Here is a 144,179-nt window from a genome sequence, read left to right as displayed (position 1 = left end):
GGCGCAAGAACTCGAACCTGAGCCTTCAAATTCTCATAAGCAGCATTCATGCTGCCTACAAGATGGCCCTGGAGCTCAGTGTAGTCAGCCTGAACAGAGTCCAACCTCCCTCTGAGCTCTACCATCTCACCATAAGTTAAGATATAGCTATCCTTATGCTTCTGTGCCATTTCCTCGGCCAAGTTCGCAGAAGCCACCGCAGCAGTAGCTCGAGTCTTCTCACCCTCTAATTCTTTCCCCAACTTTGCCACCTTCTTCTCGAATTCCTCCTTCAGCCCCTTAATCCTATCATACTCCAACTTGGCCTCCTCCATGAAAGATTTTGTAGCATGAACCGGAATATCCTGAGCAGTCCGGAACAAGGCCGCCCTCATACGCCATCTTAATGCTACTTCGGGTGATAAAATCCAAATGACGAAGAATGGAAACATCATCCGTAGGCATGACACCATAAGGAACAATCTGATGATCAACAAACCCCACAGCATCAAAGTCGGGGCATCAAGGTTAAAGGGCTCAACAGTCTTTTGCTTCTTTGGTGGAAGACCGGCAGTAGGAGAAGAGGTAGCAGCAGAGGTCTGGGGAGGATCAACCAAATGGACCTGAGGAGTTGGAATCATCCTCCTCGGCCCGGCAGAGCTCAAGATCGGCTTCTTAGGAGCAACTTGAGAAGATCCTTCCCCTGCAGCCTTAGCCGAGATATTCTGGGCAACGGTAGCCTTCCTCGCCTTTTTGAAAGCCTTCATGGAGTCATTGTTTTTAACCATCTCTAAAAAAATACATACCAAGTTATAAATCGGAAAGAAAGGAGTAAACTCAACGAAATAAACAAGCACAACAAATACAAAAGAAGTCGGCCACTACCCAGCTCAGCCCAGAGAAGGGAGGGATCCCCTAGGAATTTCTTTGTATCAAGATGAGGAGGTTGCCCCCCAAATATCTTCCAACACATTCACAAAAGCCTGCTTAACCCTATCAAGCATCTCCCACGAGTATCGAGACACCACAACATTCTTTTTCCAACACAAGGGGAAGGCAGGCTCATTATTCTATTCTAAGAAAAATGGTCGAGCCCCCTCAATAGCTCGGACCTTAAAAAAGTAATTCTTAAAGTCCCTAAAGGACTCATCATACATAGCAAACACTTTATGTCCCTAAGCAGACCGAAAGAAAATCCAAGAAGCTTTCTTTTTCGAGGAGATCCTGGGCTTAGTCAAAACGAAAAGATAAAGAAAGAGAGTTTGAGAAGGTTTGACATCCAACTTTTGGCAAAGCAATTGAAAAATCTTAACAAAGCCCCATGAGTTAGGATGGAACTGGGACGGAGCTATATTACATGACCACAGCAAGACAGTCTCGAAAGAAGTAAAAGGCAGGGTACTATTCATCTGGCTAAAAAAGTAATCGTAAGCATAAAATAAGGGGCGTTCCCCCTGGGTGAGAGAAGGAAAGCAAACCCTCTCGTCAGAATCCGGCGCCACCAACTCGTAGTTCTTCTCCTGATCTCTACTACTACAGATTCGGTGATATTTTCTAAGCTCCGCATAGAACTCAGAACTCACTACGGAAACACACATCAGGATGAGGGAGTCCAGCCAGTTGAACATACCCTCGGGGAACTTGGAATATGTCTCGACAATATTTTTGCGAGAAGACATGGTCAACTAGTCCTACAGCAAAGAAAAAGAGAGAGGGATTACTAAATAAACAGCTCGGGCATAACAAAGAAAACATCTCGGACAAAACAGATATGACTCGACCTAAGGCACACAGGGCAACAGCAATAGCAAAAAAGAAACCCCAGGACACAACCCAATGTCCAAGGGCATCCTCTAGGGGCAGCAACAGAACGAGGACTTAATCTATCTCAGCAAGAAAAATAACCTTATTTTTCACACAAATAACACTTCGAGAAGAAAGTCATAAAAAATAGCCGTCTTTCAACAAAACTACTAGTAAAGGAAATTGTCAACATCAAAACAGATGAAAATCACCAAAGGCACAGTCCTTTTCAAGAATCAAGTAGTTCATAAGCCACAAAAAGTCCCTTCAGAGGAAGTGATAACATGCAAAAACCCTAAAAGCATTAAATAGGGAATACACCAAGCAGCGTATATAAGTCGAAGGAACCCCAAAAAACATGCATTACGGCAACAATCAACCATGACGATATAAAAAAGTTCAAAGCTTTCAAACAAAATCACAACTTTGCCAAAAACAGAACAATACAAGCACAAAGAAGAACGATGAAAGAAATAAAAGATAGAAACAAAAAAGAATGCCAACCTGCAAAGAAGAGATGACAAACGCTGAGAAATAGGAGCTACAATGAGGCCGCGCCAAGACGATCACCTTTCGAACAAAAGAACGAAGCACCAACAGTGACCTCCGAAAGCAAGGAGAAGTACAAAAATGCATGCGAACCAAAAAATGCAAGAACGGAAGGATGAAAGACAGAGTTTCAGGAAACAAAGAGAAAAAACTGAAAGCAAAGTCTTTTTTGCAAATTCAAAATGAAAAGAGGGAAACGGAAAAAGAGGAGTTAATGGGCTTTAAAAAGCCTCGCATGTTCCCAAAGCAAGAAACGCGCATTTTCAAAACAAAAAGGGTGAAGGAAAACGCTTCGCATTCAAGAAGACTTAGCCAAAAATGCTCGAGCTTGGCTTCTCCGAAAAGGATCGAAGTCTAAAGGACTCGACCTTAAAAAAGACCGAGCTCAAGCAGGGGCACTGTTCATGTCCTGGGTCGAGTTGTACAACCCGAGCTAACTGAAGACAAGTCGACTGAGCTGTGCAGACCAGGATTATCCGACCTCTTCATAAAAGAGTTCGGCCAAACCCCTACAGAGGCCCAAGAAGGCCCAAACAAAGGAACACGACCCAAATCTAAAGGAAGCCCCAAAGCCTAGAAAGATAAGGGCGGTTCCGTTAAAGATAAGATGACTTCACTCAAAGATAAGATAAATACACTAGAGCACCCAAGTATAACTCATACTCTGATTCTACTAAAAACCTGCTTAATACCCTTGCTAACTTAAGCATCGGAGTCCCTTGCAGGTACCCCCACCCTCTGGTGACAAAAGGATCAGCACCATGATGAGCGGATAATTTGTACGCTTTTTGGCATTGTTTTTAGTATGTTTTTAGTAGTTTTAGTTGAGTTCTTAGTATATTTTTAGTGGTTTTTAGTTAAAATTCACTTTTCTGGACTTTACTATGAGTTTGTGTGTTTTTCTGTGATTTCGTGTATTTTCTGGCTGAAATTGAGGGACCTGAGCAAAAATCTGATTCAGAGACTGAAAAGGACTGCAGATGCTGTTGGATTCTGACCTCCCTGCACTCGAAGTGGATTTTCTGGAGCTACAGAAACCCAATTGGCGCGCCCTCAACGGCGTTGGAAAGTAGACATCCTGGGCTTTCCATCAATATATGATAGTCTATACTTTGCCCAAGATTTGATGGCCCAAACTGGCGTTCAAAGTCACCCTCAGATTTCCCAGCGTTAAACGCCGGAACTGGCACCTAAATGGGAGTTAAACGCCCAAACTGGCATAAAAGCTGGCGTTTAACTCCAAGAAGAGTCTCTACACGAAAATGCTTCATTGCTCAGCCCAAGCACACACCAAGTGGGCCCGGAAGTGGATTTTTATGTCATTTACTCATCTCTGTAAACCTTAGGCTACTAGTTCTCTATAAGTAGGACCTTTTACTATTGTATTTAGAGATCTTGGTAGCTATCTTTGTTCTTATGCTATCTTAGATCATTGGGAGGCTGGCCTCACGGCCATGCCTAGACCTTGTTCTTATGTATTTTCAACGGTGGAGTTTCTACACACCATAGATTAAGGTGTGGAGCTCTGCTGTACCTCGAGTATTAATGCAATTACTATTGTTCCTCTATTCAATTCCGCTTGTTCTTTGTCCAAGATATCACTTGTTCTTCAACTTGATGAATGTGATGATCCGTGACACTCATCATCATTCTCACCTATGAACGTGTGACTGACAACCACCTCCGTTCTACCTTAGATTGGGTGAATATCTCTTGGATTCCTGATACACGATGCATGGTTGATCACCTGACAACCGAGTGCTCGCCTGACAAACGAGCCAGCCATTCCGTGAGATCAGAGTCTTCGTGGTATAGGCAAGAACTGATGGCGGCATTCAAGAGAATCGGAAGGTCTAACCTTGTCTGTGGTATTCTGAGTAGGATTCAATGATTGAATGACTGTGACGTGCTTCAAACTCCTGAAGGCGGGGCGTTAGTGACAGACGCAAAAGAACCACTGGATTCTATTCCGGCCTGATTGAGAACCGACAGATGGATAGCCGTGCCGTGACAGGGTGCGTTGAACATTTCCACTGAGAGGATGGGAGGTAGCCACTGACAACGGTGAAACCCTTGCATAAGCTTGCCATGGAAAGGAGTAAGAAGGATTGGATGAAGACAGTAGGAAAGCAGAGAGACGGAAGGGATCAAGCATCTTCATGCGCTTATCTGAAGCTCATACCAATGATATACATAAGTACCTCTATCTTTATCTTTATGTTTTATTCATCATCTATACCCATTTGAGTCTGCCTGACTAAGATTTACAAGGTGACCATAGCTTGCTTCATACCAACAATCTCCGTGAGATCGACCCTTACTCGCGTAAGGTTTATTACTTGGACGACCCAGTGCACTTGCTGGTTAGTTGTGCGAAGTTGTGTTTATGCCATGGTATTGAACCCCAAGTTTTTGGATTCATTACCGGGGATTATTTGAGTTGTGAAAAGTATTGATCACAATTTCGTGCACCAAGTTTTTGGCGCCGTTGCCGGGGATTGTTTTGTGTATGGACAACTGACGGTTCATCTTGTTGCTTAGATTAGGTATTTTTCTTCAGAGTTCTTAAGAATGAGTTCTAGTGTTTCATGATGATCTGTTGAAATCTGGCTGGCTGTGAAGCCATGTCTAATCTTATTGGACCGAGGTTTCAACTGATCATCACAAGAGCTTGTTGATCTCTATCAATCTTGCTATTGGAGCAATGATCTGCTAAGGCTTGGCTGGCGATTGGCCATGTCTAGTGTTTTGGACCGAAGCTTTCTTTGAAAGCTTGGCTGGCTGTGAAGCCATGTCTAATTCCTGGACCGGAGTCTTAGACTAACATTGCAATGATTCCTGGAATCCAAACTGAGAACTCTGAAACCTTCATTTTCTATTCCCATATAATTTTCGAAAAAACACAAAAAAATATTTCAAAATCATAAAAACCAAAAATATTTTATGTTTCTTGTTTGAGTCTAGTGTCTCATTTTAAGTTTGGTGTCAATTGCATGCATTCATTCATGTGTCTTAAGGATCTTCAAGTAATTCTTGATTATTTCTTACTCTGATCTTTGAATTCTCTTGATTTGAGTGTTTATGTGTCTCATATGCATTCTCATTAGCGTCAGTAGTATGCAAACTGCTAAGTTTGGTGTCTTGCATGCATTGTTATTATTCTTATTAAAAATCCAAAAAACTTTTAAATTTGTGTCTTTTCAAGTCAATAATACAGAGAATTGAAGATTCAGAACATACAGCAGAGGAATTATACAGAAAAAGCTGGGCGTTCAAAATGCCCAGTGAAGAAGACAGACTGGCGTTTAAACGCCAGCCAGGGTGCCTGGCTGGGCGTTTAACGCCCAAAAGGGTAGAGTTTTGGGCGTTAAACGCCAGAATGTGCACCATTCTGGGCGTTTAACGCCAGGATGGCACAAGGGGGAAGATTTTGTTTTCAAAATCAATTTTTTTTCAAGTTTTCAAAGTTTTTCAAAATCAAATCTTTTTCAAATCATATCTTTTCAATCAAATGTTTTCAAAATCAATTTCTTTCCTTTTTCAAAGATACTTGCTAACAATTAATGATTTGATTGAACATTTCAAGTATGTTGCCTTTTCTGTTGAGAAAGGTTTAATGTTTGAATCATATCTTTTCTTGTTAGGCAAGTCATTAATTTTTAAAATCAAATCTTTTTAAAATTGTTTTCAAATCATATCTTCTCAATCATATATTTTCTAAAACCAATCATATCTTCTTAACCTCATCTTTTTTCAAAACAGTTTTCAATCAAATCTTTTTTATTTCTAATTTCAAAATCTTTTTCAAAAATCACTTGATTCCTTTTCCACTTTTAGTTTTCGAAAATTATCAATCAATTTTTCAAAGTGTTTCTAAAATCTTTTTAATTAATTTTCGAAAATTCTCTTCCTCTCTTCTCACATCCTTCTATTTATGGAGTACCAATCCTTCTCAATGCACAATTCGAACTCTATCTGATTAAGTTCGAATTCTTCTACCTCTTTCTTCTATTTTTCTGTTCTTCTGACACCTCAAGGAATCTCTATACTGTGACATAGAGGATTCCATATTTTCTTGTTCTCTTCTCTTTCATATAAGCCGGAACAAAGACAAAGGCATTCTTGTTGAAGCTGACCCTGAACCTGAAAGGACCTTGAAGCGAAAGCTAAGAGAAGCTAAGGCACAACTCTCTGTAGAGGACCTAACAGAAATCTTCAAGGAAGAAGAACCCATGGCAGCCGAAAACAACAACAATGCAAGGAAGGTGCTGGGTGACTTTACTGCACCTACTCCCGACTTCTATGGGAGAAGCATCTCTATCCCTGCCATTGGAGCAAACAACTTTGAGCTTAAGCCTCAATTAGTTTCTCTAATGCAACAGAATTGCAAGTTCCATGGACTTCCATTGGAAGATCCTCATCAGTTCTTAGCTGAATTCTTGCAAATCTGTGACACTGTCAAGACTAATGGGATTGACCCTGAGGTCTACAGACTTATGCTATTCCCTTTTGCTGTAAGAGACAGAGCTAGGATATGGTTGGACTCACAACCTAAAGAAAGCCTGGACTCATGGGAAAAGCTAGTCAATGCCTTCTTGGCAAAGTTCTTTCCACCTCAAAAATTGAGTAAGCTTAGAGTGGAAGTCCAAACCTTCAGACAGAAGGATGGAGAATCCCTCTATGAAGCTTGGGAAAGATACAAACAATTGATCAGAAAGTGTCCATCTGATATGCTTTCTGAATGGAGCATCATAGGTATTTTCTATGATGGTCTCTCTGGACTGTCCAAGATGTCTTTGGATAGCTCTGCTGGAGGATCTCTTCATCTGAAGAAGACGCCTACAGAAGCTCAAGAACTAATTGAAATGGTTGCAAATAACCAATTCATGTACACTTCTGAAAGGAATCCTGTGAACAATGGGACAAATCAGAAGAAAGGAGTTCTTGAGATTGATACTCTGAATGCCATTCTGGCTCAAAATAAAATATTGACTCAACAAGTCAATCTGATTTCTCAAAGTCTGTCTGGAATGCAAAATGCACCTGGCAGTACTAAGGATGCTTCATCTGAAGAAGAAGCTTATGATCCTGAGAACCCTTCAATGGAAGAGGTGAATTACCTAGGAGAACCCTATGGAAACACCTATAATTCTTCATGGAGAAATCACCCAAATTTCTCAAGGAAGAATCAAGAGAGACCTCAACAAGGTTTCAACAACAATAATGGTGGAAGAAACAGGTTTAGCAATGGCAAGCCTTTTCCATCATCTTCTCAGCAACAGACAGAGAATTCTAAGCAGAACCCCTCTGACTTAGCAACCATGGTCTCTGATCTGATCAAGACCACTCAAAGTTTCATGACTGAAACAAAGTCCTCCATTAGGAATTTGGAGGCACAAGTGGGACAGCTGAGCAAGAAAGTTACTGAACTCCCTCCAAGTACTCTTCCAAGCAATACAGAAGAAAATCCAAAAGGAGAGTGCAAGGCCATCAACATGGCCGAATTTGGAGAGGAAGGAGAGGAAGTGAGCGCCACTGAGGAAGACCTCAATGGGCGTGCACTGACCTCCACTGAGTTCCAAAATAAGGAACCATGGGAATCTGAGGCTCAAAATGAGACCATAGAGATTCCATTGGACTTACTTCTGCCTTTCATGAGCTCTGATGAGTATTCTTCCTCTGAAGAGGATGAGTATGTCACTGAAGAGCAAGTTGCCAAATACCTTGGAGCAATCATGAAGCTAAATGACAAGTTATTTGGAAATGAGACTTGGGAGGATGAACCCCCTTTGCTCACCAAAGAACTAGATAACTTGTCTAGGCAGAAATTACCTCAAAAGAGACAAGATCCTGGGAAGTTTTCAATACCTTGTACCATAGGCACCATGACCTTCAAGAAGGCTCTGTGTGACTTAGGGTCAAGTGTAAACCTCATGCCTCTCTCTGTAATGGAGAAGCTAGGGATCTTTGAGGTGCAAGCTGCAAGAATCTCATTAGAGATGGCAGACAACTCAAGAAAACAAGCTCATGGACTTGTAGAGGATGTTTTAGTGAAGATTGAAAACCATTACATCCTTGCTGATTTCATAGTCCTAGAGACTGGGAAGTGCATGGATGAAACCATCATCCTTGGCAGACCCTTCCTAGCTACAGCAAAGGCTGTGATTGATGTTGATAGAGGTGAACTGATCATTCAAGTGAATGAAGAATCCTTTGTGTTTAAGGCTCAAGGATATCCCTCTGTCACCATGGAGAGGAAGCATGAAGAGCTTCTCTCAAATCAGAGTCAAACAGAGCCCCCACAGTCAAACTCTAAGTTTGGTGTTGGGAGGCCACAACCAAACTCTAAGTTTGGTGTTGAACCCCCACATTCAAACTCTAAGTTTGGTGTTGGGAGGTTCCAACATTGCTCTGATCATTTGTGAGGCTCCATGAGAGCCCTCTGTCAAGCTACTGACATTAAAGAAGCGCTTGTTGGGAGGCAACCCAATGTTATATTTTGTCTATTTTCTTTTGTTATTTTATGTTTTTTGTAGGTTGATGATCATGAGAAGTCACAAAATCAATTGAAAAAGCAAAAACAGAATGAAAAATAGGAAGAAAAACAGCACACCCTGGAGGAAGAACTTACTGGCGTTTAAACGTCAGTAAGGCTAGCAGGTGGGCGTTTAACGCCCAGTCTGGCACCATTCTGGGCGTTTAACGCCAGAAAGGGGCACCAGACTGGCGTTAAACGCCAGAAAAGGGCAAGAACCTGGCGTTAAACGCCAGAAATGGGCACCAGCCTGGCGTTTAACGCCAGAATTGGCTCAAAACGTGATTTTGCATGCCATTTGGTGCAGGGATGACTTTTCCTTGACACCACAGGATCTGTGGACCCCACAGGATCCCCACCAACCCCACCACTCTCTCTCTTCTTCACCCATTAACCAATCACCTTAACACCTCTTTCCCAAAAACCCTTCACCTATCAAATCCCATCTTTCTCTTCATCACTCACATCCATCCTTCATAAAACCCCACCTACCTCACCCTTCAAATTCAAACCACTTTCCCTCCCAAACCCACCCATACATGACCGAACCATGAGCCCCTCCTCTCCTATATAAACCCTTCTTCACCCCTTCATTTTCACACAACCTAAACACCACTTCTCACCCTCTTTGGCCGAACACAAAGCCATTCCCTTCTTCCTCATTTCTTCTTCTTCTACTCTCTTCTTTCTTCTTTTGCTCGAGGACGAGCAAACCATTTAAGTTTGGTGTGGTAAAAGCATTGCTTTTTGTTTTTCCATAACCATTTATGGCATCCAAGGCCGGAGAAACCTCTAGAAAGAGGAAAGTGAAGGCAAAAGCTTCCACCTCCGAGTCATGGGAGATGGAGAGATTCATCTCAAGGGTGCATCAAGACCACTTCTATGAAGTTGTGGCCTTGAAGAAGGTGATCCCCGAGGTCCCTTTTTCACTCAAAAAGAGTGAATATCCGGAGATCCGACATGAGATCCGAAGAAGAGGTTGGGAAGTTCTCACCAACCCCATTCAACAAGTCAGAATCTTGATGGTTCAAGAGTTCTATGCCAATGCATGGATCACCAAGAACCATGATCAAAGTGTGAACTCGGATCCAAAGAATTGGCTTACTATGGTTCGGGGGAAATACTTGGATTTTAGTCCGGAAAATGTAAGGTTAGCATTCAACTTGCCCATGATGCAAGGAGATGAACATCCTTACACTAGAAGGGTCAACTTTGATCAAAGGTTGGACCAAGTACTCACTGACATTTGTGAAGAGGGCGCCCAATGGAAGAGAGATTCAAGAGGGAAGCCGGTTCAATTGAGAAGGCATGACCTCAAACCCGTGGCTAGAGGGTGGTTGGAGTTTATCCAACGCTCAATCATTCCCACTAGCAACCGGTCCGAAGTTACTATAGACCGGGCCATCATGATCCATAGCATCATGATTGGAGAAGAAGTAGAAGTTCATGAGGTTATAGCCCAAGAACTCTATAAGGTGGCGGACAAGTCCTCTACCTTGGCAAGGTTAGCCTTTCCTCATCTTATTTGTCACCTCTGTTATTCAGTTGGAGTGGACACAAAAAGGGAGACATCCCCATTGATGAGGACAAGCCCATCACTAAGAAAAGGATGGAGCAAACAAGAGACCCCTCTCATCATGAGATCCCTGAGATTCTTCAAGGGATGCACTTTCCTCCACAAGACTATTGGGAGCAACTGAACACCTCCCTAGGAGAATTGAGTTCCAACATGGGACAACTAAGGGTGGAGCACCAAGAATATTCCATCCTCCTCCATGAAATTAGAGAAGATCAAAGAATCATGAGAGAGGAGCAACAAAGACAAGGAAGAGATATTGAGGAGCTCAAGCACTCCATAAGACCTTCAAGAGGAAGAACAAGCCGCCATCACTAAGGTGGACCCGTTCTTTAATCTCCTTGTTCTTTATTTTCCTGTTTTTCGAATTTTAGTGCTTATGTTTATCTATGTTTGTGTCTTGTGATCATTAGTGTCTTAGTGTCTATGCCTTAAAGTTATGAATGTCCTATGAATCCATCACCTCTCTTGAAAAAAAAAATGTTCTTAATTGAAAAAGACAAGAATTGCATGAATTTTGAATTTTATAACAGTTTAATTATTTTGATGTGGTGGCAATATTTTTGTTTTCTGAATGTATGCTTAAACAGTGCATATGTCTTTTGAATTTGTGGTTCATGAATGTTGGCTCCTGAAAGAATGATGAAAAAGGAGACATGTTACTGAGGATCTGAAAAATCATAAAAATGATTCTTGAAGCAAGAAAAAGCAGTGAATACAAAAAAAAAAAAGAAAAGAACGAAAAAAAAAAGAGTGTGCTTAAGAACCCTGGACACCTCTAATTGGGGACTCTAGCAAAGCTGAGTCACAATCTGAAAAGGTTCACCCAATTATGTGTCTGTGGCATGTATGTATCCGGTGGTAATACTGGAAGACAGAGTGCTTTGGGCCACAGCCAAGACTCAATAAGTAGCTGTGTTCAAGAATCATCATACTTAACTAGGAGAATCAATAACACTATCTGGATTCTGAGTTCCTAAAGAAGCCAATCATTCTGAATTTCAAAGGATAGAGTGAGATGCCAAAACTATTCAGAGGCAAAAAGCTAAAAGCCCCGCTCATCTAATTAATTCTGATCTTCATAGATGTTTTTGGAGTTCATTGCATATTCTCTTCTTTTTATCTTATTTGATTTTCAGTTGCTTGAGGACAAGCAACAATTTAAGTTTGGTGTTGTGATGAGCGGATAATTTGTACGCTTTTTGGCATTGTTTTTAGTAGTTTTAGTTGAGTTCTTAGTATATTTTTAGTGGTTTTTAGTTAAAATTCACTTTTCTGGACTTTACTATGAGTTTGTGTGTTTTTCTGTGATTTCAGGTATTTTCTGGCTGAAATTGAGGGACCTGAGCAAAAATCTGATTCAGAGACTGAAAAGGACTGCAGATGCTGTTGGATTCTGACCTCCCTGCACTCGAAGTGGATTTTCTGGAGCTACAGAAGCCCAATTGGCGCGCTCTCAACGGTGTTGGAAAGTAGACATCCTGGGCTTTCCATCAATATATGATAGTCCATACTTTGCCCAAGATTTGATGGCCCAAACTGGCGTTCAAAGTCACCCTCAGATTTCCCAGCGTTAAACGCCGGAACTGGCACCTAAATGGGAGTTAAACGCCCAAACTGGCATAAAAGCTGGCGTTTAACTCCAAGAAGAGTCTCTACACGAAAATGCTTCATTGCTCAGCCCAAGCACACACCAAGTGGGCCCGGAAGTGGATTTTTATGTCATTTACTCATCTCTGTAAACCTTAGGCTACTAGTTCTCTATAAGTAGGACCTTTTACTATTGTATTTAGAGATCTTGGTAGCTATCTTTGTTCTTATGCTATCTTAGATCATTGGGAGGCTGGCCTCACGGCCATGCCTAGACCTTGTTCTTATGTATTTTCAACGGTGGAGTTTCTACACACCATAGATTAAGGTGTGGAGCTCTGCTGTACCTCGAGTATTAATGCAATTACTATTGTTCCTCTATTCAATTCCGCTTGTTCTTTGTCCAAGATATCACTTGTTTTTCAACTTGATGAATGTGATGATCCGTGACACTCATCATCATTCTCACCTATGAACGTGTGACTGACAACCACCTCCGTTCTACCTTAGATTGGGTGAATATCTCTTGGATTCCTGATACACGATGCATGGTTGATCGCTTGACAACCGAGTGCTCGCCTGACAAACGAGCCAGCCATTCCATGAGATCAGAGTCTTCGTGGTATAGGCAAGAACTGATGGCGGCATTCAAGAGAATCCAGAAGGTCTAACCTTGTCTGTGGTATTCTGAGTAGGATTCAATGATTGAATGACTGTGACGTGCTTCAAACTCCTGAAGGCGGGGCGTTAGTGACAGACGCAAAAGAATCACTAAATTCTATTACGGCCTGATTGAGAACCGACAGATGGATAGCCGTGCCGTGACAGGGTGTGTTGAACATTTCCACTGAGAGGATGGGAGGTAGCCACTGACAACGATGAAACCCTTGCATAAGCTTGCCATGGAAAGGAGTAAGAAGGATTGGATGAAGACAGTAGGAAAGCAGAGAGACGGAAGGGATCAAGCATCTTCATACGCTTATCTGAAGCTCATACCAATGATATACATAAGTACCTCTATCTTTATCTTTATGTTTTATTCATCATCTATACCCATTTGAGTCTGCATGACTAAGATTTACAAGGTGACCATAGCTTGCTTCATACCAACAATCTCCGTGGGATCGACCCTTACTCGCGTAAGGTTTATTACTTGGACGACCCAGTGCACTTGCTGGTTAGTTGTGCGAAGTTGTGTTTATGCCATGGTATTGAACACCAAGTTTTTGGATTCATTACCGGGGATTATTTGAGTTGTGAAAAGTATTGATCACAATTTCGTGCACCACACCACCACCAAGTCCAACAAGTCGGACACGGCGGCTCTAGCCACCATCATCAAGTTGGACACAACAGCTCCGACCAGTATAGAAGATCTCGTCCGAGATCGACCTACAGTTTCAGGTAAGCCTCGGAACACATACCTTGTGTAGTCATCCACAATAACTAAGCCATATGACTTTTTACCTAAACTTTGAGTTCTAGTAGGACAAAAAATATCAATATGAAAAAGTTCTAAAACTCTTTTAGTTGAGACATCTTCCTTAACTTTAAAAGAGGACTTTGTTTGTTTACCCATTTGACAAGCATCTTAAATAATGTCTTTGTCAAACTTTATATTAGGAAGACCTCTAACTAAATTTGTTTTATTAATTTGAAATTTAAAACATGCTATCATGTCATAATCTTTTATGCCAAATCTATTTTTCAGAATCAAAAGAAGAGAAATATTTTACATTTTGATTTTTCAAATTATCTAGGGTGAGACCATTACACATTATCACACTTCTTGACTATAAATAAAATAGATTTAATTTTTTTATTAACACTTTTACATTCAAAACGGTTAAAAAAAATTAAGTAGCCAAGATCACATAATTTACTAATAGTAATTAAATTATGTTTCCAACCATCAACTAAAAGAACATTGTCTATAAAAGTAGAGAAATCTTTTTTAATTTTTCGATGGCAATTATCTTACTCTTGCCATGATCACCAAAAGTGATGAAACTACCATCATAGTCACTAAGTTTGATGAAAAATGTAGAATTCCCTATCATGTGCCATGAACATTCATTATCCATGAACCATATGTCTTTCTTTCTTTTGGGTGCTAGGTAAATCTGTATAAGTTTTAAGAAGACTTAGTTATCCAAATTAATTTGGGTCATTTAATGTGAATTTTCTTTGGCTATTCAAGGTCATTATAATTTAGCACAATAGTGTAAACTTTGTCTCCATACTTCTTTAAAGAGATGAAGTATTGCTTATGAGTATATTCATGTCTATTGTATCCATAGCAAACATTTTTCTTTGCTGAATTTGTAAAATTGCATAAAAAATTTATGTTTTCATTATATGAAGTAGAAGCTTCATGGGAATGATTTTTGAAAATAGTGGTGCTTCCTTCTTCATATCTCAAACCAATTTTTTTGTGAAATTGGTCTTTGAACAGTTAGATTTTATCCAAGTTATTAGATCCTTGAACAAATTTTGATAAACCATAATTCAAAGACTTTGTGGTTTTATGCAATTTTTTATTTCCAGCATTAGTCTTACACTACAAGAAAATGGAACATTTGTAATAAAAAATTTGTATCAAATTTAAAATTGTTACAAAAAAAATGATTTTTTGTAATAATAATTAGTGATTGTTACAAAAGAATAATATTTTGTAACAACATTACAAGTTGTTACAAAACATGATAATATTTTGTAACAACATGTTTTATTTTGTTACAAATTGTTAGTTTTTGTAACGAGATGGTATTTTGTTACAAAATATTGTAATATTTTGTAACCAAAAGAAAGAAGTTGCAAAAATTCAAAATATTTTGTAATAATATTTTTTTTTCAAAAACTCCAATTGTTTTGTAAAAAAATAACTTTTTGTTTCAAAAACTTCAATTATTTTGTAACAAAAAATTAATGTTAAAAAATTTAATATTGTTTGTAACAAGTTAATTATTTGTCACAAAATCTAAGTATATTTTATAACAATTTTTTTTAAATGTTAAACACTTTAAGAGTAAAAAAAATTGTGTATATATATTTTTCAAAATAATTTTATTTTGTTTCAAAAACTAAAATTTTTTACATACTATTTGTATTCATTAATTTTTAAAAATTATAAATATTATTTTATATTCTTCTAAAAAAATAATATATAATTTTTATTAATAATCAAATTTTTAAAATTAACTAAAAATTAATTCATATAACTTAAAGACGTTTTATTAAATTCTAAATATAAATAACAGTAACTAAATATAAAAGAAAAAAAAAACAAGATAAGAAATGTAAAAAGTAATAGAATACAGTAAAAAATCTTAAGTCTCTACTCCCTCACTTTAAGCCTCACTCCACGAAGACACTCTGCGCCGTCTACCACTCCATGAAGTGCAATGAAGATCCTGCGAGAAGAAGAAGCACTAGCGTAGCCCCCGAAAATATTTTCCTCGTCGTCGTCTTGTCTGCTATCACCGTCTCCTCCGCCATTGTGTCGTGTGCGGCGGTCTCGTGGTCTTCGATGGTCTTCGTCTCGTTGTGTACGCCGTCGCTGTGTTGTCGTTGTCGCGGTGGTCTTCGTGATGGTGGTTGCCGTCGCTGTTCGTGGTCAACATCAGCTCTGCTACTCCGTGTAGTTCATTGGGCTCTGCTTCTCTGCATAGTTCTTTTCGTGTTCTGCCTCTGCCTCTGATCTGATAACTTCTCTGCTGAAGGTAAGCTTTGGTTTATTTGAGTATTGTTAACTACATTTTTAGTTAATAAACTGCTGATTTTAGCTGAAATATTGAAACCTTTAGTGTTAGTTGATTCTGCTGATGTTGTGGTTAAAAATATTAGTGTGTAATATGGTTGATAATCTTATTTTTGGTTATTTGGAGAGTTGATATTTGATTCTAATTTCTGTATCTGTGTTCTATTATTTTGATTCTATATTTTTCTTTCTTTTTTAGTGATTTTGATTCTATTAATTTTTTTTATATTTTTGTGTTTGTGAAATGAGTGTCTTAGGTAACTACATTATCCTTATTAGCAAAGAAATATTGATTAAATTTTGTTAGTAATTTTGTGTTTTTTTATATTGTAGTGTCTTAGGATAGTTTATGCTCCTTTAATTTGCTCATCCTGCCTCATCCGCTGCTTCTGCTGGTCTGATTCGGTTGTCCTCCCTCTACTGGTGGTCTGGTCTGGTCCGACTGCTTTTTTGCTGAAGGTAAGTGCAGATTATTTAAGTATTGTTAACTATATTGTTAGTTGATTCTGCTGATGTTGTTGTGGTTGAAAATATTCGTGTGTAATATGGTTGATAATCTGATTTTTTGGTTATTTGGAGAGTTGATATTTTTATTCTATTTTTTGTTTCTGGATTTTATTATTTTGATTCTATTTTTTATACTTTTTTTGGTGATTTTGATACTTTTTATTTTCTTAAATTTTTATGTTTGTAAATTGAGTGTGTTAGGTAACTACATCATCATTATTAACATAGAAATATTAATTCAATTTTGTTATTGATTTTATGTTTTTTACAATGCATTGAATTAGCATAGTTTGTATTGCGGAGTTATAGAGAACCATCTCGGAATTTAGTTTATATAGAGCCCTTTGAAAGTGATAGTCGCTGTGATGCTATGTTATGTCATGCTGCTCTTTTTTTTTCATTCTTTACAACCTTTTATCCATTCTCGTCTCATGTAGAAATTAGCCCAATGGTCAATTACCAGAAATATTGGATTAATTTTGATAGGCGTACTCCTGAGTTTAGGAAGTGCCTCGATGATAGAATCCTCTAACACTAAAAGGTTCAATATTTGGTGTTATATTTTTTGCTATGTCACGTTTGCAGTTAACTACATGTGATATTTTAAACTTTAAAAAATTTGCAGCGCCATCCTAGAACTGGTGTCGAGCCTGACATTCAAGAATTGTGGCAAATTATTCATTAAAGGAATAACAGAAAATGGGTCAATGAAAAAGCTAAACAAATTGATGTAGCATTACTAACCTTTTTCTTTTACTGTTGTATGGAAGTTAAATTTTATCTCATTTTCAAATCACAAATTGGATTGTGCAGAATGATATTAGCTGTATGATCAATGAATCCTATGATTCGGAAAATTCTATCACTCCAAATGAAGCTTTTTTACTTGTGAGAGGTGAGAAAAGTGGTACAAATTATGGCGTAAAAGCTTCGAAATCTAAGTTAAGGATTCAAGCACAACTTCAAGAGGCAATGCAAGACCATGAGGAGCTAACAAAGAAAATAAATGTGCTCAAAGAAAAACTTGAAGAGCAACGAACACGCCAAGAGGAAGAATTAGCTCGAGTGAAAGCTCAATTGGAAGCTCAGCAAGCCGTTGTAAACTCTTTCGTAGTGCGCTTTGACAATGAAAGAAACTAGACAACTAAAGGTACTCCTAAAAGTGCGTATGGTTTTGATACATGTTCCTAGATGATTCCTATATTATTAGTATAGTTTAATTTGTATATGGATCTATTTATCACATTTTACTTGTGTCATGGTTGAGAAATGACAAATGTCTTATTATTTGATTTGATAATTTGGTTGTGTATTGGCTGAGAAATAAGTAGCGAATTGGTTGTTTTTGTTGGAACCGTAGATAGTGGAAATATTCAAGTTTTAGGGGAGGTTCTGCCAAAATATTTCTAAACATTTTGGTTAAAACATAATGAAAAAAATTATAATTAGTGTTATATCTTGTTTCTAATTTTTTGTTTCAGTTTTTCTTATTTACAGGAGTGCTAAAATTGTGACCACATGCTACCTTGAGGGCTCAAGAATATTTTGATTCATAGAGACACTAATCTATGTTAAAACTTTTAACTTTTGGTTGAACTTGTGCAAGAAATATAAGTTGTAGAACTAATCAATGTACTCACTAATGTTATTGTGTTTTAAAATAATTTTAGCTAAATGAAGCATATTTGAATTATGTATGTTTTTACATATTATATAAATGTAGACTTGCTTAGTAAAATAGTTAATATATTAGTTAATTAAAAAATAATTTAGTAAATTATGCATACAATTTGTATTAATAAAATTTGTTATAAAATAATTATTTTGCTTTTGTAACTAAAGAAAAAAATGTTACAAAATCAAGTTATATTTTATAACAAAATTTTATGATAGGGAAAAATATGTTGTCACTAAAAATATTTTGAAGATCAAAATTTGTTACCACTTTTGTAACAACTTATGTTTTTTGTATCAGAAAAATTTGTTACAGAATATCACTTTGAATTGTAACAGTTCCATTTTTTGTTAGAAAAACTTTTTGTAATGCGATATACTGCAACTCCCTTTTTTTGTTACAAAATCCTTTTGTTTCAAAATTTTAATTTTTTGTAACAATTATTTTTTTACAAATATTGATTTTTCTTGTAGTGAATTAGCAAGATTAAATTTAGATTTTTCTTGTAAATGCTGAATTTCAATTTTCAAATCGTTAATTTCTCCTTTCAAAACATCATTTTTGTTTTTTAAATTTTCAACAGATGTATTATCATAAGCATCTAATTTTGCTTTCAAAGAAGACATCTCATATCTCAAAGCTTTGATTTCTTTCTTTTACTTAGAGTATTTGGACAAAAATGACTAGAGTTATGAGTTAAATAATTAATAATCTCATGCAATTCTTCAGTAGTACAATCATAAAGATTTACTTCATTTTTGAATTCCTTGTCCTTATCCTTAAGACCTACATCCTCATCATTATCTGATGTATCTTTTTTCAAATCTTCCTAAGTAGCCATCAAAATTTTCTTCTTATCTTTCTTGCTTTCTTCTTTTCACTTCAATGTTGGACATTCAGATTTGAAGTGTCCTGATTCTTTGCAGTAATGGTAGCTCCCTTTGTTTTTACTTATTGTCCTCCTTAGATGGAGAACTTATTTTTTTGCCTTTATATTTCATCATTTTTTTCAGCTTTCTTGCAAAGAAAACTATTTCATCGTTGCTGAAAAATTCCTCATTTGATTTGGTTTCAACCTTCGATTCAGAGCAAGACTTTTCTTCTTGTTTTCTGTCTTCAAATGAGTGATTTCATATACTATAAGCTTTTTTCTTAACTCATCATAAGAGATTTGGTTAAGATTATTTTCTTCTTGTATTGTAGTAGCTTTTGTCTCCCACTTCCTTGTGAGATTTCTTAGAATCTTTCTAACCAGCTCCTTTTCAGTGAATTTTTTTTCCAATGCATCGATTTCATTTATTATGATAGAAAATCTTTTGAACATTTCATCTATAGACTCTTCTCCTTTCATGAAAAATAACTCATAGTCTTTTATTAGCTTATCAGTTCTGGTTTCTCTTATTTAATTTGTTCCTTTATGAGTGACTTAAAGTTCCTGCCATATTTCCTTAGCAGAATTGTATCTGGAGACTTTTTTGTTATCTTCAAAACTTATGGCATAATACATCATATTCACTACTTTTGTATTTTACTATACTTTTTTTCCTTCTATCTGATGTGTGGAAAACGATCCAACACAAAACTCACCGGCAAGTGTACTGGGTCGCATCAAGTAATAGTTACTCACATGAGTGAGGTCGATCCCACATGGATTGAAGGATTGAGCAATTTTAGTTAGGTGGTTGATTTAATCAAGCAAACAAGTGTTGATTTGAGTGATTTGTATTCAACAAAAGCTAAATTGTATGAAATTTAAAGGGAGAGGGGGAATTGACAGTAAATTAAAGGGCAGAGAAGTAAAGGAGCTAAATCTTAAAATGCAAGTAATGTAAATGACAGAATCTTAGATTGTAAGAAATGTGAATAGCTGAAGCTTAGAGTGCAAGAAATGTAAGTTGCTTGAATAATAAAGGGCTTTGGGAGCTGGGATCTCAGAAATTAAACAAGAGAATGTAAATAGCAATCAACAAAGAAGTAAAAGATGAATTGAAATGCAGCAGATCTCAAATAGAAAAGAAAAATTACTTGAAGAGGCAATACAGAAAGTGAATTCGACTCAATTGCAAAATCTAAAAGAACAAGTGAAGATCTCAGGGGGTCAATGAGACTAGAAAACAAGTCTAGATCTCAATTCATTCCTTGATCCAACAAAACAAGATGAAGAACAAGATGAAAACAGAATAAAACTCGGCTCCAATTTCTCAATTATGCAGAAGAAGAACAAGATGAAGTTTAGATCAAGTATTGAAACAGAATTCCTTCAATCTAAATCCAAAATTCAAAAACGGGAAGTAAGAAATGCAGAAGTAAGAACAAGGAGGAAAGAACTCAGCTCTCAATCCCAATTCCCCAAACCCAAAGCTAAAATCTAAAATGAGCTCAAAAATGAAAAATGAAAAGTAAAAGTGTCAAAAGGTCCTTCTCTATATCAAACTAACTTCTATTTATACACTTCCTATTTTTGAATTTCAGAATTTGGAGTGGGCTTGTCAAATTTGGTAAAGATTTGGTTCCAATTAATTTTTTATTTAAAATTGAGCTCTTGGACCACTCCCAGGGCAGCGCTCAGTTATGTTACTTAACTGAGCGCCCCCTTTGCTTTGTGTCTTGCCAAATTGGTTGCGTGCCAAGCCTTGCCCGTGTCAGCCTTAATAGCGCTCAGTTAATTGAGTGAACTGAGTGTCCCTTGCTTGTTGAATGAGCCCCCAATTCGAACCATGGTGGAAGCAATTTGGTGCCAATTTCTTGAAGGGTGCAGCACTCAGTGAAGGGGGTGAACTGAGCGCTCCAAGCCTTGGGTGAGGGACTCCACCTTCGAGTCATGTTGGAAGCATTTCAGCGCCACTTCTCTTTGTGAAACAAACAAAGGTAGCGCTCAGTTGAAAGAGTTAACTGAGCGCTCTTTGTTCCAAGCCTTGTGTAGCGCTCCTTCCTTGAGTGTAAGGCCTCAAGTTTGAATCCCAGAAAAGCCAATTTGGCTTATTTTCCTTGCCCAAACTTTGTAGTAGCGCTTCTCTTGTCCCTTGGGTGCAACGTTCGAACCTTGGTGGCTTCCTTTGCTTGACATTCCTCCTAGTTTTCTTTTGGTTGATGCATGATAAAGTTAACTTAGTTAACTGAGCGATATTGATTTTTCTTGCTTCCTTGGACGCTCAGTGAAGTAAGTTAACTTAGCACCATGCCTCTTGTTTCCTTGGCTTTGGTATGCCCCTCTCAAGCGCTCAAATAAAGTTCCTTGCCCAAACTTTGTAGTAGCGCTTCTCTTGTCCCTTGGGTGCAAGGTTCGAACCTTGGTGGCTTCCTTTGCTTGACATTCATCCTTGTTTTCTTTTGGTTGATGCATGATAAAGTTAACTTAGTTAACTGAGCGCTATTGATTTTTCTTGCTTCCTTGGACGCTCAGTGAAGTAAGTTAACTTAGCACCATGCCTCTTGTTTCCTTGGCTTTGGTATGCCCCTCTCTAGCGCTCAAATAGAGAGCACTACGCTCAATTAGTGAGCGCTATGCTCCTTGTCATGCTTGAATGCCACGCTTTTGTCTTAGGCCACGCTTTAATAGGCACGCTTTCCTTGTTTCTTTCTTTTCTTCACCTACAAGTAATCAAAACAACCAATCAAAGCATCACCAAATTCACAAGGTTTATAAATCATTCAAAAACCAACTAATTCTATCTTAAACCTCATGATTTTGTGTTAAATGAAGGATGGTTGATTGATTCAACAAAACCATGCAAATCCACTCCAAATTACTTACTTACAATACAAGAAAGTGCATAAAACCTAATGAAACAAGTGAAAAATGCCTGAAAAGCTAGCATAAGATGACTTGTCATCACAACACCAAACTTAAACCTTGCTTGTCCCCAAGCAAGAACTAAACATAAGAGAAAATGAAATGAAACAGAGAAGCATGCATGTCCTTATTTAGCAGATAATTGAACTTGGTTCATGGGGTTTTATGCAGACAAATGTAGCTCATTTATTCTTTGCTAATAGATGAGAAATGTTTTCTCAAAGGTTCACTAGAGTTGCTGCTATATTGCCTTGCTTTTGATTGATCCCTTGCTAGCTTTTTCTTTCTTTCTTTTGCTTAGGAAGCTTATTTATTAATGCAAGCTTAGTGGCAAGTGTTGTAGCAGCCCTTTTGGCTCAATTTTGCTTAACACTACTTCACCACAGACACATGGCTCACAATTTCTTCCTAGGAACATTGATGCCCAGCATCTCTTTGGATCACTAAATGCTTTGTAACTAGGTTGCTCTTGATAGTGGACTTTTAGTTGGCAATCCCAGATCAGTTGATCCAAGTGGCCAAGTTTCAAAATACTCCTCAGAACCTACTTGTCCAAGCATATCCTAGTACAAAAGCACCACAAGTATATGTCCTAGGGTCCAAGCTATTGGTGTCTAGCCTTATTGTTTGTTTCTTTGCCCATTCTTGGCTTTTCTCTTTCTTTTTCTTCATTTTTTTTTTTGCTTTATTCTCAAGGGATATTTATGAATAAAAGGCTTTATAGCAGCAAACTAATTCACACTTCAAAGAACATGTTATTATGTGGATTTTGTTATTTGAGCTAACCATTAAATCAAACAAATACCACCATTGAATTGTCATTCTAATTTCTACAACCTTGGACAATCACTTTCTATTTCAAACACTTTTCTTTTATTTATGCAGAAGGGGAACAAAACACAATTCAAGAAAATGTGTCACAACAAGCACAATGCAGGCTAGCATTTTTTTTGCAAACATCTCCAATTACACCTCATTGAACACTTCAGCAGGACATATAGGAATCCCCAAGTTAAAATACTTCACAGCAACAAGGATTTAAGTGTCAATACAACCTGTTGGGAATGTCTCTTAGCTTTTCCTTCTGTCATCATTATTTCTACCTGTTGTTCCTCCTTTGGATGATGTTGCAGTTCCCTTTTACAGATTGAATGTTTTCCTGTATAATCCTTAGAAGTTGCTTGTTTCTCAAGCCCTTAGGCAACTGGTTAGTATGCAAGATTTGCTTGTAGGCTCTTGAACTTATTTGTGGTGTGTGAACACCAAACTTAGTTCTTAGCCAATGCTTCTTATGCAACCAGTCAACCACATATATACATGAAACCTTATGCCTTGGCTGAAAGTCATAAAACTGAAAACTAGAAAATAGACAACGGTTAAATAGTTTTTCTGATTGCTTGGAGCTAGCAACCCTTTTATGCAGAAAGTGAAAATGTGTTTTTAAATGAGATTTTTGGTGGAACACCAAACTTAGCATCCTTCATTCTCCCTTAAATTATTTTGGTGTGCAACACCAAACTTAGCTCCTTGCAATACAGATAAAGCTACTTGGTGCACGAAATTGCAATCACACTTTTGCAATCCCGCACAACTAACCAGCAAGTGCACTGGTCGTCCAAGTAATACCTTACGTGAGTAAGGGTCGATCCCACGGAGATTGTCGGCTTGAAGCAAGCTATGGTTATCTTGTAACTCTTAGTCAGGATATCAAAAATTATCAGGATTGATTGTGAAAAGCAAAAGAACATGAAATAAGTACTTGTTTTGCAGTAATGGAGAATAGGTTGAGGTTTTGGAGATGCTCTGTCTTCTGAACCTCTGCTTTCCTACTGTCTTCTTCTTCAAGCACGCAAGGCTCCTTCCATGGCAAGCTGTATGTAGGGTTTCACCATTGTCAATGGCTACCTCCCATCCTCTCAGTGAAAATGTTCAACGCACCCTGTCACGGCACGGCTATTCAGCTGTCAGTTCTCGATCATGTCGGAATAGAATCCAGTGATTCTTTTGCATCTGTCACTAACGCCCCACAATCACGAGTTTGAAGCTCGTCACAGTCATTCAATCCTTGAATCCTATCAGAATACCACAGACAAGGTTTAGACCTTCCGGATTCTCTTGAATGCCGCCATCAATTCTAGCTTATACCACGAAGATTCCGATTAAAGAATCAAAGAGATATCTACTCAATCTAAGGTAGAACGGAGGTGGTTGTCAGGCACGTGTTCATAGTTGAGAATGATGATGAGTGTCACGGATCATCACATCCATCAGGTTTAAGAACAAGTGATATCTTAGAATGGAAGCAAGCATGATTGAATGAAAAACAGTAGTAATTGCATTAATCCATCAAGACACAGCAGAGCTCCTCGTCCCCAACCATGGGGTTTAGAGACTCATGCCGTAGAAGATACAATGAGAAATGTGTAAAGTGTCATGAGGTCTAGATACAATGTCAAAAGATCCTATTAATAGTGAACTAGTAACCTAGGGTTTACAGAATTGAGTAAATGACAGAAAAATCCACTTCCGGGCCCACTTGGTGTGTGCTTGGGCTGAGCATTAAAGCATTTTCGTGTAGAGACTCTTTCTGGAGTTAAACGCCAGCTTTTATGCCAGTTTGGGCGTTTAACTCCAATTTTTATGCCAGTTCCAGCGTTAAACGCTGGAAATTCTGAAGCTGATTTGCAACGCCAGTTTGGGCCATCAAATCTCAGGCAAAGTATGGACTATTATATATTGCTGGAAAGCCCAGGATGTCTACTTTCCAACGCCGTTGAGAGCGCGCCAATTGGGCTTCTGTAGCTCCAGAAAATCTACTTCGAGTGCAGGGAGGTCAGAATCCAACAGCATCTGCAGTCCTTTTCAGCCTCTAAATCAGATTTTTGCTCAGGACCCTCAATTTCAGCCAGAAAATACCTGAAATCACAGAAAAACACACAAACTCATAGTAAAGTCCAGAAAAGTGAAGTTTAACTAAAAACTAATAAAAATATACTAAAAACTAACTAAAATATACTAAAAACATACTCAAAATAATGCCAAAAAGCGTATTAATTATCCGCTCATCACTACTAATCCTTTTTATTAAAATAGCTATGAAAAGAAAACTACCTCTGGTTGGGTTGCTTCCCAACAAGCGCTCTTTTATTGTCACTAGCTTGACATCTTATTCTTTGATCATGGAGGCTGAAAATCATAGTGCCTTAGCTTTTCTCCTCTTACTGTGAACTTCCTCCCGGTTTCCTCTTTGATGATCTCTAGGTGTTCAAGTGAAAGAATCCGGTTCACAGTATAATACTCAGATATTTGTGGAGACACCTTCATTGGTTGGGTGTTTAACATCACTTTATCCCCTGGCGAGAAGCCTTCAGTAGGGATCTTCTTGTTTTTCCATCCTCTTGGCCTTTTTTCCTTCTTCTCTTTCTCAGGAGATAGTTTATGCCTTGGTGGTTCTTTATCTGGGGTGTTGAGATTCTCATCTGGGAGTTTTGGATCTAGTTCCTCCTTGATTTCTTTGGTCTGTTGCACCATCTCTACTTCTTTCAAGCATGGGTTTAAAAGTCTTGGAGTTAACTCATTGAATGCCTCCTTTAAGCTCTGATCTCTGGCCTTATCCTTCATACAGTCTTCTTCCTGAGTAGGCTCATGCAAGGTTTTAAAAACATGGAATGCTAGGTGCTCATTGGTGCACGAAATGCAATCTAACTCTTTGACAATTCGCACAACTAACCAGCAAGTGCACTGGGTCGTCCAAGTAATACCTTATGTGAGTAAGGGTCGATCCCACAGAGATTATTGGTTTGAAGCAAGCTATATTTATTTTATTAATCTTAGTCAGGATGCCAATAAGGTTATTTGGATTTAATTGTAAGAAGTAAAAGTGTTTGGAATTATTAGAAAAATAAAAGAGAATAAAATCGTTACTTGTTGTGCAATAATGGGGAATATGTTGGAGTTTTGGAGATGCTTTGTCTTCTGAATTTCTGCAATGTAATATTCAACTCAATTGTTTATAAAGCACGTCTACGGCAAGCTGTATGTAGGGTGTCACCATTGTCAGTGGCTACCTCCCATCCTCTCAGTGAAAACGGTCCAGATGTTCTGTCACAGCACGGCTAATCAGCTATTGGTTCTCGATCATGTTGGAATAGGATCCATTGATCCTTTTGCGTTTGTCATCACGCCCAGCAATCGCGAGTTTGAAGCTCGTCACAGCCATTCAATCCTTGAATCCTACTCGGAATACCACAGACAAGGTTTAGACCTTCCGGATTCTCAAGAGTGGCCGCCATCAATTCTAGCTTATACCGTGGAGATTCTGATTAAGGAATCTAAGAGAAGCCCATTCAGTCTGATGTGGAACGGAGGTGTTTGTCAGGCACACGTTCATGGATTGAGGGAGGTGATGAGTGTCACGGATCATCACCTCCTTCATAATTAAGCGCGAATAAACATCTTAGATCGGACCATACACACGTTTGAGTGAAATAGAAACAATTGCATTAATTCATCGAGACGCTGCAGAGCTCCTCACCCCCAACAATGGAGTTTAGAGACTCATGCCTTCAAAGTGTATAAAATTCAGATCTGAAAATGTCATGAGGTACAAAATAAGTCTCTAAAAGTTGTTTAAATAGAAAACTAGTAACCTAGGTTTGCAGAAAATGAGTAAACTAAGATAATTGGTGCATAAATCCACTTCTGGGGCCCACTTGGTGTGTGCTGGGGCTGAGACTAAAGCTATCCACGAGCTGAGGCTTTTCTTGGAGTTGAACTCCAAGTTATAACGTGTTTTGGGCGTTCAACTCCGGATCATGACGTGTTTCTGGCGTTTAACTCCAGACAGCAGCATGTACTTGGCGTTCAACGCCAAGTTACGTCGTCTATCTTCGCGCAAAGTATAGACTACTATATATTGCTGGAAAGCCCTGGATGTCTACTTTCCAGCGCCGTTGAGAGCGCGCCAATTGGACTTCTGTAGCTCCAGAAAATCCATTTCGAGTGCAGGGAGGTCAGGATCCAACAGCATCAGTAGTCCTTATTCAGCCTAGCTCAGATTTTTGCTCAGCTCCCTCAATTTCAGCCAGAAAATACCTGAAATCACAGAAAAACACACAAACTCATAGTAAAGTCCAGAAATATGATTTTTGCTTAAAAACTAATAAAATTCTATTAAAAACTAATTAAAACATACTAAAATCTACATGAAATTACCCCCAAAAAGCGTATAAAATATCCGCTCATCACTCATCATGCACTCTTAGCAATAATCCCCCTTTTTCAACATTTATTAATGCTCTGTACGTAGCCAGGAAAGGCCTCCCCAGAATGATGGGAGTGTTAGGGTCCTCCTCCATATCCAAGATGACAAAATCAGCTAGGAGAAAGAATCTCCGCACTTTTACCAGTACATTCTCTACAACTCCAAGTGCTTGCTGAATGGATTTGTCAGCCATTTGAAGAAGTATTCATGTGGATTTGTGCTCAAAAATTTGGAGTTTCCTAATTAGAGACAAAGGCATCAAGTTTATGCTTGCACTAAGGTCACAAAATGACTTCTCAATTGTTATGTTTCCTATGGTGCAAGGTATATAAAAGCTCCCAGGATCATCTTTCTTCTCTGGTAACTCTCTTTGGAGAATAGCACTACATTCCTTTGTCATCTCAACAATTTTTCCTTCTTTTAGGGACTTTTTCTTTGTCAGCACTTCCTTCATGAATTTGGCATACAATGGCATCTGTTCAAGTGCTTCTAAGAAAGGAATATTGATGCTGAGTGTCTTGAATATGTCCAGAAATTTTGAGTATTGCTTATCCTCGTTTTCTTTTTTGCACATCTGAGGGTATGGAAGTTTGGGGATATGTGGCCTCGCCCCTTCCTTCTTCTCTTGTAACTGTGGTTTAAGGATGTTCTTGTCTTCCCTTGAAATTTGTGCATTCTTGGTTTTCTGATCCTCTTCACTTCTCCCCTCTGTCTCTTCTTGTGGAATTTCTCTGTTGTGTTCTTCCTGGATGATGGCTTCCTTTTCCATAGTCTTCCCACTTTCTACTGTGATTGCTTTGCACTCCTCCCATTTTGTGGCTTTTCCTTTGTTCCTTGGGTGGTCTTCTGTGGTACTGGGAAATGCATTTTGTTGCTTCTCACCCATCTCTTCAATTTGTTTAGCCATTTGTTCAATATGCTTCTCAAGATTTCTGATTGAAGCTTCTTGGTTTTTGCTTGTTATGGCTTGATCTTTTCTTACTACTTCTTGATCTTGTCTGGCCATCTCTTGAGTTTTGATGAGTTTCTCCATTAATATCTCTAGACTAGAGATTCTTTGAGAGTCTGGATTTGGTTGTGGTTGTGTGAGATGAGATGGTTGTTGCTGAAGGTTGTTTGAATTATCTACGGGGTTATTTTGTGGGTAGAATGTGGATATGAAAAAGTTATTCTGGTGGTTCTATGAGTTGTTATAGGGTTGGTGGTATGTATTTTGTGGGTTTTTGAAATGGTTAGTATTATTGGATGAATAGCTTTGGTTGTTTGTGTTGCTAAGGCTGCTATAGTTGAGGTCCCTTTGTTCTTGATCCTGGTGCTCACTCCACCTCAAGTTAGAATGATTCCTCCAGGATGGGTTGTGTGTGCCAACATGGAAGTTGTGTTGGAATGAACTTAAGGTGTTGTTCATGTATTGCACCTGCTCAGGGCTTTTTTGCTCATAATTGAATGTCCCAAAACTTTCTTCAGATTGATTCTACCTATGTGCGGTTTGAGATTGGCTTTGTGTGTTTACTACAGCACTTTGCAGTCCATCAATTTTCTTGGCCATAATCTCCATTTGTTGCTGAAGTTGTTGGTGTATCTATTTGTTTTGTGCCAAGATAGTGTCAACACCTTCAAACTCCAATACTCCTTTCCTTTGAGCTAGTTGGCGTTGTCTTTGATGAGCATAGAAATATTGATTATTCGCCACTGTGTCTATGAGGTTTTGGGCTTCTTCAACTATCTTCATAAGTTTCAATGAACCTCCTACTGAATAATCTAAAGCTTCTTGAGCTCTCAGTGTCAATCCTTCATAGAAGTTTTGAAGTCTATCCCATTCACTAAACATTTCTGGTGGGCACTTCCTGATTAAAGCTTTGTATCTCTCCCAGGTATCATACAGTGACTCTCCATCCAATTGAATGAATGTTTGCACTTCTATTTTCAACTTGATGATCCTTTGGGGAGGATAGAACTTGGCTAGGAACTTGTTCACTAGATCCTCCCAATTGTTGATGCTTTCTCTTGGAAATGCCTCCAACCATTGGGTAGCTTTGTCTCTCAGGGAAAATGGAAATAGCAGCAGCTTGTAAATGTCGGGATGCACACCATTGGTCTTCACTATGTCACATATCCTTAGAAAGGTGGATAGGTGCTGGTTTGGATCTTCCAAGGGGCCTCTTCCATAAGAACAGTTGTTCTGTACCAAGGTGATGAGTTAAGGCTTCAATTCAAAGTTGTTTGCATTGACATTTGGAGTAAGTATACAACTCCCGCAGTGCCTTGGATTGGGAATGGTATAAGAGGCCAACACCCTCCTTACAGGTTGAGCATTGTTGGTTACTTCTTCCTCATCCTCCATGACCTGCACAATCACAAACAATCCAAATGGCAATTGGATATTCTCATGCCAGAATGTAGCTAGAGGGTTAGTTGACACAATGTGTCAAACAGTTAATGTGCTTATTAAAAATAAAAAGGAAATGCTTAATCTAGACCACCACCATACTTAATCATTGTCAATCTAGATCAATCCCCGGCAACAGCGCCAAAAACTTGATGTGTGGAAAACGATCCAACACAAAACTCACCGGTAAGTGTACCGAGTCGCATCAAGTAGTAATTACTCACATGAGTGAGGTCGATCCCACAGTGATTGAAGGATTGAGCAATTTTAGTTAGGTGGTTGATTTAGTCAAGCAAACAAGTGTTGATTTGAGTGATTTGTATTCAACAAAAGCTAAATTGCATGAAATTTAAAGGGAGAGGGGGAATTGACAGTAAATTAAAAGGCAGAAGAAGTAAAGGAACTGAATCTTAAAATGCAAGTAATGTAAATGACAGAAGCTTAGATTGCAAGAAATGTAAATAGCTAAAGCTTAGAGTGCAAGAAATATAAATTGCTTGAATAATAAAGGGCTTTGGGAGCTAGGATCTCAGAAATTAAACAAGAGAATGTAAATAGCAATCAACAGAGAAGTAAAAGATGAATTGAAATGCAGCAGATCTCAAACAGAAAAGAAAAATTACTTGAAGAAGCAATACAGAAAGTGAATTCAACTCAATTGCAAAATCTAAAAGAACAAGCGAAGATCTCAGGGAGACAATGAGACTAGAAAATAAGTCTAGATATCAATTCCTTCCTTGATCCAATAGAAAATAAACTTGCAGAAGAATTGTAAATGAAAACAGTGAATAAAACTCAGATCCAATTTCTCAATTATGCAGAAGAAGAACAAGAGAAGTTCAGATCAAGTATTGAAATAGAACTCCTTCAATCTTAATCCAAAATTCAAAAACGGGAAGTAAGAAATGCAGAAGTAAGAACAAGGAGGAAAGAACTCAACTCTCAATCCCAATTCCCCAAACCCAAAGCTAAAATCTAAAATGAGTTCAAAAATGAAAAATGAAAAGTAAAAGTGTCAAAAGGTCCTTCTCTAAATCAAACTAACTTCTATTTATACACTTCCTATGTTTGAATTTCAGAATTTGGAGTGGGCTTGTCAAATTTGGTGAAGATTTGTTTCCAATTGATTTTTTATTTAAAATTGAGCTCTTAGACCACTCCCGGGGCAGCGCTCAGTTGTGTTACTTAACTGAGAGTCCCCTTTGCTTTGTGTCTTGCCAAATTAGTTGCGTGCCAAGCCTTGCCTATGTCAGCCTTAATAGCGCTCAGTTAATTGAGTGAACTGAGCACCCCTTGCTTGTTGAATGAGCCCCCAATTCGAACCATGGTGGAAGCAATATGGTGCCAATTTCTTGAAGGGTGCAGCGCTCAGTGAAGGGGGTGAACTGAGCACTCCATGCCTTGGGTGAGGGACTCCACCTTCGAGTCATGTTGGAAGCATTTCAGCGCCACTTCTCTTTGTGAAACAAACAAAGGTAGCGCTCAGTTGAAAAAGTTAACTGAGCGCTCTTTGTTCCAAGCCTTGTGTAGCGCTCCTTCTTTGAGTGTAAGGCCTCAAGTTTGAATCCCAGCAAAGCCAATTTGGCTTATTTTCCTTGCCCAAGCTTTGTAGTAGCGCTTCTCTTGTCCCTTGGGTGCAAGGTTCGAAGCTTGGTGGCTTCCATTGCTTGACATTGCTCCTTGTTTTTTTTTGTTGATGCACGATAAAGTTAACTTAGTTAACTGAGCGCTATTGATTTTTCTTGCTTCCTTGGGCGCTCAGTTCAATAAGTTAACTTAGCACCATGCCTCTTGTTTCCTTGGCTTTAGTATGCCCCTCTCTAGCACTCAAATAGAGAGCGCTACGCTCAATTAGTGAGTGCTATGCTCCTTGTCATGCTTGAATGCCACGCTTTTGTCTTAGGCCACGCTTTAATAGGCACGCTTTCTTTGTTTCTTTCTTTTCTTCACCTACAAGTAATCAAAACAACTAACCAAATCATCACCAAATTCACAAGGTTTATAAATCATTCATAAACCAACTAATTCTAGCTTAAACCTCATGATTTTGTGTTAAATCAAGGATGGTTGATTGATTCAACAAAACCATGCAAATCCACTCCAAATTACTTACTTACAATGCAGGAAAGTGCATAAAACCTAATGAACCAAGTGAAAAATGCCTGAAAAGCTAGTATAAGATGACTTGTCATCACTATCCATTCCCCATCTTCCTTTGGAATGAGTTATCCTTCAGGTGTTAGCTTAGTTGGAATCTCGGATCTATTCATGATGATCTTCCAAAGATTGTAAACTGTAACTTGAATAAAAATCCCTATTCTCTCCTTCCAATAGAAATAGTTAGTTCTATTGAAATAAGGTGCACCACGGTAGGATTGACCTTCGGTTAGGTTGAAAGAAACTTGATTGGTCACCATGGATCTTTTCTCCAAGCTATTAAGGTTGACTCCTAGAGCCTAAGCTCTGATGCCAATTGAAGGTTTTACAGGCTTTGAGAAAGAGAGAATTTGAATCAAGACACTCTTTTAAAATTAGAAGCGTGAAACTGAGCAAGAAGAAAGAGAAAGGCGAAATCCTTTTCTAGATAAAGACAAAGGCGATCAAACCAAAACTGTTAACTGCCAATACAAACAAGACACTCTACTGTGCTTCAAAAACTGATTCCCAGACAAAGCAAACTCTCCAAAATAGAACAGACCAAGACTCACACAAATTGAAACTGTGTAGTATTTTCTTTCTCGTTTAAGATTTATCACTCATAGGCTTTTTCTAAAATATTCTCTCACAAGATCATATGTCTTTTTCTTAGTACTAGGAATACTCAATACTGAATATAAAATTCAAACCAAGGTAAAGAAGAAAGACACTCAATTGTGTAATGTATGATTTCTGAATTATTCTTCTTAAGTATCCTCAAATCTAGTTCTTCTTTTTATATCCAAAAACAAGTTAATGCTAACTATTGTAGTAAATTAATTTGCATTGAAAATAAGGTGCTTTTTCTTTTTTTTATGCAGCTGTAAATCTTTACTTAAAGGATGATACTATCCTTTCTTTTAACAGCAACACACCTCGTTTATAATCACTTTAAATCTTGCTTTTAATGGACGATTCTCTACAAATCTGTTTCAATTACTATAATGTACTCAAATATCCATTGCTTGCTGTTCATAATCATCATTATTGTTATATGTTTTCTGTAAACCACCGAGTAATTAGTGAATAAATTAGTCATTAATTAAGAAATTAGAAAATAAAATTTTATAGTTTGATGGGGTAGAGAAAATTAAAATAGGAATTTTGACACTAACTTTAAAGAATTTGGCCCAAGATTGGGCCGAACAGACCGAACCGAGTGAACCGGATCCGTATTGGGGCCAAGGCCCAACCCAAAACACATTAAAACCCATGGATCAGCCTTCTCTCCCCTTTCAAAGTGAGAAGCATGCTAAAATAGAATTGGAGGAGAGGAAGAACACTTCCATGCAACCAAACCCCCACTCCATAATCAAATTGCCATAACTTTTGATCAGGAGTTTCGATTGATGAGCCGTCAGTGGCCACACGTTGGTCTTAGAATTCACTACAAAACCAATTCAATTATTTGATAAGAAACTCGATTTTTCTTTCCCAAATCTTCTCATCTCAGTTTCAAAAATTTATTGAGATTAAGGGTTGAGAGTTTATTGAATTTTGGTGTTTAGGAGCAAATTAGTTTTGTGGATTTGCTGGGTTCTATTCCAATTTCATGTTGGTAAGGTGAGGAATGTTTAATCCTTTTCAAGTTATCTAATTAGTGAATCATGTGGTAATTTTAGTGTTATTTTGTGAAATTAGTTTGGATTGTGTACTTTGAAAACAAGATGGTGGTGTTAGAGACTTGGTATTGGACTCTGGAGAGCCGGAGACCCGTGTTTGGTGAGACTCGGAACCTTGGGTGTCATGGAACGGTGACAAATTGTGACGTTCCAGGTTTTACGGAAAATCGACCAAGGTATGGTTTTGGTTTCTCGTATATAATATATAATATTTTGCCAAAACTTAGGCTAAATGACCATAGGATATGTTGGAATACGTGATTGTATTAAAGGTTTAGTATTCTTGATTATCATTGTGGATTTGGGTTTGAGTATGAATTGGTGAATATTGTTATATGATGAAAATGGGATACTATATGATGATTTGATGCTAATGGATGAGGATTTTAAACGTGAACTTATGAATGTTAATAAATTGATAAATGTTGGGTCGGAGGCCGTGAATTGGGGCCGGAGGCCGTAAAATTGGGTTGGAGGCCGGAAGAAGGTAAGAAAGGTGAATGATGCTTGTATAAGCCATGATAATTATGATATTGAATTTATAAGAGTGATGCTTGCATGAGTAATAATTTATGTATGGCTTGAGTTGAAGAGGGTTAAGAGAGTTGACAATGAAAATTGATTAGAGATATTTTGGGACATGAATTGGATACTGAAATGTGACTTGGTAAGGTTAGATATCGTCAAAAAGACTTAGAGTTTTAGTATTGAGATATGAGATTGGTGAAAATAGAGGTTTGATAAGCTTTGTGAAAATCTGATTTTTGACCGAACTTCGGCAAGCCATAACTTGGCTTCCGACCCCCAAATGATTTCAATTGTTTTATATCAAAACTGGGTCCGTGAAGTTTACACCATTCAAAGAACGGACAAAAAATGATTTAAAACGAAAAAGTTATGCGCGTCGGAAGTTTGGGATTTAAATTGAAATTTTGCATATTTTAGACTTAGCCAAATTTTAGACTTATGCATGCGTTCTATTCTGTCCAGTGAGTATGCGTACGTATACCTCTTGCATGCATACGCATACCCCTATTTTTAGCAAATTATTATTCTGTATTTTCAAGCCAATTTAACCTCCTAAACCTCTGTTTTCACACTGTTAGTTCTAAATTTGGATAGTAAGCTTAGTAATAAAATGGAGTTAGAAAATTAAGAAAACTTGGAGATGAAGTAAAGGTTGAAAATGATGAGATTGGGGATGTGTGTGTGGGCGGAACGGTCGAGATGTGTGTGTGGGCGGAACGGTCGAGATGTGTGTGTGACCGGAATGGTTGAGAGAGCAAGGTTTGGGTGCGATCCTGCTTGCTTGTTTACTTGAAAATGTATTCGGATGGCAAGTTGAAGACAGAAGTTCCCTCTCTTGTCGTGATGAGGGTGTGGGGAAAGTGAAAAAGCACTCTTCTTCATATTGTTTCCCCTCACATTATTCTCTGGTTGCAAGATGGAAAGACACACTCCTTCAATGTAGAAAGGCACTCTCCTTCGTATCTCCTCCAGGAGAAGGTGGAAAGGCACATCCCTTCGATGTGAAAAGGCACTCTCCTTCATTTATGATCCTCCTGGAGATGCACAACCTAGAGACAAATGTCTGGGTTAGCTACCAGATGTGTCGGGTTTCGGCAAAGTAACCGACGCGTGAGCTCACGGCCAATAGGATAGACATTCATTATATGCATATGTGTGCTTTGTTTGTTATGCATTAATTGGGAATGCCTAATTGATTATATTCTGCTAACTGTTGTAATTGTTACTTGAACTACTTGTTTTCTACCTGTGTTTGCCTTGTCTGTTTGTTTGTCTATGCGAATTAACGGAGATGGAGGAACGGAGGAAAGGTGAAATAGTTTAGTGTTTAAATTAAGTTTAAGCTAGGTTGAATAACCCTTAGAAGATCACCCTTCTCTATGGTTGCTGTTTAGTATTTTAAGCTTTATAATCTGAGTGTCGGCGTTCTAGGATTGCGTCTGGCATTCTCAAGACCTTATTTATTATATATGTGGGCACCTTAACCATACTGAAAACCCCCGATTCTCATCCCGTACAATATAGTTATTTTTTTAGATGCAGGTTGAGAAGCACCACTCTGTATTCTAGAGACTCTGATAAAGCGAAGAACTATTGGGACTTAGGGGGCGTATTTAGCTTATATTTATATACGTATATGGATTCTCCACCTTGTATTTTATGTTTGTCCCTCTTAGAGGTTGACTCAGAGAAACAGGTTGTCATTTTTTGTATGCTTTGGGTCATTTAGGGATTTTCTCATATATATGTATATATATACTTATATGCTCTGGCCGGTTTATCTTCGCGAACCGAGTTGAAAGCTTTGTTAAATATATCTTTGCCATTTTACTCTTATCCTACCCGGTTTATGTTTATCGTCCACGTGAGCATTACGACTATTATTTTATACTTTCGGCTCCTAGATAAAAATAATTCTTCACTTATATTATATTATATAATTTTACTTTTTAGAGGTCATAATACCTTGCCACCTCAGCTTTATGACTTAAGCATAAGACTTTGTGTGTTAGGTGTTACATTTTCTTTTTCATTTTTGACAACAAAAATTTCTTTCAATTTAGCATCAAATAAATATTTATAATATATTAAGTCAAGCCATTAATTAATTAATTAATATAATTAATTAAATGTTTGTTATCACAGATAACTCTAAGACAATTTTCAGACTCAACAATTAAAAAGGTTAATTTTCCTTGTGTGAAAACGAAGTAGCAATAGAAGATAGTTCACGTGATTAATAAGAAACAATCTTGTATTTAAAAGAAAAAAAAAAAGGTTAGTTTGATCGTCTTTGTTAATGTAAGAACTACTTTGGCAAGTCTTTAAGTGGTTAAAGAGTTTTTATTTTGATAAAATGACTGATTTTGGATTAAAAAGAAAAACGAAAGAAAAATCCTTAGTTGCAGCTGACCAAATTCTTATTCTATTGTATATATCAATTATCATATTTTAATCAGGTCCGAATATACTTTTATCATAATTGAATGGTAAATCCTTGTGTTATCCAGCTAATAGTTCACTTATTTGAATTTTGATGTTCTCAGCATACCACGGTACCAACGCACCCTTTAATGCTTAGTGGACCTTGCATACTACTAAGTAGGAAAATTGTTGAAGCAAAATATATAGTGTAGTTAAATTGAAATACTTTCACCCTCTCTGGTAGAACATGCAGTGATGATTACAAACAAGTGTGAAAGTGCATGAGTCAACTCAGAGGCAATTTTTGTGGACATGGCGCACCTAATTTAGAATCTACTTGCTTCATCATACACCTAACTTATTGCCTATTTAGACCGGTTCCTTTCTTATCACTTTTTTTTGGTTTTCATATCGATGTCATGTAGTCTCGAGTGGTCAATAATGATAATCTGTTGCATATATATCAGAATTCAATTTAAGGTTTATTGTTAAGGTTTGTCGTTGACCAATAAATAACTGTATACACAATGTTAGATTTGAGCCATCGATACTTCTTTAAACCGATGATTGAATTAACCACACAACCAATCCAATAAGATTGGTTAATTCCTTTCTTATCACTTCCTATGAATGCGTGCATTTGAGATGAAATGGTGTTAAGGTTCCCTTTCAAGATTTGAACACTTGAGAACCTATGACAATTATGGCACCTTATTAAGAAACCCAAGTTTCCTAATTGTCCGCAAAATGTCACCACACTGCATTTGTGTTTTGCTGACAAACTTTAAGGACCAGAGTGCACGAAAACTATGTAACAGACTAACAGTCTTTATAGATAAAAGTCACTTCATGTCTACTCTATGCGATAATGCGAATACGGAAAACGGTTTACATCTCGAAAATTAAAAATATTATATACGAATAAAAATCACTTACCAAATCAGATATTTCTAAATTTGAGTCTGAATATATGTATTATATATAGATGGTTAATTTATCTAATATGATTATTCTAAAATATATCGTCCATATTTAAATCAAGTTATACACTAATCTTGACATACAAATATTATGTGTTATGACTTGGGCTAACTCGCCGCATATTATTTAGGTGTAATTATTTTATTAATTTTATAATTTTATTAAATTTTTAATTAAATTTTTTCTGTTTAAAATTTGTAATTGAATCTTTATATTAGATAAAATATTATTATTAAATCCTTACTAATTAAAAAAAAATACACTAATATTTTTATTTAAAATATTTTATAATTTATCTTATATCAAACATAAAAATAAAGGTAAAGTATATTTTTTATCCCTAATATTTGCGATTTTTTTTTTAAAATTACCTCTAACATTTAATTTCATTAAATCTTATCTCTAATGTTTTCGATTCATTTAGTTTTGTCCTTAATATTTTCGATTTATTCAAAATTATCCTAAAAATTTTCAATTTATCTCTAACAATTTTATATGGAGTCAATGTTCAGGGATAGTTTTGACTCAAATCGAAAATATTAGAGGTAAAAAATATATTTCACTCTAAAAATAAATATCTAAAAAATAATATTTTTTAACAAAAAATAGTTAGAAAGAACCAAATTGAAAATTTTTATCTACAACTATATTAGGTGTATATCAAAATTAACTACCAAAATTATTTACTAATATAAAATACACATTAAAATATAAAATACACATTAAAAATAAGTTAAATTATACATATATTTATATATAAGTACATAATGATTGATTTTAGTGAGTAAATTACGTTTTTGTTTACTTAATATAACAACTTGATCATAAATTTTTAAATTATAAAGACTTAACTGAAGATTTAATAAAACTGTAAAGACTAATAGAATAATTAAATATATTATTTATTGTTAAATGTGATATTGATCCAATTAAATCAAATTTACATCTTATTTAATAATAAATAAATATGAGTTAGACATAATAAAAAAAATTTCAAGTATACCAGTTGTTACGGCCTGGCCCAAACATCACGCGGGCCGATCCGACCCCTAGGTTACCCGACCTGAACGGTCGGGTACGTGGCGCTCGACCACCAACCCGGACACGCGTCTTTGATAGCTCTCCGCTATAGTTGTATGGGGAAGCTTCGAGGAAGGTGGGTCTGTCCTTGAGGGACCCACCTCTGACACGGTATAAAGGGGAAGGTCCTACCCCTCCCCCAAGGTACGTGACACACACCACTTTACCCCTCTCACCTGCGTCATAACTGACTAGAGCGTCGGAGTGTCTTTGCAGGTGACACCCCCTCCACTCGAAGAACTCGGGACGTCGGCTACTCCATATTTGGCCCCGCAACCCAAAACCAGGCCATACCCCTACTCATCAACCCGAAGCCCCTTTCAAACCGTCCGGTACCCGACAAACCAAACATTGCCGCCGTCTGTGGGAACCGAATGTGAATGGACGTCGTAGCAAGTGCTACGGACCCAGGCGACAGGGCCAATCCGAGGGGGGCAGCCTCCGTGGCTTCCTCCTGGGGACGCACGAGATCCCCTCCTCGACGACCCGAGCCACCTTCACGAGCCCAAGAAAGACGCCCCTTCAGGGGAACTGGCTGTGATAGCGCCAGGATAATGCAGGAACTGCGCGATAGGATGCAGAACCTGGAGCGCCAGCTGGCAAATCAGGAGCACCGTCAACAAACTTCCGATTCCAACTATTCTCATTCTCCCGAGAGCCGAGGAAGAATCTCTCATAGAAGCCCCTCCTAGCGCACTCCCACCCCAGGATCGGGATCTGAAAATAGCCAGGAAGACCAAGAGCACCCGAGAAGACGGTATGACCCCTTCATCTACGCCCGATCTAGAGGGACTCGCGCCGCTGGGCGAGATCGGGAAGACGACGGAGAAAGAACGAGGAGAACGCGACGACCTGTGATCATGGGAGCAACCCCCTTCCACCATTCCATCCTCGAGGTCCGTCTACCAAAGCACTTTGATAAGCCGACGGACATTAGGTACGATGGAACTCAAGACCCACAGGAGCACCTAACGGCCTTCGAGGCCAGAATGAATTTGGAGGGGGTAGGTGACGAAGTCAGGTGTCGCCCTTTCCCAGTCATCCTGGCCGGACCCGCAATACGGTGGTTTAATAGCCTCCCGCAAGGTTCTATCGCTAGGTTCTCGGACATCAGTTGCGCCTTCTTGGCCCATATCACTACCCGAATCGCGAAGGCGAAACACCCGATCAACTTACTCGGGGTGACACAAAGGCCTGGCGAGCCGACCAGAAAATACTTGGACCGGTTCAATGATGAGTGTTTAGAGATCGACGGCTTAACTGACTCGGTGGCTTGTTTGTGTTTGACGAACGGACTTTTGAATGAGGATTTTATAAAGCATCTCACCACGAAGCTGGTGTGGGCGATGCAGGAAATCCAAAGCGTAGCCAAGGAATATATCAATGATGAAGAAGTCAGTCAGCTCATGGCTGCCAACAACCGACAGCCCTTCTACCATCAAGCCCGGAAGCACGGTGGCGGAGAAAGGCAGAAGGAGCACACCAGGGACGGCGGTCCAGGCAAGACATCCGTGCCATTTGCTCGAGTCAGGAAGTTCACCAATTACACCCCTCTCACCATCCCCATTGTAGAAGTTTATCAGCAGATAGCCGAGAAGGTAATCTTGGCGAAGCCACGACCTCTAAAGGACCAAACCGGGGGGAACAAGAGCCTTTATTGTGATTATCATAAGGGCTATTGATGAGCGGATATTTTATACGCTTTTTGGGGTTAATTTCATGTAGTTTTTAGTATGTTTTAGTTATTTTTTAGTATATTTTTATTAGTTTTTAGGCAAAATTCATACTTCTGGACTTTACTATGAGTTCGTGTGTATTTCTGTGATTTCAGGTATTTTTTGGCTGAAATTGAAGGATCTGAGCAAAAATCTGATTCAGGCTGAAAAAGAACTGCTGATGCTGTTGGATTCTGACCTCCCTGCACTCGGAATGGATTTTCTGGAGCTACAAGAGTCCAATTGACGCGCTCTCAATTGCGTTGGAAAGTCAACATCTGGGACTTTCCAGCAATATATAGTACATACTTTGCTCAAAGATAAATGACATAAACTGGCATTTGACGCTAGTTCCATTTTCCATTCTGGCGTTAAACGCCAGAAACAGGTTACAACCTGGCGTTTAACTCCAGAAATAACCTAGGCATGTGTAAAGCTCAAAGCTCGGCCCCAGCACACACCAAGTGGGCCCCAGAAGTGGATTTCTGCACTATCTATCTCAGTTTACTCTTTTTCTGTAAACCTAGGTCACTAGTTTAGTTTTTAAACAACTTTTAGAGATTTATTTTGTACCTCATGACATTTTTAGATCTGAACTTTGTACTTTTTCACGACATAAGTCTCTAAACTCCATTTTTGGGGGTGAGGAGCTCTGCTGTGTCTTGATGGATTAATGCAATTATTTCTGTTTTCTATTCAAACACGCTTATTTCTATCCAAGATATTCATTAGCACTTCAATATGACGAATGTGATGATCTGTGACAATCATCATCATTCTCAACCTATGAACGCGTGCCTGACAACCACCCCGTTCTACCTTAGATTGAATGAGTATCTCTTAGATCCCTTAATCAGAGTCTTCGTGGTATAAGCTAGAATCCATTGGCAGCATTCTTGAGAATCCGGAAAGTCTAAACCTTGTCTGTGGTATTCCGAGTAGGATTCAGGGATTGGATGATTGTGATGAGCTACAAACTCACAAGGGTTGGGCGTAGTGACAGACGCAAAAGGATCGATGGATCCTATTCCAACATGAGTGAGAATCGACAGATGATTAGCCGTGTGGTGACAGCGCACCTGGACCATTTTCACTGAGAGGATGGATGGTAGCCATTGACAACGGTGACCCACCAAACATACAGCGTGCCATGGGAGGGAACTTGTGTGCGTGTAGACGAAGATAGGAAAAAAGCAGAGATTCAGAAGACAAAGCATCTCCAAAACTCCAACATATTCTCCACTACTGCATAACAAGTATTTATTTCATGCTCTTTTGTTCATTTCAAGTCAACTGATAATTATAATTGATATCCTGACTAAGAGTTACTAGATAACCATAACTTGCTTCAAGCCAACAATCTCCGTGGGATCGACCCTTACTCACGTAAGGTATTACTTGGACGACCCAGTGCACTTGCTGGTAAGTTGTGCGAAGTTGTGAAGAATTGTGATTTCCAATTTCGTGCACCAAGTTTTTGGCGCCGTTGCCGGGGATTGTTTGAGTTTGAACAACTGACGGTTTATCTTGTTACTTAGATTAGGAAAAATTTGTCCTTTTGGTTTAGAGTCACTAGGATTGCATCTTTTATTATTCCTTTTTAAAAATCTTTCAAAAATATTATTTTTCTTTATTAGTTTTTAATTTTTCTTGGAGTCTTTTGTTTGAGTTTAGTTTTATATCTTAAGTTTGGTGTCAATTGCATGTTTTTGTTTTTCTTTAAACGTACCTTTTTAAAACACGTTAAATTTATTGCTCAATTGGTTAGAGCGTTGTGCTTGTGTTCTTGGTTATTGGGTACCTTACTTTTAAAACTTTTTCAAAAATAATTTTTCTTTGATTAAATCTTGTGCCAAACTTTAAGTTTGGTGTTCTCTTGTTAATTTTTCTTTAGTTTTCAAAAATTTTATTTTGGTTTTCTAAAAATTTTAAGTTTGGTGTTCTATCTTCATGTTCTTGTTGTTCTTGTGAGTCTTCAAAGTGTTCTTAAGTCTTCCTTGTGTTTTGATCTTAAAATTTTTAAGTTTGGTGTTCCTTGGTGATTTTCCTCCAAAATTTTTGAAAACAAGGAGCATTAGATCTAAAAATTTTAAGTTGTGTATCTTTTGTGTGTTTTTCTCTTTCATCATAAAACTCAAAAATAAAAAAAATATCTTCTCTAACTATTTTTGAGCAAATATTTCGAAATTTTTCAAAAAAAAATTCAGATTTCAATTTCAAAATTTTATCTAATCATATCTTAGTTGTCAAGTTTTTTAAAATCATATATTTTTCAAAAATATCCTAACCACTTTTCTCTCCTCCTTTTTTCAAAAATCTTTATAAAATATTTTCAAATATTTTTTTATTATTTTAGTTTTTTTTATTTTACTATTTTGAAAAAAAAATATATATAAATAAATAAATAAATATAAAATAAAATTTTTATCTACATCATCTCCCTTACTCTATCATGGACCTAAGTGGAAATGAACAGTCCAGAAGGACTCTGGGGTCATATGCTAACCCCACTACTGCTTCATATGGGAGTAGTATCTGTATATCCTCCATCAGAGTCAGTAGTTTTGAGTTGAATCCTCAGCTCATTATCATGGTGCAGCAAAGTTGCTAGTATTCCGGTCTTCCATAGGAAGAACCTACAGAGTTTCTAGCACAATTTTTACAAATTGCTGATATAGTACATGATAAGGAAGTAGATCAGGATGTCTATATATTATTACTGTTTCCATTTGCTGTAAAAGACCAAGCTAGGAGGTGGTTAAATAACCAACCTAAGGCTAGCATAAGGACATGGAAATAACTGTCAAAAAAATTTCTGAATTAATATTTCCCTCCAAAACGGATGACACAGCTAAGGCTGAACATCCAAGGCTTTAAACAAGGAGATAATGAATCTCTTTATGATGCCTGGGAGAGATACAGAGAGATGCTAAGAAAATGCCCCTCTGAAATGTTTTTAGAGTGGGTGCAGTTAGACATCTTCTATTATAGGCTTACAGAGAAAGCTCATATGTCTTTGGACCACTCAGCTGGTGAATCTATACACATGAGAAAGACAATTGAAGAAGCTCAAGAGCTTATTGATACAGTTGCCAAAAATCAGCATATGTACCTAAGTAGTGAACCTTCTATGAAAGAAGAGGCTAAAACAGTAACTGCTGAACTCAGTCCTGCAGAACCAGTTATGGAATTCAAACAGCAATTAGATTTTCTAACAAAACAGCTAGCCGAATTCAAGGAGATACTACAAGACACAAGAATGGCTAATATAAATATGGAAGTACAGTTGAAGCAAACAGAACAGCAGTTATCAAAACAAATAACAGAAGAGTGCCAAGAAGTTCAATTAAGAAGTGGAAAAACATTAAATACCTCACTTCAAGGAAGCAGGAAGCCAAGAAATGAACAAACTGCTACCCAAAATCCCTCTGAGGACAGTAAGAGCCCAGAGATGAATAATTCTGGCGTTCAAACGCCAGAAAAGGGTGGAGAGCTGCATTAAACGCCCAACCCATGCTCAGTTCTGGCGTTCAAATGCCACAAACAGGCAAGGAGTTGGTGTTAAACGCCCAAGGGAAGCTCAATTCTGGCGTTCAAACGCCAGAAATAGGTAAGGAGTTGGCGTCCAACGCCAATCCAGCTTCTAACCCTGCCATTTAAACGCCAGTGAGGGATCAGACACATACAAGTGCTGATAGCAACCCCTCTAAAAAGGCTTCTTCTACCACATCTGTAGGAAATAAACCTACAGCAACTAAGGTTGAGGAATACAAAGCCAAAATACCTTATCCTCAGAAACTCTGCCAAGCAGAACAGGATAAGCAATTTGTCCGCTTTACAGACTATCTCATGACTCTTGAAATAAAGATTCCGTTTGCAGAGGCAGTTAAGCAAATACCCTCTTATGTTAAGTTCATGAAAGAGATCTTAAGTCATAAGAAGGATTGGAGAAAAACTGAAAAAGTTTACCTCACTAAAAAATGCAGTGCAGTCATTCTGAAAAGCTTACCAGAGAAGCTTAAAGATCCTGGAAGCTTCATGATACCATGCACATTAGAGGGTACTTGTACCAAGAAAGCTCTATGTGATCTTGGAGCAAGTATAAACCTAATACCTGCATCCACTATCAAAAAGCTTGGTTTGAATGAAGAAGTCAAACCAACCCGGATATGTCTCCAACTTGCTGATGGCTCTATTAAATACCCATCAGGCATGATTGAAGACATGATTGTCAAGGTTGGGCCATTTGCCTTTCCCACTGACTTTGTGGTGCTGAAAATAGTGGAGCACAAGAGTGCAACTCTCATTCTAGGAAGAGCTTTCCTAGTAACTGGACGAACCCTCATTGACGTCCAAAAAGGGGAATTAACCCTGAGAGTCAATGAGGACGAGTTTAAGTTGAATGTTGTCAAAGCTATGCAGCATCCAGACACCCCAAACGACTGCATGAACATTGATATTATTGATTCTCTGGTGGAAGAGGTCAATATGACTGAGAGTCTCGAATCAGAGTTAGTGGATATCTTTAAAGATGTTCAGCCTGATCTGGAGGAATCAGAGAGAATAATAGAACCTCTAAAAATCCCTCAGGAAGAGGAGAAACCTCCTAAACCCGAGCTCAAACCATTACCACCATCCTTGAAATATGCATTTCTAGGAGAAGGTGACACTTTTCCTATAATTATAAGCTCTACCTTAGAGCCACAGGAAGAGGAAGCACTAATTCAAGTGCTGAGGACACTATTGGAGGATGACGCTAAGCCACTGGTTCAACCACAGAGGCGGCTGAATCCAGCCATGAAGGAGATGGTGCAGAAGGAGGTCACTAAATTACTAGAGGCTGGGATTATTTATCCTATTTCTGATAGCCCCTGGGTGAGCCCTGTCCAAGTCGTCCCTAAGAAGGGTGGCATGATAGTAGTTTATAATGAAAAAAATGAACTGGTTCCTACAAGAAAAGTTACAGGGTGGCGTATGTGTATTGATTACAGAAGGCTCAATACAGCTACCAGAAAGGATCATTTTCCTTTACCATTCATAGACCAGATGCTAGAAAGACTAGCAAGTCATGATTACTACTGCTTTCTGGATGGATATTCAGGTTATAATCAAATTGCAGTAGATCCCCATGATCAAGAGAAAATAGCATTCACATGTCCATCTGGAGTATTTGCATATAGAAAGATGCCATTTGGTCTGTGCAATGCACCTGCAACCTTTCAAAGGTACATGCTCTCTATTTTCTCTGATATAGTGTAAAAATTTCTGGAAGTCTTCATGGATGACTTTTCAGTATTTGGAGACTCATTCAGCTTCTGTCTTGTCCATCTAGCACTTATTCTAAAGAGGTGCCAAGAGACTAATCTGGTTTTAAACTAGGAGAAATGTCACTTTATGGTGACTTAAGGAATTGTCCTTGGGCACAAAATTTCGAACAAGGGAATAGAGGTGGATCAAGCTAAGGTAGAGGTAATTGAAAAATTACCACCACCTGCCAATGTTAAGGCAATCAGAAGCTTTCTGGGGCATGCAGGATTCTATAGGAAGTTTATAAAATATTTTTCAAAAATTGCAAAACCTCTGAGTAATCTGTTAGCTGCTGACACGCCATTTATCTTTGATAAGGAGTGTCTGCAGGTGTTTGAGACTCTGAAAGCTAAGCTGGTCACAGCACCAGTCATCTCTGCACCAGATTGGACATTATCATTTGAACTAATGTGTGATGCCAGTGACTATGCCATTGGTGCAGTGTTGGGACAAAGGCATGACAAGCTTCTGCACGTCATTTACTATGCCAACCGTGTTTTAAATGGCGCACAGAAGAACTACACAACAACAGAAAAAGAGTTACTTGCAGTGGTTTATGCCATTGACAAGTTTAGATCTTATTTATTAGGACCAAAAGTGATTATGTACACTGATCATGCTGTTCTTAAATATCTACTCACAAAGCAGGATTCAAAACCCATACTCATAAGATGGGTGTTGCTTCTGCAAGAGTTTGATATAGAAATAAGAGACAGAAAAGGGATAGAGAACCAAGTAGCAGATCACCTGTCCCGAATAGAACCAGTAGAAGGGGCGTTCCTCCCTCTTACTGAGATTTCTGAAAACTTTTCGGATGAGCAACTCTTTGCCATCCAGGAAGTACCATGGTTTGCAGACATTACAAACTACAAGGCTGTGAAATTTATACCCAAAGAGTATAGTAGGCAGCAATCAAAGAAATTGATCTCGGATGCAAAGTACTATCTGTGGGATGAACCATATCTCTTCAAGAGATGTGCAGATGGAGTAATCCGTAGATGTGTGCCTAAAGAAGAAGCACAGAAGATCCTCTGGAATTGCCATGGATCACAGTATGGAGGACATTTTGGAAGTGAGTGGACAGCCACAAGAATCCTCCAATGTGGCTTCTACTGGCCTACTCTCTATAAAGACTCCCGAGAGTTTGTACGTAATTGTGACAGTTGCCAAAGATCTGGCAATCTGCCTCACAGTTATGCCATGCCTCAACAAGGGATCTTGGAGATTGAGTTGTTTAATGTATGGGGTATTGACTTCATGGGGCCTTTCCCACCATCAAACTCAAACACTTATATTCTGGTGGCAGTAGATTATGTATCCAAATGGGTGGAGGCTATTGCAACACCCACTAATGATACTAAGACAGTGCTGAAATTCCTCCAGAAATACATCTTCAACAGATTTGGTGTCCCTAGAGTACTAATCAGTGATGGGGGCGCTCATTTCTGCAATAAACAGTTTTACTCTGCTATGGTTCGACCTGTGGCTAACTCCATTTGATCCACAGACAAATGGGCAAGCAGAAGTCTCTAATAGAGAACTTAAAAGAATCCTAGAACGGACTGTGATTAACCGTAGAAGGGATTGGGCAAGAAAGATGGATGATGCTCTGTGGGCATATAGAACTGCATTCAAGACTCCTATAGGGACCTCTCCATACCAGCTTGTGTATGGAAAAGCCTGTCACTTGCCAGTGGAACTGAAACACAAGGCCTACTGGACAACCAGATTCCAGATTCCTAAACCTTGATGCCAAGTTAGCTGGAAAAAAATGATTGCTCCAGTTAAATGAGCTAGAGGAATTCAGACTCAATGCTTTCGAAAATGCAAAAATTTACAAAGAGAAAGCAAAAAGATGGCATGATAAGAAGCTGTCATCCAGAGTCTTTGAGCCAAGGCAGAAAGTTCTGCTGTTTAACTCTAGGCTTAGATTATTCCACGGAAAGTTAAAATCCCGGTGGAGAGGACCATATGTGATTATAGGTGTGTCACCATATGGATATGTAGAGCTTCAGGATAATGACTCTAACAAAAAATTCATTGTTAATGGACAGAGAGTCAAACATTATCTTGAAACCAATTTTGAGCAAGAATGCTCAAAACTGAGACTTGATCAAAGCTCAATAATAGTCCAGCTAAAGACAATAAAGAAGCGCTTGCTGGGAGGCAACCCAGCCATTAACAAAGCTTATTTGTTAATTAAATGATAAATTTACAGGTTCATATTAATTATCTTCAAGGTAAAGTAACAATTGCATGAGTTCACAGAGTTACAGAAGAATTCAGAGGATAAAATAGCAAAAAGAAGCTCACTGGTGTGAAAACGCCAGTAAAAGCTGTTTTGGGCGTTAAACACCCAAAAGAAGCATCTACTGAGCGTTTAACGCCAGTAGGGATAGCCATTTGGGTGTTAAACGCCAGAATGGATACCATTCTGGGCGTTTAACGCTAGATTTGCAGCATCCTGGGCGTACAGAAAAACGCCCAGTGATAAAGAATTTTCTGGCGTTTAACGCCAGCCAGAAGCTACAGCTGGGCGTTAAACGCCCAGGAGAAGCTACAGATGGGCGTTAAACGCCCAAAACATGCAGCAGTTGGGCGTTTAACGCCAGGATTGTGGGGAGAAGGTAACTTCGTTTTCACTTCAAATTTTTTCCATTTTTCATGTTTCAATTCATGATTTCTTGTATAAACATGTTACAAACTCTCATCTTTCAACTTCAATTTCAAAAATTTTTTAATCCTAAACATATTTCTTAATTTTTCTTCAATATCTTTTCAAACCTTTTTCAAAACTCATTTATCTTTTTGAATTCATTTCAAATCTTTTTAAATTCTTCTCAAATCTTTTTAAACTCATCATATCTTCTTTTCAAAATTTAGATTTATCTTTTTCAAATATCTTTCTTATCTTTTCAATTTTAAATTACATCTTTTTCCTATCATACTTATCTTTTACAAATCATATCTTCTATCCTATCTTTTTCAAAAATTTTTGAAAAAACCCACCACCCGTTCCCTTTAAATCTGCGTTCGGCCTCCCTCCTCTCCTCCACAATTCGAACTTGGCTCTCCCTCTATCCCTCTCCTTTCCTTTCTTTTGCTTGAGGACAAGAAAACCTCTAAGTTTGGTGTGTTTATCCGTGATCACTAAGCCAACACCCACTAAGATCATGGCTCCTAAGGAAAAACAAACCACTCCAAGAGGTAAGAAAGAGAATATTCCAAAACCACTTTGGAATCAAAGAAAGTTCTTAACCAAAGAACATTCAGACCATTACTACAAAATAATGGGTCTAAGGTCAGTGATCTCGGAAGTTAAATTCGATCTGAAAGAAGACGACTATTCGGAGATCTAAGAGCAAATTTGAAACAGGAGTTGGGAAATCCTAGCTAATCCTGAAACAAAAGTGGGAAGAAACGTGGTTCAAGAATTTTACTCTAATATGTGGCTAACAGACAGGCAGAGAATAGCTGGAACCGCCTTCTACGACTATCAAACTCTGGTCAGAGGGAAGATTGTTCACCTCTATCCTGACAAAATAAGAGAGATCTTCAAGCTGCCTCAACTGTAAGATGACCCAGACTCCTTTAATAGGAGAATGATGAGAACAAATAAGAGCTTGGACGAAATTCTAGAGGACATATGCCTCCCTAGAACCAAGTGGACAACCAACACAAAGGGTGTCCCAAACCAACTCAAGAGAGGAGATCTCAAACCAATCGCCAGAGGCTGGCTGGACTTCATTGGGCGTTCTATACTGCCCACTAGCAACCACTCTGAAGTCACCATCAAAAGAGCATTAATGATCCATTGCATTATGTTGGAAAAAGAAGTGGAAGTTCATCAGCTGATTTCTTGTGAACTTTACACAATTGCAAACAAGAACTCCAAAGATGCCAAATTGGCTCATCCAAGCTTAATCTCTATGCTATGTATAGATGCTGGGGTAAAGATGGGAGTAAATGAGTATATCTCAGTTGAGCAACCAATCACCAAAAAATCAATGGAAGGACAACAAGTGCAGGACGACCCCATCAAGAGGAAAGCACAGGAGTTCCTCCCGGAAATCCCTCAAGTTGAATACTGGGAGCGTCTTGAAGCATCTGTTACCAAGTTGCAAGAAGCTATGGACCAACTAAAGGAAGAACAGAAAAATCAAAATAGCATGCTTTGCAAAATCCTTGGGGAACAAGAAGAGCAAGGGCGTGAACTAAAGGAAGTGAAGCGTCAGAAGCTATCTCTTGAAGGGCCAAGCACCCCACAGACTAAAGGAGCATCCACTTCCCAAAATAAAGGTTGTTGAGTCCTAATCTTAGCCTTAACTCTGTGATAATTGTTCTTATTAGGAATTTACCTTAGAAGTTATATATGAGTAGTAGTAATTAGTATCTTTATTTTGATTTTATCTCCAATTAAGCTATAATTTATTTTTCTCATCATCATCAAACATGAATAAAATAGCAGATTTTTAGAATAAGGAGGCAATATTTTTTCGAGTTTTTAATAAGAAAAATTCAAATTATTTATATTTGGTGGCAATACTTTTTGTCTTCTAAATGAATGCCTGAACAGTGCATAATTTTGTTGGTGGAGTTTATGAATGTTAAATCTGTTGGCTCTTGAAGGAATGATGGACAAGAGAAATAATATTGATGTTCTGAAAAATCATGAAATTCATTCTTGAAGCAAGAAAAAGCAGTGAAAAAAAAAGCAGAGAAAGCTAATAGCCCTTTAAACCAAAAGGCAAGGGCAAAAAGGATCCAAGGCTTTGAGCATCAATGGAAAGGAGGGCCTAAAAGGAATAAAATCTTGGCCTAAGCGGCTAAATCAATCTGTCCGTAACCATGTGCTTGTGTCATGAAGGTCCAGGTGAAAAGCTTGAGACTGAGTGGTTAAAGCCGTGATCCAAAGCAAAAGAGTGTGCCTAAGAACTCTGGACACCTCTAACTGGGGACTTTAGCAAAGCTTAGTCACAATCTGAAAAGGTTTACCCAGTTAGGTATCTGTGGCATTTATGTATCTGGTGATAATACTGGAAAACAAAATGCTTAGGGTCACAGCCAAGACTCATAAGTAACTGTGTTCAAGAATCAACATACTGAAATAGGAGAACCAATAACATTATCGGAATTTGAGTTCCTATGGATGCCAATCATTCTGAATTTCAAAGGATAAAGTGAGATGCCAAAACTGTTCGGAAGCAAAAAGCTACTAGCCCCGCTCATCTAATTAGAATCTGAGCTTCACTTAAAACTCTGAGATATTATTGCTTTTTTATTTCTCTTTATCCTATTTTATTTATCTAGTTCCTTGGGGACAAGCAACAGTTTAAGCTTGGTGTTGTGATGAGCGGATATTTTATACGCTTTTTGGTGGTAATTTCATGTAGTTTTTAGTATGTTTTTGTTAGTTTTTAGTATATTTATCTTAGTTTTTAGGCAAAATTCATACTTCTGGACTTTACTATGAGTTCATGTATTTTTCTGTGATTTCAGGTATTTTCTGGCGGAAATTGAAGGATCTGAGCAAAAATCTTATTCAGGCTGAAAAAGGACTGCTGATGCTATTGGATTCTGACCTCCCTGCACTCGGAATGGATTTTCTGGAGCTACAAGAGTCCAATTGGCGCGCTCTCAATTGCGTTAGAAAGTAGACATCTAGGGCTTTCCAGCAATATATAATAGTTTATACTTTGCTCAAAGATAAACGACGTAAACTGGCGTTTGACGCCAGTTCCATGTTCCATTCTGGCGTTAAACGCCAGAAACTGGTTACAACCTGGCGTTTAACTCCAGAAACAGCCTATGCACGTGTAAAGCTCAAAGCTCAGCCCCAGCACACACCAGGTGGGCCCCAGAAGTGGATTTCTGCACTATCTATCTCAGTTTACTCATTTTCTGTAAACCTAGGTTACTAGTTTAGTATTTGAACAACTTTTAGAGATTTATTTTGTACCTCATGACATTTAGATCTGAACTTTGTACTTTTTGACGGCATGAGTCTCCAAACTCTATTGTTGGGGGTGAGGAGCTCTGCTGTGTCTCGATGGATTAATGCAATTAGTTTTCTATTCAAACACGCTTGTTTCTATCCAAGATATTCATTAGCACTTCAATATGATGAAGGTGACGATCCGTGACAATCATCATCATTCTCAACCTATGAACGCGTGCCTGACAACCACCCTGTTCTACCTTAGATTGAATGAGTATCTCTTAGATCCTTTAATCAGAGTCTTCGTGGTATAAGCTAGAATCCATTGGCAGCATTCTTGAGAATCCGGAAAGTCTAAACCTTGTCTGTGGCATTCCGAGTAGGATTCAGGGATTGGATGACTATGATGAGCTTCAAACTCACAAGGGTTGGGCATAGTGACAGACACAAAAGGATCGATGGATCCTATTCCAACATGGAGTGAAAACCGACAGATGATTAGCTGTGCGGTGATAGCGCACCTGGACCATTTTCACTGAGAGGATAGATGGTAGCCATTAACAACGGTGACCCACCAAACATACAGTGTGCCATGGGAGGGAACTTGCATGCATGAAGATGAAGACAGGAAGAAAGCAGAGATTCAGAAGACAAAGCATCTCCAAAACTCCAACATATTCTCCATTACTGCATAACAAGTATTTATTTCATGCTCTTTTGTTCATTTGCAAGTCAACTGATAATTATAATTGATATCCTGACTAAGAGTTACTAGATAACCATAACTTGCTTCAAGCCAACAATCTCCTTGGGATCGACCCTTACTCACGTAAGGTATTACTTGGACGACCCAATGCACTTGCTGGTAAGTTGTGCGAAGTTGTGAAGAATTGTGATTTCCAATTTCGTGCACCAGCTATGGACATAAGACGCAGGATTGCTTCGACTTGAAGGAGGCGCTAGAGCAGGCGATCCGAGATGGAAAGCTAGTCAAGTTTTCCCACCTCATCAGGGAGCCGAGGAGACGTGAACGAGACCAAGATGGGGAGGAAAAAAGCCGTGTGATAAAATGACACCAAGAGCCCGAGGACAATGAGCGCGGCCTCACCATAGTAAATGTGGTAATCGGAAGAGACGCGGCTCCGAGATCAAAGTCGGCATACAAAAAGGACGCCAAAGTCCTAGCGGTCTCGTCATCTAGCCCCACGCCAAGTTCTAAGAGGACCCCACCCATATCATTCAGTCCGGACGACCAATGGTTTAATGAGATCACGGAAACCCTCCAATGGTCATTACGGCCAGGGTAGGGATCGGCTTGGTCAAGAGGATCCCCGTAAACACTGGCGCTGACTCAAATATTATGTTCCGCAACGTGTTCGATGTCCTAGGCCTCCGAGATGCCGATTTAAAGACTCACCAACATGGTGTAGTAGGCTTGGGCGACTACTTCATCAAGCCTGATGGGATAATCTCCCTACCTGTGTCTGTAGGGTCGGGACAAGGGAAAAGGTCAATAATGGCGGAGTTCATGGTTCTCCGAGACTCGACAGCCTACAACATCATCCTTGGGAGAAAGACCATCGACGACCTTGGGGCAGTGATCAGCACAAAGATGTTGGTAATGAAGTTCATCATGGATGACGGATCTGTGGGAGCCATAAGGGGGGACTTGGAAACGGCAGTCGCTTACGACAACGCCAGTCTCTCATTAAGAAAGAAATCCAAAGAGGCGTCGGGAGTCTTTCTCGCCGACCTGGACGTTAGAGTCGAGGACAAGCCTAGACCCAAGCCGGAAGGATACTTAGAGAAGTTCAGGGTTGGCGACTCCGAGGAGAAGTTCACCTTCGTCAACAGAAACCTTCCACACCAATTGAAAGAACCTTTGATGGAAATGATCAAGGCTAACGGCGATCTCTTTGCCTGGACTCCAGCCGACATGCCCGGGATAGACCCCCAGATCATATCTCATCGCTTGGCCGTCAAGGCGGAGGTTAAACCAATAGCTCAAAGGAGAAGGAAAATGTCGCAAAAAAGAGCAGAGGAGGTGGCCTGGCAGACAGCCAGCCTCCTTGAAGCAGTGTTTATACGAGAGCTCGACTACTCGACGTGGCTGTCGAATGTAGTCCTGGTTAGAAAACATAATGAAAAATAGAGAATGTATGTGGATTACTCTGACCTTAACAAAGCATTCCCCAAGGACTCTTACCCCCTACCCAACATAGATGCGCTCGTCGATGCGGCGGTGGATATCGGTATCTGAGCTTTATAGACACTTACTCTGGCTACAATCAGATACCGATGCACCGGCCAGACGAGGAAAAAACGGCGTTCATAACGCCAGGGGGAACATACTGCTACAGGGTAATGCCATTCGTGCTGAAAAATGTAGGGGCTACCTACCAAAGGTTGATGAACAAGATATTCAGCGACCTCATAGGCAAAACCGTGGAGGTATACGTAGACAATATCCTGGTAAAGACCACCCGGCCTAACGACCTCACCAGTGACCTAGAAAACATGTTCGCGTCGCTTCGACGACACGGCATGAGGCTCAACTCACTCAAATGTGCTTTCGGTATGGAAGCAGGGAAATTCTTGGGGTTTATGATAACCCAAAGGGGGGTAGAGGCCAACCCAGAAAAATGTGAAGCAATACTCCAGATTAAGAGCTCGGGGTGTGTCAAGGATGTTCAGAGGTTGGCAGGAAGGCTCACAGTGATGCCCCGCTTCTTTGGGGCGTCGGCTGCTAAGGCGGTACCATTCTTCAATTTGATGAAGAAAGGGGTAGCTTTCGAGTGGACCCCGGCGTGCGAAGAGACTTTTGAACACTTTAAGAAAACACTAGCATCACCCCCTGTCCTTGGTAAGCCCAAAAACGGCGAACCGTTATACTTGTACCTGGCCATAACGGATGAAGCAATGGTGGCGGTCCTGGTACAGGAGGAAGGAAAGGCCCAACAACCAATTTCTTTGTGAGCAAAGCATTGCAAGGAGCAGAACTTAGGTATAGCAAATTGGAAAAGTTAGCGCTCGCACTTTTAACCTCTTCCCGTAGATTACGACAGTACTTCCAAAGCCACAAAGTGGTCATTAGGACGGATCAGGCAATTCGCCAGGTCCTCCAGAAGCCCGACTTAGCGAGAAGAATGATGACCTGGGCGGTCGAACTATCCCAGTACGACTTGCAATACGAGCCCAGGCACGCGATCAAAGCGCAACCCATGGCCGACTTCTTGGTGGAAATTATGGGGGACCCAACCAAAACACCAAGCACACGGTGGAAGCTTCATGTAGACAGAGCCTCAAACCAGATGTTCGGCGGAGCCGGGATAATCTTGGAAAGCCCCATTGGGGTCGTTTACGAGCAATCGATTAGGTTTGAGTTCCCAGTGTCAAACAATCAAGCGGAATACGAAGCCCTCCTAGGCGGGTTGGTCTTGGCTAAGGAAGTCGGAGCCACAAGACTCGAAGTGTGTAGCGACTCGCAAGTCGTGACTTCGCAAATAAATGGAGCATATCAGGCCAGAGACTCTTTGCTACAGAAATATCTGGAGAAAGTTAAGGAGCTAATCGAGAAATTCGAGGAAGTCTTAGTGCAGCACGTCCCGAGAGAGAGAAACACGCGAGCAGACCTTTTGTCGAAGCTGGCAAGTGCCAAGCCAGGAGAGGAAAACCGATCTCTCATCCAAGGCCGGCAAGAGAGCCGACAGTTACCCTACATATAACAAGGGTGGACCCCTCTTGGATGAACCCGATTGCCGACTTCCTAGAAAGTGGTAAGCTCCCCGAAGACGAGAAATCGGCCAAAGCACTGAGAAGGAAGGCGGCAAAGTATGCAATCATAAAGGCCAATTCTTTAAGAAGGGCCTCAGCCAACCCTTGCTGAAGTGCTTGCATCCCAACCAAACGGAGTATGTGCTTATCTGCGGCCATCACATCTGGGGCAAAGCCCTAGCAAGAAAGCTCATCAGAGCCGGCTACTACTGGCCATCAATGATAAAGGATTCTAAAGACTTCGTGAGAAAGTGCGTCAAATGCCAGGAGAATGCCAATTTTCACAAGGCGCCAGCAACCGAACTAAGTCTGATAACGTCCTCCCGACCTTTTTCTCACTGGGGGGTCAACCTCCTAGGACCATTCCCGGTCGGTCCGGGACAAGTCAAGTACTTGATAGTGGCCATTGACTATTATACCAAGTGGATAGAGGCAGAACCACTGGCGAGCATATCCTCAGCCAACTGTAGAAAGTTCATATGGTGGCAAGTGATAACTAGGTTCGGAATCCCAAAAGTCGTCGTGTCGGATAATGGGACCCAATTCGCCGACAAAAGGTTCGGAGAATTCTTAGTCGGGTTGGGTATAGAACAAAAGTTCTCGTCAGTAGAATACCCCCAAACAAACGGTCAAGTCGAGGCAGCTAACAAAGTTATTTTACAAGGCCTCAAAAAGCAACATGACCACAAGAAAGGAGGATGGGCAGATGAGTTGGCTTTAGTCCTATGGTCTTACCGAACTACACAGCAGTCATCCACCGGTGAAACCCCCTTCTGTCTCACTTACGGGGTAGACGCAATGATACCTGTCGAAATTGGTGAGCCCACGGCTACTTTTGGGAGGAGTCAAGGAGGCCGTGGAAAAGGATTTAGTCGACGAAACCAGGGAAATGGCCCACTTGTCGGAAGCGGTGTTGAAGCAAAGGATGGCCCTACGCTACAACGCCAGGGTGCTCAAAAGAGAATTCAAACAGAATGACCTGGTCTTAAGGCGCAACAATGTGGGCCTGCCGACCAATAGGGAAGGAAAGTTGGCGGCAAACTAGGAAGGCCCATACAGGGTTAAAGAAGTGCTCGGCAGAGGTGCCTATAAGCTAGAACGGCTAGATGGCAAAGAAGTTCCTAGAACGTGGAATGCAGGGAACTTGAGAAGGTTTTACTCTTAGATCGAGCTGAGCGACCCGACGATTTCCCGAGATCAGTAAGGTCCCTATCTCTGATAAGTAACCGGAAAACACTATCCAAACTTTTGTTTCGAATGTTTGTTATCGTATACATTTGTCCAATTTCCGATTAACATTAACTTCACAATTAAATCTATTTCTTGTGTTATTTCACATCGTATTGAAAATACATGCGGCAACACGGTATCCCAGGACTGATCACCCCGGGAACCAGAGAACATAACGCGATAAAATGAATATAACAATAGAAGCCACGACCTGGCTCTGCCGACTACCAACGCAACGGTAAAACGCGCACAATCATATATCCAAGTACCGACGAAACGACCACTTGATGTCATAAAATAAACACACTTATAAGCCAACAAAGTAGCTAAATTTTGTAAGAAATTCAGAGTTTACAAACCAAGATCCGAAAAGATAAAACTTACCAGGCTAAATAAGTGGAAGCTACAGAGGTCACTTCCTCGGCATGTCGACAATCTTGCCGTCCTTAATAGTCTTGAAAACCCCGATTGCCGACGTGTTGAAGTCAGGAGCCACCACCTTCACTTGGGCCTTAAGAGCCTCTTCAGTCATCAGGATGGCGCTCTTTCCCTGCTTCACGACCTCTTTGTCTTTCCCCTTCCACTCTTCAGCCTCTGTCCGAGCAGCCTTGGCCAACGAGACAGCCTCGTCGCGCTCCTTCTCCAGCACGGCCACCCGACCTTGCGCAGAGTTGACCTGACTTTCCAGAGTCATCTCCCGCTCGGTCAATCGGGAAATGGCTGCGTCTAAAGCCTCCAATTTCTCTTCAGCCACCTTGAGCCTCTCGGTCGCCTGGGACAGCTGCTCCCGAAGTGTCTCAACTTCAACCTTAAATTCATTGTTGGCCTCGGCAGCAGACTCAAGCTTCCTCCGCACTGACTGCATCCCCGACAGCTTGAATTTGGCCTTCCTGGCAATAGCGGTGCCGCTGAGGAAAGAACGGTACATCCACCTCACCTGCTCGGAGAGGTCGGCGCCATGGAAATAGTCCTCTGCGCCGGGAAGTAACTGGGAATCTATAAAGTTTCCGGCATCAAAGTTCCTCTCCATCACAGTAAGGGCCCCCCAGGGATGGAAGACGACCTCTTCCTCTTAGGGGTGCTAATGATTCGCACGTCATCCTCCTCAAATTGCGGGCTAGAGGACGAGTTCTTACCAGCACCGACGGCCTCTTCCCGGAAGGGAGAGACCGAGGCTTGAGATCCCGCAGCGCCCTGGATCGGCACTTCGTTAGCATTAGAGGGGGGCACGGCTTCGCTCCCGCTGTGTTCGGGAGGAGCTTCCTGGTTCTCATTGGCCTGCTCCTCATCGCTGTCACTGCCAAGGAAAGTATTGAATAGGCTTTCAAGGCCGGTCACCTCGGCAGACATCCCCACTACATTAAAATGATGAAACCGGTTAGTCGTAAAATCCGCATAACAAATCAAAAGCAACAATAGTACAGCAAATGCAAGTTAAAGCTACTCACAAACATAATTTCTAGCAACCTCCCGATCACCCATAAGGAGATGGGGGTTCACATGATTCTTCCCGAAAACAGCCAACAACACGTCAGCAATCATTTTGTCCACAGAGGACATTCCCTTGTATGTCACTTTTATGAAAGTATTGGACCCCACCCTGAAACTCCAATATGTCGGGATGAGGCGTTCCCCCTCCAGCGATAGCCAGAAGGGATAGCGAGCTTTGACTGGGCGCACTTTGAAATACTTGTCTTTGAACCCATGGTAGGAGTCCTCAAACAAGCCAAAAATCCTCCAACCCTGGGCAGATCGGAAGGACAGGAACCCCTTCTTTGCTTTTCCTTCTTTGGAAGGATTCGTAAGGGTGAAGAGAAAAAGGAAAACATCGACGAACACCGGCAGTTCTAGGTATTCAGACACCATCTCAAAACAACGTATGAAAGCCCAACTGTTCGGATGCAACTGAGACGGCACCACGGAGACTCGGTTGAGGAGCACCATTTGGAAAGCAGAGAAAGGGATGCGAACCCCCAATTGGGTGAACATCGGCTTGTAGAACCAAATCCAGTCAGCAACCCGGGGGGAGTGGAGGTTGAGTTCATATAACCGTTCATTGGGGCGGGAACGAAGACGTTGTAGTTGGCCTCCTCGTCAGTCACGCCGCACAAATACTCGGCTTGACGGAACTCTGTGAGCTCCTCCTCACTCATCTGGTTCGGAGAGTCCTTCACGTCGGAGGTCACCCAAGCATACCGGTCGTAACCCGCACCTGAGGTGGAAGCTCGTGAGACGATACAAGGCATACCTATAGTGGGGGCACCACTCGGTTAGTCTACGAGGTCGGGAGTTCGAAAAAGGGGCCCAAAAACTACCTTTAGCCTATTCAACAACTGAAACCAAGCATGGCCGAAGCAAATCCTAAGTAGAGCCTAAAACTAATACCCTAGAATGGCAACCCCCCTAAATGCACCTATCTAACACCAACGGCAGTCAGCATGCAAGTCAGATTAGGAGAGCAGCATGCACACAGGAGCATAGATAATGAAGATGAAATAAACATGAAACAGAAGGCGAAGGATGAAAGCTTACCAGGATTGATTGTGATGATTCGAAGGGGAGTGAGAAGGAGTGAATGCCCAAGGACGCAGGAATCACAGTAGGAAATTCGAGAGGGGAAGATGAAAGAAGGAAAGAGCCAAGCACTGGGAAGAAAATGGAATGCAAAACTGAGGGAGGAGGAGTTACAAAACCCACCCAAAGAGCGCGAAAGGCAAGGGCAAAAGCGTCTTTACTCACAGGGTTTGAAACAACCCATTATGAGCATTAAATGCCCAACGTGAAGAACGAGGCGACGAACGGTTATCCCTAGCAATGGACAAACACGCGCGCAAGAGGCACATTCTCTCCATAAACGACCGACCTAGCGACAACATACAAGAGAGGACATAACACACCACCAATGGCTCTCACGTCCATTGCTGGCTCGTTGGGGACACTGTTACGGCCTGGCACAAACATCACGCGGGCCGACTCGACCCCTAGGTTACCCGACCCGAACGGTCAGGTACGTGGCGCTCGACCACCAACTCGGATACGCGTCCTTAACAGCTCTTCACTACAGCTGTATGGGGAAGCTTCGAGGAAGGTGGGTCTGCTCTTGAGGGGCCCACCTCTGACACGGTATATAAGGGGAGGGTCCTACCCCTCTCCCAAGGTACGTGACACACACCACTTTACCCCTCTCACCTGCGCCATAACTGACTAGAGCGTCAAAGTGTCTTTGCAGGTGACACCCTCCTCCACTCGAAGAACTCGGGACGTCGGCTACTCCATATTTGGCCCCGCAACCCAGAACCAGGCCATACCCCTACTCATCAGCCCGAAGCTCCTTCCGAATCGTCCGGTACCCGACAAACCGAACACCAGTATATCAGTGTTTCAATCATTTTTAATTGTTGATCTTAATTATATATATTTTATAATTAAAATCAATGGTTAAAAATTACTGAAACACTCGTACCAATATATTTGAAAACTTTCCAATATTTCGTACGATGTTACTGCATAGTACAATTCTAAGGTTAAATACTACATATACTGACATGATGCTCATGTCATCTTATATGTAATGGAGTACTATTTGTGCGTGACATTTTTATCTTTCTCTTCCAGTAAGTTTCAATTATTCTATGGTGGGATGTTGACAAGTTCCTTTTGTTTCTCTTTTAGTGATTCCTTAGGCCACAATATTCTTCTCATCTTCTTCTTTCACTGCTTTTGGATTTGTAAGATCTTTCCTGATGGGTCCATTAAGAGGAATTTATACTTGTTGATTGAGGCAACAACTTTATTGATCACATGACTTTTTGATTCACCGGACCTTCTCCTGATCTAATAAAAATACCAAGGGACCCTTTGCCTTTGGCATCATCATGGAATCTCCTTTTATCCCTTATGGAATATAATAAAGCATATGAAGGAAACTTCATGTACAGCAAATATTAATGATGAACTGCTAATCAAAAACAATTTAACTTCTAATAAATCTCTAGCATTTTTCTTTAAAATTTAGTGTTATAGTCTAAAATTTAGAATTTAAAACTTAAAATTAAAAAGTTAAGCTATATTAACTGAAACAAAAATTACTCCTTAATTAAATGCATATTTAAATTCTAACATATCACTTATTAGAGAAATTCAAATATTTACAACAAAAATTGAACTTAGTAATAGAATTTATTATTATCAACCGTATCATCAATTATCTTTTGCTCAAAATTAATTAAAGATTAAAAGGATGATGCAATTATATAGTCTCCCTCTCATTTTGCTGTTTTTAAGATGTTAGGGCCACATAACATTATATACATTTTTTAACAATTCCTTTCTTTCAATGTGATGAGCTCAGCTTGCCACAAAGACTGAGGAATTATAATTCAAGATAGAAGCAGAAAAGCTTGAAGAGGAAGATCCTTCCCCCACTCTTATTCTTTTCGCCTCTTCTTGTTGCTGGACCCACCAAGTTTATTCCTTAGGCTTATACTATACTATTTATTCAAAATTTATCTGATATTAATGTTAGAGAAAAGAGTAAATCGATTCCGATTTTTGGTTCACAGACATTTAAGTTTTTGAATATTTAAAAATACATTTAAGTTTTTGACTTCTTTAAAATTTGAACATATCGATTCTTGAGTCTAATTTATCCAATTTTAAAAACTCTCTCACGTTGATATCCGTATCAACCAGTTCAGTACAATAGGAGTCACATTTGATTTGTCTGTTAAGTTTGACAAACCTAAATAAACATAAAAAATCAATATGTCCAAATTTTAAAAAAATTAAAAATTTAAATATATTTTTAAATTTTTAAAAATTTAAAGTCAATGACTTATTTATCATTTTCTCTTTATGTTAACTATTGGTGTGACTAGACTTCTTCGCATCAATTATTATTACTTTCATACATTTCCACCTAGCCGTTGAACTTTTGGTACTAGTGTCAACTAATCGGGATGTAGTGTCTGTGGAAGATTTAGCTCTTATATTGATAATCTAATTAAAAATAATTTGGTTTATATATATGATTTTTTCTAAAGTTTTTGGATCGTGTGATATTGCTAAAACAGTTCTGGTAAGACCAAGTATATATATAAGAATAATATCAATATATGGTATGAATTGATTGGCAGTGTTTTTGAACAATCAATTATTGTATTTCGATTCTATTGATCAACCTCTAGATGCCAAGATTAAGTATAGTGACATAGTAGAATTGACTTTAACGACTTGTTGTTGGCCATTACGAAGCTGCTTTTTTTTTCCTTCTTTTTTTTCCTTTTTTTTTTTTTCCTCCTCTATTCACTTTAATTTTTGGTGAAAACTTCTTTTCTATCTCTTCAGTTTATGGATGTATATCATGCATTAAAGCATCCATATCCTTTGGAATAATTTCTTTATGGGACTTTTGTGAAGAGTGATTCTTTAGAATTGCTTTCATGTAATGGAGTTGTTGATAATATATAAAAAGAGAAATTAAATTCATTCTACAATAAACTGATAATGACCTTTTAAACTCTCTATAAAGCATATCATAATCTTATAACAACATACAAATAAAGAGTAGCATCTAAATGACTAATCTTACATAAACTTTATGATTTCTCATATTATTAAAGTTTTTTTCCTCTCTTAAAATTTAATTATTGAAGAAGAAACCAAAGTCGTTTATACAATAAACTAATTTTGTAACAACAACAACAACAAAGCTTTGTCCCATTAGGTGGGGTCGACTACATGAATCAAATGACGCTATTGTTCTCTGTCATGTATCATATCTATCGAGAGACCGTATACATGTAGATCTCGTTTGACCACCTCATGGATGGTCTTCTTAGATCTTCCTCTATCTTTCACCCCTTGTCCATCTTCCATCTCATCCACCCTCCTGACTGGATGTTCTATCGGTCTTTTTCTCACATGTCCAAACCACCTGAGAGGCGATTCAACCATCTTTTCCACAATGGGTGCTACTCCAACTCTCTCCCTTATATCTTCGTTCCTTATTTTATCCAATCGTGTATGACCACTCATCCATCTCAACATCTTCATCTCTGCCACACTCAACTTATGTTCGTGCTCCCCTTTGGCCGCTCAATACTCCGTACTATAAAGCATAGCCGGTCTTATAACAGTGTGATAGAATTTACCTTTAAGTTTTAAAGGCACTTTTTTATCGCATATAAAACCAAATGCATTCCGCCATTTTGACCAACCTGCCTGGATCCTATGATTTACATCCTGTTCAATCTCTCCATTATCCTGTATGATGCACCTAAGATATTTAAAACTTTTAACCTTTGGTAGGATGTTTTCTCCAATCTTCAGCTCTATATTAGGGTTTTCCCTTCTCAGACTGAACTTACATTCCATATATTCCGTCTTATTACGGCTTATGCGCAGACCATACACTTCTAGAGCTTCCCTCCATAAATCCAACTTCTTATTTAGGTCTTTCCTTGACTCTCCCATAAGGACGATATCATCGGTAAAAAGCATGCACCATGGCACAGGCATTTGGATGTGCTCTGTGAGTACTTCCAAGACTAATTTGAAAAGATATGAGCTTAAGGATGATCCCTGGTGTAATCCTATACCAATAGAAAATTCCTCTGTCACACCACCTTGAGTCTTCATACTAGTCGTGGCCCCATCATATATGTCTTTAATTGCACGAATATATGCGATCCTTACTCTTCTCTTTTCTAATACCTTCCATAAGACCTCCCTTGGCACCCTATCATACGTTTTTTCCAAATCAATAAACACCATATGTAGATCCCTTTTATTACTACGATATCTCTCCATCTTCCTTCTTAACAGGTATATCGCTTCGGTTGTGGATCTGCCTGGCATAAATCCAAATTGGTTTTCTGTTACTTGTGTCTCTTTTCTCAACCTCCGTTCTATCACCCTTTCCCATAACTTCATGGTATGGCTCATGAGCTTGACCCCGCTATAGTTTCCGCAACTTTGTATATCCCACTTATTCTTGTAGATAGGTACCAAGGTGCTTTTCCTCCACTCATCAGGCATCTTCTTTGACCTTAAAATCTCATTAAAAAGCTTGGTTAAGCAGTTGATAACTTTCCCTCCAAGGCCCTTCCAAACCTCAATCGGGATATTATCAGGTCCTACTGCCCTGCCATTTTTCATCTGCTTTAGAGCCTCTTTTACCTCGAAGTCTCGAATCCTTCGATAGTAGTCAAAGTTTTGATCTTCTTTCCTTGTGTAAAATCGACCAAGGCTCGGAAGAGTCTTCCGTCATTCATTAAATAACTCGTAGAAGTAGCTCTTCCACCTTTCATTAATCTTCTCCTCTTGTGCTAGCATCTCTCCATACTTATCCTTTATGCACTTAACCTGATCCAAATCTCTCGTTCTTCTTTCATGGCTTTTTGCGATTTTATAAATACCTTTTTCTCCTTCTTTCATGCCTAAAGACTGGTAAAGACCCTCATATGCTCTTGTTATTACCTCATTGACAGCCACTTTTGTCTCTTTCTTAACCGCCTTATACTTTTTCCAATTATCTACATTGTGACATAAAGACCACTCTTTAAAGCACTCCCTTTTTATCTTTTTCTTTTCTTGCTCGCATTCCACCACCAAGACTCCTTGTCTCTTGGTCCTATTCCTTTAGATTCACCAAAGCTTTCTTTTGATGTTCTTCTAATAACTTCTGCCATCTTCCTCCACATATCTTCCGCACTTCCTTTCCCATCCCACTTTGCCTCTTCTCCTACCCGTCTTAGAAAGCCTCTTTGTTCATCACCTTTCATCCGCCACCACCTCGTTCTTGGGTTTTTCGTATGATGTCTTTTCCTCAATTTTTTCTCAACGCAAAAATCCATGACAAGCACCCTATGTTGTGTTGTCAAACTCTCCCCCGGGATAATTTTACAATTAATGCAAAATTTCCGGTCGATTCTCCTCAACAAGAAAAAGTCAATTTGAGAGCTTGTCATGCCACTCTTATAGGTTATAAGATGTTCATCTCTCTTTTTAAAACATGTATTTGCGATGAGAAGGTCAAAAGTTGAGTAAAAATCCAAAATAGTTTTACCGTCGTTTTGATCACCCCGAAACCATGGCCTCCGTGAATACTTCAATACCCAGTCACTTCTCTTCCAACATGGCCATTTAAATCTCCTCCTAAGAAAATCTTATCTGACGAAGGTATGCCTTGGACCAAACTCTCTAGATCCTCCCAAAACCTTATTTTGAGTTGTTCGTCCGAACCCACTTGTGGTGCATAGGCGCTAATCACATGAAAAGCACCTCCCTCCACCACAAGTTTGATAGAGATGATCCGATCTCCCACCCTCTTGACATCCACTACATCCTTCTTCCACTGTTTATCCACAATAATACCAACCCCATTCCTATTCTTCACTTTTCCTGTATACCAAAGTTTGAAACCAAAAGTATCCAACTCCCTAGCCTTCGCACTAACCCATTTTGTTTCTTGTAGGCACATAATGTTAATCTTCCTCCTTGTCATGGTGTCCACCGCCTCCATGGACTTTCCTATTAGAGTGCCTATGTTCCATGTCCCAAATCTCAACCTTCTGTCGCTCTGACCTTTACCTTTTACTTTGTGAACTAGCTTATTTACCCTCATCCGTTCACGAAAATGCGGGAACCCTTGCTCATTTAACACTAAATCTAGGCACCGATGCAGCAGCTCTTGCTCATTTGACACCGTACTCGAGCCATACAGCGCATTGCTTCCAAGCAACGACCTAGTTTTAGCGCAATAACGTATTTGATTCATGTCATGGGTGTTCGACTATGTTTTTGTGTTGGTTGTCGAAGATCTAACACAACCCTCCTCCTTTATCCGGACTTGGAACTGGCTATGTACCGCAAGTGTAACATAGACGGAGTTTAATTTTGTAACAACAATAAGAAAATAATAAATTTTATAATTTCTCATGTTAAATTTTCTAATTGATCTCTTCAAATTTCATTATGAAAATTCAATAGTCTTATACACCAAATTAAAAAATTATAAGGTATAGTATAGCATTTTAATTTAATATATAGAACATACACCTCATAGCAATAAGAAAAGAGAAATCAAAATCATTCTATATTGTACAATAAACTAAACCATAAAAACAATAAACAATAAACCAATTTTATAACAATATGGAAAATATATCTAGATAACTAGTCTTACATAAAGTTCAAGGTTTTCTGAGACTAATTTTTCTAATTCCTCCCTTAAAATTTTGTTATTCCAATTCAATAACTTTATGCACAATAAATTCTAAAATATTGTATCTTATTATGGAGTAACACATAACAAGAATCTTGGTCTTTGTATATATCCAAATATTCCAAATTACAAAAACATATTTTATCATGATGGATAACACACTCCATATCAAATGTCTGTCTTTCAAGCTTAATTTTTGCTTTTACTTAGTGTATTTTGATCTTCTAACTCCTCCTACTTCTACTACTAGTAGTTGTTGATTGTTGTTGTTGTTGTTGGGACAAGAAATTTCATTTTCATAAATCCAATGAATGTTACTATATATTTAGTATAATGTTTGATAAATGTAAATATATCTAGAACATATCCTCTCATAATCAAAATATGTTCAAGAGTCTAAAATAATCGTCATCATCAGTTCATTATATTTTTATGGGATGGCTTTGGGAAAATTTATCCAATTAATTGGTTGTAGATATTTTTATTAGTAAATTGAGAAATTGTAAATGTATTCTTTCTTCTAATATTCTTTTTACAATCTCTTCTTTTGAGTTTAAAATGTCACGATAGCATTTTATTAATTTTTTCGTTAATATTCTATGCTTTTATTTTTATCCTTTTTCAAATGAAAAACTTAAAAAATTGATTAAAACTTTATAAATTAAGCTCTAAAAATTTAAAATTATCTTTTAGTACTTGAATTGTTTCTTTACTTTTTTTATCTTTACTCTTTTCATTTAATAACTTATTCACAAAATCACCAAAAAGTTTTAGCTAGAAAATAGCGTATATATATAAAGTTAGGGGATTAAGTATTTTTAAATCAAGTCCAATCAAATTTTATTACTGCACACACGATTTATTATTATCATCTTTTTTTTGTTTTTTTTTTTCATTTTTTTTATCATTGTCATTATTATTGCCGTCATCTTTTTTATATATATATGTTTAGTAAAATTATTATGTATAGAAATTTTAATACATAATATATAAATTTTAGTGCATAAAACAGAAATTTTAATACATATTACAAAAATTTTGAAACACCACATGTTCAAAACATTAACATCCAACCAATAAAATACATGTAACATATAAATTTTAATGCAAGAACTACATATTTAAAATATTGACTCATTTTCAATTAACAAAATACATTTACAATAAAATTTATGTGTTATGTACAAAAATTTTTGTACTATGTACAAATATTTTTGTGCTATGTACAAAAATTTATGTTATATAAAGAAGCTTTTGCTTGTACAAAAATTTTTTGTATTATATACAAAAAATTTTATACCATATCAATAAGTTTTTATTCTCTCTAATAAAAAATTGTGTTAGAAATTGATGAAGGAGAACGTAATAACACATGCACGCGATTTTTTTGTTTTCGAAAAATTTGTGGCAACTCAATTGAAGGTAGTTACAAAAATACTTGTATATATATTATCTCCGATATTATATATTAAAAAATGTTAGTTTTTAAATAGATATGATGTAACATAACTAAATATAAGAATAGATGATATTTCAGTTTTAATGACGTACTTATTTTTAAAAAAAGATTAATAGAGTTTAGGATGTAGAATATAAAATTTTTTAAATAATAAATATTAAAAATATTATTTTTTATATAATATTATGTCTGATTTATTTGTGTTAAAAAATTATTTTTATAAAATTATTGTTTTAAATTTTTTAAAAAATTAACTATCAAAAATATATTTGATGTAAATTAAAAATTTTTAAAATAAAATTAAATTTAAGAATATTTTTAAAATTTTTAATAATTTTAAAAATAAAAAATATATTTTACTCATAAATTTATCAAGCCACCTAACTGCCCTCTAAATACCACTACACTCCACCCTGAGGATATTGTTGATATCTTCATGATTTCCATTAGTTTAGTAAAAAGCGTTGCTATCAATAGCAGAAGGGCAAAATCCAGAGTGAATCTTAGTACATAAATCGCAATCGTAATAATGGACTCTCGTATTGCTAGCTTTATAAATATTATAATTATGAATCTGAATTCTCTAAAATAAAAAAGATAGTAAAATAATAAAATGAATAATTAATTACTATTGACTTTGTAACTTTCATATAACCTACTCATTGATTGATTAGTGCCTAGTTATGTAATGGCAATTACTGAACTGTGGTGATGGACTGATGGCCCCTTTATGAACTTGAGGGTTCAGATTCCTTTTCTTTGATGACCTAAGAATGGATACGGGATACCTGTCCAATTCTTTGAATAAACACGTATTTTATTATTAGTTTCGTTTTGATAGGAGCTCCATCCTAATCTAAAATCATGGCTCAATTGATTAATTTTCTTTCTTCTACATTACTTTCTTGTGGAAAACTTAGGGACTGTGGGTCCAAAAATCTATTCCTAGATTCCTTGATTCCTTTATCCTTACATGGAACAAAAGGAATCTGCCAATTCAGACACCTCATAAAATAAAATCAAAATTAAAGATAGGGAGAAAAGGAAAAAACAAGGAACGAAATTTGGAATAGGATTTGATTTATTTAGTTTTTGTTTCTCTATTATTTAAATCTCAACAGTAGGAGTTATAACAGTTTGATTTATTTACTAGCTCTTCCCTCCGCAGTGCTTAAAGCATGGTTTTGAAAATCGAACCGGACCGGCCGGTTCAATTGGATTAATCGAAAACTGGTCACTTAGTCGGTCCGAATAAGGTCAAAAACTATTTTAAAAAAATATTGGTGAAAAAATCGGTCGAATCGACGGTTAACTAGTGAATTGGGAGAACCGTTCGGATTTTTAACGATTTTCGGTTTGAAAGTAAAAGTGCTAAACGGCGTCGTTTTGTCTCTTAAAAAAATAAAATAAAATAAAAGAATGGCTAAATGCCTAAACGTAAACGAAGCCCTAATCAGTAATCAGAAATCACCCAGAAGCTAGAAGAGGAATCAGCAATTCAGCACCCACAGCAACTAGCTCTCGCCTCTCCTCCTCTTTCGTCGTCGCCGAGCTCGCCTCCTCTTTCGTCATCGTTACTCGCCGCCAGTAATACTCTATTCTTATTCGGTTATTCCTCCTCGCTGCCTTCTGATTTTCTGTGCTTGATTTTATGATTTATTTGTCTGCGATTTTGATTTATTTGTTATCTGTTCATGATTTGTTTGGTTGCTGGATTCATGATTTTGATTTTTTATTTTCTGAGGTTATTTGTTCATGATGAATTTGTTTGCTGCTTCATGATTTTGGTTTTTGATTTTCTGAGGTTATTTGTTCATGATTTATTTGTTTGCTGCTTCATGATTTTGGTTGCTGAATTATTTATTTGTTCATGGTTTTATGAGGTGATAGAGCAAATTGGAAGAGGAGTGGTGCACGGAATTGTGATCACACTTTTCACAACCCCGGTACAACTAACCAACAACTGCACTGGATCGTCCAAGTAATAAACCTTACGCGAGTAAGGGTCGATCCCACGGAGATTGCCGGCTTGAAGCAAGCTATGGTCATCCTGTTAATCTTAGTCAGGCGGATTCAATTGGTTATGAGTTTTGATAATTGAAAGACAAATAAAACGTAAATTAAAATAAAGATACTTATGTAATTCATTGGTGGGAATTTCAGATAAGCGTTTGGAGATGCTTTGTTGCTTCTGAACCTCTGCTTTCCTATTGTCTTCATCCAATCATGCGTGCTCCCTTCCATGGCAAGCTGTATGTTGGTGGATCACCGTTGTCAATGGCTACCATCCGTCCTCTCAGTGAAAATGGTCCAGCTACGGTTTCTGTACGGCTAATCAATTGTCGGATTTCTCGTCTCGGATGAAAAATACCAGGCACAGCTACTACACGGCTAATCATCTGTCGGTTCTCACTTGTGTCGGAATAGGATCTCTCTATCCTTTTGCACACTGTCACTGCGCCCAACATTCGTGAGTTTGAAGCTCGTTACAGTCATCCCGTCCCAGATCCTATTCGGAATACCACAGACAAGGTTTAGACTTTTCGGATCTCAGGAATGCTGCCAATTGGTTCTAGCCTATACCACAAAGGTTCTAACCTCACGGACTCGGTCCGTGGATCAGAGACCCAAGAGACTATACCCCGGCTTTCGTCCAATGACTACGTTGAACATCATGTAGACCACTTGTGGTTGTCACGCACGCGGATCTTGGCTAAGTGAGTAACGAAGATAGTGGGTGATTGTCACGGGTCACCCCTTCATTCTGACTTAACTGAATTAAGTACGAGAGTATATCTTGGAGAAGAATTAAGCATGAATTGAAAGAAAAACAATAGTACTTGCATTAATTCATGAAGAACAGCAGAGCTCCGCACCTTAATCTATGAGGTGTAGAAACTCCACCGTTGGAAAATACATAAGAGAAGAAAGTCTAGGCATGGCCAAATGGCCAGCCACCCCCAAATAAGAAATCACATAAAAGTCTCCAAAAGTCCCTAATACAATAGTAAAGAGTGCTATTTATACTAAACTAGTTACTAGGGATTACAGAAAATAAGTAACTAAGTGCAGATAGTGCAGAAATCCACTTCCGGGGCCCACTTGGTGTGTACTTGGGCTGAGCATTGAGCTTTACAGGTGCATAGGCCTTTTCTTGAGTTAAACACCAGCTTGGATGCCAGTTTGGGCGTTTAACTCTAGCTCTAGTGCCAGTTCCGGTGTTTTATGCCAGAAAAGGGTCTCTAGTGGGTGTTTGAACGTCAGTTTGGGCCATCAAATCTCGGGCAAAGTATGTACTATTATATATTGCTGGAAAGCTCAAGATGTTTACTTTCCAACGCAATTGAGAACGTGCCAATTGGACTTCTGTAGCTCCAGAAAATTCACTTTGAGTGCAGGAGGGTCAGAATCCAATAGCATCTGCAGTCCTTTCTCAACCTCTGAATCAGACTTTTGCTCAGGTCCCTCAATTTCAGCCAGAAAATACCTGAAATTACAGAAAAACACACAAACTCATAGTAAAGTTCAAAAATTTGATTTTTTCATAAAAACTAATAAAAATATGATAAGAAGTAACTAAAACATACTAAAAACTATGTAAAAATAATGCCAAAAAAGCGTATAAATTATCCACTCATCAAGGAGCATTTGGTTCTGCTTTTCTGGTTCTTCACAAGTCTGAGAAGAAGAGGTGAGAACACACAAAAGCCACTGTTTATCTTTTTGTTTTTCTTCAAACAATGCAGTATAAACACTTAGAGAAGGATGAAGATCGTTTTCTCAGCGAAAAATTGGACAATCCCATGAACAAAAATTCAATCTTTTCTTCGAGTTCGGTTGTTTTATTCCTGTAGCTATGATGTGAACTGCCAAACCTTGCAACATGAAGGGAAGGAGATTGATTTTTATTTATATAATGGACAATCCAACAGATAAAGTTTCATTTTTTTTAACTTCTTGTTTTTATTTTTAGATTTTGGTGTATTTAATTGTTAGAATTATGTGAGAAACTGTACCAATTCAGTAGCAGTTAGGTTGTGAAGTCCAATTTGTTATTCATTTTTTTCATGGTTTCTTCAATGGCTGTTAGATATGTGCTGAAAAAGATTCGCTTGGCAAAGCAAACTGAGAAGTTCAAACGTACAGCACACCAAGAGGTTGGTCTAACAAATCTTTTCCACCTGATGCATACATGTAAATGTTTTTGTTATAATTTTATTTTAATATGAATTCTAAACTTAATTTGCCTAATTGATTGCACATACAATTCTTTTTCTCCAAATATACCTTTGTTTTGAATAGTATCATTCAATCTATGTATACTTTACAGCCACAATTTAAGTGTTGCTAGATGATATGTACACAAGTCATGCCAATTTAAATATTCTTTTGGGTTTCTTAGTATCACTATATTTCTCTTTCTTAATGATCTATGAAGTTGTTTAGTTATAAACTTTGATGTTTGAAGTTGTTTGTAAACCTCTAATATTAAGTTATGGATAATTTATTATATGAAATTTTAAATTTTATTAAGTTAGAAATTATTCAATTTATATATTTAAAATTATTTTTAGGTTTTTTAATAATTTTATTTAATATTTAATTAAACCGGTTGAACTCCGGTCGAACCAGTGAACCATTAAAAACATTAAGTCAGTTCTAAAAAAATCACACCTAAATGATGCTTTTTTTATTTTTATCCGATCTCATAGAGGTTGGACACGACAATAGTAGTCCTACTTGACTGAATCAACAACTAACTCTTAATATATCTCTCACTCATTTAGAAGGGAGATCACAACGACTTCCCTAAAAAAAGTCAAACTACTCTTAAGGTGGTTATTACTCCTACTATAAATACAATGAGACCCTCAGGTATATTTCATAATCCAATCTACAAAAAATCTGTTTAAATCCATGCTAACTTAGACATCGAAGTCTCTTGTAGGTACCACCCCCATCTCCTCACGAGGAACTCGTACGGTGGCACCTCAGTTCCAAAACAAGTCAGACGTTAGCTCAAAAATAGTCTGAACCTCACGTCTTGGTCCAAATACAACCCAGTTTCAGGTAATCCTCAGAACAATTAGCATCGTTGCTGCAGACTTGGAAGTTTACACCCCACCATGGCGGATAAACAATTTGAATATGAACGCACTGCATCTGAGTCTGAGCTAGAACCTTACAAAGATGACCAAGCACTTGCGTTACCCCCACCACGAGAAAAAACAAGTGTCCACCATGGGGAAGGAACATCAGCAAACCCCACCCATGACGAATTCACCCAGAAGTCCACTTATCCAAGGCGGAGGAACCTCTTCATCCGACGGAGATATTAGGACTAGTACATGGACATCACGGTTGATTGAAACAGCTAAAGCAAGAGGCTGAATGACACCGAGAAGCAAAAAGAGAATTACAAAAGGAAGTACGCTAACGGAGAGAGATGGAGGAAAAACACTCGAAGTTAGAGGCCGACCTTCGAAATCGAAGCCATCGGATGGATCGGGAGAAAAGTCCTTTGGGAGGGGGAGGATCTATTCATTGAAGAGATCATGCAAGTCAGGATTCCTAGAAACTTTAAAACCTCGACATGGATCTCTGTGACAGAACAACCAACCCGAGACATCACCTTATCAATTTTAAAAGTCGTATGTACTTAGCTGATGCGTCTGATGTGACTTGTTGCAAAGCCTTCCCAACAACATTGACCAAAGCAGCAATGAAGTGGTTTGACAACTTACTACCTAGGTCGGTAACCTACTTTGATGACATGACAAGAAAGTTCCTTACCCGATTTTCAATTCAGAAAGACAAAGTCAAGCATGCTCCAAGCCTACTGGGGGTCAAACAAGAAGTCAGAGAAATCATTCGAGATTATATGGAGAGATTCAACAAAGCTTGCTTAGAAATACAAAATTTACCTCCTAAAGCAGTAATAATGGGCTTGGTTAACGGCCTTAGAGAAGGGCCATTCTCCCAATCAATATCCAAGCGACACCCGACTTCCTTGTATGAAGTACAAGAGAGAGCAGAGAAGTATATCAATATGGAGGAGAATTCCCGAGTTAGAGAACCAACTCTAAAGCCAAACCCTTCTTACCAAGCTTGGGATAAGGAAAAGGAGGCTAAGAAAAAAGGAGAAGTACAATTCGGAAAAATCTCAAAGATACCACAATTACACCCCACTCTGAGTTTCTCTTGTTGATGTTTATAGGGAGATCTGTCAGACTGAAAAGCTTCCACCTCCTCGCCCTATCAAGCATAAAAGGCTAAAAGTCAGACAGAATATTGCGAGTATCACAAGCTATATGTGTATTCTACTAATAACTATTATGACTTAAAGAATGTCATAGAGAAGCTAGTCAAGGAAGGTCGGCTAGAAAGGTACCTAACTGAGAAGACGGGTGACTAAAGGAAAAGGAAAAGAGATGATGATAATGCAGGACGACGAGATCGACCCTCGCAAACTCCTGAGAGGCACATTGGTGCGCGAAATTGTGATCACTACACAACTTTGCACAACTAACCAGCAAGTGCACTGGGTCGTCCAAGTAATACCTTACGTGAGTAAGGGTCGATCCCACGAAGATTGTTGGTATGAAGCAAGCTATGGTCACCTTGTAAATCTCAGTCAGGCAGACTCAAATGGGTATAGTGATAAACGCATAAAGCATAAAGATAAAGATAGAGGTACTTATGTAATTCATTGGTAGGAACTTCAGATAAGCGTATGAAGATGCCTTCCCTTCCGTCTCTCTGCTTTCCTACTGTCTTCATCCAATCCTTCTTATTCCTTTCCATGGCAAGCTTATGTAGGGTTTCACCGTTGTCAGTGGCTACCTCCCATCCTCTCAGTGAAAACGTTCCTATGCTCTGTCACAGCATATGGCTAATCAGCTGTCGGTTCTTGGTCAGGCCGGAATAGAATCCAGTGATTCTTTTGCGTCTGTCACTAACGCCCCGCCTGCTAGGAGTTTGAAGCACGTCACAGTCATTCAATCATTGAATCCTACTCAGAATACCACAGACAAGGTTAGACCTTCCGGATTCTCTTGAATGCCGCCATCAGTTCTCGCCTATACCACGAAGATTCCGGTTAAAGAATCCAAGAGATATTCACTAGAGCCTTGGTTGCTTGTAGAACAAAAGTGGTTGTCAATCACCTTGTTCATAGGTGAGAATGATGATGAGTGTCACGGATCATCACATTCATCAAGTTGAAGAACAAGTGATATCTTGGACAAAGAACAAGCGGAATTGAATAGAAGAACAATAGTAATTGCATTAATACTCGAGGTACAGCAGAGCTCCACACCTTAATCTATGGTGTGTAGAAACTCCACCGTTGAAAATACATAAGAACAAGAGTCTAGGCATGGCCGAATGGCCAGCCTCCCAAAGAGGGTTCAATCATCAAAGTATGATCAAAAGATGTAAAATACAATAGTAAAAGGTCCTACTTATAGAGAACTAGTAGCCTAGGGTGTACAGAGATGAGTAAATGACATAAAAATCCACTTCCGGGCCTACTTGGTGTGTGCTTGGGCTGAGCAATGAAGCAATTTCGTGTAGAGACTCTCCTTGGAGTTAAACGCCAGCTTTTATGCCAGTTTGGGCGTTTAACTCCCATTTAGGTGCCAGTTCCGGCGTTTAACGCTGGAATTTCTGAGGGTGACTTTGAACGCCGGTTTGGGCCATCAAATCTTGGGCAAAGTATAGACTATCATATATTGCTGGAAAGCCCAGAATGTCTACTTTCCAACGCCGTTGAGAGCGCGCCAATTGGGCTTCTGTAGCTCCAGAAAATCCACTTCGAGTGCAGGGAGGTCAGAATCCAACAGCATCTGCAGTCCCTTTCAGTCTCTGAATCAGATTTTTGCTCAGAACCTTCAATTTCAGTCAGAAAATACCTGAAATCACAGAAAAACACACAAACTCATAGTAAAGTCCAGAAAAGTGAATTTTAACTAAAAACTAATAAAAATATACTAAAAACTAACTAGATCATACTAAAAACATACTAAAAACAATGCCAAAAAGGGTACAAATTATCCGCTCATCACAACACCAAACTTAAATTGTTGCTTGTCCCCAAGCAACTAAAAATCAAATAAGATAAAAAGAATAGAATATGCAATGAATTCCAAAAACATCTATGAAGATCAGTATTAATTAGATGAGCGGGGCTTTTAGCTTTTTGCCTCTGAACAGTTTTGGCATCTCACTCTATCCTTTGAAATTCAGAATGATTGGCTTCTTTAGGAACTTAGAATCCAGATAGTGTTATTGATTCTCCTAGTTAAGTATGATGATTCTTGAACATAGCTACTTTTTGAGTCTTGGCCGTGGCCCAAAGCACTCTGTCTTCCAGTATTACCACCGGATACATACATGCCACAGACACATAATTGGGTGAACCTTTTCAGATTGTGACTCAGCTTTGCTAGAGTCCCCAATTAGAGGTGTCCAGGGTTCTTAAGCACACTCTTATTGCCTTGGATCACAACTTTATTTCTTTCTTTCTCTTTCTTTTTCTCTTTCTTTTTCGTTTTTTTTTTCTTTTTTTTTTGTATTCACTGCTTTTTCTTGCTTCAAGAATCATTTTTATGATTTTTCAGATCCTCAGTAATATGTCTCCTTTTTCATCATTCTTTCAAGAGCCAACATTCATGAACCACAAATTCAAAAGACATATGCACTGTTTAAGCATACATTCAGAAGACAAAAGTAATGCCACCACATCAAAATAATTAAACTGCTATAAAATTCAAAATTCATGCAATTCTTTCTTTTTTTCAATTAAGAACATTTTTCATTTAAGAAAGGTGATGGATTCATAGGACATTCATAACTTTAAGGCATAGACACTAAGACACTAATGATCATAAGACACAAACATGGACAAACATAAAGCACAATTTTCGAAAAAAAGGAAATAAAGAACAAGGAGATTAAAGAACGGGTCCACCTTAGTGATGGCGGCTCTTTCTTCCTCTTGAAGATCCTATGGAGTGCTTGAGCTCCTCAATGTCTCTTCCTTGTCTTTGTTGCTCCTCTCTCATGATTCTTTGATCTTCTCTAATTTCATGGAGGAAACTGGAGAGTTCTTGATGCTCCACCCTTAGTTGTCCCATGTTGGAACTCAGTTCTCCTAGGGAGGTGTTCAGTTGCTCCCAATAGTTTTGTGGAGGAAAGTGCATCCCTTGAGGTATCTCAGGGATTTCATAATGAGTAGGGTCTCTTGTTTGCTCCATTCTTTTCTTAGTGATGGGCTTGAGGTCACGCCTTCTCAATTGAACCGGCTTTCCTCTTGAATCTCTCTTCCATTGAGCGCCCTCTTCACGAATGTCTGTGAGGACTTGGCCCAACCTTTGATCAAAGTTGACCCTTCTTCATGGCCACAACTTCATAGAAGTGGTCTTGATGCACCCTTGAGATGAATCTCTCCATCTCCTATGACTCGGAGGTAGAAGCTTTTGCCTTCCCTTTCCTCTTTCTAGAGGTTTCTCCGGCCTTGGATGCCATAAATGGTTATGGAAAAACGAAAAAGCAACGCTTTTACCACACCAAACTTAAAAGGTTTGCTCGTCCTCGAGCAAAAGAGAGTAGAAGAAGAAGAAATGAGGAAGAAGGGAATGGTTATATGTTCGGCCAAAGAGGGGGAGAAGTGGTGTTTAGGTTGTGTGAAAATGAAGGGGTGAAGAAGGGTTTTTGGGGAAGAGGTATGGAGGTGATTGGTGAATGGGTGAAGAAGAGAGAGAGAGTGGTGGGGTTGGTGGGGATCCTGTGGGGTCCACAGATCCTGTGGTGTCAAGGAAAAGTCATCCCTGCATCAAATGGCAAGCAAAATCTCGTTTTGAGCCATTTCTGGCGTTAAACGCCGGGCTGGTGCCCATTCCTGGCGTTTAACGCCAGGTTCTTGCCCTTTTCTGGCGTTTAACGCCAGTCTGGTGCCCCTTTCTGGCGTTAAACGCCCAGAATGGTGCCAGACTGGGCGTTAAACGCCCAACTGCTAGCCTCACTGGCGTTTAAACGCTAGTGGGTTCTTCCTCCAGGGTGTGCTGTTTTTCTTCCTGTTTTTCATTCTGTTTTTGCTTTTTCAATTGATTTTGTGTCTTCTTATGATCATCAACCTACAAAATAAAATAACAAAGGAAAATATATAAAATATAACATTGGGTTGCCTCCCAACAAGCGCTTCTTTAATGTCAGTAGCTTGACAGAGGGCTCTCATGGAGCCTCACAGATACTCAGAGCAATGTTGGAACCTCCCAACACCAAACTTAGAGTTTGAATGTGGGGGTTCAACACCAAACTTAGAGTTTGGTTGTGGCCTCCCAACACCAAACTTAGAGTTTGACTGTGGGGGCTCTGTTTGTCTCTGATTTGAGAGAAGCTCTTCATGCTTCTTCTCCATGGTGACAGAGGGATATCCTTGAGCCTTAAACACAAAAGATTTTTCATTCACTTGAATGATCAATTCACCTCCATCAACATCAATCACAGCCTTTGCTGTGGCAAGGAAGGGTCTGCCAAGGATGATGGATTCATCCATGCATTTTCCAGTCTCTAGGACTATGAAATCAGTAGGGATGTAATGGTCTTCAATCTTCACCAAAACATCCTCTACAAGTCCGTGAGCTTGTTTTCTTGAGTTGTCTGCCATCTCTAATGAGATTCTTGCAGCTTGCACCTCAAAGATCCCTAGCTTCTCCATTACAGAGAGAGGCATGAGGTTTACACTTGACCCTAAGTCACACAGAGCCTTTTTGAAGGTCATGATGCCTATGGTACAAGGTATTGAAAACTTCCCAGGATCTTGTCTCTTTTGAGGTAATTTCTGCCTAGACAAGTCATCCAGTTCTTTGGTGAGCAAGGGAGGTTCATTCTCCCAAGTCTCATTTCCAAATAACTTGTCATTTAGCCTCATGATTGCTCCAAGGTATTTAGCAACTTGCTCTTCAGTGACATACTCATCCTCTTCAGAGGAAGAATACTCATCAGAGCTCATGTAAGGCAGAAGTAAGTCCAATGGAATCTCTATGATCTCATTTTGAGCCTCAGATTCCCATGGTTCCTCATTGGGGAACTCAATGGAGGTTAGTGCACGCCCATTGAGGTCTTCCTCAGTGGCGTCCACTTCCTCTTCCTCCTCTCCAATTTCGGCCATATTGATGGCCTTGCACTCTCCTTTTGGATTTTCTTCTGTATTGCTTGGAAGAGTACTAGGAGGGAGTTCAGTAATTTTCTTGCTCAGCTGTCCCACTTGTGCCTCCAAATTCCTAATGGAGGACCTTGTTTTAATCATGAAACTTTGAGTGGTTTTGATTAGATCAGAGACCATGGTTGCTAAGTCAGAGGTGTCCTGCTTAGAACTCTCTGTCTGTTGCTGAGAAGATGATGGAAAAGGCTTGCTAAACCTGTTTCTTCCACCATTATTGTTGTTGAAACCTTGTTGAGGTCTCTCTTGATTCTTCCATGAGAAATTTGGGTGATTTCTCCATGAAGAATTATAGGTGTTTCCATAGGGTTCTCCTAAGTCATTCACCTCTTCCATTGAAGGGTTCTCAGGATCATATGCTTCTTCTTCAGATGAAGCATCCTTAGTACTGCTTGGTGCATTTTGCATTCCAGACAGACTTTGAGAAATCAAATTGACTTGTTGAGTCAATATCTTGTTCTGAGCCAGAATGGCATTCAGAGCATCAATCTCAAGAACTCCTTTCTTCTGATTAGTCCCATTGTTCACAGGATTCCTTTCAGAAGTGTACATGAATTGGTTATTTGCAACCATTTCAATCAGCTCTTGAGCTTCTGTAGGTGTCTTCTTCAAATGAAGAGATCCTCCAGCAGAGCTATCCAAAGACATCTTGGATAGTTCAGAGAGACCATCATAGAAAATACCTATGATGCTCCATTCAGAAAGCATGTCAGAAGGACATTTTCAGATCAATTGTTTGTATCTTTCCCAAGCTTCATAGAGGGATTCTCCATCCTTCTGTCTGAAGGTTTGGACTTCCACTCTAAGCTTACTCAATTTTTGAGGTGGAAAGAACTTTGCCAATAAGGCATTGACTAGCTTTTCCCATGAGTCCAGGCTTTCTTTAGGTTGTGAATCCAACCATGTCCTAGCTCTGTCTTTTACAGCAAAAGGGAATAGCATAAGTCTGTAGACCTCAGGGTCTACCCCATTAGTCTTGACAGTGTCACAGATTTGCAAGAACTCAACCAAAAACTGATGAGGATCTTCCAATGGAAGTCCATGGAACTTGCAATTCTGTTGCATTAGAGAAACTAATTGAGGCTTAAGCTCAAAGTTGTTTGCTCCAATGGCAGGGATAGAGATGCTTCTCCCATAAAAGTCGGGAGTAGGTGCAGTAAAGTCACCCAGCACCTTCCTTGCATTGTTGGCATTATTGTTGTTTTCGGCTGCCATGTGTTCTTTTCCTTTGAAGATTTCTGTTAGGTCCTCTACAGAGAGTTGTGCTTTGGCTTCTCTTAGCTTTCACTTCAAGGTCCTTTCAGGTTCAGGGTAAGCTTCAACAAGAATGCCTTTGTCTCTGCTCCTGCTCATATGAAAGAGAAGAGAACAAGAAAATGTGGAATCCTCTATGTCACAGTATAGAGATTCCTTGAGGTGTCAGAGGAAAAGAAAAGTAGAAGACAGAAGTAGAAAATTCGAACTTATCAAAGAAGATGGAGTTCGAATTTTGCATTAAGGAATATTGTTAGTCCATAAATAGAAGGATGTGAGAAGAAGGGAAGTAATTTTCGAAAATTAAGTAAAAGATTTTGAAAACATTTTGAAAAACACTAATTGATTTTCGAAAATAAGAGTGAGAAAGAAATCAAGTGATTTTTGAAAAAGATTTTGAAATTAGAAGTCAAAAAGATTTGATTGAAAACTATTTTGAAAAAGATGAGGTTAAGAAGATATGATTGGTTTTAAAAAGATGTGATTGAGAAGATATGATTTGAAAAACATTTTAAAAAGATTTGATTTTAAAAATTAATGACTTGCCTAACAAGAAAAGATATGATTCAAACATTAAACCTTTCTCAACAGAAAAGGCAACACACTTGAAATGTTCAATCAAATCATTAATTGTTAGCAAGTATCTTTGAAAAAGGAAAGAAATTGATTTTGAAAACATTTGATTGAAAATATATGATTTGAAAAAGATTTGATTTTGAAAAACTTTGAAAACTTGAAAAAAAATTGATTTGAAAACAAAATCCTCCCCCTTGTGCCATCCTGGCGTTAAACGCCCAGAATGGTATCCATTCTGGCGTTTAACGCCCAAAATGCTACCTTTTTGGGTGTTAAACGCCCAACCAGGTACCCTAGCTGGCGTTTAAACGCCAGTCTGTCCTTCTTCACTGGGCGTTTTGAACGCCCAGCTTTTTCTGTGTAATTCCTCTGCTGCATGTTCTGAATCTTCAGTTCCTTGTACTATTGACTTGAAAATAGAACCAAGATCAAATAAACAATACATGCAAGACACCAAACTTAAAATTAGACACTAGACTCAAACAAGAAACATAAAATATTTTTGGTTTTTATGATTTTGTAATTTTTTTGTGCTTTTTCGAAAATTATATGGAAAAGAAAATAAAGGTATCAAAATTCTTAATGAGAATTCCAGGAATCATGCAATGTTAGTCTAAAGCTTCAGTCTAAAGGAATTAGACATGGCTAGCCAAGCTTCAGCAGGACATTGCATTCAAGAGCTAAATTGATGAAGATCAATCAGCTTTGGTGATGATAAGAACATCACCTTGAAATACTAGAATTCATTCTTAAGAACTCTGAAGAAAAATACCTAATCTAAGCAACAAGATGAACCGTCAGTTGTCCATACACAAAACAATCCCCGGCAACGGCGCCAAAAACTTGGTGCGCGAAATTGTGATCACTACACAGCTTTGGTGATGATAAGAACATCACCTTGAAATACTAGAATTCATTCTTAAGAACTCTGAAGAAAAATACCTAATCTAAGCAACAAGATGAACCGTCAGTTGTCCATACACAAAACAATCCCCGGCAACTAACCAGCAAGTGCACTGGGTCGTCCAAGTAATACCTTACGTGAGTAAGGGTCGATCCCACGGAGATTGTTGGTATGAAGCAAGCTATGGTCACCTTGTAAATCTCAGTCAGGCAGACTCAAATGGGTATAGTGATAAACGCATAAAGCATAAAGATAAAGATAGAGGTACTTATGTAATTCATTGGTAGGAACTTCAGATAAGCGTATGAAGATGCCTTCCCTTCCGTCTCTCTGCTTTCCTACTGTCTTCATCCAATCCTTCTTATTCCTTTCCATGGCAAGCTTATGTAGGGTTTCACCGTTGTCAGTGGCTACCTCCCATCCTCTCAGTGAAAACGTTCCTATGCTCTGTCACAGCATATGGCTAATCAGCTGTCGGTTCTCGGTCAGGCCGGAATAGAATCCAGTGATTCTTTTGCGTCTGTCACTAACGCCCCGCCTGCTAGGAGTTTGAAGCACGTCACAGTCATTGAATCATTGAATCCTACTCAGAATACCACAGACAAGGTTAGACCTTCCGGATTCTCTTGAATGCCGCCATCAGTTCTCGCCTATACCACGAAGATTCCGGTTAAAGAATCCAAGAGATATTCACTAGAGCCTTGGTTGCTTGTAGAACAAAAGTGGTTGTCAATCACCTTGTTCATAGGTGAGAATGATGATGAGTGTCACGGATCATCACATTCATCAAGTTGAAGAACAAGTGATATCTTGGACAAAGAACAAGCGGAATTGAATAGAAGAACAATAGTAATTGCATTAATACTCGAGGTACAGCAGAGCTCCACACCTTAATCTATGGTGTGTAGAAACTCCACCGTTGAAAATACATAAGAACAAGAGTCTAGGCATGGCCGAATGGCCAGCCTCCCAAAGAGGGTTCAATCATCAAAGTATGATCAAAAGATGTCAAATACAATAGTAAAAGGTCCTACTTATAGAGAACTAGTAGCCTAGGGTGTACAGAGATGAGTAAATGACATAAAAATCCACTTCCGGGCCCACTTGGTGTGTGCTTGGGCTGAGCAATGAAGCAATTTCGTGTAGAGACTCTCCTTGGAGTTAAACGCCAGCTTTTATGCCAGTTTGGGCGTTTAACTCCCATTTAGGTGCCAGTTCCGGCGTTTAACGCTGGAATTTCTGAGGGTGACTTTGAACGTCGGTTTGGGCCATCAAATCTTGGGCAAAGTATAGACTATCATATATTGCTGGAAAGCCCAGGATGTCTACTTTCCAACGCCGTTGAGAGCGCGCCAATTGGGCCTCTGTAGCTCCAGAAAATCCACTTCGAGTGCAGGGAGGTCAGAATCCAACAGCATCTGCAGTCCCTTTCAGTCTCTGAATCAGATTTTTGCTCAGAACCTTCAATTTCAGTCAGAAAATACCTGAAATCACAGAAAAACACACAAACTCATAGTAAAGTCCAGAAAAGTGAATTTTAACTAAAAACTAATAAAAATATACTAAAAACTAACTAGATCATACTAAAAACATACTAAAAACAATGCCAAAAAGGGTACAAATTATCCGCTCATCACACATACACATGATAAATGGAGGATTTGCAGGAGGGAAATCACCAAATCCTCGTGTTAAAGGCATCTCAAAAAAGTGTATCAAGTTGGAGAACATAGTATAATTTTTGACTTACCAATAATATCATTCACCAAAGAAGATGAAAAATGGGTGACATCGGGCCATGACGACCCTGTGGTTATTATAATGATCCTTGATAATGTCAATCTCTATAGAACTTTGGTGAACCAAGGGAGATTAACTGACATACAATTTAAGTCCGCTTTTGACAAGTTCGGACTAGAAGAAAAGGATTTGAAGGCATATCCAGACAACCTTTTTGGGTTGAGAGACACACCAATCTGACCTCCTGAATTCATCTCTTTCACTTTTGGTAAAGGTAAAAGATCAAGAACGTTAAGTGTTGACTACATTATGGTAGATGTCATAACCGCTTACAATGTTTTAATAGGTTAAACCACTTTAAACTGACTAGTTGTAGTTGTCTCTATATCCCACCTATGTATGAAGTTTCCAACTACAAAAGAAATAGCCACCATAAAAAGTTAGCCAGAAAGTGTTACAATGAAAGCCTCAACTTAAGAGGCAGTACATGTGGTAAAGAAGTCAATACTATTGAGCTCGTTCGAGTCAGGAAGAGCTACATCCCTAACCTGAAAGAAAGATAGAAAAAGTACACATCGGGGATCTTGCTGAAAAGCCAACTAGTATAGAGGCCAAACTGGAGGAAGGTCTAAAAGAACAACTCGTTAATCTCTTACAAAGAAACTTCGACCTCTTCACTTGGAAAGTCTCTTATATGCCTGGTATAGACCCCGACCTCATGTCTCACAAGCTCTCGACCTGTTCAGCAAAAGCGATGGAAGCTCGATCCTGAAATGACACAGGTCATGGAAGAACAGGTGCAACCCTTATTAGAAGTTGGGTTTATAAGAGGGGTAAAGTATCCTTTGTTGCTGGCTAATATGGTCCTTGTAAAAAAGAACAAAAAATGGAGGATGTGTGTTGATTACATTGACCTCAACAAAGCTTGCCCCAAAGATCCATACCCTCTCACCAGCATTGACACTTTGGTTGACTTGGCTTTAGGGTATAGATATTTGTCCTTTTTGGGCGCATGCTCAGGATATAATCAGATCCCGATGTATAAGTCGGACCAGGAAAAGACTGTCCTCGAGAATGATATGCGATTTAAAACTTTACGAATTTTCCTGGGTAGATGCAGTGGGTCGGCGCTACTTGCTCTAGGTTGAGATTTGATATTCTATTAACCCTTCATCGCAAGTTGTGACCTGCCACTTTATCTCTCCGAATTTCCCCAATGAGATGAAAAATATTTAATGCATGATTATGAATATATACATAGACTCTTGGGGATGCACGCTTAGGGATAGGGTTGTCCGCAGATCGAATCGGATCGGATATGGCCGAAAATTCGATCCGATCCGCACAATTTTTATCGGATCGGATCAGATATGATATCCGCGCTTTTTAGTGTTGGATTCGTTCCGATTTGCGGATCGGATCGGATCGGATATCGGATATATCCGCATAATTAAACCTTCTCTTTTTAATCATATGTCTATGTAAAAAAATTCAATAAAAATATTTCTTTCATACTTTTAAACTTATTTATTCCTAAAATATTTTAATCAAACTCTTTCTAAATAACAAAAATAAAATAATACAATATATGAATAATAATTACTAACTAAAACATACAAACAAGTAAATATAATACCAAACATATATATTTTTTTATTTTTAATTATTGTGCGGATCTGCGGATCTGCGGATCGGATACATGGATATAGGACAGATATCCGCGATCCGATCCGCAAAGGGTGTAGATCGGATCCGATCCGATCCGATCAATTTGCAGATCGGATCGTATCCGCAATATTTGGATTGGATGCAGATATTTACCGTGGATCTGTGGATACGATCCGATCCATGAACACCCCTACTTAGGGACTGTCTAGGGTTTGCTACCTGACATGTTGAGTTGGCTATATAACGACAAATATGACTCATCAACCATAGGATAGACATACATCATTTGCATATGTTTGATTTGTGTAGGGTTTGCTTAATTGTAATGGTTTGCCTAACTGTATATGTACATGATTATATGCTACTTGCTTTACTTGAACCTACTTGTGTATTACTTATTTGTATTGCTTGTGATTGCACACCTGAGATGTCCCTCATGTTGGTGTCGGTTGACGCTGAGGGCTAGTCCTATTCTGCTTGAAGAGTTGTGAAAAGAAGGGAAAATGTTGAGTTAGATTCAAAATCCCCTATGATAGTTGCCTAATTATGGATTTGTGAGAACTTAGGATGGATATTGTGATGTATGGAGTTTAAGATTGCTTAGTGAGTTCCTGTTGCCTTATGCAGTATCTATTTAAAGTGGTGTTATTCCACTTGCTTCGGGTTATGGTTTGAGATTCTGGGGTAGATGCAAGGATGGTGGCTTTGTCTCGCTTGCTTCCAGTTTGTATTTGATCTCTTGGGGTAGATGCAAGGATGGTGGTTTTATCCCACTTGCTCCTAGATGTTGACCCTCCATCGCAAGATGTGGCTAAACACTTAAACTTTTCCGGATATTATTCCTCCAAGAGATATGAATCCCTCTTGAGGGATATGCGCACACAAGAACTGTCCAGGGTTAGCTACCGAACATGTCAAGCTTGGCTGTATAACCGACAGATGATATCATCAGCCATAGGGCAGGCATACATTATTTTTATTTGATTGAATTGTTTGGGATTGCTACTTGTCTTGGCTTGTTTAGTTGTGTATATTAAGTGACTATGTACTAATTGTTTTACTTGAATCTACTTGTGTATTACTTGTTTGTCTAGCTCGTGTTTGAACATCTGAGAGGTCCCTCATGCTACTGTCGTTAACGCTGAGAACTGTTCTATTTGGAGTTTCAAAAGTTGTGGAACTTAGAAAAAGGTGAAGTAGATTAGAATCTACTATGATAGTTACCTAATTATGGATTACTGAGAACCTTATATTATATCTATTTGACATTTTTACTGTACTGGGAACCCATGGATCAAGGGTTCTCATTCCGTATATATTCCTTGAATTTTCAGATATATGTCCTGATGCTCCGTAGTGAGTTGGAGTTCATTTGAAAGACGGCGAAGGTTAGTTTGAATTCTGTTTTGTATTTTGCTTAGATTTCTCCCCCTTTATTTTGGAAAACTTTAATGATGTATATGTATATATTTTCTTTTGAAACCTTGCCTATAGAGGCTTTAATGTATTTTGGGGAGAGATAGAACTATTAACTGTAACCCTAGCGGACCTAAACTTCGCAGGTCGTGACTAGTGGCTATCATTCATATGTTTTTGTGTGTGTGTATATATATTCTGTCTTTATCCTATTCTTCCTTTAAGTTTTATTTTACCCCACTTTTCCAAACGCTTTATATATTTCGATACATGTGTGCTTGTGCTCGCAATTTTCTTTAATTCTTATTCAGACTTATCGTTTATTAATTTCTTCTAACTATATATGTATTAAACTCCATCTTGAGTCGTACCACCTTATTATCATTGACTTATGACTCGAGCATAAGAATTTAGGGTGTTACATAATCTACAAAAAACCTGTTTCAAATCCATGCTAACTTAGACATCGGAGTCTCTTGCAAGTTCCATCTCTTACCTCCTCACGAGAAACTCGGACGACGGCACCTTGACTCTAAATCAAGTTGAACACTGCCTTAGAAGGAGTCTGAACATCACGTCCAGACCCAAATATAACCTAATTTAAGATAACCCTCGGAACAGGATTTAAAAATATTTTTCTAACTTATTAAAAAGGGTTTAAAATTAATATTTAATTTTAAAAATATAAAAATAAATAATTATTAAATATTCAAAATTTATCATAAAAAATAAGTTAAATAAAAATTAAACACCAAACTATAAGTACCATAAAATTCACCATATATTTATAATTGAAATCAACCATTAACATAATTAAAATACTAGAATACCTTAAATTTTTCTTTAACTATAATCACTAAGAAAATTTTCTTTTTCTTTTTTTTTCCCTCTTAATGTTTCTCATAGCATTAAGAAAGTTGTATGTATTATTCATTATAGTAGGGCCTACCTAATTCAGAAGGGAATCAACCTCAAAGATAGAGAGAGAAGCTGGGGTGGGAAAACAGCTAGATAAAACAACAAACCACAAACTTTTTTTTTTCTTTTTTTCTTTTCTCGCCTTTTAAGACTCAAAATTGAGCTGTTTTGCTTTCTCTGTTTTTGCTGCATCAGAGATTCTCTTCCCACCCCTATTCAAGTCAAAGAAGAAAGATTAGGGGGGGAAAAATAATTTAAATTGAAAAACATAAATAAATTGGAAAAAAAAAAGTTGGTATGAAATGTGGAAGAGGCACAGCTCATGCCTCATGGCATATATTCCCCCCAACATAACCCCACTTATGTTTCCTGATATGGAGTGAGAGATATCATAGAACTGCACCAACAACTCCAACTTATAAAAAGAGAACTCTAGTTGCCACATATTGGTTCATAGCTAAAAGGATCAAAAGATTATCATCACATATATATAGATGTTACACCACATTAACAGTAACTCATCCACAAAACAAAGAAAAAGGAAAAGGAAAATGGAAATGGATATGGAAAAGATGCAAAATCAAAGTGTGCATTTTGTTCTATCCACTGATGCAAAACCAAGGCTTAAATGGACTCCTGAGCTTCACCAAAGATTCACTGAGGCAGTTCATCAGCTTGGAGGTGCAGAGAGTGAGTATTATTTAACACAAGCTTAAGCTTAATTGGTGAAGTTGCAATTTTGAGATTAGACTTTTGAAACTTTGCATGTTTGTCTGCAGAAGCAACCCCAAAGAGTCTTATGAGAGTGATGGGGATACAAGGACTTACTTTGTACCACTTGAAGAGCCATTTACAGGCAATTTTCCCATTTTCTTTTTGCAACAGATACCATAACTCTTTGTTCATTATTTGCTGATTCTGGGAATCAATCAAAGTTGTGACTTGTTTTGTGAATTTTGATTATAGAAATATAGACTTGGGAAAAGCCACCAGCTAGAAACCTGTTCTGACAACCAACAAGAAGGTGAATTTTTAGTTTATATCTAACTAATTAGTGGCATGATTTATGGTTTCCTAATCAAAGGAACAAATTTTGATCCCTTTTTTATTTTGGATCCAGATTGCAGAAAAATCAAGAGCAGTCATGGTCATTGCAGCAAGGAAAACAGTGTTGGGGAACAGAAACAAGTCACTGAGTATTAGTTTGAAACTGATCAAATGTTTAAGTTCCTTGTTGATAATCGCATATAGATTTTTATTGATTGAGACATTGAGTTGTGTGCTTCTCAGGAACATGAAGATAGCTCAGGCTCTCCATATGCAAATGGAGGTACAAAGGAAACTTTGTGAACAAATTGAGGTAGCACATATAATCTGAATTGAGACTCACTAGTTGTTACTTTTAATGCATGAGGGTCATGTTAACGAAATTTTGCATGGTGAATTCAGGTGCAGAAACATTTACAGCTTCGAATTGAAGCTCAAGGGAAGTACTTGCAATCGGTGTTAAAGAAAGCGCAAGAGGCGCTTCAAGGATACAATTCTTCCTCAATAGGACTAGAACTCACAAAAGCAGAACTCTCTCAACTAGTTACAGTAATCAACAATGCTTGTCCAGGTTCTCCAATCTCAGAACTCACAGAAACCAGAGGGTTAAGTTTGAGAAGTGATGACGAGAGGAAACAAGACAAGGGAACCATGTGCTCATTGGAGAGTTCTTTGACATCTTCTGAAAGCTGTGGGAGAAAGGAAGAGATACACCAGCCAATGGAAGAAGAAACAAGATGGAACTTGAAAAGTTTTAATGAAATTTCACTTGAATTTCCCTTTGAGGCATTTCATCAAACAGGTAAAGGGCAAAGTGGGGATGACTCGAGTAAAGAAGAAAGAGTGAGAAAGAGAAATGTAAAAACTGATTCTGAAGGTAGCTACTGTGTTGAGCAACCATCTGGGAAAAGATGTGGCAACAAATTGAGAAAACTTGAATTTGACTTAAACAACCAATATCACAATGACACGGACTCAAGATGAGAGAAAATACTAGACTTAAAAAATCCCCGAGACATGTTATTTGAATTCATTTTATCTCATATATCGAGCCGACACATATCTCCAACTTGAAATGGGATGCGAAATTGTGCGTTGACTCGTTTATGAAATAAGATGAGTACACACAACAGTTCTCTAATTGCTATTAAGCTTGTGGGAACATGACAATGGTTTGTACTTTTCTATTATAGTTATTACATGGACATGTATGTGCAGCAAAATCATTACTGGGGAAAAAACAAATAATCAATATAATATGTATATTGTATATTTTATTATAATGAATAGAATGAACAATTGAATGTATATTTTGTTCATGAAAAAAAAAGGGAGTGTATAATATATACATATGATGATATGATCATATCTATGGCAACAATTTGGTAGGGTACCTACTGGTATAATTATTAACAATAATAATGATCCTTCACAAGGACCTACCAGAAAAATATGAGTTGGTAACATCTAACACAGATTATAATATTCCATTTTGGAACCTTTTGTTTTTGTTTTTTTCTTACTTTTCATTTGCATTGAAATACAAAATGATGAGATAGAAGAACCCATCTAAAATGGGAAGAAAGAAATATATAACCTAAAGAAGAATGAATGATGAGTTAAAACCATGCGCAATTCAAAGAGAAAACCAAGAATTTTGTGCCACTGATACCTTTCTCAAATTCCAAATCAATAACATTGTCCACTACTTATTAAATATAACTCCTAAATTGTTGATAAATCGTTCCGTACAACATACATACCAAGGGGCAGATCACCGGTTTTTTGGTTTAAAGGTTTGTTTTATTTATCTCATTTATAATATAAACGAAATAAATATATATATCTTATTTATAATGTAAACAAAATATATACACACTTATGTCGTTTACACGATAATCAAGATAAGGTTTTAGACATGTCTATATAAAAAATTTGTTCACAACACCTCTTTTATCACTTTCATTGTCCATTACCTTTATTTCTCTCTTTCTCAGACGTTTCTCTTGATATTTGTGAGATACTCTAACTTTATGGCGTGTGCGTAAATGCACGAGACGAAAATATCAACCGTCTGAAAGCGATTTAGTACCTTGCGGGAGCGATCGACTTCAAGGTTAGTGTTGTGGTTTTTCTCTTTTAAGTAATTGAGTATGTAATTATTATTAGGATACTTGTATAAATTCAGTGTTGTTATACATGTAGATTAAGGGCTTGTTTGCAATAGCATCGATCATTGCCTGATAATAAGCTGAATTAACCGCATTAAATGGCATAAAGTCATCAATCATCCATCTCGCAATAGCAATATCACACTTCTCCACAACTTCTTTACTTTGGAGAACACTTTTGATAGTTGGTTGAGTTCTAGGTGTTGGTGCCGATGGAAAGAAAAGATTGTAATCCCTTGAGTTGTTTTCCATTTCTAGAGCTAGGTGCTGAAAGCTTTGATTTTTGTTGTTGTCGCATCTCATTACGTTCAATCTCATCAACTTCTCTTTCAACTTTATCACAAGTATTATAACTTTCTGCATATTCTTCTTGAGTTTTCCTTTTCTTGGTTTGAAGATCTTCAATGTTTTGATTGAATTAGTGTCACAGTACAGCTGACACCTTTCGACATGCCTCAATATCTCTACATTTTTCAACCAAATGATACTTAACCTGGTTAATTCCTCCACCCCTAATAAGTTTTTCACAATAAATACATAACATGACGGTTTTTTCTTTATCCACAACTTGTTTACAATGGCCACATGTAGGATTGGTTTTTCCTCTATTACTAATTTTTTGAGTTCCAATTGTTGCATCAGGAGTTGATCCTTTTTTTGTTGGAAAGTTGGTATTTTTGATGGTGTATTTGATGAAACCATCCTAAATTTCTAATTAATCAGGAGTAAATGACTAATCTACCAGAATAATTTACAACAATAATCTACTAAGAATGATATACATCAGCAACCAAATATAACAACAATATATTACATATAACAAGAATATATTACACTATAATCAATAATATATTACAACAACATAAAACAAAAAATTGAACAATCTAACATAAATCAACAAGTTATAAACTTATAATCAACTAAATATTGTCAACATAGATAATCAACATCATTAATCAATTATTCTAACTGAAGTACTAAATTATTAAAAATTTGAAATACTGAATAACTTATAAAAAAACAAAAATACATACCTTATGGCTAATGCACCGGTGGCAGAGAAGAAGGAGACCGGAGAAGAAGCATAAGGTCGTCGACGACGATAGGGACAGTTGGATGACCGGACTGGCAAAAGGAGGACGATGACGGACACACAGCGGCACAGGACAGGAGGCGACGAGTCAAGCTACACAGGGGCCACCCAGACGACGACTCTGAGTAGCAGTAGCAGATGACGTCGCATGGTTCATGGAGGTGGCACTGGCTGTGGTCGGGACCGTCGGGTGGTGCAAGAAGCGCTGAACTTGAACGGGTGTCTCTCAATCTCAGTAGTTTGAAGTTTAGGACTTTGGATGTGGAAATTGGAAATCGAGTTAGGATTTCAGGATTTTTAGTCTTTCATTTTTTTTAAATAATGGAAAGTTAGAAATGACGCCGTTTTATTTAAAAAAAAAATAGTTCGAATCGGGTCAAATTTTTTCGAACCTACTAATTCACCAATTTTTATCAAATTCGGTCAGTTCAAACTGAATCTTATCAGTTTTCTTTTTTGTCTAATCAACTAATTCATACAAACTAATTTATTGTTGGTTTATTAGATTTTAATTTCGGTCCGACCGAACGAATCAGTCCGATTCTAATAACACTGCATGTATGTATATTTTTAGACCTAGTCTTTAAGTGCGTATATGTTTAACATCATTATGATGCGTAAAAACAACTTTGGCAAAGTAGATACTAAAACCAATTATTGGATAGCACAATTATTATTTTGCACCTAATAAAAGTCATAGATAAGGGGAAGAAGAGTCCTTAATTGGTACTTCTTTTCTGTTGTTGTATCATATTCATGGTCGATAGAAGCCATAATATTAATACTGATTAATAAACATGATAGTCATATATGGTGATGGCAAATTACAGTTCTCTTTCACCCCCGAAAAACTTTTTTCTTCTCTCCCTCTTTATCCATAACTTGATGCTATTTTATGCTAAGCAATTTCTTCCACTATGTAGCACAATTTGGTAACGCGGGTCCCCACTAGTTTACTTTAATTTAATTATTTATCATCCTTCTCAAAGCTAAGACCCTACTTTAAGTATGAGTTGGTAACTCCAAATGCATGCAATTATTATGCTTTGAACCCATTTTCACCTAAATGCAATTATACCAAGAGCTTGTTGCCCAGGCCATATAAATCCGAATAATTCTCATTTTTTGAACCTTTTTTTCTTCCTTTTTTTCCTCTCTCTTTTTTTTTTTTTGTTTGGTAATAACAGGACGTACTTACAAAGATATGATTATATGAAATTAGATTTTAAGAGTTTTGAAAGAATAAAACAAATAGGTGACACTATATAATACAAATTGTTTTACTAATTGATCATTTAATCAATATATTGTTATCATAGTATAATATTCAAATAATAATAACAATAAAGATAAATTAAGTTAACTTTCGTATGTATCATACTCAACTTCCTTTGATGAGATTAGTGGGTAGTGTTTACTAGGATAATATCACATCTTATAAAATATTAAAATATCACAAAAAAGTTTAGCATAATTTTATAAAGAGTTTTTATAAAGCCATTTAATCGTATGTACTTCTTTGAATAATTATTTATATAATTAAAAAAATTATTTTTACTGATTACGTAATATTATCTAATATTATATTATAATTAATAGTGTATCAAAATTAAATTCGACGATAAATATAACGTGTAGCATTATCTATCATATAAAAATATATGATTAATGACTACTATATACAAAAAGTATATATAAATTAAAACAGCTGGTTAGAGGGAAAAAGAAACAGTATATTTATATCCGAAACAGACAACGGTTGTCCCAAAGAAAGGAAGACCAGAATGATTATCAAAACCATGCGCAATTTTATATTTGATTTCTGTGGAAACTTTAATCAATTGGTGTCACCCGCCAAGAGAAAATCCAATAATTCGTATAGCCCACATTGGTAAATAAAATCATACCCATTTCTTCTACTTACAACAAACCAATTGTAATTGCTATTACACATGGAACCCGCACAAGTTAAACAAGCTCATAAGCTTCTCACAGCAATTTTGTTGCTCTCATTTGCTAATTTTGGATTCTCTTTCCCTTCACAACCTCAAGGTAATAAGTCTACAATTTATTTCATGTGACTTTTTTAGTCACAACGCTTGTTATATGATTTTTTTTATTTATTCGAGAAATATTAAGTGACCAACAATTTTATTGTAATTTTTATATTTGAACCAACACTAACCAATTTTATATTATTTTCAAATAAAAGTGTTAACCCCTTGTATTTCCATTTTGTTAAGAAGTAATTTGTTATGTTTGGTAATTGAGATAAAATGCATATTTAGATATAATGAGCTAGAAAATTTGTGAATTTCTAACTTAAGTTTGGAAAAATATAGAAAATGTATAAAATTTATTTCTTCGGACATTGTCTTGTAACTAAATGGTTTTATAAGGGTATACTCTTTAATAGCTAAAAGTAGAAGGCTTATTCCATAAAAGTTTCAAACGTTTTTTTTCCTAGTAAAATTTCCTTAAACAATTTCCCTTTTTTTTATTGGTTCTAAACTAGAAGTTCTACTGTATAATGTAGCCAGCAGAAAATGGCACATGACTTCAGATGTTAAAGAAGTATCAGGGAAATCCTATGACTACATCATAGTTGGTGGAGGAACATGTGGATGTCCATTGGCTGCAACACTGTCCCAAAATTTCTCAGTTCTACTCATAGAAAGAGGTGGTTCACCATATGGGAATCCCTATGTAACTGAAAGAAGGTTCTATGGATTTCCACTGATTCAAACAGACAAATACATGTCAGTGGCACAGTTCTTCACATCACAAGATGGGGTTGCGAATGTGAGAGGAAGAGTTCTTGGTGGTTCTTCAGCTATAAATGGAGGGTTTTACAGCAGGGCAAGTGATGAGTTTGTTGGAAAAGCTGGTTGGGACAAGAAAATGGTTAAGGAAGCTTATGAGTGGGTTGAATCCAAGGTTGTTTTCCCACCTTTTTTTCTTAGTCCTTGGCAATCTGTGGCAGAGTTTAGCCTCCTTGAATCTGGGGTTTTGCCGTACAATGGGTATAGTTTGGAACATGTGAAGGGGACAAAGATTTCTGGGAGTGTGTTTGATGCATTTGGAAAGAGGCATACCTCTGCTGATCTTTTAGATGCTGGGAACCACAAGTCCCTCACTGTTCTTGTGAATGCCACAGTCAAGAGCATCATCTTTGATCACAATGGTAAGGAGGGGCAAAAGAAATTAAGGGATTTTGTATACCTTTATTATTTATATCCGTATATTTTCAATTAGAAAATCTTTGGGTTAATTAATTGCATTTTATCCCTTGAAAACTTTAACATCATGTGCAATTTAACCTTTGAACTTTAAGAATACGCAAAGCAACCCATTTTGGCAATTTTTTCATCAATTTTTAACATGGTTTATGGTTTAGAGTGTCAAAGTTATAACTTGGGGAAGTTCAGGTTAACAATTTGTACATAATCTGAAGCTCAAGGGACCGATTTGCGTATCTTTTTATTTTTTAAATGAGGAGTAAAATGCAAATGATATAAAATTCAGCAAAAAAAGTTGTAATTAATTCCAAAAATTATGCATGAAAATTACCCACTAATACTAAAATGCACCTGAAGTCTCTCAGTAACTAGCTTGAGTAGCTTCAATACATATAATAGTAGCATTTTCCAGTGACCAATTCATTATTAAATCTTTAGAACTTTAACCACTGAAATGATCCAGGAACCAAGAATGAAACAAGAGCCAAGGGCATAAGGTTCATCGAGAGCCATGGCAGCTTGGAACAAACCCATGAAGCATACATCAAGAAACACAAGAATTCAAGAGGTGATGTAATATTGGCAGCAGGTGCATTAGGTAGCCCCCAATTACTATTGCTAAGTGGCATAGGACCAAAAGAGCAACTCAAAAAGTTCCACATTCCATTAGTTCTTGACATGAAAAATGTTGGGAAAGGAATGCAAGACAATCCATGCATAGCAGTATTGGTTGATTCGAAGCCGCAGAACAGAATACCTGATCCACCACAAGTTGCTGGCATAACAAGTGACTTAAAGATTATAATTGAAGCAGCAATATTACCCTTGAGTTCTAATTCAACAAGGGTCAATGTTGCTGCAAAGATAGCATTCCCTTCCTCAAAAGGGTTTCTTGAACTGAGCAACACAGACCCAAGATTGAACCCTACAGTGAGATTCAACTATCTAGCAAGTGAAGATGACATGGAAGAATGTGTCAACATGACTCAACTACTTAACAAGATTGCAAGGTCGAAATCCATCGCGTTCTTCCTTGGCGAATCGAGCCAGAACAAATTGGCATCCGCCGAGGATGATATGAGAAAATTCTGCAAGAAGAATGTTAGAACGATTTATCACTATCATGGGGGTTCCCTTATTGGATCAGTGGTTGATAAGGATTATAGAGTTTATGGTGTGAAGGGTTTGAGGGTGTTGGATGGGTCAACCTTTTCAGAGTCACCAGGGACAAACCCAATGGCTACACTGCTTATGCTTGGAAGATACCAAGGGATCAAGATTCTGAGAGAAAGGGAAGGGATCAAGTGATTCAAAACAAATTATTATTCTTGTTAACATGTTTTGCAAAAATCAATGTGTGTAAACAAATAAAGTCAGCATATAGGAGCCTAACAAAGTCTACTTTTCTTTTTCTGGGAAGTTTAATGGAAAAAAAAAAAATGCACTTTGCAAATCACAATTTTACTTCTACATTATAGAGCGGTTGCTAATTTCTCATAAAGTAATTCTTGGCATACAAGTGATTAAGGCTTGTAAGCCTTACAAGTTCAATTAAAACTAACGCTCAAAATACGCTTCGAACCATTCTTCTTTCTCTTCGTCTTCTCCTTCTTCTTTTCTTTCGTTTCTTGCATTCTCTTTCTCCTTTTTCTTCTTCTTCTTTTTCTTCTTGCTGCACGTTCTTCTTCATCTTACTCTTCTTCTTCTCCTTTTCTTTCGTTTCTGCACGTTCTTCTTCATCGTCTTCCTCTTCTTCTTCATTTACGTTCTTTTCTCTCTGTTTTATCTTTTTTTTTCGATTTTTCATGGTGAAATCGTTTTTGAAGAAGAAGAAGAAGATGAGGAGGAGAAAGAGAAAGAGAAAGAGTTCTGAATTATGCATAAGATGTATTTTAACAAATTTTGAGTGTATTTCTTTAAATCCTTTGGGTGTATTTTTTGTAATCCTTTGGGTGTATTTCTATAATCGTTTGGGTGAATTTCTATAACCGTTTGGGTGTATTTCTGTAATCCTTTGGGTGTATTTCTGTAATCATTTTGGGTGTACTTCTGTAATCGTTTGGGTGTATTTCTGAAGTTTCATTATCTTCAAAAGGATTACAGAAATACACCCAAAGGATTACGAAAAATACACCCAAAGTATTTAAGAAATACACCCAAAATTCGTTGCATAATTCAGAACTCTTTCTCTTTCTCCTTATCTTCTGCTGCTTCTTCTTCTTCAAAACGATTTCAAAGCTTGATTTCAGAAATCATGAAAATCGAAAAAAAACGAAGAAGAAGAAGAGAAAGAGGAAGAGAAAGAAGTTCTGAATGTAGCGCTATGAGTGTAACGCTTTGAAAACAGGAAACGTTGAATAACGCATTAAAAAGCCTAGTAACTTATAAGACTTGTAAGTCAAAAAGACTTATATGGATAGCACTCCTCTTTCCCATAATTTGAAATTGCATTGGATGTATAACTACAGTTCCGGTTACTAAAAGCGCTACAATTAGCAGAGCTAAAAGCCCTCCTAATTTGAAAGAATATTTAGTACCTCATCATTATGAATGTGAAATGAAATTTTAAATTAAGAGGATTTATAGGTTCAGAATTCAACAGCATAGTTACTATTTCCACTTCAAATTCATTAATTAACTTAATCATTTTAAATAAAAATTTGGAAAAACATTAGTTGATAAAACTCCACTGTCCACTGAGCTGAAAAGAATTGGGTAAACAGAACCAGAAAAATAAAAAATCAGCGACTTATTTATTCCCACAATGATATGATACAAACAATTTTGTGCCTGTGTATCCTGTACATAATTTTGACCAACACTGTAAAAACCCAACATTCTCAGCCGACCAAAAAATTGAAATTTAAAAAAGGAAAAAAAGAACCCTAATTTTCTGCTTCAGCATCACCTCCAGCAGTTGATGATGCATAATCACCCGAATTAGGATCATCATCACCACCACCAGAAGAATCTTGATTTTGATTCTGATTGTGATTCTGATCGTCGTTATGTCTCCTACTAATACCCCTGTTAAAAGAAAAACTAACCCAAACTTCACCATTACCGATTCTTCTCCTCTCTCTTTCTCCTCCTTCTTGTTCTTCTTCTCCTTCACTATCCCTCTTCTTCCCTTCATCTTTTTCCTCAACCGGCATCTCGTACCTGCAAACAGGGCAAGTTCCATGCATCCCAAGCCACTTCTCAATGCAATTCGGATGAAACCTGTGCTTACATGGCATCTCCTTAACCAAAGCACCAACACCAAAATCCTCCAAACACACAACACACTCTCCTACTTCAACTTCACCTTCTTTGATTACAAAGCTCGGCATGGCGTCAATGGATTCCTTCGTAGCTGGAGGTCTTCCGGCTTTGCTGCTGTTGTTAACGGCCATGTCGCGAAACAGAGCTTCGAGGCTTGAAGCGCCGTCGATGACAACCATGCTTTGCGTGAAGGGGTTTACTAGTATGATCCTCTCTCGGTTGGGAGTATCGGTGATCCTTTCTCCCGTTTCGTCGTTATCTTGGTTTTGCGATGAAGAATCCCGAGACTGAGAATCAGAGAAGCCAAAGAGGAAAGGCAAAAACAGAGTCATATCTCTGGTTCTAACAAATCTTTCGAAAACGTCAGGCTCGGATGCCATGGAGCTTAAAAGGACGCAAGGTTAAATTGGTAAATTAAGAGAGCGGAGGGCTTTTGGGGTACTTCGTGGGATTGGGTGGTGGGCTGTGAGGGGGTTTTATTTATGAGAGGGAGGAGGGAAATAATGGTGCGCGCACACTGAAATGTTTGAGAATGTGGTGGAAGGATCTGGAAGTTTTGGTTGTTGGAAACTTGGAATGTTAAGAAACGTGGTTATCTTGAGTATTTGACTATGCTGCTATTTTCAGCTTTTCTTTTACCGGGGAGCCAGATATATCTAGGCAATGATGAGGTGTCCCTGCCCACACGCTTTCTTACCGTGGCCTTGTCTAGCCATGCTATTAATATTTTGTTCAGAGGAAATAAATTAACATTTTAAAAATTTAGTTAATTTGTGTTCTAAAAACATATATCAAAAATATAATAACAATTTTTTTTTTTACTTTTTTTATATATTTAATATATTAAAAATATAGAAAATTATTTTTTAATTTTTAATAAATTTTATTTATGATATTTTAAATTTTTTTTAAAACATAATTTAGCAAAACTTATATATTAAACAAGGTTCTCAAAATTAGATTAGATTTGGTCTTTGAACATCACAATGGATCCAACAAACAAATGAAAATTTGAATTAACTAAAAGATAATAAAATAATATTTAAATTTATAAATAAATTAAAAAGTAACGAAAATCCAAAAATTATTCAATAATTAAAAGTTCTATAACTCCAACATTTATATTTTATTTGGATTGATGATGAAAAATAAAAAGAAAGAAAATAAAAAAAATTAGAAGAAAAAATAGAAAAGTAGTGATTTGTATGCAAGTGATACATTTATCTCTATTATTCTAAAGATACCAGCTCCCTGAGAATATTAGTAACTTTAGGCCTATTAGTTTTTGTAATATGTGGTATAAAGTCATAGCTAAAAATTATTGCTACTATGATCAAGAATTTTATACCTTATATTATCTTTAATACCCAAGCTAGTTTTATAGCTCACAAGATAAGTGCAGATAATATTTTAGTCACTAATTAATTTGAATATGGAAGTAAAGAACGTGTTACACTTGCGTATGGGGAGGAGGGGTGTTTCACCTCGTTGTGGGATTAAAGGAAGTAGAACTTGGACCCTGCGAGTTGTGAATTACCCAGAACAAGAAAAATGGAGGGTCCGAATTCCACGTTTCAGATTTCAAATTCCATCAGCTGCAAATCGGACCATGCGATTTGTGAAGTAAAATTTTATGACCAAAGAACTCGCATGGTCCAAGTTGTGTACTTTGAGTTTTTTTAATTTTTTTAACACAAATCGGACCCTCCGATACGTGTACTCCGAATGTTTTTCAACTTTTAAACACAAATCGGAGGGTCCGATTTGTGTACTCCCACAATTTTAAAAAACACCAACAATTACCATGTTAAAGTATATCATTTATCTTATTTCCATATCAAAATTTTTAGCCTATTTTAGTCGCTTAGGAAGTGATTTATACTGTGAGGAACAAGAAACATCGAGAAAGTGATTATGGCGATAAATATTGATATAGAACATGTTTACGATAGATTGAATTTGGACTTTGTGGTGGATACTCTGAAGGACATGGACAAATCAGATAATATTATTCAAGTTATCCACTGTTGTCTAAGAACCGTAATTAATTAACCGTTTAATTAAAATAATTTAATTGTCTGAAATAGGTTTAAAAATTTAGAATGTTAATTAGAGAATTTAAATATGATATTTGGACTCAATAGATTTTTCTGAGTTAGAAAATATAATTTTCTGTGGAAATTTGCATAAAAATGTGTACCGGTAAATTAGCCAGTAGTACCGGCTTTAGTCTGTCCAGTACTGCGTGAGAATAATAAAAATAGTAGAAAAATATTTAAAATTGAAAATCCGACGCTAATTTTAAAGGTTTGGCCTAAAGTTGGGTCAAATGGGCCAAAAATACTAATAGTTGGATCGGGCCTTAACCCAACATATATAAACACTCAAATGCACCCATTTCAACTTATTAAACACTTGTACGAGAGTGAGAGCTGCTGAAGTGAGAGGAGAGGTGAGGGTTTCCAAAACACTCATCTTCAACTTCATTTAACCATAACTCGAATTACGGTGTTTCGATTCGTGAACGGTTTGCGGCCATGTGAAGCTCTTGCCAAACTTGTTAGTTCTATCTAACTTTTGTTGTTAAGATTTTGAAACTTCCTCTCCATTCTGTAGCACATAAATTTTGAAAATTAAGGTTTGAGTTTTGAGTAGATTTTTGTGTTTTGGTTGTTTAGGTACTAACCATTAGTGAGGAATTGTTGGGTTCATCCCCAATTTCTATGGATAAGATAAGGTTTCTTAAAAAGTCTTGTAATTTGGTATATTGTGAATATTAGATTTTGATTTTTATGAAATATATGATGTTAGTTTGAGCATTGGTGCATGTTGGAGTTGTCTTGGCTATTTAGAAGCATTTGGATTGGGATTGGTGGCTTGATCTTGGTTAAAATCTTGATTGGAATTACATTTGGTGTATTGTGCATATTAAAAATCGGCCAAGGTATGGTTTCGATTTTCTCTATGTAATATGCAATATTTTTGGACACTTAGACTAGTGGACCATAGGATAGGATTGGATTGGTTATTGATAATTGTTGAATTGATCATGCATGATGGTATTGATGATTGTGATGAATTATGATGTTGATTTTGATGTTGGGGTTGGATTGTGCTAACTTTGAGAATTTATGATGAGGTATGGTGAATGATGCTTATGAATAGTAAGAATGTGACAAGTTGCTAATGTTGGAATCTTGATGTAGAAATTGTAATTATGGTGCATTGAATGATAAATTAGGTGTGGAAATGATAGAAAAAATAGAATGGTAAGTGATGAAATATACGAGTGTGATTGTGGGTGTGAATGGTGAGTTTTGGTGTGAATTAGAATGTTTGTGAATTGGTTTTGGTTGTGAAATTTTGAAATTTAGAGAACCTTGCTGATTTTTGTAAAACTTGGTTTTTGACAAAATTTGGTGGATTATAACCCAAGCCTCAAATTTCAAAATTGATAGAATTTTGTTTTAAATTGAAGATGGTTTAAAGAGCTTTAAAATGGTATAAAGTTTGAGAAAAACAGAGTTTTGTAGAGGAAGTTATGAACGTCAGAAGTTCGGTGCAAAAATCTGAAATTCTGTAGCATTTAATTTTTCTATGTTTATTACAGCATGCATACGCGACCCCGTACACGCGACGCGAGTATTCCTTTTGGGTTGGAACACTCACGTACGCAAGCAAGTGCCGTGTACGCGGACACGCTTTTTTTCAACGTGTGCATACGCACAGCAGGAGTGTGCGTATGCATAGACCCTATTTTGCTGAAAAATATTTTTTCTTCATTTTCAAGGGTTTTCTAACTTTCTAAATTTTTTTAAATTGCTGTTTGAGATTACTACCAAGTAATTAGGCCCTAAGACTAATAGAGATGACTTAGTTGGTTAGATTTGGTAATTTTCTATCATGAGTTAGAAAACGGAGCCTTAGGTTTCTGGAGTATTGAGGATGGAATAGTTGTGTGGGTTGGAAGAGTGCTATATTGATGATGATTATGATGCGCTATGGAAATAAGAATTTATAATGTTGCTGACGAGTCTGGGACTCGAAGATAAATGAGAAAATGTTGAATACTGAACGTGATCATTGAGGAATATGAAAATACACTGTTTATTACTGATGGTGTTGAGACGCTATGCACTTGGCAAGGATGGTTGGTTAATCCCGCTTGTTGAGGTCGCGGTGGCAGCCTAAGGACGATGGTTAATCCCGCTTATGTTGAGATAAGAGGTCTGTGGCTGAGAATCCCGCTCGCATCTTTTCGGAATCACAAGAATGTTTCGGACACTAAATTCCTGGATTGTATACCGGACACGATATCCCTGAGAGTTTCCATTATATTCATGACCGAAAGGCGACATTCCCATGGGAATTTGTCGGGTTGGAAGTTGAACCGACAATGTGATATCACAGCTAATAAGACAAGCATTCATCATGGCATCTTCTATGTGTGTTGATTGCTTTGTTTACTTGCAAACTATGCCTAGTTGTATAACGTGCTTATATGCTTCTTGATTTACTTGTTATACATGATAATTGCTTGTGCTTTACTTATATGAATTACTTGTATTTTCTTGTGGGATTGACGAAGTTGTGGGACAGTGGTGTTGGTTTTGTTAGATATTTCCTAAGTTAGATTACCCCTGTTTCATTATGGTTTTAAGTTATTATTTTAAATTTAGCATTACTTTAAGTTTGAATCTTATGCTTGATGTGAAGTTCTAGGATTATCTTTGGCGTTCCTGAACTTTATATCTTACATTACTGGGCACTGTTACCATACTAAGAACCTCTGGTTCTCATACCATATTTTGTTGTTGTTTTTGAGATGCAGGTCGTAACCCACCTCAGTGAGTTGCGAGATGGTGACAGAGCGAAGGATCTCTTGGTAGCTCTTTTTTATAATTTGGATATTTTGTTATAGTTCTCTCTATCTTTTGTATGTTTATACTTTGATGCCTTAGAGGCTTGACTTTGAGAGATAAGTTGTATAAGCTGTTTTAACTCAAAACTCTGTTATGTCTGTATGTAACTAGTTGGCCTAAACTCCGCGGGCTGCGGCTAGTATTCTATGACTACTATGCTTATATATCTATATATACTTTGTTATCTTGTACATGTATCTTATCCTTTATGCTTTTACTTATCGTGTGAATGCTTCGCGCTTTTCTATTTCTATTTTGAGCTGTAATTTCTTCATCGGATTTCTTGTATTATTATTATTATTATTATTCCTTGATATATATATATATATATATATATATATATATATATATATATATATATATATATTATCGTATAAGTCTTAGAATTGTCGTGGCATTTAGTTATCCTTTGCTTTACGGCATGAGGTAAGGCTTAGGGTAATTAGGGTGTTACATGTTGCATGACATCTCCCATTATGAATCTCTTACAGGGTGTTTGGAAATTCTTTGGAATTCAATTCCTCTCCAGTGTTTGAAACAAAAATAATTAAATTAGTTTAGATGGAATTCAATTCAATTCTTTTGTTTTCTCTCAAAATCAATTTCAACCCAAATAGGTCCGATTTGGAATTCCATTCCATTGGAATTTCACTTAAACTGTCTAAAATGTCCTTATTGTATAATGGAATTCCATTCCATTGGAATTTCACTCTTAATGCGTCCCACCTTTTAACATACACTCTCTCTTCTCTCACCACCTTCATTCCCTTTTTTTCCCTTTTCTTCAATTTACTTAATATAATATATACCTTTTTTTGAAAGGTCTACTATCTAGATCTAAAAAAAATATACACACATATAGATTTTAAGTGTTTAACTTAGATTAATGACTCCAAGCATTTGTCAATATGTCTGAATATTTTAAGTGAAGTTATGTCAATCACGACACTAGCAAAAAGTGGCACAATTTTGTTCCATTTTAATAACATGAATTAGTTGCTATAATTTACTATTAATAACTAGTTTTTTTTATTTGCTATGTCATTAGACCATTCAACAAGTTAGTTCTTATAGTTCATGTTTATTTTTTGTTGTTGGTTTGTCATTAGAATCAACCATGAAGAACCATTTAATTTTTTAATTAATAATAATATTTTTTATGTATTTTAATTATTTTATACAATTTAATAAATAAATATATTTATTATTTAAATATGATGTTATATTAATAAAGGATAAAGTTATCTGTTATAAAATTTTAATTTATTTGATAAACATTCCAAAAATTGAAATTCAATTCAATTCTATAGTTTTATTAATTCATTTCAAACACTAGAATTCAATTTAATTCTGATTGAAATTCAATTCTTGATAGAATTCAATTCAATTCTATACCAATAAAAATTTCCAAACATGCTTTTATAAAATGGGCACTGTCAGAAATTTTTTCACCATCAAGAGGCATCAAATAGGAAGATTCCTTATCTCCTTATCTTTCTGTATTTTATATTGAAAGATGATCTCATATCATTAACAAACTCGTTAATAGTAAAAGATGAGAACCAACCTCGCTATTTAGAAATGGTCCTAAGATTTCTTACCTTTTCTTTGCAAATGATTTAGTACTTTTTGATAAAACAAACAAGGAACAAGTGCGGATCATTGATGAGCGATAATTTATACGCTTTTTGGCATTGTTTTTACATAGTTTTTAGTATGTTTTAGTTACTTTTTATTATATTTTTATTAGTTTTTATGCAAAAATCACATTTCTTGATTTTACTATGAGTTTGTGTGTTTTTCTGTAATTTCAGGTATTTTCTTGCTGAAATTGAGGGACCTGAGCAAAAGTCTGATTCAGAGGCTGAGAAAGGACTGCAGATGTTGTTGGATTCTAACCCTTCTGCACTCAAAGTGGATTTTCTGGAGCTATAGAAGCCCAATTGGTGCACTCTCAATTGCGTTGAAAAGTAGACATCTTGGACTTTCTAGAAATGTATAATAGTCCATACTTTGTCCGAGATTTAATGGCCTAAACTGACGTTCAAACGCCCACCAGAGACCCTTTTTTGGCGTAAAACGCCGGAACTGGAGTTAAACGCCCAAACTGGCATCCAAACTGGTGTTTTACTCTAGAAAAGGCCTATGCACGTGTAAAACTCAATGCTTAGCCCAAGCACACACCAAGTGGGCCCCGGAAGTAGATTTTGGCACTATTTGCACTTAGTTACTTATTTTCTGTAATCCCTAGTAACTAGTTTAATATAAATAGCACTCTTTACTATTGTATTGGCAATCTTTGGATCAATTTTATGCTTGGCTGGCCATTCGGCCATGCCTAAGCTATTTGTTCTTATGTATTTTCTAACGGTAGAGTTTTTACACCTCATAGATTAAGGTGCGGAGCTCTGTTGTTCTTCATGAATTAATGCAACTACTATTATTTCTCTTTCAATTCACGCTTACTTCTTCTCTAAGATATACTCTCATACTTAATTCAGTTAAGTCAGAATGAAGCGGTGATCCGTGACAATCACCCACTATCTTCGTTACTCGCTTAGCCAAGATCCGCGTGCCTGACAACCACAAGCGGTCTACATGATGTTCAACGTAGTCATTGGACAACAGCTAGAGTATAGTCTCTTGGGTCTCTGATCCACGGATCGAGTCCATGAGGTTAGAACCTTCGTGGTATAGGCTAGAACCAATTAGCAGCATTCCTGAGATCCGAAAAGTCTAAACCTTGTCTGTAGTATTCCGAGTAGGATTTGGGATGGGATGACTGTGACGAGCTTCAAACTCGCGAATGTTGGGCACAGTGACAGTGTGCAAAAGGATAGAGAGATCCTATTCCGACACAAGTGAGAACCGACAGATGATTAGCCATGCGGTAGCTGTGCCTGGTATTTTTCATCCGAGACGAGAAATTTGACAGTTGATTAGCCGTATAGAAATCGTAGCCTGGACCATTTTCACTGAGAGGATCATACAGCTTGCCTTGGAAGGGAGCACGCATGATTGGATGAAGACAATAGGAAAGCAGAAGTTCAGAAGCAACAAAGCATCTCCAAACGCTTATCTAAAATTTCCACCTATGAATTACATAAGTATCTTTATTTTAATTTATGTTTTATTTATCTTTCAATTATCAAAACTCATCATAACCAATTGAATCTGTCTGACTAATATTTACAGGATGACCATAGCTTGCTTAAAGCCAGTGATGAGCGGATAATTTGTATGCTTTTTGGCATTGTTTTTAGTATGTTTTTAGTATCTTTTAGTTAGTTTTTAGTATATTTTTATTAGTTTTTAATTAAAATTCACTTTTCTGGACTTTACTATGAGTTTGTGTGTTTTTCTGTGATTTCAGGTATTTTCTGACTGAAATTGAGGGTCCTGAGCAAAAATCTGATCCAGAGACTGAAAAGGACTGCAGATGCTGTTGGATTCTGACCTCCCTGCACTCGAAGTGGATTTTCTGGAGCTACAGAAGCCCAATTGGCGCTCTCTCAACGGCATTGGAAAGTAGACATCCTGGGCTTTCCAGCAATATATAATAGTCCATACTTTGCCCAAGATTTGATGGCCCAAACCGGCGCTCAAAGTCACCTACAGAAATTCCAGCGTTAAACGCCGGAACTGGCATAAAATTTGGAGTTAAACGCCCAAACTGGCATGAAAGCTGGCGTTTAACTCCAGAAAAGGTCTCTACACGAAATTCCTTCATTGCTCAGCCCAAGCACACACCAAGTGGGCCCGGAAGTGGATTTTTCTGTCATTTACTCATTTCTGTAAACCTTAGGACACTAGTTTACTACTTATAGGATCTTTTGACATTGTATCTGCACCTTATGACCTCATAACATTTTGTACACGTTTACTTCCACAGTATGAGTCTCTAAACCCCATGGTTGGGGGTGAGGAGCTCTGCTGTGTCTTGATGGATTAATGCAATTACTACTGTTTCTCATTCAATCATGCTTGCTTCCGTTCTAAGATAATACTTGTTCTTAATCCGGATGAATGTGATGATCCGTGACAATCATCATCATTCTCAACTATGAACATGTGCCTGACAACCACCTCTGTTCTATCTTAGATTGAGTAGTTATCTCTTGGGTTCTTTAATCGGAATCTTCGTGGTATAGGCAGGACCTGATGGCAGCATTCAAGAGAATCCGGAAGGTCTAAACCTTGTCTGTGGTATTCTGAGTAGGATTCAATGATTGAATGACTGTGACGTGCTTCAAACCTGTAACCTACTGGGCGTTAGTGACAGACGCAAAAGAGTGATTCTATTCCGGTAGGGGAGGGAACCAAACCGGTGATTGGCAGTACTGTGACAGAGTGCGTGCATTAGCTTTCACTGCGCGGATGGGAGGTAGCCATTGACAACGGCGAAACCCTACACGAGCTTGCCATGGAAGGAGACTTGCGTGTTTGATGAAGAAGACAGTAGAAAAGCAGAGATTCAGAAGATGGAGCATCTCCAAAACCCCAACCTATTCTCCATTACTGCAATACAAGTAACCATTACATGTTCTTTTGCTTTTTACAATCAATCCTGATAATTTCTGATATCCTGACTAAGATTTACAAGATAACCATAGCTTGCTTCAAGCCGACAATCTCCGTGGGATCGACCCTTGCTCACGCAAGGTATTACTTGGACGACCCAGTGCACTTGCTGGTTAGTTGTGCGGGATTGCAAAAGTGTTATTGCAATTTCGTGCACCAAGTTTTTGGCGCCGTTGCCGGGGACTGTTCGAGTTTGGACAACTGACGGCTCATCTTGTTGCTTAGATTAGGACTGTTTTCTTTTTGTTGGTTTAGAGTCTTTTAGTTGAGTCTAGTTTCATATTCTAAGTTTGGTGTCAATTGCATGCTTTTTGTTTTTCTTCTTTTAATTTTCAAATTTTTCTTGTTCTTAGTCCCTTTTTGATTCATAAAAGTTCTAAGTTTGGTGTCCTCTTTGTGTTTTTCCTTTAAAATTTTCGAAAAAAAATTAGTGTTTGATTTTCTAAAATTTTAAGTTTGGTGTCTTTTTGTGTTTTTCTCTTTCCTTTTTTTTTAATCAAATCTTTTTCATAAAAAAATTTTTCAATCATATCTTCTTAATTGCTGTTTTCAAAATCTTTTTCTTTACTAATTGATTCAGTTTTCAATTTGCTTTGATCTTATTTTACTTTTAATTTTCGAATTTTATTTTATTTTCCTTTTATCTTATTTTATTTTATTTTAATTTCCTTTTTTTTCGGTTATTTCAAAAAAAAATAAAAATAAACAAAATTTATCTCTTTGCAATTATTCTCATTTCCCTTTTGTCCATTATGGACTTAAGTGGAATTAATCAGTCCAAGAGGACTCTGGGGTCTTATGCTAACCCCATTACAGCTGTATATGGGAGTAGCATCTGTATACCTCCCATCAAAGCAAGCAGCTTTGAGCTAAATCCTCAACTCATTATCATAGTGCAGCAAAATTGCCAGTATTCCGGTCTTCCACAGGAAGAACCTACTGAGTTTCTGGCACAGTTCTTACAAATTGCTGACACAGTACATGATAAAGAGGTAGATCAGGATGTCTACAGACTATTACTGTTTCCATTTGCTGTAAAAGATCAAGCTAAAAGGTGGTTAAATAACCAACCTACAGCAAGCATAAAGACATGGAGACAGTTATCAGACAAATTCCTGAATCATTTTTACCCTCCAAAAAGGATGACACAGCTAAGGCTGGACATCCAAGGCTTTAAACAAGAGGATAATGAATCCCTTTATAATGCCTGGGAGAGGTATAGAGGTATGCTAAGGAAATGTCCCTCTGAAATGTTTTCAGAATGGGTACAGTTAGACATTTTCTACTATGGGCTTACAGAAAAAGCTCAGATGTCTTTAGACCACTCAGCTGGTGGATCTATACACATGAGGAAGACAATTGAAGAAGCTCAAGAGCTCATAGACACTGTTGCTAGAAACCAATACTTATATTCTAGCAATGAGTTCGTTCCAAAGGAGGAGGTCATGGCATTAGTCACTGATCCTAATCCTCAGGAACAGATGAATGAGCTTAATCAACAGTTGCTCCTGATGACAGAACAGTTAGCAGAATTTAAAGAAATGCTCCATGATACTAAGGTTGCTAATAAGAGCATAGAACTGCAGTTGAATCAAGCAAAATAACAAATATCTAAACAAATAACAGAGGAATGTCAAGCAGTTCAATTGAGGAGTGGGAAGACCTTGAATAACACTGTTCAAAAGAGCAAAAAGCCAAACAAGGAACAATTGACAGAGGACAACCAAGCTTCTGTTCAAAATCCCTCTGAGGACAGTAAGAGCCCAGAGAGGAATATTGGCGTTCAAACGCCAGAAAGGGAAGGAAAGCTGGCGTTAAACGCCCATTCCTTGCCCAGTTCTGGCGTTCAAACGCCAGAAAAGGAAGGGAAGTTGGCGTTTAACGCCCAAACTTCACCCATTCCTGGCGTCCAAACGCCAAGGGAGGATCAGACACATGAGAGTGCTGATAATTATCCCTCTAACAAGGCTTCTTCAACCACTTCTGTAAGGAATAAACCTGCAGCATCTAAGGTTGAAGAATATCAAGCCAAGATGCCTTATCCTCAGAAACTCCGCAAAGCGGAACAGGATAAGCAATTTGCCCGCTTTGCAGACTATTTAAGGACTCTTGAAATAAAGATTCCGTTTGCAGAGGCACTTGAGCAAATACCTTCTTATGCTAAATTCATGAAAGAGATCTTAAGCCATAAGAAGGATTGGAGAGAAACTGAAAAAGTATTTCTCACTGAAGAATGCAGTGCAGTCATTCTAAAAAGCTTACCAGAAAAGCTTCAAGATCCTGGAAGCTTTCTGATACCATGCACATTAGAAGGCACTTGCACCAAGACAGCTTTATGTGATCTTGGAGCAAGCATCAATCTAATACCTGCATCCACTATCAGAAAGCTTGGGTTGATTGGAGAAGTCAAACCAACCAGGATATGCCTCCAACTTGCTGATGGTTCCATTAAACACCCATCAGGCATAATAGAGGACATGATTGTCAAGGTTGGGCCATTTGCCTTTCCAACTGACTTTGTGGTGCTGGAAATGGAGGAGCACAAGAGTGCAACTCTCATTCTAGGAAGACCCTTCCTAGCAACTGGACGAACTCTCATTGATGTACAAAAGGGGGAAGTAACCTTGAGAGTCAATGAGGATGAGTTCAAGTTGAATGCTGTAAAAGCTATGCAGCATCCAGACACACCAGAGGACTGCATGGACGCTGACATTATTGACTCTCTGGTAGAAGAGATCAATATGGCTGAAAGCCTAGAATCAGAACTTGAGGACATCTTCAAAGATGCTCAAACTGATCAGGAAGAGCCAGAGGAGGCAAAGGAATTTTCGAAAATTCCTCAGGAGGAGGATAAACCTCCTAAGCCTGAACTCAAACCACTACCACCATCCCTGAAATATGCATTTCTGGGAGAGGGTGACACTTTTCCAGTAATTATAAGCTCTGCTTTAAATTCACAGGAAGAGGAAGCACTGATTAAAGTGCTAAGGACACACAAGACAGCTCTTGGGTGGTCCATCAGTGATCTCAAGGGCATTAGCCCAGCTAGATGCATGCACAAGATCCTATTGGAGGATAATGCCAAACCAGTGGTTCAACCACAGAGGAGGCTAAATCCTGCCATGAAGGAGGTGGTGCAGAAAGAGGTCACTAAATTACTAGAGGCTGGGATTATTTATCCTATTTCTGATAGCCCCTGGGTGAGCCCTGTCCAAGTTGTTCCCAAAAAGGGAGGCATGACAGTGGTTCATAATGAAAAAAATGAACTGGTTCCTACAAGAACAGTCACAGGGTGGCGCATGTGTATTGACTACAGAAGACTCAATACAGCCACCAGAAAGGATCATTTTCCTTTACCATTCATAGACCAAATGCTAGAAAGACTAGCTGGTCATGATTATTACTGCTTTTTGGATGGCTATTCAGGCTACAACCAAATTGCAGTAGATCCTCAGGACCAAGAGAAAACAGCATTCACATGCCCTTCTGGCGTGTTTGCCTACAGGAGGATGCCTTTTGGTCTGTGCAATGCACCTGCAACCTTTCAGAGGTGCATGCTCTCTATCTTCTCAGATATGGTAGAGAAATTTCTGGAAGTCTTCATGGATGACTTTTCAGTATATGGAGACTCATTTAGCTCCTGTCTTAACCACTTATCACTTGTCCTGAAAAGATGCCAAGAGACTAACCTGGTTTTAAACTGGGAGAAATGTCACTTTATGGTGACTGAAGGAATTGTCCTTGGGCACAAAATTTCAAGCAGGGGAATAGAGGTGGATAAGGCAAAGGTAGAGGTAATTGAAAAATTACCACCACCTGCCAATGTTAAGGCAATCAGAAGCTTTCTTGGGCATGCAGGATTCTATAGAAGGTTTATCAAGGATTTTTCGAAAATTGCTAAACCTTTGAGTAACCTGCTAGCTGCTGACACTCCATTCATTTTTGACAATGAGTGTCTGCAGGCATTTGAGACCCTGAAGGCTAAGCTGGTCACAGCACCAGTCATCTCTGCACCAGATTGGGCATTACCATTTGAATTAATGTGTGATGCCAGTGATCATGCCATTGGTGCAGTGTTGGGACAGAGGCATAACAAACTTCTGCATGTCATTTATTATGCTAGCCGTGTTCTAAATGATGCACAGAAGAATTACACAACCACAGAAAAAGAATTACTTGCAGTGGTCTATGCCATTGACAAGTTTAGATCCTACTTAGTGGGATCAAAGGTGATTGTGTACACTGACCATGCTGCTCTTAAATACTTACTCACAAAGCAGGATTCAAAACCCAGGCTTATAAGATGGGTGTTGCTTCTGCAAGAGTTTGATATAGAAATAAGAGACAGAAAAGGGACAGAGAATCAAGTGGCTGATCATCTGTCCAGAATAGAACCAGTAGCTGGGGCGTCCCTCCCTTCTACTGAGATCTCTGAGACTTTCCCAGATGAGCAACTCTTTGCCATCCAGGAAGCTCCATGGTTTGCAGATATTGCAAACTATAAAGCTGTGAGGTTCATACCCAAAGAGTACAGTTATGTGCAAAGAAAGAAATTAATTTCAGATGCCAAGTACTACCTTTGGGATGAACCATATCTCTTTAAGAGATGTGCTGACGGAGTGATCCGCAGGTGTATACCCAGAGAAGAAGCACAAAGGATCCTATGGCACTGCCATGGATCACATTATGGAGGACATTTTGGAAGTGAGCGAACAGCCACTAAAGTTCTCCAGTGCGGCTTCTACTGGCCTACCCTCTACAAAGATTCCCGAGAGTTTGTGCGTAACTGTGACAGTTGCCAAAGAGCTGGTAATCTGCCTCACGGATATGCCATGCCTCAACAAGGGATACTAGAGATAGAATTGTTTGATGTATGGGGAATTGACTTCATGGGGCCGTTCCCACCATCATACTCAAACACTTATATTCTGGTGGCAGTGGACTATGTATCTAAGTGGGTAGAAGCAATTGCTACACCCACTAATGATACCAAAACCGTACTAAAATTCCTCCAGAAAAACATTTTCAGCAGGTTTGGCGTCCCCAGAGTGCTAATCAGTGATGGGGGCACTCATTTCTGCAATAAACAGCTATACTCTGCTATGGTTAGATATAGAATCAGCCATAAAGTGGCAACTCCGTATCATCCACAGACAAATGGGCAAGCTGAAGTCTCTAATAGAGAGCTAAAAAGAATCCTGGAACGGACTGTAATGGCCCGAAGAAAGGATTGGGCAAAGAGCTTGGATGATGCTCTGTGGGCATACAGAACAGCATTCAAGACTCCTATAGGAACCTCTCCATACCAATTGGTGTATGGGAAGGCCTGTCATTTGCCTGTGGAACTGGAACATAAAGCCTACTGGGCAACCAGATTCCTAAACATGGATGCACAGTTAGCTGGTGAGAAAAGACTGCTCCAGCTAAATGAGCTGGAGGAGTTCAGACTCAATGCCTTTGAAAATGCAAAAATTTATAAGGAAAAGGCAAAGAAGTGGCATGACAAGAGATTGTCAACCAGAGTCTTTGAGCCAGGACAAAAAGTTCTGCTATTCAACTCCAGGCTCAAATTGTTTCCAGGAAAACTCAAGTCCCGGTGGAGGGGTCCATATGTGATTACAGGAGTATCACCATATGGATATGTTGAGATTCAGGATATTGATTCTGACAAGAAGTTCATTGTTAATGGACAGAGAATCAAGCACTATCTTGAAGGAAATTTTGAGCAGAAATGCTCAAAACTGAGACTTGAGTGATTCTCAGTGAAAGTCCAGCTAAAGACAGTAAAGAAGCGCTTGCTGGGAGGCAACCCAGTCATTAGAAAGTTGTATGAATTGTTCTTACAGAGGCAAGCATCAAAAACGAAGGAATTCACAGAGTTACAGAAGGATTCAGCTCAAAAAGCAGAGAAAATGAGCTTACTGGCGAAAAAACGCCAGTAAGGGACATTTTGGGCGTTAAACGCCAGAATGGGCACCATTCTGGGCGTTAAACGCCAGTAATGGTACCATTCTGGGCGTTAAACGCCAGAATGGGCACCATTCTGGGCGTTTAACGCCAGGTGTGCAGCATCCTGGGCGTTTTGGAAAAACGCCCAGTAAGGAAGGATTTCTGGCGTTTAACGCCAGCCAGGGTACCTGGCTGGGCGTTAAACGCCCAAGATGGGCAACAAATGGGCGTTAAACGCCAGAATGGGTGCCATTCTGGGCGTTTAACGCCAGCTTGGTGGGGGGACCACATTTTTGTTTTCAACTCAATTTTTTTCAAACTTTCCTCTTTTTAACCATACTCTTCTATATAAATGCACTTCAACCTTTCATTATTCACTTTCAAATCTTCACAAATCATAACCATTCTTCAAATCTATTTCAAATTAATCCCAAATCTTCTTCAAAAACTCACCCTTTTCTCAATTTCTTTTCATATCTTCTCAAATCTCCTTTCAAATTTTTTATTTTTTTTCGAAAACTCTTCTCCCCTCCCTTATAAATTCACGTTTGGAACCCCCTTTTGCCCACACCATTCGAATTTTCTCTTCCTCCCCCTCTCTTCTCTCTTTCCTTTTGCTTGAGGACAAGCAAACCTCTAAGTTTGGTGTGCTTTTCCGTGATCACTAAGCCAAGATTCATCAATATCATGGCTCCTAAGGGAAAACAAACCAATTTAAGAGGCAAGAAAGAGAATAATCCAAAGAATCTTTGGAATGAAGAGAAGTTCTTAACCAAAGAACATGAAGACCATTATCATAAAATAATGGGTCTGAGGTCAGTGATCCCGGAAGTTAAATTTGATCTGAAAGAAGATGAATATCCGGGGATTCAAGAGCAAATTCGAAACAGAGGATGGGAAGTTCTAACCAATCCTGAGACAAAGGTTGGAAGGAACATGGTTCAGGAATTCTACTCAAATCTGTGGCTAACAGATAAGCAGAGAATGACTGGAACTGCTTACCATACCCATAGAACCATGGTCAGAGGGAAAGTTATATACTTCCATCTGGACAAAATAAGAGAAATATTCAAGTTGCCTCAGCTGCAAGATGATCCTGATTCCTTTAATAGGAGGATGGTGAGAGTAGATAAGGGGTTGGATCAGGTTCTAGAGGACATATGCCTCCCTGGAACTAAGTGGATAACCAATTCTAAAGGTGTCCCAAACCAACTCAAGAGGGGAGACCTCAAACCAATTGCAAGAGGTTGGCTAGACTTTATTGGGCGTTCCATATTGCCCACTAGCAACCGTTCTGAGGTCACCATCAAGAGAGCAGTGATGATTCATTGCATTATGCTTGGAAAAGAGGTGGAGGTCCATCATGTGATTGCTTGTGAGATTTACACAATTGCAAATAAGAATTCCACTGAAGCCAAATTGGCTTATCCAAGCTTGATTTCCTTGCTCTGTAAAGAGGCTGGGGTGAAGATAGAAGAGGATGAATTCATACCCATTGAACATCCAATCACCAAGAAGACAATGGAAGGAGCAAGAGAAGCAGGGGCGTGAACTCCAAGAGATGAAGCGCCAAAAGCTCTCCTCTCAAGCTGAGGGAGCATCCACTTCTCAAAATCAAGGTTGTTGAGTCCTAACTCTGTGAAAACCTCTATCATTAGGAGCCTATTTTTTTTCGTTTTTCTTGTCTTATTTTATAATTTTTTTGTTTCATCTTATATCTATATTTGAGTCTTGCTCTTAGTTCATAATTAATAAAAATTTAAGTTTATGCCTTAAAGCTATGAATATCCTATGAATCCATCACCTCTCTTAAAAGAAAAATGCTTTAATCACAAAAGAACAAGAAGTACAGGGTTTCGAAATTTATCTCTGAAACTAGTTGAATTAGTTTGATGTGGTGACAATACTTTTTGTTTTCTGAATGAATGCTTGAACAGTGCATATGTCTTTTGAATTTGTTGTTTTAAGAATGTTAAAATTGTTGGCTCTTGAAAGAATGAGGAGAAAGAGAACTGTTATTGAGGATCTGAAAAATCATCAATTTGATTCTTGAAGCAAGAAAAGCAGTGAAAAAAAAATTTCGAAAAAAAAAAGAAAAAAAAGAGAGAGAAGGAAATAAAGTTGTGATCCAAGGCAACAAGAGTGTGCTTAAGAACCCTGGACACCTCTAATTGGGGACTTTAGCAAAGCTGAGTCACAATCTAAGAAGGTTCACCTAATTATGTGTCTGTGGCATGTATGTATCCGGTGGTAATACTGGAAGACAGAGTGCTTTGGGCCACAGCCAAGACTCATACACTAGCTATGTTCAAGAATCAATATACTTAACTAGGACAATCAATAACATTATCTGAGTTCTGAGTTCTTATAGATGCTAATCATTCTGAACTTCAAAGGATAGAGTGAGATGCCAAAACTGTTCGGAGGCAAAAAGCTACTAGTCCCGCTCATCTAATTGGAGCTATGTTTCTTTGACATTTTGGAGTCTATAGTATATTCTCTTCTTTTTATCCTATTTTGATTTTCAGTTGCTTGGGGACAAGCAACAATTTAAGTTTGGTGTTGTGATGAGCAGATAATTTGTATGCTTTTTGGCATTGTTTTTAGTATGTTTTTAGTATCTTTTAGTTAGTTTTTAGTATATTTTTATTAGTTTTTAATTAAAATTCACTTTTCTGGACTTTACTATGAGTTTGTGTGTTTTTCTGTGATTTCAGGTATTTTCTGACTGAAATTGAGGGTCCTGAGCAAAAATCTGATCCAGAGACTGAAAAGGACTGCAGATGCTGTTGGATTCTGACCTCCCTGCACTCGAAGTGGATTTTCTGGAGCTACAGAAGCCCAATTGGCGCTCTCTCAACGGCATTGGAAAGTAGACATCCTGGGCTTTCCAGCAATATATAATAGTCCATACTTTGCCCAAGATTTGATGGCCCAAACCGGTGCTCAAAGTCACCTACAGAAATTCCAGCGTTAAACGCCGGAACTGGCATAAAATTTGGAGTTAAACGCCCAAACTGGCATGAAAGCTGGCGTTTAACTCCAGAAAAGGTCTCTACACGAATTCCTTCATTGCTCAGCCCAAGCACACACCAAGTGGGCCCGGAAGTGGATTTTCTGTCATTTACTCATTTCTGTAAACCTTAGGACACTAGTTTACTACTTATAGGATCTTTTGACATTGTATCTGCACCTTATGACCTCATAACATTTTGTACACGTTTACTTCCACAGTATGAGTCTCTAAACCCCATGGTTGGGGGTGAGGAGCTCTGCTGTGTCTTGATGGATTAATGCAATTACTACTGTTTCTCATTCAATCATGCTTGCTTCCGTTCTAAGATAATACTTGTTCTTAATCCGGATGAATGTGATGATCCGTGACAATCATCATCATTCTCAACTATGAACATGTGCCTGACAACCACCTCTGTTCTATCTTAGATTGAGTAGTTATCTCTTGGGTTCTTTAATCGGAATCTTCGTGGTATAGGCAGGACCTGATGGCAGCATTCAAGAGAATCCGGAAGGTCTAAACCTTGTCTGTGGTATTCTGAGTAGGATTCAATGATTGAATGACTGTGACGTGCTTCAAACCTGTAACCTACTGGACATTAGTGACAGACGCAAAAGAGTGATTCTATTCCGGTAGGGGAGGGAACCAAACCGGTGATTGGCAGTACTGTGACAGAGTGCGTGCATTAGCTTTCACTGCGCGGATGGGAGGTAGCCATTGACAACGGCGAAACCCTACACGAGCTTGCCATGGAAGGAGACTTGCGTGTTTGATGAAGAAGACAGTAGAAAAGCAGAGATTCAGAAGATGGAGCATCTCCAAAACCCCAACCTATTCTCCATTACTGCAATACAAGTAACCATTACATGTTCTTTTGCTTTTTACAATCAATCCTGATAATTTCTGATATCCTGACTAAGATTTACAAGATAACCATAGCTTGCTTCAAGCCGACAATCTCCGTGGGATCGACCCTTGCTCACGCAAGGTATTACTTGGACGACCCAGTGCACTTGCTGGTTAGTTGTGCGGGATTGCAAAAGTGTTATTGCAATTTCGTGCACCAGCCAGCAATCTCCGTGGGATCGACCCTTACTCGCGTAAGGTTTTATTACTTGGACGATCCAGTGCACTTGCTGGTTAGTTGTACCAGAGTTGTGAAAAGTGTGAATCACAATTCCGTGCACCAATCATTAAAGATACAATGTGAATGTTTTGTTATAACTCAAGGCAGAAGATTAGCCTCAACAGCTCAATCATAACCTTGGTGATGAGCAAAAATTAAAGCTCATGAATACCGATAAGTGCACCAGATCATTTAAATAATACCATGGTGAGTGGATATTGTTCTCCCAAGGATTATTATATTGAGGCAAGCAACGTCTAATTGAATATCTAATTAGATCAATCAAACCTTAGATTTTGGATTGTGGATCTTGAAGAAAAGAAAAAATAGAAGAAGAGAATCAGGAGAATGCTTGAAACTGAAAGAAAACAATAGATGAGAATGTTGAAGGCTTCGAAGATGTTTGATTCTTGGAAGAACAATGCTTATGCTTTCTTATTTAATTCATGCAAAAATCTTTTCAAAGCAAATAATTTATAATCAAAATTTAATTCCTTGGTGATTTAATTTCTTTAAACCCAATTAATCGCCAATCCTTTGGTCAACTAATCAAGAGAATAGGTGAAGAATGGTTTTGATTTGAAGCCACACAATCTTCAAGAACTATCACTAGGCAAATTATATGTCACTTATTCGAACTAGATCAAGATAAGTGAAGATTATGAGATGAGTTGTAAACTAATTTCGAAATTAATTTTCCCAAATATAAAATTAGAATCCAAGAAGAATTAGAATATTTTCTAATAGTTTTAACCTTTAGTGATGAAAATTTTGAAAAAGTAAAGAAGCATGAATTAAAATAAAGAAAACACTTACATTATTAACCCTAAAACCAAACAGAGCTCATAACCTTCAGCGGAGGAGGTTTAGTGACTCATGATAAAGAAGAAACTAATCCTAATGATAAGAAAGGTATGTGATCCGCGGATCATTGGGTCCGAAAATCCTCCTCTCTTGTGAACCTTGTTCACTTATTTATATCCTAAGTTCTATCTAGAATTCAAATTCAAAGACTCAATCTAATCTTATCTTTGGGAAAGATAAGATAGATAACTACCTACTTCAAATTCAAACCATAATCATAATTTAAATCTAATCTTAAAACAAATCCTAACAACCAAATCTTCATCTTTCTAAAAGGACTTAATGCTAACTAATCTCTTGAAAATTGAATCTTCGGATGGGATTAATGCTTTTCATTATTTTTATAATTGATTTGGGCCTTAAATGTTATATTCTGGGACTTGAAGAGTGTTGAACGCGAGACTTGTCTCTTCAAAATTTAGGCATTAGCTCAAATAATCCTCCAGGGCTTCATGACCGCCGGGCATTGATGAGCGGATATTTTATACGCTTTTTGGGGTAATTTCATGTAGATTTTAGTATATTTTAATTGGTTTTTAGTAGAATATTATTAGTTTTTAGGGAAAAATCATATTTCTGGACTTTACTATGAGTTTGTGTGTTTTTTTATGATTTCAGGTATTTTCTGGCTGAAATTGAGGGAGCTGAGCAAAAATCTGAGTTAGGCTGAAAAAGGACTGCTGATGTTGTTGGATTCTGGCCTCCCTGCACTCGAAATAGATTTTCTGGAGCTACAAGAGTCCAATTGGTGTGCTCTTAACGGCGTTGGAACGTAGACATCCAGGGCTTTCCAACAATATATAATAGTCTATACTTTGCACGAAGATAGACGACGTAACTTGGCGTTGAATGCCAAGTACACACTGCTGTCTGGAGTTAAACGCCAGAAACACATCATGATCCGGAGTTGAACGCCCAAAACACGTCATAACTTGGAGTTCAACTCCAAGAAAAGCCTCAGCTCGTGGATAGCTTTAGTCTCAGCCCCAGCACACACCAAGTGGGCCCCAGAAGTGGATTTTTGCACCAATTATCTTAGTTTATTCATATTCTGTAAACCTAGGTTACTAGTTTACTATTTAAACAACTTTTAGAGACTTATCTTGGACCTCATGACATTTTTCAGATCTGAATTTTATACACTTTGACGGCATGAGTCTCTAAACTCCATTGTTGGGGGTGAGGAGCTCTACAGCGTCTCGATGAATTAATGCAATTGTTTCTATTCCACTCAAAACGTGTGTATGGTCCGGTCTAAGATGTTTATTCGCGCTTAATTATGAAGGAGGTGATGATCTGTGACACTCATCACCTCCCTCAATCCATGGACGTGTGCCTGACAAACACCTCCGTTCTACATTAGACTGAATGAGCTTCTCTTAGATTCCTTAATCAGAATCTCCGCGGTATAAGCTAGAATTGATGGCGGCCACTCTTGAGAATCCGGAAGGTCTAAATCTTGTCTGTGGTATTCCAAGTAGGATTCAAGGATTGAATGGCTGTGACGCGCTTCAAACTCGCGATTGCTGGGCGTGATGACAAACGCAAAAGGATCAATGGATCCTATTCCAACATGATCGAGAACCAACAGCTGATTAGCCGTGCTGTGACAGAGCACCTGGACCGTTTTCACTGAGAGGATGGGAGGTAGCCACTGACAATGGTGACACCCTACATACAGCTTGCCGTAGACGTGCTTTACAAACAATTGAGTTGAGTATTACATTGCAGAAATTCAGAGGACAAAGCATCTCCAAAACTCCAACATATTTCTCATTACTGCACAACAAGTAACGATTTTATTCTCTTTTATTCTTTTCAATCTAATAATTCCAACTGATAATTTTAATTAATATCCTGACTAAGAATAATAAAATAAACATAGCTTGCTTCAAACCAATAATCTCCGTGGGATCGACCCTTACTCACGTAAGGTATTACTTGGACGACCCAGTGCACTTGCTGGTTAGTTGTACAGATTGCAAATTCGTGCACCAAGTTTTTGGCGCCGTTGCCGGGGATTATTCGAGCTTGAACAACTAAAGGTTTATTTTATTTCTTAGATTAGGAATAATTTATTTTTATTATTATAGAGTCATTAAATTCTGATAGGATAGTTTCTTTTCAAAAAAAAATTATTATTTTTCTTTATTAATTGTTAATTTTTCGTGAGTCTAGTGTCTTGTTCTAAGTTTGGTGTCAATTGCATCTTTTATATTTTTCTTTAAATTTTCGAACTTGTGCTCTTTGTTCTTCATTTATCTTCAAGTTGTTCTTGTTTATTTTTCTTGTTTGATCTTGAGTTTTTCTTGTTTTGTGTCTTGTTTTTCTTGTGCTTTTTCAAAACATTAACTTTTAAAAATTATACTTTTATACATAAAAATAATACATCTTTAAAATACGTTACATTTTTAGCTCAGTTGGTTATAGCGTGGGTTTATGTTCTTAGCAATTGGGCACCTTCTTTTTTAAAATCCTTTTTCAAAAATAATTTTTCTTGATTTAATCTTCTGCCAAACTTTAAGTTTGGTGTTTTCTTGTTAATCTTTTCATAATTTTCGAAAATTTTATTAAAGTTTTCTAAAAATTTTAAGTTTGGTGTTCTTCCTTTTGTTCTTGGTGTTCTTGAGAATCTTCAAGGTGTTCTTGAGTTTTTCTTGTGTCTTGATCTTAAAATTTTTAAGTTTGGTGTTCCTTGGTGTTTTCCCTCCAAAATTTTCGAAAATAAGGAGCATTAGATCTAAAAATTTTAAGTCTTGTGTCTTTTATGTGTTTTTCTCTTTCATCATAAAATTCAAAATTCAAAAAAAAAAAATATATTTTCTAACTAATTTTAAAACTACATTTTCGAAATTTTTACATAAAATTCAGATTTCAATTTCAAATTTTTTTCGAAAAATTTTCACAAAATATTTTCAAATTTTTTTATATATATTCCGTTTTTATTTATTTCACTTCTATAGAATAAATAATATCAACATACATATCATCCCCCTTGTTCCATCATGGAATTAAGTGGAAATGAACAGTCCAGGAGGACTTTGGGGTCATATGCTAACCCCACTACTGCTTCATATGGGAGTAGTATCTGTATACCCTCCATTGGAGTTAGTAGCTTTAAGTTGAATCCTCAGCTCATTATCATGGTGCAGCAAAGCTGCCAGTATTTCGGTCTTCCACATGAAGAACCTACAGAGTTTCTGGCACAATTTTTACAAATTGCTGACACAGTACATGATAAGGAAGTAGATCAGGATGTCTACAAATTATTACTGTTTCCATTTGCTGTAAAAGATCAAGCTAAGAGGTGGTTAAATAACCAACCTAAGAACAGCATAAAAACATGGAAGCAGCTGTCAGAAAAATTTCTGAATCACTATTTCCCTCCAAAACGGATGACACAGCTAAGGCTAAGCATCCAAGGCTTTAAACAAGGAGATAATGAATCCCTTTATGATGCCTGGGAGAGATACAGGGAGATGCTAAGAAAATGCCCCTCTGAAATGTTTTCAGAGTGGGTGCAATTAGACATCTTCTACTATGGGCTTACAGAAAAAGCTCAAATTTCTCTAGACCACTCAGCTGGTGGATCTATACATATGAGAAAAACAATTGAAGAAGCTCAAGAGCTTATTGATACAGTTGCCAGAAATCAGCATCTGTACCTAAGCAGTGAATCTTCCATGAAAGAAGAAGCTAAAACAGTAACTGCTGAACTCAGTCATGTAGACCAGGCTAATGAATTCAATCAGCAATTAGACTTTCTAACTCAGCAGCTAGCCGAATTCAAGGAAATACTACAGGAAACAAGAAATGCTAACAGGAATATGGAAGTACAGTTAAAGCAAACAGAAAAGCAACTGTCAAAACAAATGGCAGAAGAATGCCAAGCAGTTCAATTAAGAAGTGGGAAAACATTAAATACCTCACTTCAAAGCAGCAGAAGGCCAAGAAATGAACAAATGGCTACTCAAAATCCCTCTGAGGACAATCAGAGCCCAGAGAGGAATAATGCTGGCGCTGAACGCCCAGCCCATGCTCATTCCTGGTGTTCAACGCCAGAAACAAGCATGAATCCTGCGTTGAACGCCCAAAGGGAGCATAGTTCTGGCGTTCAGACGCCAGTAACAAATAAGGAGGTGGCGTCTAACGCCACTCCAGCTTCCACCCCTGGCATTCAAATGCCAGTGGGGGATCAGTCACATCCAAGTGCTGATAACAACCCTTCTAAAAAAGCTTCCCAACCCACTTCTGTAGGTAATAAACCTGCAGCAACTAAGGTTGAGGAATATAAAGCCAAAATGCCTTATCCTCAAAAACTCCGCCAAGCGGAACAGGATAAGCAATTTGCCCGCTTTGCAGACTATCTCAGGACTCTTGAAATAAAGATTCCGTTTGCAGAAGCACTTGAGCAAATACCCTCTTATGCTAAGTTCATGAAAGAGATCTTAAGTCATAAGAAGGATTGGAGAGAAACTGAAAAAGTTTACCTCACTGAAGAATGCAGTGCAGTCATTCTGAAAAGCTTACCTGAGAAGCTTAAAGACCCCGGGAGTTTTATGATACCTTGCACATTAGAGGGTAATTGTACCAAGCAAGCTCTATGTGATCTTGGGGCAAGTATCAACCTGATACCCGCATCTATTATCACAAAGCTCGGTTTGACTGAAGAAGTCAAACCAACCCGGATATGTCTTCAACTTGCTGATGGCTCCATTAAATACCCATCAAGCGTGATTGAAGACATGATCGTCAAGGTTGGGCCATTTGCCTTTCCTACTGACTTTGTGGTGCTGGAAATGGAGGAGCACAAGAGTGCAACTCTCATTCTAGGAAGACCTTTCCTAGCAACTGGCCGAACCCTCATTGACGTCCAAAAAGGGGAAGTAACCTTGAGAGTCAATGAGGAGGAGTTCAAGTTGAATGTTGTCAAAGCCATGCAACATCCAGACACCCCAAATGACTGCATGAGTGTTGATATTGTTGACTCTCTGGTAAGAGAGGTCAATATGGCTGAGAGTCTCGAATCAGAGCTAGAGGACATCTTTAAAGATGTTCCGCCTGATTTGGAGGAATCAGAGAGAATAATAGAACCTCTGAAAATCCCTCAGGAAGAGGAGAAACCTCCCAAACCCGAGCTCAAACCATTACCACCATCCCTGAAATATGCATTTCTGGGAGAAGGTGATACCTTCCCTGTAATCATAAGCTCTACTCTAGAGCCACAGGAAGAGGAAGCACTAATTCAAGTGCTAAGGACACACAAGACAGCTCTTGGGTGGTCCATCAGTGATCTTAAGGGCATTAGCCCAGCCAGATGCATGCACAAGATCCTATTGGAGGGTGACGCCAAGCCAGTGGTCCAACCACAAAGGCGGCTGAATCCAGCCATGAAGGAGGTGGTGCAGAAAGAGGTCACTAAGTTACTAGAGGCTGGGATTATTTATCCTATCTCTGACAGCCCCTGGGTGAGCCCTGTCCAAGTCGTCCCTAAGAAAGGTGGCATGACAGTGGTTCATAATGAAAAAAATGAACTGGTTCCTACAAGAACAGTTACAAGGTGGCGTATGTGTATTGATTATAGAAGGCTCAATACAGCTACCAGAAAGGATCATTTTCCTTTACCATTCATAGACCAGATGCTAGAAAGACTGGCAGGTCATGAATACTACTGCTTCCTGGATGGATATTCAGGTTATAATCAAATTGCAGTAGATCCCCAGGATCAAGAGAAAACGGCATTCACATGTCCATCTGGAGTATTTGCATACAGAAGGATGCCATTTGGCCTGTGCAATGCACCTGCAACCTTTCAGAGGTGCATGCTCTCAATTTTCTCTGATATGGCGGAAAAATTTCTGGAAGTCTTCATGGATGACTTTTCAGTGTTTGGAGACTCATTCAGCTCCTGCCTTAACCATCTAGCACTTGTTCTAAAGAGATGCCAAGAGACTAACCTGGTTTTAAACTGGGAGAAGTGTCACTTTATGGTGACTGAAGAAATTGTCCTTGGGCACAAAATCTCGAACAAGGGAATAGAGGTGGATCAAGCTAAGGTAGAGGTAATTGAAAAATTACCACCACCAACCAATGTTAAGGCAATCAGAAGCTTTCTGGGGCATGCAGGATTCTATAGGAGGTTTATAAAGGATTTTTCAAAAATAGCCAAACCTCTAAGCAACCTGCTAGCTGCTGACATGCCATTTATCTTTGATAAAGAGTGTCTGCAGGCATTTGAGACTCTGAAAACTAAATTGGTCTCAGCACCAATCATCTCTGCACCAAACTGGGCATTGCCATTTGAACTAATGTGTGATGCCAGTGACCATGCCATTGGTGCAGTGTTGGGACAACGGCATAACAAGCTTCTGCACGTCATTTACTATGCCAGTCGTGTTCTAAATGACGCACAGAAGAACTACACAACCACAGAAAAAGAGCTACTTGCAGTGGTTTACGCCATTGACAAGTTTAGATCCTACTTAGTCGGATCAAAAGTGATTGTGTACACTGACCATGCTGCTCTTAAATATCTACTCACAAAGCAGGATTCAAAACCCAGACTCATAAGGTGGGTATTGCTTCTGCAAGAGTTTGATATAAAAATAAGAGACAGAAAAGGGACAGAGAATCAGGTAGCAGACCACCTGTCCCGAATAGAACCAGTAGAAGGGGCGTCCCTCCCTCTTATTGAAATCTCTGAAAACTTTCCAGATGAGCAACTTTTTGCCATCCAGGAAGTGCCATGGTTTGCAGACATTGCAAACTACAAGGCAGTAAGATTCATACCCAAAGTATCAGTAGACAGCAATCAAAGAAGCTGATCACGGATGCAAAGTATTATCTTTGGGATGAGCCGTATCTCTTTAAGAGATGTGCAGACGGAGTAATCCGTAGATGTGTGCCTAAAGAAGAAGCGCAGAAGATCCTCTGGCATTGCCATGGATCACAGTATGGAGGACATTTTGGAAGTGAGCGAACAGCCACAAGAGTCCTCCAAAGTGGGTTCTACTGGCCTACTCTCTATAAAGATTCCCGCGTGTTTGTGCTTAATTGTGACAGTTGCCAAAGATCTGGCAATCTACTTCACAGTTATGCCATGCCTCAACAAGGGATCTTGGAGATTGAGTTATTTGGTGTATGGGGCATTGACTTCATGGGACCTTTCCCACCATCATACTCAAACACTTATATTCTGGTGGCAGTGGATTATGTATCCAAATGGGTGAAGGCTATTGCAACACCCACTAATGACACTAAAACAGTGTTAAAATTCCTCCAGAAACACATCTTCAGCAGATTTGGTATCGCTAGAGTATTAATCAGTAATGGGGGCACTCATTTCTGCAATAAACAGCTTTACTCTGCTTTGGTTCGTTATGGAGTTAGCCACAGGGTAGCTACTCCATACCACCCACAGACTAATGGGCAAGCTGAAGTCTCAAATAGAGAACTCAAAAGAATCTTGGAACGGACTGTAATTAACCGTAGAAGGGATTGGGCAAGGAGCTTGGATGATGCTCTGTGGGCATACAGAATAGCATTCAAGACCCCTATAGGGACCTCTCCATACCAACTTGTGTATGGAAAGGCATGTCACTTGCCAGTGGAACTGGAACACAAGGCCTACTGGGCAACCAGATTCCTGAACCTTGATGCCAAGTTAGCTGGAGAAAAATGTTTACTCCAGCTAAATGAGCTAGAGGAATTTAGACTCAATGCTTTCGAGAATGCAAAAATTTACAAAGAGAAAGCGAAAAGATGGCATGATAAGAAATTGTCATCCAGAGTCTTTGAGCCGGGGCAGAAAGTTCTGCTATTTAATTCTAGGCTCAAATTATTCCCCGGGAAATTAAAATCCCGGTGGAGAGGTCAATATGTAATTACAAGTGTATCACCATATGGATACGTAGAGCTTCAGGATAATGACTCTAACAAAAAGTTCATTGTTAATGGACAGAGAATTAAACATTATCTTGAAAGTAACTTCGAGCAAGAATGCTCAAAACTGAGACTTGATTAGAGCTCAGTGGTAGTCCAGCTAAAGACAATAAAGAAGCGCTTGCTGGGAGGCAACCCAGCCATTTACAAAGTTTATTTACTAATTAAATAAATTTCCTTTTTTTACAGGTATGTGTCCAAGTATCTTCAAAAGGTAAAAATAGCAATTGATTGAATTCACAGAGTTACAGGAAAATTTGGAAGCTCACTGGCGTGAAAAAGAAGCACCCACTGGGCGTTCAATGCCAGTAAGGGTAGCCGTCTGGGCGTTAAACGCCAGAAAGGAGCATCTTCTGGGCGTTGAACGCCAGAAAGAAGCACTTTCTGGGCGTTTAACGCCAGATTGTTAGCATCCTGGGCGTTCAGAAAAATGCCCAGTGACAAAGGACTTCCTGGTGTTCAACGCCAGAAAGAAGCATCAGCTGGGCGTTGAACGCCCAGGAGAAGCAGCATTTGGGCGTTAAACGCCCAAAACATGCAGCGTTTGGGCGTTTAACGCCAGGACGGTGGGGAGGAGGTAAAATTTGTTTTTCTTTACAATTTTTCTAAATTTTTATGTTTCAATTCATGATTTCTTGCATAAACATGTTTCAAAACGTCATCCTTCAAAATCAAATTAGTTTTCTAAGAACCCTAATTTCTAAAATCCCTTTTTCAAAAATATCAAATATGTCTTAATCCATAAAGACAAATTGTTTTCCAATCCAATCCAACTCTTCTAAGTTTTTCAAAACTCAATTATCTTTTTTTAAAATCTTTTTCAAAATAAAAAATTCAGATTTATCTTTATGAATATTATTCATATCTTTCTCTTTTTTAAACTATATCTTTCTCTTATCATATCGATCTTTTATAAATCCTATCTTCTATCTTATCTTTTTTCTTATTTTCAAAATTTCCCACCCCCACCCTATATATTGAATTCGGCGCCCCTCTCATCATCACCATGCCACACTTGTTCTCCTCATATCCCTCTCCTTTCTTTTCTTTTGCTTGAGGACAAGCAAAGCTCTAATTTTGGTGTGTTTATCCGTGATCACAAAAATATACTCATTAAGATCATGGCTCCTAAAGGAAAATAACCCACCCCAAGAGGCAAGAAAGAGAATACTCCAAAGCCACTTTTGAATCAAGGGAAGTTCTTAACTAAAGAACATTCAGACTATTACTACAAAATAATGAGTCACAGATCAGTGATCCCGGAAGTCAAATTTGATCTAAAGGAAGATGAATATCCGGAGATCCAAGAGCAAATTCGAAACAGGAACTGGGAAATTCTAGCCAATCCTGAAACGAAAGTGGGAAGGAACATGGTTCAGGAGTTCTATGCTAATCTATGGCAGACAGACAGGCAAAGAATAATTGGAGCTACTCTCTATGACCATCGGACCTTAGTCAGAGGAAAGATTGTTCATACCCATCCTGACAAGATCAGGGAGATATTTAAGATTCCTCAACTGAAAGATGACCCAGACTCTTTTAATAGGAGAATGATGAGGGTAAATAAAGGTCTGGACAAGATTCTAGAAGATATATGCATCCCTGAAGCCAGGTGGACCACCAGCACGACTGGCATCCCAAATCAACTCAAAAGAGAAGATCTAAAACCAGTAGCCAGAGGCTGGCTGGATTTCATTGGGCATTCTATATTACCCACCAGCAACCGTTCTGAAGTTACTATTAAAAGAGCAGTAATGATTCACTGCATCATGTTGGGAAAAGAAGTAGAAGTCCATCAACTGATCTCGTGTGAATTATACAAAATTGCAAACAGGAATTCCAAGGACGCCAGATTGGCCTATCCAAGCTTAATTTCTATGCTCTGCAAAGATGCCGGAGTGAAGATGGGAATAACAGAGTACATCTCAGTTGAGAGGCCAATCACTAGAATATCAATGGACAGACAACAGCTGCAGGATGATCCAATCAAGAGGAGAGCACAGGAAGTCCTCCCAGAACTCCCTCAATTCGAATATTGGGGACATCTTGAGGCTTCTATTTCCAAATTGCAAGAAGCTATGGACCAAATAAAGGAAGAACAGAACAATCAAAGTAGCATGCTCTGCAAACTGCTTAAGGAACAGGAAGAGCAAGGGCGTGATCTAAGGGAGCTGAAGCGCCAAAAATTAATCCTTGAAAAGCACCCCACAGATTAGAGGAACATCTACTTCTCAAAACAACAGGTTGCTGAGTTCCAATTTTTAGCTTTAACTCTGTGATAGTGTTTTTTTTTATAGAAATTTACCTTAGGAGATATATATAGTAGTAGTAGCAGTAGTAGTAATTAGTATATCTATTCTGGTTTTATTCCCAATTAAGTTATAATTTATCTTTCTCATCATCATCAGGCATGAATAAAATAATAGATAATTAGAATAAAGAAGTAATTTTTCTTTTTCGAGTTCTTAATAATAAAAATTATAATTAACTATATGTGGTGGCAATACTTTTTGTTCTCTGAATGAATGCTTGAACAGTGCATGATTTTGATCTTGAATTTTATGAATATTGGCTCCTGAAGGAATGAGGAACACGAAAAATATTATTGATGATCTGAAAAATCATGAATTTGATTCTTGAAGCAAGAAAAGCAGCAAAAAAAAAATTTTCATTGGATCAAGAAAAGGAATAAAGAGCCAACAGCCCTTAAAACCAAAAGGCAAGGGTGAAAAGGATCCAAGGCTTTGAGCATCAGTGGATAGGAGGGCCCAAGGAAGTAATTCCAGGCCTAAGCGGCTAAATCAAGCTGTCCCTAACCATGTGCTTGTGGCATGCAGGTCCAAGTGAAAAGCTTGAGACTGAGTGGTTAAAGTCGTGATCCAAAGCAAAAGAGTGTGCTTAAGAGCTCTGGACACCTCTAACTGGGGACTCTAGCAAAGCTGAGTCACAATCTGAAAAGGTTCACCCAGTCATGTGTCTGTGGCATTTATGTATCCGGTGGTAATACTGGAAAACAAAGTGCTTAGGGCCACGGCCAAGACTCATAAAATAACTGTGTTCAAGAATCAACACACTACACTAGGAGAATCAATAATACTATCTGAATTCTGAGTTCCTATGGATGCCAATCATTCTGAATGTCAAAGGATAAAGAGAGATGCCAAAACTGTTCAGAAACAAAAAGCTACAAGCCCCGCTCATCTAATAAGAATCTGAGCTCCATTTAAAATTCTTAGAGATTATTACTTCTTAATTTATTTCATCCTATTTTATTTATCTAGTTGCTTGAGGACAAGCAACAGTTTAAGTTTGGTGTTGTGATGAGCGGATATTTTATACGCTTTTTGAGGGTAATTTCATGTAGATTTTAGTATATTTTAATTGGTTTTTAGTAGAATATTATTAGTTTTTAGGCAAAAATCATATTTCTGGACTTTACTATGAGTTTGTGTGTTTTTCTGTGATTTCAGGTATTTTCTAGCTGAAATTGAGGGAGCTGAGCAAAAATCTGAGTTAGGCTGAAAAAGGACTGCTGATGCTGTTGGATTCTGACCTCTCTACACTCGAAATGGATTTTCTGGAGCTACAGGAGTCCAATTGGAGCGCTCTCAACGGCGTTGGAAAGTAGACATCCAGGGCTTTTCAGCAATATATAATAGTCCATACTTTGCGCGAAGATAGACGACGTAACTTGGCGTTGAACGCCAAGTACACGCTGCTGTCTGGAGTTAAACGCCAGAAACACGTCATGATCCGGAGTTGAACGCCCAAAACACGTCATAACTTGGAGTTCAACTCCAAGAAAAGCCTCAGCTCGTGGATAGCTTTAGTCTCAGCCCCAGCACACACCAAGTGGGCCCCAGAAGTGGATTTTTGCACCAATTATCTTAGTTTATTCATATTCTGTAAACCTAGGTTACTAGTTTACTATTTAAACAACTTTTAGAGACTTATCTTGGACCTCATGACATTTTTCAGATCTGAATTTTATACACTTTGACGGCATGAGTCTCTAAACTCCATTGTTGGGGGTGAGGAGCTCTGCAGCGTCTCGATGAATTAATGCAATTGTTTCTATTCCACTCAAAACGTGTGTATGGTCCGGTCTAAGATGTTTATTCGCGCTTAATTATGAAGGAGGTGATGATCCGTGACACTCATCACCTCTCTCAATCCATGAACGTATGCCTGACAAACACCTCTGTTCTACATTAGACTGAATGAGCTTCTCTTAGATTCCTTAATCAGAATCTCCGCGGTATAAGCTAGAATTGATGGCGGCCACTCTTGAGAATCCGGAAGGTCTAAATCTTGTCTGTGGTATTCCAAGTAGGATTCAAGAATTGAATGGCTGTGATGCGCTTCAAACTCGCGATTGCTGGGCGTGATGACAAACGCAAAAGGATCAATGGATCCTATTCCAACATGATCGAGAACCAACAGCTGATTAGCCGTGCTGTGACAGAGCACCTGGACCGTTTTCACTGAGAGGATGGGAGGTAGCCACTGACAATGGTGACACCCTACATACAGCTTGCCGTAGACGTGCTTTACAAACAATTGAGTTGAGTATTACATTGCAGAAATTCAGAGGACAAAGCATCTCCAAAACTCCAACATATTTCTCATTACTGCACAACAAGTAACGATTTTATTCTCTTTTATTCTTTTCAATCTAATCATTCCAACTGATAATTTTAATTAATATCCTGACTAAGAATAATAAAATAAACATACCTTGCTTCAAACCAATAATTTCCGTGGGATCGACCCTTACTCACGTAAGGTATTACTTGGACGATCCAGTGCACTTGCTGGTTAGTTGTACGGATTGCAAATTCGTGCACCAGGCATGCAATGTGGAAGCTGGGCGTGTGATCCAATTTGCTAGGGGGCCACTGAGCAAGGAGTTGTGGCCACCGAGCATCTATGCTGAAGGTTCGGCATCCGGTTCTCCTCCTATGCAGATTGGATCGGATCAGATATGACCGAAATTTCGATCCGATCCACACAAAATTCTTTTGACGATGCCGTTACCTAGTTTAGCATTGATTACCAGGAGCTCATCATCTTCAAATGTGGCGACCTAGAAATCTTCCAACATGATCTGCACTACTGGAACGCTGGTCACTTTAAGAAGTTACGAATTTGTGGCTTTGACAACTTTTTTTACTACATTGTTTGATCTGAGCAGTCCATTCCTTCCTACAACCACATTGACCACGACTTGAGTAGTGTTTTCTGAGTTTTTCCGAGGTCTTGTGTTCTTAGGATTCCTGGTTTCTCGTTCTTCATCATCATTATGCCATCGGGCCGACCTTACATGCTGGACAAATTTAGGGAACTTACCATCCTGGATTGCTTATTCCATCCTAGATTACTCATTCCAAGGCATCTTTTAAGTCAATATAATCCTCGATCTAGTGACCATAGGACTTGTGGTAGGCACAGTATTAAGATTTGTTTAACGAGGCCCTTGGTCGAATCTGTCTTGGCTTCGGAAGCGAGGTAACCAGAGATGTGTATGTGGAGAACTTCCCGACCCGTGGAGTTTGGTGGTTTCGGAGATGAAGTTTGACCTGTACTTCCAACCTTGTTAGGCGATGGTGCTAGATTTTTTCTTTTTGTTGAAACTACCTTGGATACATCCTCATCTCGCATATATTCCAAGGTGATCTAGTACATTTCTTCCATGGATTTTATATCCTTGGAAGTCAGATGCCTTCAAAAGTCTCCTTCCAACAAACTAGCAATCAAGAATAAGCATATGACCTAGGGTTCGTGTGTTGACTTCTAACAACGTCTTGTTCTTGAGATCTGTCTTACTGTCGTAGTTTATGTCGGTGCGCTTGTCAAAGTGCTTCGGCAGGTGTACTTAGAGGACATGTGAAGAAAACGTGATTTGTCTCATTATCACATGTTCTTGGGTTTTCCTGTTCCTTTCATGGGTTAGGCTCCTTAGTGGAGTCCATCGCCTTTTAGACTGGGAAAATCGGGATTCACGCCTTTCCCACCTTTCTGACTCATGATGTCAAGGTGACCTCCTTTCAATTTTTTGATGTCGTGGTGACCGCGAGTCTCTTCGATTGGGGTCCTGCTGTTGCTCAGGAACTCCATGGTCATGCTCTCTTCTTCCCCTGACCGGGAGACTTCAGAAACGGGATTGCTTGGATTGTGAGCACTCAGCTAATCGCCGTTTTAATTCCAAATAGTGGCGTTCGAGTTCTTGTACCCGATGCCGCATTTTCTACATGGCATGGTGATAATCGTCACCTAGTCCTACGAAGTGTTGGGCTTCTGCCTTGTGAGCTTCGTGGTTAGGAACTTCTAGGTTTTTGTAGTCGGGGGGAGCCTCCTCATGAGTAGGAGTAACATCGGTTTCATGTTCGTCTTCAAAATGTTGCTCCTTCAGCGGAGTTTCCAAGATTGTTGAATGAACTCGTTGTTTGGCCATAATTCTAGGAGAAGCAGGATCCCCATAGATGGCACCAAATGTTCGTACCTGATGCAAACATTAAAAACTAGAAGTAAGAAAATCGAGAATCCTGGCTTCAATGAACTGAGAATCAGGTCGGGTGGGCAACCTGCAAAAAACTCCGATGCTTAAGTTAACTAGGTGTTTGACAGTGTGATTCGGTTATGAGTTTACGTGTTAAATGCCTTTTCCTTTTATGTCTGCCTTGTGGGCCTATCGTTTTCCAGCATTTAGTGCCTTTAAGTTGAGTCATTAATGTCAGGATCTGACGGTTTTTGGACTAACGATGACGCCTTTATGGCATATTTGGTACTATCTCGTAATGTCCCGTTCTCTCTTGATTGCTATTTCATCACGTCGTTATTTGTGTAGAATAATGAGGTATTACTTTGCACTTTTTTGTTCCTAAAGTATAGACCTGCTGTTTGAACCCTTTGTTGCTTAAATATAAGAACTAAGAATGCAAATTCAGACTCCCAATAAAAATTTAAAAGAGTAATAATAATTTAATTGGTATTTATTTGAATCAACGAAGCATTCATTTGTATATTAAAATAAAACACCAATTTAAATACCACATTTTTTTTTAAATTTAAAGAGGAATTCAATCCAGAAGTATTAGTTTCACATAAAAGTATTGAGAAAAGAGGAATCCTAGATCAAGAGAAATTACACATTTCAATGGTACATTATTTTAGAAAGATAGGATAATAATAACGCCTGAGACCCGCCATTTAGCTACTGGACTTACTGTTTTTTCAGTGACAACATTCATATTTTCGAATTTTTCATCTTTGCTTAACTTTCTATACTTTGCAGGAAGTTGCTCAGCTCCAATGTATCTAAAAATAATACAAAAAATCAAAATCAGATACACAACAAATATACAAAGTTTTTCACACGTTATACCGATTGAGGGATTAAATCTCCTTTTATTATGTTGATGTTTAACCTTAATTACAAATATAGGAAATAGAATGCTTAAGATCGTTATGAAACTATTCTTACTCTCAAATCATGAGAAAGTAAATTTTACTCAAGATTGCATTTTATTTTGGCCAACTCATTAGATGCAGTTGTGATGGCTTCAGTTTGCTTGTCATCGACTGCCTAATAAACCAAAAAGATGTGAATTTTCGAAATTGTAGTTCAACAAACTACTAAAATCAAACCATAAATAACAAAGACTTAACTAACCATTCTTAGTTTAGAGATTTGACTCTTTAGATTACATTTCTCATTCAACATCTGCAACCCCTTGCATCCAAATAAATTTATTTAATTTTATGGAGTTAAAAAAAAATTTAGATACATCTTTTATACCTGTGTATATTTCATATCTTCTTACAGGCAACAAGAACTTGTTCCCAAAGGGAGAAGATCTCATTCTCCTGAACTTTGGCTCGGGTATGAAGTACCTACAAAAAAAGAGTTAAGTGTAGTAGTGTAGCATCTTATATAGTAAACTTATATAAATAGATATTGTCACAATGTTAGATCCTGCACATGATTGAGTGCATCATTGCTTTTGAAATTTCTGTGTGCCAATACTCTTTTAAAATTGTGCCTAAAATATATGCATCAATAAACTTATAATATCTTAACTTGAATATATAGCATGTTTTAACATAGAAGTAAAAATATTAGATGCATCTAAAAAAAACATATGTGAGCCAAATTTTTTTCACAAAGACACATTATCATCACATGAATGAAGAGAGCACTTTTTTGTTTAGAAAAAAAGAAAAAAAGTTTTACATGTATAAAAGTATAAAAATTAAATTGAGATAAAATATTCTCTCAAATATAGAAAATAAAACTATGATATATAGGTTAAACCATATAAGAATGCATCTCGATCCCTTTAAATATCATTTAAGAACACCATGGTCAGATCATGTGCAGCATCAAAGGGATGCCTTATAAGTAATACCCTCAAAAAAATGTTAAAAAGAATATTGACCATATTCACCATGTAATAATGACGCTTTTTATTTTAATATTGAAGAAGAAGCTGGATTTTGTTGTATTATGGAAATAAAAAGTGTATCACAAAATTGTTAAGAGAAATAAAAGAAATCGGAAGGTCAGATTTAAAAACTAGAAATCTAAGGATCAAATTTAAAAACCAAGGATCAGATTTAATAAATTTAAAAGTTAGATTTGTGTTTATGATTTTTTTATTTTTTTAAATCACAAATCTAAAGGTCAGATTTATTTTATGTATTCGTTAAATTTTATTATCAAATCAGACCTTTGATTTCTTATATCCACATTAAAAAAAATACTCAACTTATTCACACCAATTAATAACACAATATATTTGTCCATTTCAAAAAAAAAATTAGCCTAATAATGAACCTACCAGCATCAGATGTTCAGTTTCTGGGTACAGATGGTGTGATGCCGTTGGACGAAATGTAACTTATTTCTTTTTTTAAGGAACTTTGGAGTGAGACTCTTGCTGTCTTCCTATGCTAGGAGTTTTATAACTCATTCTTTGCTTTACAAATAATCTCATTATCTTTAAGATTTATTGGCAGATATCTGACTTAAATGTTGTGCCAGATGTATTTAGACCATTTTTAATAGAAAATTCATCACAGTTTCTATTTGTGGCCCACCTGTCATAAATAGTAACTCTATATCAGTTTTTACATTATAAACAGTAAATAAGAACTCAAAGCATTTATCTCTTCTCTATTAGAAAGAACTAACTTTAGTCCTTATTGTGGTTTCACATAATTAATTAATTAAAATACTTAAAATTAATGTAATTAATTTTTTTCAATAATATAATTTAAATTTATAAATTTAAAAAAAATTCACTATTAAAAAATATTAATATTAAATAAATTTATATATAACAATAATACACAATATATAATTCGGGATTACACTAATTTATAAAATTAATTAATACAAAGAAAAATATAATTAAGCTCTATAGTTGACGACAATCATTGTGAAATTGCTATTTGTGTTCAATTAAGTCCTCTTTCAATTGTGAAATTGGCTAATTTTGCAACTGCTAGTTTCGCAACGGCTAATTTTAATAATATGGTTAGTATTTTATATTTTAAAAATAAAAAATTATTTAATAAATTAAGTTTCGCAACGGCTAATTTTAATAATATGGTTAGTATTTTATATTTTAAAAATAAAAAATTATTTAATAAATTAATTATGATTTAATTATTTAATTAATTATTATTTAAATAATTAATATAAATCATTAAACACTAGATAGGCGTGGTTTCGTTTCCGAGCTGGAGAGCTCCCCGCAACTCACGCCGGTTCCACTCCGAGGTGGACGCTCCCCTCCACGGTGGCACCTCCTCCACCTGGCCTCATTCTTTGGATGGTGCATGTGCTGCTCTGACACCAGTCGTCATCTATCGATTTCGGCTCTTCTCTCACGCAACCTCCGATACTTTTCACCGAATCACTGAGGCAACCTTCGTTCTTGATGGATCTGTTTCAATAGGTAATGATTTCTTTCAACCCTAGGAGCTTTGCTCTCGTCTCCAAGTTTCGTTTCGTCTTCCGTACCATACTATGTCTAGGAGCCGTGTTCTCCTGGGAGTTTGTTCCTCGCCGTTCATCCGGTTTGCGGATTTCCCAATTTTCCGCTCAGATTCAATATCTCAGATCCCTGTGATGGATTTTGGCATCGGTTTTATTGTCTATGGTATCTGAAATCCCTAATTTTGCAATTTCTGATGATTTTGTGAATGGTTTCTTAAATCCCTAATTTTGCAAATTCTCTTTCAAATTTTGTTCTGCGATTACACTGGTTTTATTGTCTATGGTATGAAATCCCTAATTTTGCAAATTTGATTTTGTCTATGGTTTCTGAAATCCCTAATTTTGCAAATTCTGATGATTACTGGTATCTGTTATATGGTTAAGGGACATTTTCTTATCTAGGGTTTGTGAAATTCCTAATGTTCCAATTTGTGATTGTTTTGGGTATCTGTTTGATGTTTTACGCACATGTGTGTAGGGTTTGTGAAATTTCTAATTTCCAAATTCTGTTTCTGATATTGTTTTCTTTTTGTGGGTTCATGTACTTGGTTACATTTTTTGGGATTTGCTGTTAACTTTCATTTTGAACTCATTATCAGATGTTCTTTTGTTACCTGTTCATTTCTTTGTAGCATGGGTGTTCTGTTTTTATTAATATATTTTTAATTTTTTAGTTTCTGTACATTCAATCTCATGGTTTTCTTGAATGTTGATGTCATTGATAGATTTTTACTCATGTTTCTATATACTTTTTTTTTTCAACCCATCTGCTGTTTTCAATGTATCTTTACCTAACATATTTGCCAACTGTTATAGTCATCAGTAGAATGATTGTTTGGGTACTTGATTAATGCCTTCCCTATGGTCTTATGGCGTGTAGATGTATTGTAGTTGGTATGCTCTCATATGTCAATTTCTGGTCTGTATTTCTTGATTTATTGAAAGTTTCACTTGTTTTCTGTGCTTTTGTGTTGGTTCATGTTTTGCTCTTATTATTAGTTGTCTCTATGCCATTGAATGGAGATGAGAATGTGGAAATGCCTATCAAGTTATGGGCTTTCTATTTAACCCATATGGTGACTATTGATGTGATTGATATGAATTGATTTTCTTCATTTATTGAAAGTTTCACTTGTTTTCTGTTTTTTTGTGTTGGTTCATGTTTTGCTCCTATTATTAGTTGTCTGTATGCCATTTAATGGATATCAGAATGTGGGAATGCCGCCTATCAAGGTATGGGCTTTCTATTTAACCCATTTGGTGACTATTGATGTGATTGATATGAATTGATTCATAGCATCTTCCTCATTGAAAGAAAGATTATTTATCTCAAGTCAATTGCATTGTCAGTTTTTTTTATTATTTATGTAAAAATTCTGTTGATTGTGTTAAATCTGTTTATATTTCAGCTGTTGGATGGATATACACATCCTTGGCCCCATGTTAAGAGGTTAATTCAGAAAAGAATGCCCTTCTGCCAGTAAAATGGCTTCATGGTGTTCTTTTTCTAACTAGCACATGTGTTTAGCCAAAGAAAAAAGTATCTAGCAGTTCGTCTTCCCATGAAACTGTGTTCTCTACACCTAATAAGGTTCTGTTATATATTTTTTATTGGAAATTGGAAATTTTGGAATCATTATCAAGGTATGAGGTTTCAGTCTCTTCCTTTTCATGAATGTTGATGTGATTGACTGATTTTTATTCATGTTACTCTATGCTTTTGTTCCCTTTTATCTGCTGCTTTGAATGTATCCCTACCTAATAGATTTACCAACTCTTATTGCTATCGCTAGAATCATTGTTTGGGTTAGTTGGTGACTGCCTTCCATGTGGTCTAGTGACATGTAGCTGGATTGTAGTACGTGAGGTGTAATATCTCATTTTTTCCCCTATTTTTAGATTTCTCCAAAGGTTCAGTTATTTTTCCTGTTTTTGTGTTGGTTCAGCTTTTGCTCCTATGATTAGTTGTCTATGTGCTATTGAATGTTGATGAGAATGTGGGAAAGGCTATCAGGGTATGGGCTTTCTGTTTGACCTATTTGGTGACTCGTGATGTGATTGAATTGAATTGGTTCATAGCTTCTTCCTCATTAAATGAAAGATTTGGTTATTCAATTCTTTTGTGGGTTTATCTTGTTGGTTACAATTTTTGGGAGTTCGTGTTAGCTTTCATTTTTATCTCATTATCAGATCTCTATTTTGTTACCTGTGATATTGTTTGTTGCAGGTGTTTTGTTTTTTTTCATGAATATCTTTTTAAAGTATTTAGTTCCTGTTTGTTGAAGAAATCCCTTTTGTTTTTAAACTGTTTTTTGTATACAGAAACATGTCCCATTATGTATGTTTGATGTAGTATTCGCGTGAAAATGTGGTATGGATACATAATAAGGTTGTGGTGTATATTCTTCATTTGATAATTCGAAATTTGTGAATCATTTATCAAGGTATGAGGTTTCAATTTCATCCCTTGCATGAATGTTTATGTCATTGACCGATTTTTACTCATGTTTCTCTATAGTTTTTTGAATGTATCCTTATCTAACCAATTTATACCAATTCTGATTGTCATTAGTGGAATCATTGTTTCTGGCATATGATTACTGCCTTCCCTATGGTGTTATGAGCTGTATGTTTACTGTAGTAGTTGTGGTCTCATATCTCAATTTGTCAACCCTATTTCTTGATTTCTTGAAAGGTTGATTTTTTTTTACTGTTTTTGTGTTGGTTCAGGTTTTGCTCCTATAATTAATTGTCTCAATGCCATTGAATGGAGATGATAATGTGGGAGTGCCTATCAAGGTATGGGCTTTCTATCTAACCTATTTGGTGAGTGGTGATGTGATTGATATGAATTGATTAATAGCTTTTTCCTGATTGAATGAAAGATTTGGAACTTCAATTCAAATTCATTGTCTATTTTTTTAATTATTTATTTATATAAAAATTGTTTTGTATTTCACCTCTTGAAAAGACATGCGATTTTTTTGCTGAATTTGAGATGTGATTCACAGAGGAAGTGGCTTTGTTAGACTAAGATGGTATCACTTTAGTATTTGTGTTACTAGGACTGCCCCAAGTTTAACTGATTTTCACAATTTTTTCCATGCCTATTTTCTATTGATAATTAGAGAAAAAAATATGGCATACTCTGCTATTTGTGTTACTGGTTGCATGTGAATTGTCTCCATGATTATGAAAGAATGGGTTTCGTACCTAATCTATTCTATTAGTGGTGATGTGAATCACAAATATTGATGTGTAGCCTGTTGTTTATTTATTTCTTTTTATGTTCAAATGAATTTGATTACATTTTTCTGTTGATTGTGTTAAATGTGTTTCATATCTCAGCTGTTGGATGGACATACACCTCCTTGTCCTGAAGTTAAGAGGTTCATTAAGAAAAGAATGCTCTTGTGCAAGTAGAATTGGTTCATGTTATTGTGGGTCTAACTACCACATGTCGTTACACAAAGAAAAAAGTTCATGTGATTGACAGATTTTTATTCATGTTTGTTTATACTTTTGTTCCCATTTAGCTGCTTTTTCCAATGTATCCCTACCTAAGACATTTACCAACTCTAATTGCCATCACTAGAATCATTGTTGATTGTAGTTGGTGACTGCCTATTTTATTGTTTCTCGAAAGTATCACTACTTTTTCCTGTTTTTGTGTTGTTTCAGCTTTTGGTGCTATCATTAGTTGTTATCTATCTTCATTAAATGGGATGAGAATGTGGGAATGCCTATAACATGGTATGGGCTTTCTATCTAACCTATTTGGTTAGTGGTGATGTGATTGATATCAATTCATTCATTTCTTCTTCCTCATTAAATGAAAAATTTGGTTATTCAACTCCACTATCCTACATTTCCCTCCTCAATTTGATTTGAATTCAAAAAGGTGAGATTGTGTCCTGGATTTTTTCTATAAAAGGATGGTTGTGAAGCACATTGAATGCACAAACATTCGATTTGTTGTGTTTGTCCTAAGCTGAAATTATTCAGAATTTAAGTGTTTACATTTATATATTTCATCAAGTCTCTTTATCTCCTTCTTTTTACTGCAATGCCTCCACCTTGATATGATTTCTAAGATGCATCCTCCTAGAGAGGCTTGGAGGCTGAAAGTTAGTGTTCTAAGGCTTTGGGTTGTACCTCTTTTGGTAACCATGAGGTTCCTAACTCAATGGAGATGATTCTCCTTGATGAACATGTTAGCCCCTATTAGTTTCTCTTTTAAATATGGTCTTACGTGCTGTTTTTTAAGTTTTCAATTAAAATTATGTGTTTCTTAATCTGATTGTTGTTTTGTTCTATTTATAGTGTGGAAAAAATTCAAGCTACAGTCAAGAAACCACTCCTTAATAGGTTAGGGACATATAGTGAAGGACAAGTTTATAGAATGGCATTTTAGTGTTGTGTCAAATCATGGTAGTTATAGAGCAACTTTCCATGAATTCAAATTGGTTTTCCTTCACCGAATCATTGTTGTAGCTGTTGATGAAGATGTTATCCCTAAGACTTGTTTCAACATGTTTCCTTTTTCTGAGCTGCTGAACATGACCCAAGATTATGATTTTTTAGTTGGTGTGTATATCTTCCTGCTGTTCTGTTATTTAAGTTTTTTAAACAAATCCTTTTAATAGTTAATAGGTTGTGTTTATTTGGAATAGATGTCATTGGACTTTTAACTTCAGTTGGAGAAGAGAAAGAATATGCAAAAGAGGGAAAAATTGTGAAAATGATTGCATTGGAATTAACTTCAAAAGAGTATGTTTCTTAAGTCATTTCTGGTGCTTTCTCTTTATCTTTTAATTATCTTTTTTGCTTGTTTTCTGTTTGATTCTTTGTGATCTTTTGAGTTTCAGTCTTACAGTGCGATGTGCATTGTTTGGGGATTATGTTAATCAAGTAAATCATTTCCTTGCCTCTGGGTATGTGGAGCAGCCTGTTGTAGTTATTCAACTTACAAAAGTCAAGTTCTTTAGGGGTATGTTGTTTTTTTTTTCTGTACATCTCATGGCTGCTCTAGGTGTTATCTCCAAGAAAGTTTTGCTAGACTCTTTCTTTGTTTCTGTGTAGGTCAAGTAGGTCTTCAAAATGTGATGTATGCCACTCAAATGTTATTTAATCCTGATATTCCTGAAGTTGTTGAATTCAGGCAGAGGTTAGCATGCTTTCTTTTGTTGATGTTTATTGTATTTTTTTTACAAGCAATCTGGAGTAACAAGTACAACTATTTGCATTAATTTTCTTTTAGTATGATTGAGCAAGGTGTCAGTGGTACCCAGCCACTGTTTATTGCAAATGAGGGTAAAGTTCTCTCCTTGGAAGATGATTTCATGCGTCTAACTAGAAAATGCAGTATTGAAGAGCTTCAAGATAACAATCAGGTTGTCTTCTTTTGAGTTAGTTGTGTTTTTGTTTGTTTTATACACAAGTGAGCGAAAAAGAAAATGAAACAAGGATTTCCATATCTGTTTTTCCATTCATGTTGTTAATTAACTTTGAAATGCCTATTGGATAGGAGGGTTCTTTTATCATTTTTGGAGCAATCCAAGGTATTGTTGATGGAGGTTGGTGGTATTCTGCTTGTGTGTGTGGAAAGGGTATCTATCCTCAAAATGGTGCCTATTACTGTGATTTTTGTTTGAAGCACATAACTAATGTCACTCCAAAGTCAGAATTTTTATTGAAAATGTGTTCTCATTTTGTAGAGTGGACTGTTTATAAAAATAAGGTTTCTTGGTATTATGTATTTGAATGATTGTCTTCCCCCTTTGTTCTTCTGTCTCCAGATTTAAAATTAAAGTGACAGTTGAAGATCATACTGGGGAGGGTATTTTCCTTCTCTTTGATCGTGAGGCTTCCTATTTGCTTAAGAAATCATGATTGTTTACTGAAGTTCAAGAGATGCAAGTGTATGTTGTTAGTTTTTTCATGGTTTCACTTTATGGGATGGCATGTTCCTTATTCAAACAATATTTCTTATGTGTTACTTTCAAAATAGGTTATATGCGGGGATACTTATCCTCCCATATTCCAAGGGCTCATTGGAAAGAAGTTGCTGCTCAAGGTTGATACCAAAGGTGTCCCACATGATACATTTTATGGGACTTTCCGAGTTAGGAGAATTTGTGATGATTCCACCATCATTGCGATGTTTGAACTTCCCAATTATGATGCTGATGATGAGTCTACTCCAAAAAAGGTTAGATATACATGCAAATGTTTTTAGATCCTGTTAATTCATCATTAATTTCATATTTTTTGTTTCTTTATTGTGCTGTGGTCAATTTCTGTTATGATCATTACCTATTTAAACTCTTATTGCATATGAATAGGAGCATGATTTACACAAATCTGTTCCTGCTGGAAAAGCGGATGTTGGTATTAAGAAGGAGTCTTCTGATAGTTTTATCAAAACTGAGAAAGATGCTGGTGATTGTGCTGGGATTTTGTGTAAATCCCCAGTTCTTATAGATTTTTTGGCTGGAAAACAGCCTGTTATTAATGGGGGGACTGAGTTTGTTGGCTTAATTGATGGTGAGCATGGAAAGGAAGAGAAAACTCCCAGCAATGATACTCTTAGTGATGATCTTTCTGCTGAAATCGATATATTGTTTAGCTCAACGGAAAAAGAAACTCAGGTGCTGATGTATAATATTTTTATTCCTCATTCTTATGTGTGCTATTTCTAATTGTATTTTTGCATTCTTCAGTGAGATTCATACGTTTTTTTAATTTCTTTCTCATAGGAGCTGTTGTCCCATGTTCTTGAAGCACCTTCCCAAAATGGAGAGAAGCTTACCCATGAAAATCATGTTGTGACCTCCAAGAGTAAGAGAAATTTGAATCCTCAATTTGAAGAGGTTACTGTTGATGCAGATGGGCGTGGGTTCAAGGTTGCTAAGGTTAATGGAGTTTGATTGAAGGTGTGGAATTGAGCTGCTGTGTCTAGGTGTAGGTGTCTTATATAGTTTATCTATAAGTATTTAGGAAGGCTTGTGGTTCCAAATAGATGGACATGTAATCATGTTGGCTTGATGGTATTTTGATTTGACTTTTTTGGATTGTGTCCAACAAATAGGATTGTTAGATATAGGGGTTTTGCTTTTGTGATTGCTCGGGTAATGTGCCAAGTATGTCTATTCTGAACTCCTCCTTTTTGTAATAGTGACTTTGCTACGGATTGGACACATTTTCAATGTTGTAGTCTCTTTAGGTTACATACTATGATATGTAGCCAGATGTTGGAATCCTCCTTATCATAGGGGAGATAGCCATATGTATTTGTGTAGATCACTATCAGTCAAATTTTAATGAAATGCAGTAGTTCTTGTTTTGTATTTGTTTATTTGTTTATTGTTGTACAATTTTTGCTTTTCATGTTGATGTTGATGCCCGTTAGTTATTAGGTGTTAGTTATAAAACTTTATTTTCCTTCATTTTGTCTCTTATCAAAGGTGTGCATGGTTATATCAGTTTTTTGTTGGTGTGTTTCAAATCTTTTGCCCCCATTCATTCCCCTCCTCCTCCCCCCTTTTTTTTGTTATTTTTTTTCATTTGTTGCTTATAGAAACTTAAGTATGTGCATCTCTCTTTTCAATGAATTAGGGTTACTCCTTGCTTTTCACATTTCAACCTTTTTTTTCTGTTTAGTTCGAGTAACAAAGATGTCTCATAACTCAGTTCGTGCTAGAGAGTATAGGCGAAATTGTTTGAAAAGAAAGCGAACACAAACTCATCATCGAAATGCAAGAGGTTAGTTTTGGATTGAGATTCATGATATTTTTAGTGGTTTATACTCTAATTTTTACTGATTTGATATATATGCGATTGTTTGTAATTTTTTTGTTTTGTTTTGTAATGCTTTAGAGGTCCTTGATTCCTCGGTGCCTGTTTTCTCTTTGAATGATTATATGGGTAATTTTATTGCTCTCTTTATATTTTTGTATTTAATCTTTTTGTTTCTAATAATCTATTTTTTTATTTTATATGTTTTCAATGTCTCTATTTCTTCTTATGTTTTAGAAAATTTATTTGAGGTGCCCAGAATGTTAATCAGAGTTCACATCTGACTTTGTCAGGTATAATAATATATTTAAGTATTTTATCCAATTTTGATTCTTTTCTGTTAAATTATATTTTAAGTTTCTTTGGTTTATATGTAATAGCAAATGTATTTAAGTCATTTATTATTGTTTTTTTATGCTTTTAAACCTAAAAGGATTATTTTAACTATTAGTAGGCCAGAGAATTACTAATTAAACATATGTCTAGACTTTTGTACTGGGTCTCTTTTTAATTTGACAACTCAATTAATATTTGTATAATCAAACGTGATGTAAGGTAATTATAATA

The 144,179-nt window shown here is 37.8% G+C and overlaps 4 protein-coding genes and 2 non-coding genes across 6 annotated transcripts; 4 read left to right on the top strand and 2 right to left on the bottom strand.

The window, feature by feature from the left end:
* Positions 1-6,959: 6,959 nt before the first annotated feature.
* On the bottom strand, positions 6,960-7,067 carry LOC130983330 (small nucleolar RNA R71). Its single transcript, XR_009087326.1, has one exon. It is a non-coding gene; the product is annotated as a small nucleolar RNA R71 (small nucleolar RNA).
* Positions 7,068-39,110: 32,043 nt separating this feature from the next.
* Positions 39,111-39,932, top strand: LOC130980895 (uncharacterized). The gene has a single exon (XM_057904540.1). It carries the CDS (start codon positions 39,111-39,113, stop codon positions 39,930-39,932), a length of 822 nt encoding a protein of 273 aa, XP_057760523.1.
* A 38,893-nt stretch (positions 39,933-78,825) lies between these two features.
* LOC130983506 (small nucleolar RNA R71) lies at positions 78,826-78,933 on the top strand. The gene has a single exon (XR_009087491.1). It is a non-coding gene; the product is annotated as a small nucleolar RNA R71 (small nucleolar RNA).
* A 7,966-nt stretch (positions 78,934-86,899) lies between these two features.
* On the top strand, positions 86,900-88,971 carry LOC130979388 (myb family transcription factor PHL8-like). Its single transcript, XM_057902819.1, has 6 exons — positions 86,900-87,289; positions 87,379-87,455; positions 87,566-87,623; positions 87,720-87,795; positions 87,890-87,959; positions 88,049-88,971. Exons 1-6 carry the CDS (start codon positions 87,094-87,096, stop codon positions 88,628-88,630), a joined length of 1,059 nt encoding a protein of 352 aa, XP_057758802.1. The 5' UTR covers positions 86,900-87,093; the 3' UTR covers positions 88,631-88,971.
* Positions 88,972-92,786: 3,815 nt separating this feature from the next.
* On the top strand, positions 92,787-95,613 carry LOC130982202 (protein HOTHEAD-like). The gene is made up of 3 exons (XM_057906095.1): positions 92,787-92,962; positions 93,447-94,094; positions 94,613-95,613. The coding sequence occupies exons 1-3, from the start codon at positions 92,863-92,865 to the stop codon at positions 95,455-95,457; spliced, it is 1,593 nt and encodes a 530-aa protein (XP_057762078.1). The 5' UTR covers positions 92,787-92,862; the 3' UTR covers positions 95,458-95,613.
* A 1,270-nt stretch (positions 95,614-96,883) lies between these two features.
* LOC130979243 (E3 ubiquitin-protein ligase MPSR1-like) lies at positions 96,884-97,997 on the bottom strand. Its single transcript, XM_057902629.1, has one exon. The coding sequence runs from the start codon at positions 97,791-97,793 to the stop codon at positions 97,035-97,037; it is 759 nt and encodes a 252-aa protein (XP_057758612.1). The 5' UTR covers positions 97,794-97,997; the 3' UTR covers positions 96,884-97,034.
* Positions 97,998-144,179: the final 46,182 nt, after the last annotated feature.

The sequence above is a fragment of the Arachis stenosperma genome, chromosome 5 (genome assembly GCF_014773155.1).
Source record: "Arachis stenosperma cultivar V10309 chromosome 5, arast.V10309.gnm1.PFL2, whole genome shotgun sequence".
NCBI classification, from domain to species: domain Eukaryota; kingdom Viridiplantae; phylum Streptophyta; class Magnoliopsida; order Fabales; family Fabaceae; genus Arachis; species Arachis stenosperma.
Note: the sequence above shows the minus strand (reverse complement) of the source record. Positions and strands in the feature narration are given on the sequence as shown.

Bases quoted from the DNA above. Each gene is read 5' to 3' on its own strand.
- LOC130980895 (XM_057904540.1), top strand. From the start codon at position 39,111: ATGGGAGCAACCCCCTTCCACCATTCCATCCTCGAGGTCCGTCTACCA.
- LOC130979388 (XM_057902819.1), top strand. From the start codon at position 87,094: ATGTTACACCACATTAACAGTAACTCATCCACAAAACAAAGAAAAAGG. The intron at 87,456-87,565 runs GCAATTTTCCCA...TTTTGATTATAG, and splicing joins ACTTGAAGAGCCATTTACAG to AAATATAGACTTGGGAAAAG. The intron at 87,796-87,889 runs GTATTAGTTTGA...TGTGCTTCTCAG, and splicing joins GAACAGAAACAAGTCACTGA to GAACATGAAGATAGCTCAGG.
- LOC130982202 (XM_057906095.1), top strand. From the start codon at position 92,863: ATGGAACCCGCACAAGTTAAACAAGCTCATAAGCTTCTCACAGCAATT. The intron at 92,963-93,446 runs GTAATAAGTCTA...TGTATAATGTAG, and splicing joins TTTCCCTTCACAACCTCAAG to CCAGCAGAAAATGGCACATG. The intron at 94,095-94,612 runs GTAAGGAGGGGC...GAAATGATCCAG, and splicing joins CATCATCTTTGATCACAATG to GAACCAAGAATGAAACAAGA.
- LOC130979243 (XM_057902629.1), bottom strand. From the start codon at position 97,793: ATGGCATCCGAGCCTGACGTTTTCGAAAGATTTGTTAGAACCAGAGAT.